General features: G+C 35.7%; 2 protein-coding genes and 1 pseudogene across 2 annotated transcripts; 2 read left to right on the top strand and 1 right to left on the bottom strand.

Annotated features, from left to right (window-relative positions):
* The first annotated feature begins 16,337 nt into the window (after window positions 1-16,337).
* Window positions 16,338-16,442, top strand: LOC122124978 (annotated as a pseudogene).
* Window positions 16,443-18,996: 2,554 nt separating this feature from the next.
* On the bottom strand, window positions 18,997-73,488 carry Ifih1 (interferon induced with helicase C domain 1). The gene is made up of 16 exons (XM_042699487.1): window positions 72,795-73,488; window positions 64,667-64,835; window positions 62,853-62,996; window positions 48,644-48,748; window positions 41,391-41,611; window positions 37,147-37,357; window positions 33,995-34,212; window positions 32,799-32,915; window positions 31,017-31,140; window positions 30,250-30,513; window positions 28,878-29,137; window positions 25,081-25,230; window positions 23,096-23,257; window positions 20,844-21,034; window positions 19,406-19,496; window positions 18,997-19,305 (listed from the first exon to the last, which is right to left on the bottom strand). The coding sequence occupies exons 1-16, from the start codon at window positions 73,245-73,247 to the stop codon at window positions 19,129-19,131; spliced, it is 3,057 nt and encodes a 1,018-aa protein (XP_042555421.1). The 5' UTR covers window positions 73,248-73,488; the 3' UTR covers window positions 18,997-19,128.
* Window positions 73,489-89,228: 15,740 nt separating this feature from the next.
* Window positions 89,229-109,337, top strand: Gca (grancalcin). The gene is made up of 8 exons (XM_042699513.1): window positions 89,229-89,366; window positions 94,578-94,721; window positions 103,393-103,462; window positions 104,989-105,032; window positions 105,565-105,712; window positions 107,053-107,166; window positions 107,723-107,781; window positions 109,124-109,337. The coding sequence occupies exons 1-8, from the start codon at window positions 89,340-89,342 to the stop codon at window positions 109,148-109,150; spliced, it is 633 nt and encodes a 210-aa protein (XP_042555447.1). The 5' UTR covers window positions 89,229-89,339; the 3' UTR covers window positions 109,151-109,337.
* Window positions 109,338-110,385: the final 1,048 nt, after the last annotated feature.

Here is a 110,385-nt window from a genome sequence, read left to right as displayed (position 1 = left end):
TGTGGTGGCAGAATGATAGAGCATGCATGATCCCCGTATCTCCAGTGTTCATTATTACTCCTGTATCAAAGGAACATAGTCTCAATCTATAAGGGAAGTCTATCCGGAAAGAATTCTGAGGTCTTAAAGGTTATGACATAGATATAGATCTGGAAAAAGTGGCATGAGCTGTTGATGAGAAATGATAGCACTTAAACTAGTTTTAGTATCTGTTCTAATTTCTAAAACCACAATTGTTACGTTAGGAAACATGAGTAGCAACATGTCTCCCAGTCCATAATTGATACTCAGTACATTCACCAATGTCATAATTATATGTCTGTGGTTTATTATCCTATAATAATTAGAACAAGTTCCCCTTCAGGCAAAGAGAGTTAAGGACCAAAACTAGATCAAAGAATCAGAAGATATTTCAGTATCTCAATGGATTTTAAAAGTGCAACTATTACGTCTCCTTTATCCTTAAAGTCACCATCCTGGTTCTAAAGTGTTTCCATTCTTACTAAATAATCTATTCCAATGATATTTATATTGTTGGCTCCAATGATAGGATTTAATGAATATGGTTATTTTTAAAAGAAAAAACATGAATAAATTTGATCAAAGCTAAATAAATGGATAAAAAATATAATTCAAGGGAAGCAGAAAAATGACTATGGAATAATCCTGATATTGAAGTAGCATTTTTAAAAAGTTTGATTTTTTTTAAAGCCTGTTGATCATTCCTAGTAAGATTCATCTGTCAGTTAGATAACAGGTTATGGAAATAGTAATATCCAAAGAAACCCTTTGTGATATACAATTTATGTGTCAACTTGACTGACTTGAAGAAGGTCCAGAGAGCTGGATAATTATTCTAAGTGTATCAATAAAGGTGTTTAGGGGAAAAACTAGCCTCTGGATCAGACTGAGCAAAGCCAGTCCTTACTAACGTGAGAAGAGATTCTAGAGAGTCTGACTAGAACAAAAAGACAAAAGGAGGGAAAATTATATTTTTTTTCTTGAGCTGAGGCATGTATATTTTGCCCTATCTCAATCCTTGAACCTCCAGGACTTAATATCAAGACTAATCTTTGCTTGTAGCCTTCTTAATTGCTTCTACCAATTCTCATAACTTTTTTCCTTTTCCCCTTCCCTACCCTCCCTCTTCCCCTTTTCCCTTGAACTCCCTCTCTTTCCATCCCCTTTTCTCTTCTTGCATGTTTTCTCTCACCTGTGGACATTTTCAAATAAGCAAAAAGGCACGACCCTAGATAGAGGACTATTTGGAGGGAAGACTAATAGAAGGCTGGAAGGTTGATAAGGGAAGATGTATGGGTTAAGAGAATCAAATTACATTGTATACCTGTATGGAAATGTCATGAGACCTATCATTTTGAACAATAAAAAAGCCAGGAGATGAAGGGTAAACCAAAGGAGGAGGCTGCAATGCTTGGTAAGAAATGTACACATTATCCTGCCCATGTAATTGTAACCCCTCTGTACAGTATGTTCACAAATAAAAAAAAAGCCAGGAGAAAACTGAGAGGAAATAGTCATATAGAAAGAATTATTGAAAACTTGAATAGAAAATAAATCTTCTGGGTCCAAAAATGATTCAACAAAATATGAGGGTCAAACAAAATATGAGAAAAAAACACCTATAAGTGTACTTGTAAAATTCCAGAATCAATTAATAAGAAAGAAAAAATCTTGAGAGAAAAACAAGTTCTCCACAAAGGAAGCAAGAATTAGACTTAGAAGAACCCACCCATTCCTGATTACATGCTATAAAACAGAAAAATGTTTCTAAAGTTCTGAAAGAAAATGCTAATCAAACTTGAATGTCCTCAGCCAAGATACTGTCAAATATGGGGACAGAATAAAAGTATTTTTAGATCTGTGATAATTCAGAAAAATCTATTCCTCAAGCATCCTATTTTACCAAGAAACTACAAAAATTGTGTTTCAACAAATGAGGGAAAGAGATGTGCGGGTCATCACTCTAGAAGACAAATGATGTTAGCTGCATGGTGAGAGGACCTTCCTCCAGCCTCTGAAGTCAGATGAATCCTTTGAATAATGTTTTTCTAGATGTGGGTTGTATTTCCTGCCATTAGTCCTCAAACATTCTCCATAGAGTTATAGTATGAAAATTGGAATCAAAGAGAAAAAAATGTGATCTGAACAAATTACTTACCTTAAAAGTACTTAAATGGTCAATAAGTTTAAACATTTTTATTCACAAAGGAAAATTAGAAAGCGCTGTGTGTAGTTAGGAATGTAATCTGTTAATAAATATGAATACAATGTTCATCTAATGAAGCTGGAATGTGACAGGAAATGAGAGGTCAGGAAAGGTCAGATCCCCATCTGTCAAAACAATAAGTCAAGTGTATCACCTGTAATGAACTAATAAGAATCACAGGAACCCCCAAAACAGCCTCTGTCATGTGATCTTTAGATGACATTGAGGACACATTGTAAAGGGTGGAATATTTACATAAAGCCACATAAATTTTATATAATTTCAGAAGTTAATAAGTCTACAGACTCATGTGATAAATGCTAGTTCTGCTCTTCATCTACCCTTTTCATCTTAGACTACTTGTGTTTGGCTTCTTATCTCTCTTTTTTATTTTTATTGTGAAAATACCATACAGAGGGGTTACAGTTACATGAGCAAGATAATGAGTGCATTTCTTATCAAGCATTGTTGCCTCCTCCCTTGTTTCCCCTTCCCATCCCTTCCCATCCCTCCTCTGTCCGCGCCAAAGATGTATAGTTCATTTTCGACATAACATCTTGTACATCTCATTGGTGCAATGGGTCCACCTGTATCCCTATTTAAACAATTTGTTTTTCTCCTTCCCCTCCACAAATTATACCAACATCAAATACAGTGAAAACAAGGGTTATATCATGGGGGAGGGACATAACAGTTACTCTACAGCAAATAGCAAGGTAGGCATAAGATTAGCAGTTCACACAGGCAAATTGACACATTCATATAAATTAAAATGCAAAAGTAAAATTACTAACCTTTACCATAAATCGAAGAAATGTGAAAAAATATACCAACATGGGACATGATTCACTTGTTGGATTAGCTGAGATGAAAGATGAGGAAGATCTCCAGGGGACAAGAGAGAGGTGACTGCACTTTTCTGAACAAGAGAGGTAGAAGAGACTGAGAACTTCTGAGGCACAGTTTAGGAGTAGGTATCAAACCACTGTATCCTTTGACATAGTAGCTCTACCTCTAGGGATATGCTCTGAGGATAACATTAAATAAATATAAAGGGACATAGAAAGAAGACAATTGTTGAAATCTTGTTTATAGTGCTTAGAAATTAAAATTACTTAAAAGTTCATTTAGAGTTCATCTACTGTTGGCTTACATCTACAGTCCTAGTTGCTTAAGAATCTGAGATCTGCATGTCTGTGGTTCAAAACCAGCCTAGGCAGAATAGATACAAGACTTCATCTTCAATTAAGAGCAAAATGTCATTCAGGAGATATAGCTCAAGTAGTAAAGTGACAATTGAGCAAGAGTACAAGGCTCTGAGTTTAAGCCAGCAGTAACTAACTAACTAAATAAAAAGCAAAATTACTAAAAAGTATTTATGACCTAAGACTTATGCAATCTTAATAGGATGTTAGTAATCTTTCTAGGTGTTTTACAAATAACTTCAGGATAGACTGAGAACATGGCTGAAATGGTAGTGCTTGCCTAGCAAACTCAAGATCCTGAGTTCAAACTCCAGGAATATATATATATATATATATATATATATATATATATATGTACACATATATGACCATAATAGTTCTCCATCTTGACTCAAATATCACTTCTTTAATGAATTCCAAGTAACCATTAAAACTGGTCTCTTTTGGGGTTGGGAATATAGCTCGTTTTTACCCTGAATTCAATCCATAACACTGTAAGAAATACAAAATAAAAATAAAATTGATTCTTCTTAGCTTCCAGTTTTTCTTACTCTTTTTTTCCCCACAGTCTTTCCCAATGCTCTATAACATTTCTTATGCGGTGAGTTATGGCCTCTTGCCCTTTTGTGACTCAGGAAAGGCACTTCAATGCTTCAACAAGCCAAGCAAGGAGGAGGATGTATAGGGCAACCTTCTGCTTTTGTTTTGGGTCCAGCCAAGATAACACTAATGGGAATATGTCCAGGCATAGCCAGTAAAGGGTCAAGTTTATTTGTGAGAAGCAACCAGATATCAGCCATTGTCATCTAACAATGGTCATTTAATCCCTGTGATACTGCATCAGGGAGCCTTTCAAAATGGATTGCAAAGTTTTTTTGTGTTTTTTGTTTTTTTTTAAAGAATGTGGAGGATTAGTAATACGAGGCTTTACTGCAGCTATTCAGTTATTTTTCCCTGAGAACTGAGGAAAGATTACCAGCTATTTTTTGAGAAGTATCTCTTTTATGGATTAGTAAGATGAGAATTATTTGAACTCCATATTTCCTTCCTATGGCATTTTAATTAGGGAAATTTCAATCAATACATACTGTAAGTACTATATTCCATTGTCATTCTATCAACTTGTTCTTTTTTAAAAAATAGAATAGAGACAGATTATTATTTAATTATGAAATAATCATTTGACCAAATTCTAGAGATCATAGGAATGTAGAAGTATATTTGTTGCAATCAGAAATATTAAAAATTACATGCCAAAATTATGAGACTTTTCTTGCTTGCACAGTGATGGTTTGGTACATTGTCATTGGTTGTGGCAAGCTAAGGTCCAGTAGACAAGGTGCTTGAATCAATAGGCTTCTGGGCTTTCTCTATGGTTAGCATACGTTCTGATACCACAAATTCTGCCTGTTAGGCTGCCTCCTCCAGTCTGATACCGAGGAAAGTGGGGCATCACAGGAGAGAGAGTTATGAAGAGGTTGGAGAGGCAAGAAGCAGGAGAAAGGAAAAGCAAAGGGTGATGCACTCTGTGGACCACTACTCAAGACCACTACTCAAGCATTAATTTGATGTCCTGTTGTATGGCTGCCTCTACTACTCTGGCAGGTCTTTGCATAGCAAACTCAAATGTTGAGACCAAGGGGTTCTTGAGCTCTGAATTCCTCATCCCCTTGGCTGACAGTCCAACACAGCAGTAGTGAATGCCTCAGGAGAGGCATGTCCCAAAGGAATATACCATTGTACACAATATAGCCAGGGCAATATCCATATTGAAGCAGCTGTAAGCTGTTAGCAGCCATATTCACAAGCTCGGGGAATTAATATACCGTCCCAGAAGAGAGATTTGGGCAAAGAACCTTACTGAATCTGTGCTGCTGTAAGAAAGCAGTTGAAGGTGGGTACTTTTTGAACAATAAGAATTAATTTCTCAAATCTAGGGTTTGGAAGTCCAAGAAGACCCTAGCACATTGTGTGTGTGAAAGTTGTCTTACTGCATCCTCTTATGGCAGAAAGCAGAGGGCCAAAGGTGCTGCATTCACTTGCTTGGGTGTTTATCCATACATGAGCATAGAGCCAAAATGATGGGACCTTTCTTGATGAGTGACTTGAAAGGCTGTTAGTGGAGGATTTGATATAACATCAGTGTTTGTGGTAAGCTAAGTTCCTGTAGACAAGATGCTCTCAAGTGATCCAATCACTTGCTAAGGGATCCATCTCTTAAGATTATCACAGTGGGCATTAGATTCCAGACCACACAGCTTAGGGAGACATAGACATTGAAGCCATATCAGCACCACAGTATCTATTACCTCCCTGCATGAATTGTTTTCCTAGCTATAGGAATGTACATGCCCAGAATGAGAAGTCTTCAAGGAAGAATTACAAGTTAGAGTTAAGTCACAATCCTAAAGAACAAAATTAGAATTACATATTTAAATAAATTAATTCATATACACACATACATGATGTGGAGATTTCTAGAACTCTACCACCTAATATTGTGGCCTCTAGCCTCATTATATACTGAGCAATTGAAATGTGGCACATGCAGAACTTAATGTGGTGGCATATGCCTGTACCCCAGTTAACCAGGGGGCAGAGATGGAGCAAACTCCAGTTGGAGGTCTATATGTACAAAAAGTTAGCAAGATCCCATCTCAACAAACAAGCTAGATGTGGTAGTATACTGTTTTAACCCTAGATACACAAGAAGTATAAATAGAAGAATTGCAGTTTGAGACCATAGAACAAAAACTATTAGGCCCTATAACAGAATAACTAAAAACATTGGAAATAGCATTCATGTGGTAAAGAGCATTATACCTGTGATGCCACTTAGCAAGCCTGGCTCTCTGAATTCAAACCCCAGCACATGTCCCAAATTGACATGTGCTATGAGTACTCACCAATTTCCCAAGTTTTAGGGAAAAAAGAAGCTTTTAAATAATTGTTACATTGATAACATATCTTTTCGAAATGTTTTACTACTCTGAGTTAAATTATTAAGTCAATTTTCTCTATGTATTTAATACAATTTAAAATGTTCAATTGATTATTTCTAGCAGAATCTCTTTAAAAAACCTTCAATGATATAGCTCAACTTAGAGTTTCATGAATACTAGGAAATAATCTAGAACAGAGCTATGTTGTCAACCATAGGATAATGAAAAACTATAAATGTATCATTATCTTAGGCCTCAGTATCAAGCAGAATAGAAGGAGCCACAAAAAGAAGAGTGTAGAATTCATCTCTTTTGTATTCTAAGAAGCTTATTTTTAGCCTTTCTGGAATGGTAACCAAAAAATCATTTCCCATAATTCTTGTGAGATAGTTATTACAAAACTCACAAAATGCTGTAGACTAGATAGCCTAAACACTAGGAATATATTTTCTTCTCACCATTCCTAAGGCTGGAAAGCAAACATGGAGACTGGAAATCCAATATGGTTGGGTTCTGGTGAGAGTTCTCTTCCTAGCATTTAGATGACTCCTTTCTGGCTGTGTTTCCATACGGTAGAGGGCTGGAATAACCTCTCCTATTAGAAGAACCCTAATTGCATTATAAGACCCCAACCTTAGCTTCATTTGAACCTAATTTCTTACCCAAGACTTCACTTCCAAATACAATAACAGTAGCAGTTAGGACTTCTATATCTCTATCTGTAATATCTACTTATCTATCCATCTATATCTATATATCTAGAGAGAGAGAATATACATACACAGAGAGAGAGAGAGACAGACAGAGACAGAGACAGAGACAGAAAGAAAGTTAGTCCATTGCAGAGACCAAGTTAGTACCTGGGTCGTACAGCTAATTTACTCATTGGTAGAGTGGAAATGAATACCAGAAACACTCAACAGTCACTGTACCATTCTTCGAGTGTTTCTTTGAAGCAAAAGGGTTGGCTATATTCAAATTAAAAACTATTTTGACTCATTTTAAATCTTTTCTTCAGGACTCGAGAACTATATTCATCACAACTCAACGATCAGTTTGGGTAGACTCTGAAACAGCTGGAGCCCAATGAGTAAGTTCTTGGGTTTCATGAAACTGCAATTCCATATGCCCAGGAATTTGGCTACATGTGTCACTGGATGATGATCAAGCAGAACTATGAGTCATATTTAGCGTAAAAATAAGGTAATGCAAATAAATTACTTCTATTTGTTTCTATCACCAACTGTGCTGTACTTTTGTATTTATTTTATATATTGCCATCAATTTCTTGCCAGCCATGTTTTTTCCAAGCTCATGATTTTATTTCAGCTTCATCCAGAACCTCTCATCCCTTCCATTCTGACTGCCAGTGACCACGTCCAGATTCTCATTACCTCAGCCAGAATGAATGCATCCAGCTCCTTCCTTAATCTTTTGCCTTCCAATTTTTTTTCATCTTCAATCTATGATTTAGCCTGTTAACTCCTTGTAGGTCATCGTTTCCAAAACATGTCATTTCCCCTCTCACAAAACTAGAATAACAAGAAACATGTCATTTTCTTTTCCTAAAACATGTCATTTCTTTGCTCAAAGAAACTAGAATGACATCATATTGTCCAGACAGTATGGCAAGCCCAGACACAGTATGGCATGCCATCAAATCCAGACACAGTATGGCATTCCAATAGACGTGTAAAATATGTTAGTCTTTCTTCTTCTGTCTTCCTTATTTAAAACATACTCCCTACTCCCTACCCTTTTCCACTCTTTAAATTATTTAAAGTAAATATGTCTCAAGTACCTAACATATATATTTAAACTATATATATATAATTTAAATTATTTATTCATTCCAATTCAGAAGTTTTTCTGCAAGAATCCAGAACTATTCTTCATTCATCCCTAGCTTTTTTGAATTCTGCAACACCTATAGTCTGTAAAACATGTTATTGTATGCTTCAATGTTTTTTTCTTAATATGTCCAGGCTTATAGTTACTGAACTCAAAATCAATTTTAACACCCCAAGGTTATAGATTATATCTTGTACCTCAAATCAGGAAAGGAAATTAATATTTATTGACTATTTCCTTGGTGCCAGTCTCTGTAAAATGTGTTCACCATTTGTTATCCAGGATTCTCTGTAGCACTTTTTCTGTGTGTGCTTTCTCTTCCTCATTTCCATACTGCCCTGCCAGACAGCCCTGACTACTAATGCCAAATAACACCAACTCAAGAAAGTAAGTAGCAGACTTGCTGGTGTTTTGAGACAATGATGGTGGGATTTCCACTAGTCATCCTTTTTACTTGGGCAGCAGCCTCCTGTCTTGCTTCTGGGACTCCCTTTTTCATCAACATTTTAATCTCTACTCTCTAGCTTTTCCTACTGTTTCTGTTTTATGCAAAATAGTTTAGCTCTGTCTTTGATTCATTCCCAGTGGAGCAAGTGGAGTTTCTTTTTTTCCCCCATATATATTTTTTTATTGTAAAAATATTGTACAGAAGGGTTACAGCTACATGAGTAGGGTAATGAGTACATTTCCTATCAAACCTTGTTATCTACCTCCTCCTTTGTTTTTCCCCTACTATCTCTTCCCTCTCCACCTCCCCAACTCCTCCCTCCCCAAATTGTAAAGTTCATTTTCAACATAGTGTCTTGTACATCTCATTGTTACAATGGGTCATCCTGCATCCTTTTTTTTTTTTTTTTTGTCGGTCATGGGGCTTGAACTCTGAAGGCGAGTACTCTACCGCTTGAGCTACAATGTCACTTCCTGTTTTCTAGTGGGTTATAGGAGATAAGAGTCTCACAGCCTTTCCTGCCCCAGCTGGCTTTGAACCAAGATCCTCAGATCTCAGCCTCCTGAGAAGCTAGGATTACAGGCGTGAGTCCCTGGCCCTGGGCTATAACTTGTATCCTTATTTAAGCATTTTGTTATATCCCTTCCCCTCACCAAATTATAAAAATGTATATACAAGACGCAGGACACCAGAATCATATACAGTGAAAACAGGGGTTATACCATGGGGGAGGAACAGACAAAAGAAACCAAAGGATCATAATGCATTATAAGTATGTTATGATGAAAACTTTAAAAACCTGAAAAAGGAAATTAAAGCAGAACTAAGGAAGTGGAAAAACCTCCCACACTCCTGGATTGGGAGGATTAACATTGTGAAAATGGCAATACTGCCAAAGGCTATCTAAAATTCAATGTGATACCTATCAATATCCCAACCTCATTCTTCAATGAAATACAAGAAGCAAGAAAGTGGAGCTTCTAAAAGAAAAAGACAATTTCTTTCTCTTTGAGAAAATTTCTGCAAAGTTCTCTATTTTTTTTCTGACAAATGTACATCTCCTTATTTAATCCTACCAATAATTCATTTCACATCAGGTAGCAATAAACACCGAGGATCTGCATTTCACCCAGTACTGCTCTAAGTGGAATATCTATATCATTTCACTAAACCCTGCACTGTAAACATAGAAAGAGTTCTCGTCTTTTTCTTCCTCTTCCTCTTCCTCCTCCTCTTCCTCTTTCTCCTCCTCCTCCTCCTCCTCCTCTTCCTTTCTTCTTCACATTTTACAGATTCAGAGTGATGAGCCAGAATTATAAACCTGAGTAAGAACAACGACGAATCTCTTGCTTACATTTTTTGGAGTTCATGTTTAACAAATTATTTTATATGATCATATGCACACAGCTATTGAGCCTTTGTAATCCACTTTGGTCTCTGTGTGAATGTCTAAAGAATTTATCATGTCCCAGTATACATATGCATATAATATCATATATAATGTAATATATATAATATATATACTATATTATTATATATAATATTACCATTCAGTGTGCTTCTTGCAGATTTCTAGGCATATTCTAGTTATCACAAATAAGGGAAACCACACAACCTATGTTTCTTTGCATCAAGCTTGCTTCACTTAATATACTGTTTTTCCATTAGTTTGTCTTTGGTAGGGTAAGGGAGGATACAGAAAAGGTGGGACAAACAGTGAACAAAAAGATAATTAAAATAAATTTTAAAAAGAAAGAAATAAAAGTATTATATAATATATAACATAATATACCATATATTATATACAAATATATGCACATATATTTATATAATATGTTATGTATAATATAATAATAAGAGATGATTAAAAGAAAAATATAATTAAAAATAAATTTTAAAAAACGTGGGCAGCGTGACGTCAGATTTCAGCCCCTTGACCCTGTTGTTCTGCCTCCGAGAAATAAACTGACATGAGGGGTGAGGTGATGCAGAAAAGCCCATGAGACTCACCTCCCATTACCCACCATAAAAAAGCCCAAAGTGGAGCTATAGCCCATGTCGTAGAGCACCAGCTCAGGGACAGCTCCTAGACTCGGAGTGCCAACCCTAATGCTGGCATCAAAAGAAAAACAAAAGTAAAGAGACTTTCTGGTCAAGAACGAGAGGAAAATTCAGTCCTTAAGGAATTAAGAAAAGGCCAGTGTGGCTGAAGTAGAAAATGACTTCCAGTAAGAATGGAATGGAGTATGGGAATAATAGAATTTACCATTCTCCCCCCGCCCATTCTAGGATATTTACTCTTAATGTAATTTTCTAAATGTAGATGAAATGCTGTTAATCTGTCATTCATGTGTAGGATCCAAGTTAGTATCTCTAATAATGTCCACATTTACACAAAGCTTTTCCATCTGTCTGTTGGTCTATATATCTGTATGTATATATAATGTATGATTATCCATGTACGTATGTGTGCATATGTATGTACTCATAAACTGCCTATCCTCTTATCTATTTATCTTTTGAGCTATCATCTATCTCTTTTTATCTATCCATCATAGCATGTCCTGAGGATATTACAACTGAAGAGACTTCATGATGTTTTGAGGAAGTGAAGTATAGCTGGAGTTAGAATATGGCCGCTTCAAGCATGAAAACAAGCTAATGCTCAAGCATGAAAACAAGCTAATGTACAAACATGGCTTTAAAAATTATTCTTATTTTTTAGTTACATTTTTCCATAGGTTATATTGCTTCCACCACATGTAAAGAGGCAGATTTTGTAAGAGAAAAAAATGTCTTTAAAAATAGGATTGGCTCTGTTATCTCAGCACTTTCTAGAGGATCTCTGTGCTCAAAACCAGAATATTATTCTTATGGTTCTTTCAGATATTAAAGGGAAAATTAATGTGTCTTTTGCAGAAATAAGACATTTTTCAATGAATGACTTGTACACAATCCAAAGGATAGTATCTAACATTTAAAGACTATTTATACAGTAAATGTCAATATTTTTGCTATTGCCCATATTTTTGGGGTTCCATATCCTCTAGAGTTTAATTTTCCCTTTATTGATGCTAGTCTGACTGTTTTGAACACCCAGGGGCTGTGGAAGTGATAGACTTTGTTCACAAGTTGAGTAACATAGACTTTCATACAGAGCATTATTTTTGTTCACTTATTGGGACTAAAAACTGTTTGGATGTAGGAAAAAAACCTATCAGTTTATAAAATATATTCTGTCCTTTCTCCAAATTATTTAGAGAATTAGTCAGATGTGCTTGAGTCATTTCCTATGTGAAACAGAATAACTGTACATAGAGTAATTGGACATTTGGAAATTATAACATCTTTCAAACTAATTCTCCTAGTTCTTAGTTACTAGAGCAGTGTGAATCCAATCTTGTGGGAGAAATTACATAGTAATTTGAACAGGTAAAGTTTAATAAAAATAATTACTAATCATAATGGTTTAGAATAATAGATAATTAATCATAAGTAAAAGAAGCTCCTAAAACTATAGAAATATCAGATGAAACCTATAAGTATAAACTATAGAAATGTCGGATGAAACCACAACCACTCTTTTGTGTGTGTGTGCTGGTTCTGGGGCTGGAGCTCAGGGCCTGGATGCTGCTATGTGGTAGAGGAAGGAGTTTCCTAGCTTGCACAAGGCTCTGGATTCAATTATCTGAACTGAAAACAACAACCACAAAAGGCAGGGAAAATCTGTATGGCTTTAGTATGCAAATTATTTGCCCTCTTATGTTCATTACCTGAAACTTCATAAATACTTGACCACAAGTGTTTTTGTTCTACCATACAAGTGAGGATTGGGAGTGGAGAAGAATTTCTTTGAACATTCACATTAATATTGTTAGTGTATTAGAAAACAATAATACCAACTTTAATCTAGCCTTGAGTCTTTGCTTCATCTTCTTCTAACTCCCACTTCTTTCTTTTTTTCTTTCTTTCTTTCCTTTCTTCCCTCCATCCATCCTTCCTTCCTCCTCCCTCCCTCTCTTCCTTCCTTCCTTCCTTTTTTTTTTTTTTTTAAAGCAGTTATGCATTCTATTTAATTCTCTGCCTCAAATCTTCCCTTGTTTCTTGACTCTTATTTTTAGGTCTGTAAGTAATCTTGAAATTCAAATTGTCTATCAATATTCTATCTCCATCCTTTCCTTTCTCTTATGTACAGTGCACTTTGATGATCATTTATACTTATCAGTTCATTTCTTTAACTCCCAATTCACATTCTGTTGAAAAACATATACTATCCCAGCTTATTATAGGTCACTTTCCCCCAATCTAATCATATAGTTTAGCCAACTGCATATTCAATATAAAGCACAAGTAAAATGTTAGATTATCATTAGATATTAACCATTGCCTCTAGTGAACAAAGCTGGGCAGAATAACAACCATGCCTTTCTGGTTTGAGAGCAAACTGTGATTGTAAATTTTTTCACCCTAGACTGTCTATGTAATAATGACCTAACCTAGGCCAGATAATTCTATTGGTCTTTGGCTGAGAATTTTGTCTAGGAGAATTTTGCGTGTACCTAATATGTGAATTTTACTTGAATGTAAAAATTATGAACTAATATATATGTATATATGTATATGGAGATTTACTCATCCATTAGAAAGAATGATATTGTACCATTTGTAAAGAAATGGAAAGACATGGAAAAAATATGTTAAGTGAGGTAAGTCAGGCCCAAGGAAACAAAGAATTCCAGTTGGAAGTTACTACTAAGTAAATACGCTGGGTGGTATGCAAGTGTATACAAATTTATTAACTGAAATATAGTAGATCCAAGGGACATCTCAAATTCCTTAGAAACCAAAATCAAAGTTCAGCAAAATAAAACACCAGAAAATGGGTACTGGAAGAATGGGTTGGAATCAAAGGAAAAGGAGTAGATGAATGAAGAGGAAAAGGATAATTCAGACAAGAATCCAATACAAAATTAAAAAGAGTGAGGGAAGGGTAGGAAGGGAGAGATGAGAGAGAATATTGAAAGGGATGACATTGGTCAAAATATATTTTATTCATAAGGAAATGGAAAGACTTGGAAAAAGAATATTAAGTGAAGTAAGCCAGACCCAAAGAAAGTTAGGCTCCATAGTTTCCCTCATTTGTAATCATTAGTATATGTCTAGGATAGTTCTAGCAGAGGATCACAATAGCTCAATAGCTATGTACATATGACCATATAAAATGATGTTAATCAAAATGAACTCCAAGATATGGAAACAAGAGGGTTTTTGGTTGTTATTGTTGTTGTTGTTGTTGACCTTGTTGTCACCAATGTACTGTATTTTTATTTTTCCCTTTGGTTTATCCTCTGTAGTCACTGTTTTTGATTCTGGTATCATGCGTCTTATACATATGTTTATCAGATTTGGGGAAGGGATGGAGAATAACAAAAAGCTGAAACAAGGACAAAGGGTGAACCAATGCAGCAGTGATACTCACCACACACTAGGTTGAAAACGAACTACTTTGATGTGTGGAGGGAGTCAGGGGAGAGTGTAGTGGGAGAAAAACGAAGGAGTGGGTAGCTATGTTCTCAAAGAAATGTATTATTACCTTACTTATGTAACTATAACCGCTCTGTAAAGCACCTTTACAACAAAATAAATTAAAATTTAAAAAATATATTGTATTCATAAACTGCTTTGAATGACAACACTGTTGTACAATTACTTAATAAAAATAATTTTAAAACTATAAAAAATAATGAAATAAACGAGTGAACTCTTATTCACCTTTCATCTTCAATGAAATTCTCATGAAATGATTAATTTCATGTAAAAAGTTTGTGAAAAAATTCTTCAAAAATTTAATAGTATCTGCAATGCATACCAAATATATTTCATATTTTATGTTCTAGGACCTGAGAAAAAAATGTTTATGGATTTATAACCAAATCAAAGATAGCCATGGTTTGTGTTACACAAAATATATTATTGCTAGCTGTGCACTGGTGGCTCACCCCTTTAATCCTAGCTACTCAGGAGGCTGAGATCTGAGGATTGTGGTTCAAAGCTAGTCTGGGCAGGAAAGTCCGTGACTCCTTATCTTCAATAAACCACTCAGAAATCTGGAAGTGATGCTGTGGCTCAAGTGATAGAGCGCTAGCCTTGAGCTGAAGAGCTGAGGGACAGTGCCCAGGCCCAGAGTTCAAGCCCCACAACCGACAAAAAAAAAAAAAAAATTGCAAACTCAATTTCTCACTGTCAGTAAAATAGTATTGTTATGCCTCCTAGAAAATGAATGAAGAATTAAAATTAAAATTCTATTTACATAATAGACTAGTTACATCTTCTAAACATTTAATTTATGTGTTGATATTTGTATTTACACAAATATATATCTTTCAATTAATCTCATAGAAGATGTGGGCTTTAATACTTCCCTGAGCTACACTGAATAGCAAATTCAAAAAGATCACATTTTATTACAGTTATTACTAACTTCATAGATTGAGGATTGTAAGATGTTTTAGGGTATGATAATCTTGAATAGGTCCATCTTAAACATTCAAAATGGATCTAAAATTACCATGATAACTACGGTATTGCTATGTATGGTCCTTATATACTTGCTGCTGTTTTTACAAGAACTTCTACCACTATATTTTATAGGTACTTCTTGTTAAGTGTCAATTGCTAGATACATTCCCTACAGGACCCAAATTATCATTACAGTTCTTCAAGACAGGCATTGATTCCCTTGGAATTAATTAACCTCAAAGGTACAAGAAAATGAAGTCAAATCCAAGTTTATCTTATTTTACTCTCTAAGCATACAAACAAAAATATAAAGTCCCATGTCTAGAAATACTAATTATGGAGAAACCCATAAACTGAAGGAGACAAGACATAATTATTTCAAATTAACTTTATGACTTTGAGAAGAACATGAAACACTTTTCTTATTTAGTCTTTATTGTCATGAGTCATATAACTGTTTAAAAGATCGTGGATGTATTTTGTTATGGTTTGGTGAGCGAACAGTATGTTCCTTATGTGTTCTCCCAATTTTGGTTCCTGAAATGTAAACTGAGCTAGATTCTGGGAAGTAACATCTGGGTTCTGTTTTTGAAGATCGGAAAGGTTGATGAGGAGACAAAGACTGACTTGTAACCACGTGCAAAAGCACATGCTTGAGCAAGGGTCTAAGTGACCAGAAAAGATTACAACAAGGACACAAGACTATAATCCTAGCTATTCAGGAGGCTGAAATGTGAGGATCTTGGTTTGAAGCCAGCCCTGGTCAGGAAAGTCCAAGAGACTCTTATTTCCAATTAACCACAAGCAAACTGAAAGTGACGCTGTGACTCAAAGTGGTAGAGCACTAGTATTGGGTGAAAAAGCTCAGGGACAGGACCAGGCCTTGAGTTCAAGTCCCATGACCCACAAGACAGAACAAAAACAGAAAACAAAAACCACAAAAAGATTACAACAATAACATTTGGAAGAAAATATCTGCTGATCAATTGGACTTGATAAGCAATTAACTGTGAGGCTGGGACATGCCTACATTTTCCTATTCTTTAATGTTCTTCCCCAACGTCACCTAAGTATAAGTGTGTCTTTTACATCTTAAATGTAACAATGACAAAGGAACTAAATTTTCTTTGGATCCACAACCAACTGAATTGAAAAATAACACTTGATCCCATGCCAGAGCAAACTGTGGTCCTGAACCATTGCCTGGCCTCGATCTGTGGGCTACTGGCACTGAAGGGGGTTGCACAGAGAAAAAAAAAAAAAAGAAAAATAACACTTGAAATTTCCCTTGCAAAGCCTAACATTCTGCTGTAGGAACTATTAAATTGCAGAGAAGAAAATACTTGCCCACTTTCCTAATACATTTCACTTTCAATAATTACTTGTGACATATACTGCATTTCCTTTAGTAAATTATTTCCTATTCATATTTATGTGGCCTCAATGCAGTATATTCATAACACTTGTACAACCTCTAAATTACTGTTTAAGATTTTGTTTTTTTTCTGAAAAGATCTGACTTCCTTGGGTTTATGCTTCACATGTCTTATCTACAACGTCTGCAACTGGTCTTGTTTGGAAATGCTTCTAAAATTTTCAGATGCTTTAAGGCCTTTTAACCTAGGTAGGCCTTTGGCATATGACTCCAAGCAGTTCATCTACTCTGTGGGATCCCTGGAAATTTCCTTCGGTGCCATCAGCTAATCTTAGAAAAGTAGACAGAAAGCCAGAACTATAAAAAATGGGAAGGTTGTGAGTGAACCTAGATACCCTTTCTTCCAGTTTTTCATATCTCAAAGAAAGAGCATATTATCTGTGAGATAAACTTCTCAAAGACACCTAGTTAATTGAAATACTTATATCTAATATTGGCATTATTATTCTCAGGCTAATGCCTATGTGACATGAGTATATCTGGTTAAGTGACACTAATATATTATGAGAAACTGTTTGGCCACAACCAACCAAAATGTAATCATAATTATCATTGCTTTTAAATGAAATACCTGCACCATAGTTCAAGTTTTAAGCTATCATCACAAATTAAGCTCAATATAATCTAGCATATATATTTTAAAAAGTTTTAAATAAAAAATAGCAATTTTAGTGGAAAAAGTTAATAGAAAAGATAGGTGGGAAAAAACCCTGATATTTGTTGATACCTCGAGAATTCTACATATGTTGCAGTAGTACATTTAGCTATTTTATGCATTTGGTTCTTTGCAAAGTTTCCAAAACATTCTAAAATACAGCAATACTTTAAGTGGAGTCAGATGGAGTTTTAAAAAGTATTTTAAGAAAACCAAATCTTCTTTTGTCCTCTTAAATTCCACAGAGCTTCAATTTGTTAATATTCATCTTTGCTTAGGTCTTAACCAGAATAATAACAAATTCAAAACTCTTATAATGCCAAATTTAACTCATCTATCAAACCAACAGAGAATTTTGTTTTCATATCTTCCAATATTTTTTTCTTTCTTCTTTCCAGATGAGTTAACTGTTTCAATGGAGCAAGTAATCTTCGACACTTAGTATCAGTTACAATAGTCAGTTGTGGATGTTGTTTCCTTCCGGTGGTTCTTCCATGACCAATGCCACTGTGTCTATTAGGAGAAGATCCTATAACAGACTTTCTATTAAGAATAGAAATATTTTATTCAGAAACATGAGAATTGTCTCTGCTCAGGGAGGTTACCCTTATGAATGAGCAGTGGAGGCTAGGGGCAGCCATTTTCTCTTTATTTCGTAGTCACATCCAGTACCTGGCTCTCTGCTAAATCCTGTGTACGCCCTGGATGGAAAGAAAGTTGTTCTCTCCAGAAACATAGAGTAAAGTTACAGGCATGAGAATTAATCCAAATTTAAGCACTAACATTATCTTTCAGTAGTTTCATGATGTATTACATGCCTGTTTATGTTTGAAGGCTAAGCTACTTGGTACTTCGTGTGTCCATCATAGTGCTCCATGTTTTTCAGAGTGCTTCCATATGAATATGTATGTAATAAGTGACAAAAATTGGGCAAGTGGTAAAGGGGGCACAAGTCGAAACTGGCTCAGATTCCTATCCTGATCAGTTGTGATGCTTTGAAGAATCCCTTTGCTGTGAATGTGAGTATGGCCTGTCGATATGACACAACCGTTATTCCTGCTATTACAATTGTTATATTAAAAGGCTCTTCTTAGCTGTCTCAGGAGATTTTCCTGCTAGCCCTAAAGATGCAAGTATCTTGCTGGGATGGGCATACTGAGCAGGCAACCAGGGTAAGAGTATTCTTAGGCGCTGAGAACAATTTCCAGTGGCCATTCATCAAGAAATAGAAATCCCAGTCAGACATCTTCATGGAAACAAGTTCTGGCAACAATCTGAATGAGCTTCAAAGTGAATTCTTCTCTCAGTGTCTTCAAATGATGACACAGGCCTCTCAACACTTCAATTTCAGTTTTTTCAGGCACGAGCAGAGAACTTTACCTCAACTTCTGGCTTAAAAAATGTACTCTAGTAATAAATGGATTTTTTTAAGGAACTAACTTTGTGGTCATTTTGTGTAGCAATGCAAAACACATAGAAGCATAAACAGACATCATGATGAAAATTTGCACGATAGGGAGGCTGGAGAAAGGTAAACTGGATTCCCTAGGTTTATCCTGAAAGTCAGTGACAACTGAAATTGACACCTTATATCCTCTTGTATACTTCAGTAGTTGTCCTACAATGCTATAATTCTCCATGTTGATATTATTGGTAGATTTCCTTTTCTCTGGCCAATAAATAAGATAAATGAATAATAGAAAATATAATATAATAAAATGCAAAGAAGTTTTATTAATTAAATAGTAGTTATATTAATTTTCACAGTTCAATAGTATGAAAACACTGATCAGAATCATATTAAATGTTAAAATGTTGATATTTTAATATTAAATTAAATCAAATACTAATCCTCAACACTGAACAAATACTCTGAATAATCAAGATCAGGAAATGCGATAGGTAATTCTACCCACTTCTTGTATTGTTTCTTTGATGAATTATTTTTGAAAAAAACTACAAAATTCCTTATTTTAAGACATGGCAAATCCAAGCCTCTGTGTACCATCATTGTTCCCCAAGCCTGGAAAACAAAAGAGACATTGAGAAGAAAATATAAATATGCATCCAATTTAACATTCCTTTTGGCTAAAGTAAAGCTGAGACCACAACCATGTACTAACTTGGCCACATTTGCAGATAATCTCTCCGTTTGTTTGGTAGTCAGCAAATTTCATTTGCAGTGCTTTGTTTTCTCTTACAATGTAGAGTTCCCTAAAATTATCAGAGGAAGAATCACCAGTGAGAATTGGCAAAATCCACTATACAGCGCATGGGTCCATATTGTACTTGATGCTCATGCCCAGACATCTCAATTCTTTCCTTCCTACTGCCTTCAATTTGTAGACCAGAGTGAGATGTCGGTGGATGTCCCCTTCTTACACACCTTCCTTGTGTCGTGATTTTATATATATATATACATATATATATATACACCTTGGATCAAAATGGCTTTGGGTCTCACACTTCTCCTTCTCAATTCCAATGAAATTTATAATTTTTTAAATATTTTTAAGTAGTTTTACGAAAGAGGTGCCAATTAACAAAGCAGTTTATGAATACAATACACTTGGATCAATATCACTTTTTTCAACATTCTCACCCATCCTTCCCGTATTCACCTGTTCTTTAACACTTCTTAATTTTCTAGGATATACATTGTATTTCTGATTGCATTCTCCTCCTCTTCTCCTCTTCACTTTACACACTTTTCCCCTTGGCCCTGTTCTACCCATTTCCAGTACCCACTTCCCTGCTGAACTTTGACTTTGCCTTTCTAAGGAATTACACTGTTTGAGTTCTCCCTTGAATCTATCCTATTTCAGTTAATACATTTGTATACACTTGCATGCCATCCAACTTATTTACTTACAAGTTTATAAGCAAAATCTAGCTTTGACATATAAGGGAAAGCATTCATCCCTGATTCATTTAACATAATTTTTTCCAAGTCTTTCCATTTCTTTACAAATATTGCTACATCATTCTTTCAAATGGATGAGTAAAATTGCATTTCATATATAATATATATCACATCTGTTTTACCTATTTGTCCATTGAGAGATATCTGATTCTATACTTTGGCTATGGTGAATAATGAGGCAATACACATGGTTATGATGATGACTTTACTCTATCATGGTTTGTAATATTTTGGATAAATTTCCAGGAGTGGAATTGCTGGAAAACTATTATAGGAAAGAACAGGGGAAAGATGAGAGCTCTTGAGCACAGGTAGAAACTTTCTGAGTAAAGATGCAGAAGCACAGCAAATCAAAGAAAGACTTGATAAATGGGACTCCATCAAACAAAAAAAGTTTCTTCATGGCAAAGACATAGAAAACAAGCTAAAAAGAGAGACTATATAATGGGAGAAGTCTTTTGCCAGCTACACATCAGACAAGTTATTTTTAAAATAGACATTTGAAATAGGAATATAATTAGAAGGCTTAAATCTGGGAAGTTTTGAAAAAATCCCACTTTTAAAATATTATTGTACATTTAATACAATGTATTTCACTAGTTGAAAACTATTTTTAAAATGTTTCTTCCTGAACTCACTTGAATTCTGGTGTCATATTGACATGATGCATTTTCTCAATTACGTGGATATTTTCCCCCGAGCAAGCTAGCACACTACAGTTTTTGCAGAGAAAAGTAATTAATGATGGATTGTCTTTGTACTGTTTGGCAATACTTCTCTTAATTTTCATTTTCTTTTCCATTATGCTTTGCACCTGTAATTCCAAAATCTGCACAAAGAAAAGGTCAACGTTTAAATTTTTTAATACTCTTATTAAAGTAAGTCACATAAAATCTGGAGATATTACACAATGGTAAGAGTGTGAACTTAGTTTGTGGTCTTGGAAATAAAAATGGAGCACAAAAAGAATTTAGTATATAATCAGCCTAAATCTAAATAAAAAGAAATCGCAGAGAAAAAGTCATTCTGATGAATGCCAAGAGAAATGTATAAGATTCTTATCCTGTTCCTAGAGGTTGGCATGATTTTAGGAGACTTTCAGTTAGGCAGAGCCTATATAGGATATGAAAACTAGATTTCACTTTATGTGTCAACTCTCAACTTTTATTAATGTTGCCTGAGCACTAGTTAAGAAGTATCCTTAAACTGGAAGAATGGAGATATTCTCCCAGAGTTTTTTTTTTAGGTAGGGCCTTTAAATAGTGAATGTACCCTATTACACTTTCATCTCTGCTTTTCCATTTACTTGAGGGTACTCTAAGGAAGGCAAGAGTCTTTACCAAAGATCTAGAAAGGAAAACAAGTCTGGGATTTCCAAGAATTGTCAGGTGCCCAGCCCCCAAGTCCATGTGGAAATGGAATCCCCAGAGTCTTATGTTGGTAGTATTAAGAGAGTGGGAACTTAAACTGGTCATGGTTCCTGCAGTGCAGCCAGCCTTTGAGAAGTGATTGCGTTAGAGTTTTTAGAGTGGAGCCTGCTTGCTTGAATCATTGTGACTTTATAAGGAAAGAGACCACACATGCAATCAACTGCATGCATTCTGGCATCATTGGCTATAGCTCAGGAGAGCCCTCACCAAAGCCTTTTCTAGGCTGTTTGGATCTTGGGCCTCCAAACCATGAGTCCAAACAAAATTCTTTCTTTCGAAAGTTGCTGGTGTCAGTTATTTTATTATATTACTGAAAGGCTGACTCCTACAACATTTTATTATAGAGACTGAGGAAATTTGACCCTTGAGCTGCAGAGATGGAAGAACTAGTCTTCAGTCTTCAGACTTTAAAAATACTTAACTCATTCTCTTAAGATACTAACTGTGAGATAGTAACTTTTGAGTGTCATTATTTGGTGGGATAAGTTGGTACCTGGAAAATGTTTGGTTCGCTTTGTCTTTAAGGGGCTTTTTAAATACAAGTTTGTATGGAAACCTGGCCAGGAAGCCTTGGAGTTGGTTAGAGCTTTGCACACCAGTTTGAAAGCATCCATTTCCTGAAACTCTATTTAGGGTACAGCCAATTCCAATGTTAAGAAACTAACATTCACACACATATGCAAGGGTGTGAATTTTCTTCTAAATGGATTGTTTGCTATTATAGTAGTTACAGTCTTTAATTCAGTGGTATGAAGGATTTCCTGAAATATTGCAGAAATATATACTTTTTCACTGTATTCCTTCACACAATTCAAATAAGTCTGTGTTAGTAAATTGAGGTGCAGCTAGATGACATATTACATATTTTTAATCATTGAGGCTAATCACTGAATATCACTCTAAGTAGTCTTCAAATACTTGTTATAAGGGATTTGTCCCTATATCATCCAATTTCAATTCTCTAGTGCTTATCTCTATATTATATGTATGGTGCTTTTTAATTGTGGTTTATTTTGTCTTCTACAAACCCTTCCAGGCATGATAGAAAGTTTCTTGTGGAGGAACTTTTGTCTGTATTACTTGTTCTCTGGTCCTAAAACATTGCCTGATACGCTGTGAACAATTTGGAAATACATTGGGAATAAAAATAACACCTATAATAATGGATTAGGTCCAACTAAAATTACCAGATCATGTCGAATGAGTGAATTGTACTAGTCTTTCTAAATCAAGGGCAGCTTATATTTATTATAGTTTGTTTCATGGGAAGGAGCATAAGACTCCAGGATAATTCTCTGTCTACCACAATCTTGATATTTTGTGTATGAATCTGGCCTATGTACAACTCCTTAAACAGAACTTTATAATTCAGCATTTGAAGTAGCCACAGAGATATTAATGACAAGCACATGGAGAAATTTTTAGATGAGACAAAATTCAGAGCTGGGACAAAGCAATACCTTATGTGCATACTCTTCTGGTTTCATGTTTTGAACACAGTCAATAGCTTTATACATCATCTTCTCTCTGAAATCATTAACTGTCTCACGTTCAACCACTCCAGAACCACTGTGAGCAACCAATATGTAGGTGCTCTCCTCAGCTCTGGCTCGACCACGGGCCTGAGAAGATGAGAAAAATCAAGTTAACAAAAGGCTGTGCTTTGTAACAAATTCTCTTGGGTTTGGTCTGGAAAGGTATTCATTGGTCTGCATTACAAATTCCAACTGATAGTTCCACTTTAAGGAAAGTTTGCTGTTGTCTATTCCCTGTGAGTCAGCTCAATAAGACTTAAACATACTTTAATATACAACCCAAGTCCAGAGTTCTGATGGTCCAGTTACCATGACAACTTTGAAAGTAAGGATACAGGTTGACCCATTTAACAAGGAGATGTACAAAACACTATGCTGAAAATGAACTTTACAACTTCAGTGGGTTGGGGTAGTTGTGGAGGTGGAAGGGAAGGAATGGTAGGGGGAAAACAAAGGATGAGGTAACAATGCTCAATAGGAAATGTACTCATTACCTTGCTCATGTAACTGTAACCCCTCTGTACAGTATTTTTACAATAACAAACATACAAAAAACTTTGAAAAGTCTCAACAACATATAACCATTCAGTCCAGCCTCAAAGCTACTCTGCAAATCCTAAGAACCAAAAGTGGTTATTTAGATCAGGGAACTTAAAGAGTTGATCTGTTCCAGAATTCCTAGTTTAAACTCAGAGCACATCTTCTGCTGAATACATGGTTGGTACAGAGACAATTTCCTATACACCTATTAATAGTATTATTGTCACATGCATGTTAAGTAGTAGTAGCTGTAGTGGCCTGGCTCAAGAACATGTCAATTGCAATACCATCAAGGAAAACACAGGAGAACCCAAGTTGTGTGATTCCTTAGAAAAACAAAGTCAAAGTTCAACAAAATGAACACCAGGCAAAAGGGGAGAGGTAGCATCATGGAGAGAGGAGCAGACAAATACAGAAAAGTGAGGGAGAAGAATGCAGTCAAGACTTCAACGTATAACCTACAAAATTAAGAAAAGTGAGAGAGAAGGCAGGCTGGGAAGTGAGAATGTTGAAAGGGGTGATATGATCCAGATGTACTGTATTCATAAACTGCTTTGTTAAGTGGGAAGTCGTTTGTATAACTACTTAAAGATAATAACAAAAAAAGAAAAAATTCACTGAGAGTAACAAACCTCTGGTTATTCTACTGAAAAATTGCTTCCTAATTAGATGTCTGTCTAGGTAGATTAGTGTTCCCTGACTTGCCTTCCATCGGAGGGTGCAATTGAAGCTCTGAGCAAAAACCTTCTGTGAGTATTGTAGAAAGAATAAGTATTATATCTATTATCATAATTCCTGGACATACTCAACAAATACTAACCACAATTTTGTTAACATGGATGTATAAGAGATAAAGAAAGATTGCAATGGAAACTTCGACTAAATGAATTTATTCATGCCTTGCATTTCCAAGACTGCTCACGCCTGACATTTGGAAAATTTTGAATGCATAGAAAATTCAGACAAATAGGGGAGAGTGTGTTCCTTTGTCAGACATGTGATTGTGTGGTTCAGATTCCTGATTCCATGAAGACTTTGTGCATGTCCAAGAGGTCTTACGGAATGAACAGGCCTGTTTTGATTCTTGCAAATGGAGCCAATGTCATGATCCTAGAAAGTGTCCAGACACAAAAGCCACAATCATAGAGGAATTGTTGATTAAAACTACAACAGGTATTTGTTTATCATATATATTAAAAATGGTAATATGAATGGCAATACTGTACAATTTTTTAAAAATTGCTCTTTTAGCAGAAAAAGTGATACTTAAGAGCAAAGAGGTGTTTTCTGTCATTTTACTAAAAGAAAGCAACAAAACTAGGAAGGCAGGAAGGCAACTTAATAGGCCAAATAAAAGTATTTGAATATACCTGGACCATGGCTATTTCATTCGTGACGAGACCATAACGGATAATGACATTACATTCTTTGATGTCCAGACCTTCTTCTGCTACTGTGGTAGCGATAAGCAGATTTATTTTTCCAGTGCGAAATTTCCTAATGACTTCTTTTTGTTCATTCTGTGGAAAACATTTTAATAAATTAAATTTTGTGATGCTAAACACATTCAAATCTTCTAATTAGGAGAAGAAATAATAAATTGCAACTGGTCAGTGTAAATCAAAGGATTAGATCATACACGGATTTGCTGCCATCTGTTTTTGGCATCGAACAAAGACATGATGGTGACACAACATTTGATTTCCAATCTGGGATTACCACACAATAACAAAAATATTTCCATCCTCCAGTCTGGAGGTGGAAAGACCGGCACTGATGCCAAGGAAAAGAAATTGACGGTTGATTTGGGAGGCAGAAAGGAGTTGGCTGAGGAGAGGTTACAGACATGAGAAGCTGAAATGGGCTTTTCTTTTCATTACATCGACGACAGAGTCTTTCATATTCAGAGAGTAAGTTTCAGCGATACTTTCTTTAGCCTGATGAGTTCTGAATCACAGAGAAAATGCTCGCTGTATCGGTCACTTTAAGACTCACTCAGGCAAGGAGCATATGGGATATTCTTGAAAGAACACATGAGACACTGAAAACATTGGCTGCTTCCAGGAAGAGAAGCTGGAAGACTGGAGAGCAGTGTTCAACTTAACCTCTTATTAATTTTCTGAGGAAAAATGTATGGCTTACTAAAAGGGGCACTATAAGTAAAAATGAATGAATAGCCTACTAGAGATATAATTACAAGTAATTCTTGGTGAAAAACCTAAATCTTGAAAGAATAAAAAAATACATTAAAAATTATGTCCACTGGCCCTTGCATAAGAGAATAACTAAGCATAAATCTAGTCTGATATGGTCAGTGATGTTTTATTTTCATTTGTACCCTCACCAAAGTTGTCAGTCAAGTTAGCCTTTAATGCCCTTTCATGATCTCTTTTGTTTCTATGTATTATACAAAACAAACCTATCTGACCAGCAATGGGTTCACACATCCTTTTCCCTGTCTTTCTTAGAGGCAGCACAGGGGCTATTTGATGCCTGACTGTTATAGAACTCAGTAGAAAGGCCCTGCTAATACTCTCTCCCCTGGGTCCTCATGTCTACTGAGGCAAGCTTACCAGCCCTTGAATGTTAGCAGATGTCTGTACCTGAATTTTGTGAAGTTATTTTAATATCAAAATTTAGGCACAATGTCAAATCTTTAAATCACATCAGATAGACTCCTACTTCCTCTCCTAATGGGTGAGTCTACTCCAGTGTACAAGGCAAGGCCTGAAAGAATGAGAGAATATGCCCTGTATTTTGATGTGTTGCCTCCATGTCTGAAGGAGATAAACTGAGACTTTTAATTTGCATGTCACCTCTTTACAATAGTCGCTGAGGTCACCTACAATAAAAGTAATAACATTAAAGCTGGTAAATGTAATAAAAACTGAAAAATAAGACCCAGAGTGAAGCTATACAGAAGTATTACTTGTAAGGATTAGCAGAGGCTGTCAGAACTAACTCCTGATTTGCCTTCAAGCTTTCTGGAAGCAAAACTGGGAAACACATTAAATAAAATAGCTCTTCTATAAGAAGAAAACCAAATCTGGTTTATTACCCAAGGAAATGTGGTTTCTCTGGCATTAAATTTTAGAAACAACAATAAAGTAATTGCATGTTCAGGGTATAATGAGAATGTGTATATAATACCAAGAACTTTTTTCCTAAAACAAAAATAAAAGCACTAAAATAGGTTTAATTCGTTACATTTAATAGAATGATGGTGACTCTAAAGACACTGAAGTATCCTCTTTGCTGGTAAGACTCCATGTGACTTCAGTTTTCAGAATATTTAACTCATTCTTTTACTCATAGTGTTCATGTCTGCAAGAGCTGTTTCCTCTTCAAGTGATACATTATACTACTGACTGTGTGTACTGTATAGTTTCTTATTGTATATACACTATAAACAATATACAAGTATATATGTACACTGTTTAGAAACTATATATACTCATACTGTATATAATATATACTGCATATATACAGGTATATATGCTATATATGTATATATACTATGAACAGTATATACACTGTATACAGTATCACAGTATAGAAATTATATGCACACAAATATGTATATATACACTGTGTACACATATATAATTATTTATATGTACTAATTGTGATTACAGCATATATATTGTAAATAAGGCAGGTGCTGGTGGCTCATGCCTGTAATCCTAGCTACCTAGGAAGCTGAGATCTGATGATCAAAGCCAGCTTCGCTAGAAAAGTCTGGGAGATTATAATCTCCATTAATCACCAAAAAGCCAGATGTGGCAGTTGGCTGAAGTGGTAGAGCTCCAGTCTTGAGCAAAAAAACAAAACAACAACAACAACAAAACCCAACAAAGAAAAACACAAGGCCATGAGTTCAACCCCAAGTTTTATGGGGACAAAAACAAACAAAAGCTAGGTGCCAGTGGCTCATGCCTGTAATCCTAGCTACTCAGGAGGCTGAGATCTGAGGATCATGGTTCAAAGCCAGTCTGGGCAGGAAACTCCCTGAGACTCTAATCTCCAATAAACTACTAGAAAACCAGAAGTGGTGCTGTGGCTTAAGTGGTAGAGGGCTTGTCTTGAGCTGAAGGGCACAAGGACAGTGCCCAAGGCCAGAGTTCAAGCCCCACAACCAACAAAAACAAACAAACATGTCGATATTTGCTAGAAAATCATCCATTTCTTCCAGATTCTCAAGCTTATTAGCATAAAGGTTTGAGAAGTAGTCCCTTATAATGTTCTGAATCTTGGTTGTTTCTGTGGTGATGATTCCATTCTCATCTCTGAGTTTGTTTATTTTGGTGTGTTCTCTTCTTTTTTGTTAAGGGTCTGTCAATTTTGTTAATTTTTTCAAAGAACCAACTCTTGGTTTTGTTTATTCTTTCTAGTTTATTGGATTCTAATTCATTTAATTCTGATTTAATTTTAATTATTTGTTTCTATCCACTGATTTAATTTTGGTGCCCTGCATCTTGTATATACATTTTTATAATTTTGGGAGGGGAAGGGATATAACAAAATGCTTATATAAGGATACAATTTGGGGAGGGCAGGAGGGAGGAGTTGCAGAGGTGGAGAGGGAAGGGATGGTAGGGGAAAAACAAAGTAGGAGGTAACAAGGCTCTATAGGAAATGTACTCATTTCCTTACTCATGTAACTGTAACCCCTCTGTACAGCATTTTTACAATAAAAGAAACCCAAAAATACAAAAAAAGGCAATAAAATCTCTAAAAGAGCATAAAACCTTTTAAACCTCTATATCTAACATTGCAAATACTTTAACTTTTCCAAGTTTTCTTATGAAATTCACCTATGTAACCATCTTTTTTGCATAGTTCTAATGTAATATACACATTTCAGTAAAGGTCTGAATTTAACACTTAACTTTATACAGTAGCCCTCAGTCTCCAGTGTTATTAAAAGTCACATACTTTCACATACTTAGGAAGTTCCTCCAACTAGGTGAAAAAAATGATTCCAGTGACAGTGCTTAGCTTATCAAATATGACAGACTAAGCTCATAGTATATTCAAGCTTTCCTCATAGAACAAGTGCTTTACCCTATCACTATGTTTGCTAGGTGGTGAGCAAATTGATGAAAATCATGACAGTTTAAGAAAAAGAACAACACAACAATTAAATAAGTAATAAGGATATTTATACCTGTGTCATAGGCTTGAACTCACTGCTATGTCCAGCTCCAGTCAGATGGTGGGCTTTAACTCCCACTTCTGCAAATTTTTCATTTTCAGCAATCCACTGGGAAAGAGCATATGTACTTTGTCTTGTTTTTGTGAAAATTATTCCCCGAATGGATTCAGCAGTCCTAGTATATTGTTCCAATATAGTGTTTCTTAACTTGGTGAGTTTTTCATTTTCATATTTTGGGTCTTCAGCCAATGTTTTCAACATGTTCTTGTTTTCTTTGAGTAGTAAGTATAATTATTAATGTCAATTATATTAAGAGAGTTATTTAGCATCATATATATGCCAAAACATCATTTTGACATCACAAATAATAAAATTTTTATTGGTTGGTTAAGGAATTAATTTTAGAAAGTAGTTTTTAAAGGTTATTGAGCCATCTCAAGTAAGCCTCCTGCTTCCTTGAAGAATAACTTCCACTTCAACCAGCTCTTATGTGCAAGCTAGATTTAGCTTATAAACTTATAATGGTGTAGATGAATGGAGAGGTGAAGTAGGAGAGAATGTAGTCAAGAATTCAATGTGTATTCTACAAAATTAAGAAGAGCAAGGGAAGGGGTGGGGAAGGGAGGATTGGGTAAAAATTTTGAAAGAGGTGACATTGATCAAGATGCATTATATTCATAAACTGCTTTGTTAAATGATAACTCCTTTGTTCAACTACTTAAAGGTAATTTCAAAATTAAAATTATAAGCACTTTTGCAATTTTTCTACAAAAACAATTTTAAAAGAAAAATTTTAATGTACACAAATAATTACACAGAAAATGTTTGTGTAACGAAGCAGTAAGAGTTGAATTCTCTATAGTTAATCCTGTGCTATGCCTCATAGCCAATAGATTCTAGTTAGCAAATTAATTTTCACTTTTACAATAAAACTGGATGATCAATTGACTGATTATGAGGATATAACCAATTACTAATCTGTCTACACCAATTAGAAATAGCCCTATAGTCTCCGTAGGATTTGTTCTTTCAAAAATATACTGTTATTTTATTTTTTTAAGTAGTTCTACAAAGGAGTTTCAGTTCCATGAGTCAAAATATGAGCTATGAGTATGATTCATCTTGACCAATGTTGCCCCTTCAATATTTCTTCCCCATTTCCCCACTCCCAACCTTGCCTAAGAGTTAACTAGTTTTACATAATGTAATATAGTAAATATATAGTGAATACAGGTTTTCTCCCCTTTCTCCCTCCATTCATGATCACTTCTCTCCTTGCCTGCCCTCCCTCTCCAAATGAATCTTTGGAGAGCATTTTTCAGAACCCACAGGAAATAGAGAAGTGAATGTGTAAAACTCTTCAATAGGTAGCACTGAATCTTACCAAAGAATAAATTGATGAGAAATATGTCTGTGGCATCGAGTTTCAAAGGTTTCTTTAAATTGCCCTCCTGTTTGTCATCATTCTCACTTTCATCATTGTCTTCTTCTGCAGCTGCAATCTTCTTTTCTTTCTCATCAGTGTAGAAAGACTCAAGGTGTTTATAGGCATCAATCATTCGGATTGTGTCATTAATTTGGAGGGCTTCATTGTACTTCCTCAAGTGTTCTGCACAGACCCGATCTTTGCGATTGCCTTCTTTAGCAGCTGTGAAGGAATTCATTATGTGTCTGAAAAAATGAGCATGTAAACCCAAAAACCTGTGCTATGAACTCAGATATATTAGGATTCCAAAACCAGCTTCACCTCGGTTTTGAAATGAGCAAATGAAGGCTCCAAGTGTTCCTTGGGTTCTAAAAAGGGGCAAGTTTTCCAGTTCCTATGCTTGTTATGTGAGCTCTACACTAAGAATCTGGATCTGAGCCACAGGAAAGAGTATGGGAAATTTATTTGTAGAGTCTGCCTCTGGACACAGAGCTTTTAATAGTTCTCTTAATACTTCAAGTATACAATAAATGATACAGAAACTTGGATGAATTGATAGTCCTTTAGATAAGGAATTGAAGTGTGCTTATGTTTGTCTCCCACAGAAATTCGATTTCAGATTGCACATACTTTCAGTTTGCTTGTGAATATGTGGCACACTCATTGGAAATCTTGGTGTAAATATTGGACAATCTGTTAGAGAGAATCACAAAAATCTAAATTACCTTTTTTCTCCATTTGAATGGCCCATTGCTCATAAGTCTGAGTTCCAAACTCTGACATTGGATTTAATTGGCAGTAGGTTTGAATCCTTGTCATTATTTCTAGAAGTTTCTCTTTAAATGGATACTAAAAAAAATCAAACATTTATCATTATCTGTTACTTAACAAACTTGTTAAAATAATGCACATTATAATAAATTTGATTCAGAATTGCTCTGTGAATAAAATCACAGGATAATCTCAAGACGATTTCTTTGTACATTACATTTATTCTTGTCAGCTGGCTTTTGACTCCTACCATTAAGGCACACCAATGTTGCCTTTGAATTCCCAACTTAAAGTTTTGAAGAAAATAAAGGTAGCGGACATTAAATAAGGGTAATTTAAAACCATACTGAAATATTGTCAAATTATTTAGAAAGCCTACTATCTAATGTAAGAAACATTTATCTGGCTTCAATATTATTTCTATTGAAATAGAGGGTCAAGGGTGTTTGAAAATACCCAGAATGACACTCCTTGTATAAAGTTCAGTCAATCAAAATGTTTTGGGCCCTCTAGGAATCTGGTGACTAGAAAAGAAAATGAGAGGATGTGGGAAACTGGCAGTGTATTGTCCCTTGTCTGAGTGAGGTCATGAAAATTGGTGCCTTTGCTAATTTGTACTTTTTCTTGTTATATTTCAAAGAAAAGTATATAAAAAGTTAAATAAGGCAAAAAGATGGTAACTGTTTTAAACTAATCTGAGAAATATTGATTTGGGGTTTTTTTGGTGACTATATATAGAAGCATGTATTTAAGCTTATCGAGCAAAACTGAGCAAATATCACATAAGTGAAAACGCATAAAGTATATATCCAAATGTGTTAATGCAACTAAAGTAGATAGTACTCTTTTTCAGAATTAAAAAAAAATGTATGGGCCAGAGATACAGTTTAGTGGCAGAGCCTTTGCCTAAATGATCAAGGTACTATTTTCAGTTACTAGCACTGGAAAATAAAAATAAATAATAGTAAAATAAAATAAAGAAATTTGTGGAGTTTGTTTACTAACACTGGTATAGTGCCTACTATATTTCAAGTTCAACATTGTATATTGCACACATATCTTATCACTAATCCAAATATCCTTATAAGGTAGAATTTCAATGTGAGATAAATTTATTATTGTGTTTATAAAGTTAATCATGTTTTTAAATTTTACAAGAGGAACTAATTATTCATCATAATGTACAAATTTATTCTAGTTGGCTTTTTACAATAAGTGAAAATATAATCAGAAAATTACCATTAAATGCATTATTTTACTTCTTTGCTATGGCAATATCTTCCTAAGAAAATAAATAAGTAAAAATATGCCTGTCAGGATTTCCATTATTATTGCCAATTGTAATCTGATAACAAGAAAATAGTTGCATGTAATGTGAGAATACCAATCCTAGAAATTACTTGACAGTAAAAAAAGAAAAAAAAGAGGGTAAATTACCATAATCCATAATCCCTCCAGTTTGCTACATAACTCTCCCCAACTCCATACTACTATGAATCCAAGGCTCACAATGAGCTATTTTTTTCCTTTAAACAAGAAATTTGAAAAGAGGATGGCAGAGATAATCAATAACAATGCTTTGATGGGCAATAATCAGCTTTAAAAAGCATAAAATGGTAAGCTGTTTGCTTAACTTTCAAAATAATGATTACTCAGATGTTCACTACAACAGTCTTTACCATCTCTGATTGAATGTGGTGTTACCACTCAAACAGAAATAAAATTTAAACACATACTTCCCTTGTGTCATCTGCAATTGAAAACTTCTTGCATGGCTCTTTTACTTGACATTTGAGTTGGTCAAGATTATCTTTTACTGTTTGAATGGTAAATGCATCAAGATTGGCACATATCTGGAAAGAAGACATTTTTAATAATCAAATCATTACTGTTTCCTTACAATTGATTCAGTCTAGCTTTTGCAATTTGTATGTTATCTATAACATGAATATGTAACATAAAGCCTAAGTAATGTATAGCATTATTTGTTTTACTGTGGATCTGATTAATCAATGTGTATTAATATTGTCCCAATATAGCAACAAGAAGCTTCTAAATCACACTGTTGGATAATTTAGGAAAAGTGTATTGTTTTCATCTTGTAAACTTTACTTTGTAATTGGAATACTAGACATGAGAAAATACGGTAAGTTACTGAGAGTGACAAAGAACTGCTATATTTTCAATCACATCTATACATAAAAAAGACAATGCAAATGAAGAAATAGCTTTAACTCTTGTATCTGAAGTTAGTCCTTAATAGGACTAAATAGGAGTTAAGTCCTTAAGTCCAGAAATAAATTACATCTTGAAGTCAAGATAAATTTATGCCTCTGAATACTGACCTCACTAATGCTTTTCATTTACTGAATTTAAGTTAAAAGAAAGAAGTTATGATTTAAATGTAATTGTAAGTGCCAGTATGTTTCTTGGACTACTCTGTTTCATATCACACATAATACACCATAATAGTGTTTTATATAGTATTACCATTTGAGGCAGCTATTAAGTTTATCTTTAAAGAAAGAGCCTCATAACTTTATTTCCAACTTAATCTGAGTAACCCAAATTCTTAGAATGACAAATATCAGAAGTCACAGAAAACCAAGCAGTTTAGAAACCCATATACTAAGATGTCATATTTTATGAATATACATCTTGAAGTTTAACTAGAGAAGTGAAAAGGTTGAAAAGAAGGCATTCTGTTTGTCTTAGTTTCCCATTAATTATATGAACTCTTCACAATTATTATATTATTTTATGTCATTGCTGTTTATTAAAACCTATCACTGTTTTGTTGGTGACTGTATATTTACTATAAAGAAAACAGCTTTTATTTAAGTGCTGATCATGTCCCTTGAACTTTCAACTGCCCAAGAAGCATGTGCAGTTTTTCCAGCTATTTTGGTTATATGAAAAGCTGACAACTTACTTTCAAAATGTGTTTTTCAGCTTCTGTTTGATTTTTGGCCCCTCCAACGCCAGGAGAAGCTGTGAGTCCTAGGATCTGAGGCAGGGGAACTATTGGTTTGTTTTCCTTCTTGAGGCTATTGTTTTTTACCTTCTGTTTCAAATAACGCCTCATGATGTTGTTGTAGACAGCTTCTTTCTTGGTGTGATGACATTCATCAATGATAATGAGGGAAAAGTCTTAAGAGAAAAATAGTCAAAGTGTTTGTTTTCCCATAGAGAAAGTTGAGACTGGTGGGCTGAGCTATTCTGGAGATTTCTTTCTTTTTTCTTTTTAATTGTGAAAATACCGTACAGAGGGGTTACAGTTACATGAGTAAGGTAATGTACATTTCTTATCAAGCATTGTTGCCTCCTCCTTTGTTTCCCCTTTGTTCCCCCTTGCCATCCCTTCTCTTCCCCACCCCTACCCCCCTGCCAAAGTTGTAAAGTTTGTTTTTATGAGACTGACTAAAGTTTGGTTTTAGACATAATGTCGTGTACATCTCATTGTTGAAATGGCTCCACCTGTATCCCTATTTAAACAATTTGTTTTTTCCCTTCCCCTCTCCAAATTATACCAACATCAAATACAGTGAAAACAGGGGTTATACCATGGGGGAGGGACATACAAAGCAACAAAGAAATCATCTTATAAAAATGTTAGAAACAATAGCAAGAAAGAAAAACCATTTGAGTCCTTATCTTGGGGTATATTTTGCTTAACATCAACTTATCTGACCATTTCTACTTGTCTCAGACATATACTAGTTATTGCAAATAAGGGAAACCATGGGACCTATGTTTCTTTGGGCCTGGCTTAGTCCACTTAATATAATTTTTTCCAAGTCTTTCCATTTCCTAACAAATGGGGCAATGTCATTCTTTCTGATGGAGGCATAGAATTCTATTGTGTATATATACCACATTTTCTTGATCCATTCATCTACTAAGAAACATCTGGGTTGGTTCCATATCTTAGCAATGGTAAATAAAGCTGCAATAAACATAGTTGTGCTGGTAGCTTTAGTGTGGTTTTGTTTGTGATCATTCGGGTAAATGCCCAAAAGTGGGATTGCTGGGTCATAGGGGAGCTCTATGTGGAGTCTTTTGAGAAGCTCCATACTAATTTCTAAAGTGGTTGAACAAGTTTACACTCCCACCACCAATGCAGTAGGGTTCTCTTCTGTCCACAAGCCCTCCAGCATCTGTTGTTATGAGAGTTCTTGATTATAGCCATTCTAACTGGGGTGAGGTGGAATCTCAATGTTGTTTTGATTTGCATTTCTTTTATGGCCAGGGAGGTTGAGCATTTCTTCATATGTCTACTGCCATCCTTCTTTCCTCTTCAGAGAAGTTTCTCTTTAAGTCTTTAGCCCACTTATTTATTGGGCACTTATTTCTTTGAGGATTTGTTGTTGGGGATTTAATTTTCTGAGTTCCAGGTATATTTTAGATATGAGATCCTTGTCCATTATATGGCTAGTGAAGATCTTCTCCCAATCCATGGGATTTCTATTGATCTTGCTAGCTATGTCCTTTGCCATGCAGAAGCTCTGCAATTTCATACAATCCCATTTGTCCAACCTTTCTTTGATTTGTTATGTTTCTGGATCTCTATTAAGAAAATTTCATCCTGTGCCAATAGGATTTCTCCTATTCCATCCTGTAATTTTTTCAGGGTGTCTGCTTTGATGAAGATTTATTTTTATGGGCTCTGTAATAGCATAAGCTCATTCTTCTCAGTAAAGGAGAGCTAACGGTATGAAATACTTACACATACCAAAGTTCACGCATAAAAATCACAAAACTACTCTGTTAGAATTAAACCCTGCTTCCTACATGGGATTCACAAAGCTCATAGTGCTAAAATATGTTAGAAAGAAAAATTCATATCCTTCTTTGTTCAAAAACAACCTCTTAAGACAATACTTTGTTCTTTAATAAAGTATTCAATTTTAGACTCATAATTTTTATTTTTACTATATCAAATGAAAACTTCATCAATAATAAGGAGGGATAATTTTGACTTGTTATGAATTGTATCTATATCTATCTACCTATCCATCTATCTGCTTATCTGTTTATTTGTCCATCTACTTACCTATGTGTTGTATTAGGGTTTTTTAAATATATTTTTTTATTATAAAAATATTATACAGAGGGGTTACAGTTAAATGAGCAAGCTAATGAATCCATTTCCTGTGGAGCATTGTCACCCCCTCTTTGTTTTTCCCCTACCATCTCTTTTCTCCCCACCTCCCCAATTGCTCTCCCTGCAAAGTTGTAAAATTCATTTTCAACATAGTGTCTTGTACATCTTGTTGTTAAATTGATCATCCCATATCCTTATTTTAGCATTTTGTTAATAGGGTTTGAACTAAGGCCTTCTGCTTGCTAGAAAGCCACTTTACTACTTGAGCCACACACTCAGCCCGTTTTTGTTTTAGTTATTTTTTTGCTTAATGTCTCACATTTTTACCCTGGCTAGCCTCAGACCAAAATCCTCATACTAATGGTTTCCCACATAGCTGAGATTACAAGTTTAGGCCACCATACCCAGCTATTTATTGGTAAGGGTCTTACAACTTTTTACCTATGGTAGCTTGGAGTTGTAAGCCTCCTGATCTCTACTTCCCAAGTTTCCCAAAGTATCTTAGAGTATAGGCATGCACTACCACGCCCAGTCTTACATTTAATTATTGTAATTGTTTTTACTCTTCTCCTGCCTTTCTTCTATCTTTTTAATCCATTCTGTACAAAACAGAAAATAAAATGTTTTTTGAAATATGAGTAGAAAGGTAGTTCTCATAGTATTAATTAGAAAATTATGACAGAGACAAATTAAGAGTGCAGTGAAAATTTGATGTGATAATGATATTCGGTGGAAAACTAAAGTGACATAGTTAAATTTTGATCTTTATTATTTTTTCTCTCAGAAAGTAGAAAATTTCCATTAAATATAATAAAATGGAAGGTATTCTAAATCCGGGTTATTTTTATCAACATTTAAAGATTGTCTAACTAATACAGACTCTGTGAATACTACAACTACTACTATTATTGTAATTATATAGTATTATATAGAATTATATGGTAATTCTTCTTTTTCTAAAATAGAACATTTCAACCCACCTGACAACTGGACACCAGCATCTTCTCCGTTTTCCAAGTTTACGAGGGAGTTTTCAAGGATTTGAGCTGTACTAATAATAACATCATAGGTTTTGACAACTTCTGGAAATGATATTTTCAGTTGAGTATCACCACTTAATTTCATAATATTATACCATTTCTTCAAAAATGGTTTGAACTCTTTGTCAAAGAGCTGTTCTACTAGTATTACCTTTAAAAAATATGAAGATTTAAAAATGAGAGAAAGAGAGGAAGAGGGAGAGGGAGAGAGAGGAAGAGAGAGAGGAAGACGGAGAGAGAGAGAGAGAGAGAAAGAGAGAGGAAATACCACGTCAAATACAGAATGCTGGTTAAAGGCTTAATGTGTTACAAAAATAATTTACATTAATAGTTAAATTTGCACTCTAACGTAAGCATTATCCCTTGCATCAGCTGTCAACGAACATTCATTACATACTTGCTACACAGACATTATATTTGGAAAACAAAAAATGTTTAAGAAATAGGTGATACCAGGTATTGGTGGTTCATCCTAGCTACTCAGAAGGCTGGTAGGGACCTGGAAGATCACAATTCAAAGATAACCCTGGGTAGAAAAGTCCTTGAGACTCTTCCTCCAATAAACCATCCAAAAGCTGGAGTGGAGGCATAAACTGAAGCAGCAGAATGCCAGTTGTGATTAAGAAGACTAAGACAAAACAAACCAGGAGAACATAACACAATATAAACTTATCCCAGAGGAGGAAAAAACAGCTGACCCTCCCCCCACCCCGCCCCGATAACACACAATGTTCAGAGGGAATTTGGCTGCAGTGAGCCATGCCGGTGAAGAGATAATGAGGCCATATAAAGAGAGTTTATTTTTTTAATTTTTAGAGCTGGTCCAGCTGTGAACACCTAGGAGTATTTTGAATTTGTTATAACAGTTTACAGAATCTTCACAACTTGCATTGTTATATAATAATAGTTGCATTATTCATCCCTATGTTGTTGTCGCTGTTGTGTGTGATGGCATTAGGCCAGAGACAACATGTCAAAAGAAGGGACTAGAAAGAGCAGGGAAGAGCGAAGACATCTGCAAGAATGGAAAGGCTCTGCGAGAATGAATGACTGGAATCATTTTGGTGACTGAGCAAAGATAAAACAGAAAATAGGCTTGGCAAGGGAAGGGGAAACATTTCATCCTTTTCAGCTAACTCTTGCTGCTGATGGTGGCTGATGGGCACCTGCATGCTACACATCAGAAGGCACATGGAATACCTCCTGGAATGGGAGAGAGGTAAGCCAGGCCCCATGAAGGGCCCATCCCATGAGGATTTATACAATGAAAACCCAGGAGTTTATACTATGGAAAATACAGAATTGGTTGGGAGAGAGTTTGAAGAGTAAGTTTCAACAAATACACCTTCTATTCCTCATAAAGAGACTGATAATGGAATCGATGGTCACCTTGCCACTGAGTTCTATAAGTCACCATTTTTACCTGAGACAAACCCCTGTTTGGGGTTAAATAAGGGCTATGTGGCTGAGAAAGACAGCACAGGAAAAGCGCTGTTCTGCCTTAGTATTCAGTTAGGAAGGATGAGCGGAAGAGCTCCTAAGGAATTCATGAATGGAATCACAATGGACTTAAAATCAGTAATCAAGGCTGTTGAATGAAAGATCAACCATTACTATGGAGGGGTAATGAGAGAAACTGCATTTAGTGTTTTAATTAAAGTACCTAAATAACTTAACAGATTTGTCAAATAAAGATTCCTGAGCTCCAGGACCCATCTCTAAGGACAGAGCCTTGAAGCCTTTATGTTCCCATGTGACATTTAAGCTTTAAATTTTGAGTCCCACAGCTCTTATCTCTCTCTTCCACAAAGCCATTTCTGAGAATAGCCTTTCCTTTGTATAGACTTAGGGAGTAATCCAAGAAGGAAGTCAGAAGGAAAGATTCTGAGGCAGAGAATCAATAATAAATTCAGTTTAGAGAGCTAGCATGATCCAGAAGGAAGAGCGTCAGCCCTGAAGAGACTCACTTTAGGAACTGTGTGTGTGACAGTGACTATGTCGGAGTCATCTCTATTCTTTTTCAATAAAATAAGAATGATGTTAATTTATTATAGGGATGTGAAAGTCGAATGAAGAACCTAACTTACTGCAGGCAGAAAACCTGTCCTTTCTTTGAGTAGTACAATATGTTGGAAAGAGAAAATCATTTAGCTTAGGAGAACAGAGTTCAAGTCTCATCTCTGCTGCTTATAGGCTTAGTAACTCCAACAAACTATTAAAAGTCTCAGAAACTCAGCTTTCAGACAGGGAGAAAAAGCATAATTACTACCTTATAGAGTCACTTTGTAGAGTTCATAAGATAATATACATGAGAATGCTTTAGAAATTTGAAGGAAATATTGTATTGTCAACATATACCTCCCATCTTTTCCTAAATTACAGATTCCTTGAGAACAAATTCTGCTTTTGAGTGCTTTCATGCTGGATAACACAATTAAACATTTACTTTAGCATGGAGTGACAGAGCAATGAGAGGTTCTGCCCATTACAGGTGAGTCAAAACCTTCCAGAGAAACAGCATCCTTTGAGCTGCCTTGGGAGATCTCAAGTTGTCACAGGAAATAACAGGAGCTGGATAATCCTGATCATCACTCTAGGTGGATTTGACTTCCTACTGAAGGCCACAGAGAAAGCCAGATGCAAGTCTGACATGGCTAATTGGAAGGTTTGTGGTCTTCTTGGAGTCTTTTCCTGAGATGTGACAGAGTGTCTGCCAAGACTAATCAAACCCAACTGCTAGCTACTTCTGCTGAATCATATGGGACTGCTTTGTAGCATCTGAAGGAACCTGGGATTTATCTCTCATGATGTGGAAGTCCTAGATAGGAAATGGAAAGTCTGGGTGGGCAGGTGGTGTTTTCATTTCTCCCTGCATTTGAAGGCTATAACTTTAGAAAGAATGGAGGAAGGGAGATGAGAATGAATAGTGCTTGGGAGCAAGATTTCTCTTTTGTGGAGCAAGGGTTATAATACCATGTTTTAGGATGAAACACAGAAGGCATATTACATTGACTTATTAGGATGGATATTTCCTGATTCAGACATCATTAAAGCTGAAGTTACTTTAAAATTCAGATAAATAAGATAGATGGCAAACAATTACAATATAGCCAAGAGAACAGTGGAAAGATTTCTAGTAATTCTTAGAACAAAACAGTAAAGAAGCAGATAAAGGAGTAGCTATGTTCTTCAATATTCCCACAACAATTCAGTGGCTATAAATGATGAGGATAGATTAACACTTAGTATATGTAAATGTTCTTGTGTAAGAATCATGTAGATTTGATAGGATCAAAGATTTCTGACTAGAATAGAGCATTGAGAGAAAGAAATCTTATAGAAGGTATATTCAATACTTTAAAAGGGATATAAATGATTATATGAGAAAATGATATGAAGAGACAAACATAAGTATCTGAATTTAAGTTCAAACATTAACTTCATGAAAATAAGTTAAGAGAGCTCTACCTTAACAGATTTTCAAATGAGGATAAGTCTGTGATGTCAAAGTAAACATAGTATTGTCTGAGTGTCACACCTTATCTCTCCTGCACTCTGCTTCTGTGGAATTGGATCTCTAGCTCTGAATACTGCAGTCTTAGATAAATACTTGGAAAACTAAGATACCATGGAATAATGCAGGGTCTACAAACCATATTAAGGAACTATTGTTATTTATTCCAGGGGATAAAAGAAATTACCATAAGACTCAGGATGCTGTCTCCCTCTCTGCCTTGCTGTTGCAAGGCAGAATTTATATTCAGTTTATTACATGTATAGCAAATGTATTATAATATACCATGGATGACATCTTCAATGAAGTATCTATGATTAAAGAAACTCTAAAAAATATTGTGAGCTGAGATTCTCAAGATATTTTGTGTTCATTCATACATAGATATATATAATGATAACTTAAATCAGGAGTAGTTAACTTTTACTATAGCTGCGTAAATGCAATCTTTGTATATAAGTTACAGATATTTGATTTAATATTCTAATTTTACAGAAAATTTAACTGTAAGGTTAAAAATTTAGATAGAAAATAGAAACAAATATCAAACATAAAATAAATTATACTCAAACTAAATTTGTGATTCATTGCTACACATATTTTTCTTTAAAGGTTCAGAATATTAAAATGAAAAGGAGCTAATGATGTTTCACTTGTTTCATTTGAATACCTTATTGACCAGTACTATAACTTTCCCAAGTTCCGATGCTTGCTTCTTTTTGTCCAAGTGGTCCTTGGCAATGTAAACAGCCACTCTAGTTTTCCCACTTCCTGTAGGCAGGCAGATAATTATATTCTTTCCTTCCAAGGCTGGTTTGGCAACTTCCATTTGGTAAGGCCTAAGCTGTAGTTCTGGCTCAGGTGAGGCTCTTTCTGCCACCTTCTCTTCATCTGAAGGGAGTTAAGTCAAGAAACAAAGAGAATAGACAATAAAACAAGTAAGTCCAAGAAGGTTGAAACAGAATATGTAAGCCCCTTGGTTTGTAGAGTCCTTTTCCTCTGTGCTTCAAACTGCTCTATTTCCTATTTGCTATACCACAGAGTGTTAGCCCCCTGTCCATACTTGTAGGATATGATCCAGGCAGTCTATCATATGGAAGCGGTCTAGGGTGAGGGTGAAGATGGAGTGAATTAAAAGCACACAGACTTCAGTAGGGGGCAAGATGTGTTTCAGAGTGGGCAAGGCCAAGAGAATTGTTACAAAGGGCAGGCAGAAGTGTAGACTTGGCAGTTCATGTTGCTAATGTATTATATTTCTTGTTTTACCAGTACACTCTGCTCATTTCTTTTAACCCTTTCATCCATATAACAACAATAACTAGTGAAGTAGGACTTGTTATTTATCCTTGATCTGGATTCTTTTTTTTAAATAGTTTTTTATTGTGAAAATACTGTACAGAGGGCTTACAGTTACATGAGCAAGGTAATGAGTACATTTCTTATCAAGCATTGTTGCCTCCTCCTTTGTTTTTCCCCTACCATCCCTTCCCTCCCACCTCCACAACTACACTCACCCCAGTCTAAATTGTAAAGTTCATTTTTCAACATAGCGTCTTGTACATCTCATTGTTGCAATGGGTCCACCTATATCTCTATGTAAACATTTTGTTTTTTCTCTTCCCCTCCCCAAATTTTACCCACATCAAGTACAGTGAAAACAGGGGTTATAGTGTGGGTGAGGAACATCCAGCAACAACAACAACAAAAAAAAAATCACATGGTACCTTATAAATACACTAGAAACAATAGCAAGAAAGAAAAAAACCACTTGTGTCCCTATCTTGGGATTCATTTCCCTTAACTTAATCTTATCTGGTCATATGTACATAGCATTTGACCTTTTCTATTTGTCCCAGACATATACTTGTTATTGCAAATAAGGGAAACCATGGGACCTATGTTTCTTCGGGCCTGGCTTACTTCACTTAATATAATTTCTAAGTCTAGTCTTTCTATTTCCTAACAAATGGGGTGATGTCATTCTTTCTGATGGAGGCATAGAATTCCATTCCACATTTTCTTGATCCATTCATCGATTGAGGGGCATCTGGGCTGGTTCCATATCTTAGCTATGGTAAATAATGTTACAATAAACACAGTTTTGTTTTGGTTTTAACTTTTTGATGGCACAAGGGTTTGAACTCGTGATCTTCTGCTTACTAGCCAGGCACTCCACCACTGACTCATACCATCAGACTTTTATACTGTCTCTTTAATTAAAAAAATTTTTTTTGTGTGCAAGTCTGGGGCATGAGGTCAGGGCCTGTCCACAGTCCCCGAGCTTTTTTTTGTTCAAGGTTAACACCACTTGAACCACAGCTCTGCTTCCGGCTTTTTGGTAGTTTATTGGAGGTAAGTCTCACAGATTTTCCTGGCCATGCTGGCTTTGAACTGCATTCCTCAAATAGTAGCCTCCTGAGTAGTTAATACAGCAACCATGAGCCACTAGCACCCAGCTTTATTTATACTGTCTGTTTTTTAGATAGGGTTTCATTTCCTTCCTAAGGTACACTCATATACTTCAATCCACCTGTTTCAGATTTCTCATTTTGACTAGATCATGTAGGTGCCAGATCTCCTAACCCTCAGTTGAGAAGGGATCTTATGAACTTTTCTGTCTGGGTTGCCATCAAACTATAATCCTCCTAATTTCAGCCTTCTAAGTACCTAGGATTACAAGTATCCTAATTAGCTTTTGCAGCATCCTCCTTAGCTTTAGATAAAAGCTGAAATTACTATACTTCACTTTTTCATCACTTGATCTTTGGGTCTTTGAGTTCAAATAGCTCCCTCAAATACCTAAGTCCACAGGTTCTCACATCTCATATAAAATATATATATTTGCATATGAATTTATAATACCCCTTCTACTATAAATCATCTTTAGACTACTTAAAGCACCTGTTGCAATATAGATTTGTGTAAATAGTTGTGATACTGTATTGTTTAGGAAATAGAGACAAGAGTATTAAGTTTTCAAAATAATTTCGATCTTCTTTGTTTAAATCTGCACGTGTGTTGACTATTCACCTGGGTGCATACTTGTGTATGCATATGTAAAGTCTTCCTTCCTTCCTCAGTTAAACTGATAAGCAGCATTTCCCTCCTAGCCTTTAATTTGGTAGGCTTTCTTTGAAAGATGAAACAATTTTGTAACATCAAACTACATTGTGACTAAATTTCCCATTTAGGTTTGAATTGTGACCTTATTACTTCCTGATATGTCTATCTCCATGTATTCATGCTGTTTCCAGAAACTGTAGAGGACAATATAATACAATCATTTCCAAGTTAACAAATATTTTTAAGAATTGAAAACATAACTTAATGTGATGGAGGTTAAAAGAATATAACAACATATCTTGGTTTAGATATATTTTATTTTTTAATCTAGATTAGCCAAGAGGAAAAGACGTAAAAAAATGTATAAGCTTACAATGTGGAATTTAGTCAAACAAACATTATGTCAGTTTCTACACCCAGGTTAAAATTTACATTATCATGAGAAAAAATAAAATGACAGCACCAACCAGAATTTCATCCCACATGAAATAAGTGTTGTTCTTACCAAATCCAAATAAAACTAAGCTAACATAATCCCATTAACTCCTAAGAACTTGCTGATGAGTCCATTTTAATCACTGGCTGATTCTATTTAAATAGGTTTTAGTTTGTTGTGATAGTGCTATCTGAACAGGTAGGAAAATTCACACCAAACATCACTTAGTAAAACTCATCTACTGACCCAGCAGGAAATTTGCTATCTGTATGGATGAGTAAAGACAGATGAGCTATACTATTAAGCTATTATTGCTGATTCACTTCATTTGATCTTCATTTAAAACTCACAAGGCCAACAGCAGTTAAAATACACATGCATGAGATTTCTTTCAATGTTGGTTTTGAGCTATTTTGTATTGATCACCTTACATTCATGTAAGGTTCAAAATTATTTAAGAATAACACTATTTTTTACTTTAGGGAGCTTATAGAATCCTAATATTTTACCTTCATTAGAAGAATTTATTACATAACTCTTCCCAAAAGAGCCAAAATATTTATAAAGTTGTTAATTAATGGAGAAAGTCTGCTAAAAGATAGCAATATGTTTTCTTCCTTGAATTTCACTCTAGGTAAATTTTAACATAGATTTTTAAGAATAATAAGGGATTTCCTTTCTCACACATGTTTATGTTTGAAGAATCATTTCCTTCTCTTATATTTACTACAAAAGAACTTGAAAGGAGAAAATATATTTTTTATTTTATTTTTATTTTATTTTTTATTTATTTTATTTTTATTTATCTTTCCAAGGAATTTAAAACCAAGTTAAGTGAGTAAAATGTCAGCCTGACTGCACTACACGTGTAAGATATTTACAGTACTAATTAGTTTTAAAAGGGTTAGAATGGTAAACGGCTATCATTTTTAAAATTTAACTCTAGAACTTAAGTCAAAAGACTTAATGCTACTTAACTGGTCACATACCACTAATTCATTCTGTAGTAAATATTGACTGTGTGACTATTAGTTGTCATGTACTGCCAAAAAAATATATATATATATATTTTTTTCCCCACAAAGAACTCAGTATATGGAACGCTAGTGCTACTGTTTACGATATCTGGGTTTGGCATAATGGTCATACTAGCTACTCAGAAGACAGAGGTGAAAGGATCCCAGTTCAAGGCCAGGCCAGTCAAAATGCTAGTGGATACCCCATCTCAAGGTAATAGTGACTCACACTTGAATATGGGGCTAGGTGGGAGGCATAAGTAGGAAGATCAAAATCTGAGCCTGCCCTGGAAATAGAAAAGTAAGGGAAAAAAGGGCATAGGCATGGCTAAGTTGGTAGAACTCCTTTCTCGCAAATATGAGGCCCTAACTTTAAACCTTAGCATTGCCAAACTAAAATAATAGATGTAATAATTCATCTAATTAAAGTTCAGATTTAGTAACAAATGCCTACTTCTGTACTGTGTGGCTTTTATAGGTACTCAAAATCCTAATATCCTAATATTTCACCTCCATAAAATTATATATATATACATATAAGCCTATATGTGTATATGCATATATATGCCTAGATAAATTAGTTGCTTGATAAATTATTAGTTCAATAATAGTCTTTAGTTTTGAGTTAAGACTAGGAGATTGGATGGGCAGCCTCACGTTTAAAATGCATAAAAACAGAGCAGATATGGTAGAAGTTAGAGTTGGATTCAATGTGAGAATAGCATCCAAAGGAAAAGAGCTGGGTGAGTGCTAAATATGCCGCTTGATTCTTGTCTTATCACATCCTCTGACACAGGGATGAAGAAATTATTCCTATAAACATAAAAAAAGAATTTTCTCTTCTCTGTCACCAGAAGGAGAAACTGGGCTGGAATCACTGAGTCTGGAGCCAATTCCCCTTATAAAAGATATGTTTGGGTTCTTATTTGTTTGTTTATTTTTGGCTTTCTCTGAAAAGCATAATCAATTGCATACAATAAAGAAAATAGTATTTCAGGATGCATAGGCTTTGAATTACATTGTGCAATTCAAAACAAAACACAAAAAACTGTTGCAGACCTCAAAATTATATCATACAAACGGTCAAAAAAGAAATCAAATAGGGTTTAAATAATAATATTCTATTGGAACTACACCATGTGGCAAATTTCATTCTCACATTGATTTTGACAGCTGAGCTATTCTTGGAGAGAAAAGGTCTGTCACTGCATGTGTTTGAAATCGACAAAGTATTCTTTTACCTATAGTGTGCAACTACGGAAAAATACATGATTTCAGTTGGACAAATATTAATAGATATTACCTCAAAATAGGAGTACACACCAGGCCAATGTACATTACCACATTTTTAAGACGGGAGTATATATCTCTAAAAATGGGAAATGAAATTTTTTCACAATGTAATTAGAATAGTTAAACTCTAAAAGGACCAATGATCAGATTTTGCTGTGGTCTAATATTTGCACAGAGAACATGCCCTGTGTAAGCTCACATTCAGCGTACCATGTCTGCAAGTTGGATAACGTCTTTTTCAATGTCAATGGCAAAGGTTAAAATACAATTGCAAACCCCGTAATACTTTCCAGTTACTCAATATATCTTTACCAATTTACCAAAATTTCTGATTGAAGATTTTGGCTTGAGCTTAACCTGGGGCGGGGCGGGGGGGGGGGGGGGAGAAATGTCATAATTTCCACAAGCTGAAAATTTTACTGCATACTCTGCAAAGTAATTCTTTGTCCCTAAACACTGATCTATCTAGGATTTCAAGTGTGTCCTTTGAAAATGTGCTCTAAAATATGTATTTGCCTTTGTAAATGTATTTGCTTTTTCAAAGTAGATTGCACTCAGTTTTATCACGTCTTTCACGCCACATTGAAGACTAAAAAATCAGCAAATACATTTGCTAACAGCTCTCAATAGGCAAAATGCCCCGCAAATAAAGGATACGTTTTAGATAATTTATCAAATGAATGAATATTGTTAAAAAGCCCTTACTTAGACAAATAAGAATGAAGACCACATCCAGAAGCTTAAAATCAGCCATATAGATGTTAACTATTGGCTGGGGTATATTTTTAGTTGTACCATCAATAACTTGCAACAGAAATGTTAATTATTAAATTTTAACAGTGTTATGACAAGGACAGAAAAACAAATACAATCTACAGAAATAAGCTTACATCAAGAACTTAATAAGCTCTAACTGAACTGGACAGAAAATGAATTAACTCTTTTAAATTACAATTAAAGTTATGACTGACTCCTGGTTACTTGATTTTCTCCAAATGAACTTGTTCTTAAGAATACATAAGTAGAAGCAGAGGTACAATATAGGAAGAACTTAGGGAAATGACAACCTTGATACTAACTGTCTTTCCTGTAAGACTTACTGAAATCTATATTTCTATAATTCTGACAAGGCAGGATGATAATCTAAATTATACAATACTTTGTAAGTGGAAACAACTCAACTATAAATAAAGAATAAAATAATGTTTTGGAACGTGTCGGTTTTCTATTGTTTCTTAGCTGTTCACATTGCAAAGAATATTTTGGTCATTTGTTACTTTTACTTACGAAATATTTCAAATATATAGATAAAATTATGTAATAGATATCTAATAACTCATGGCCCATAGCCAAAAGATGTTAACCTCCTAACTCAGTAGTAGTAATCACAGAATATACTATCAAAGAATATAAAAGAATAGTTTGAGTCCACTGAAATGACAGATTAGGAAAACTAATAGGAAAACATATTTAACTGATGAAGGAATAGGGGGTGGGAACTAGCACAGCCTTCTACTGCTACTGTGTTTACATCCAATATGAAGAACACTATGGGGAATAGCTAGTCAAGTTTTCAACTCTTGACCAAAGTATCTCATCTTATACTCCTATTGTAGAGCTGTGTATACAAAATGAGACTCTTTTAACTGTATGTGTAATTTCTAACCTTTCTGTTTCCTGGGTGTTGTTGGTTATCTGTAATTATCTAATCACCTTCCTCTTAATGAGAGTGTTATATTTTCACTTAAATATAATTTAATAAAAAGTTGCACCTGGAGGAAGATAATTGTACCAAACTGCATGGGGAACTGAAGCGCAGTCCCAATGAATGAGAACAGACCTCATATTAAAATAGATGATGTGACTCTGTGAACTGTGGCATATACAGATCAAAAAGACAGAGACTGGGTGAAAATTAGGATTTGGTTTTCAGGCTTTTGTAAGTTGTACTTTTAGAGGAAGTAAATGGCACGGTTCCAGGATGACTCCTGCAGAAAAGAATTGCCTTAATTACATAAGTAGTACATTAGGGAGGGTGTGAGCAGCCCTCATGCATTCCACTATATGGTGTCTTATTTCACACTTTTTAAGGTTTACACAACAGTTAGGCAGTACCTGAATCACTTCCCATGGTGCCTGAATCACTGCCCATGTTGCTGTTATGTCCAAGACTTTCATCTAAGCAGCTGACACTTCCTTCTGCCAAACTTGTGTCTGATTCTGCAAAGGAAAACATTTTAAAATATTTTTAAAATATTTCCGAGTATAAACGTATTTTAACTGCACACCTCTACAGCACACAGAACATACAGTTCAATGCAAAGTGAGGAAGGTACACCCAGACAATTATGAGTAAAAGGTAAGAATTTCTGGCAGGCTACACTAAAAACAAAAACTCCTCTAAGGATAGATAGCTACTGGGTAGTGATTCAAATATGTATTACCTATTTCACGTACTGTACATGCAACATGAGAACAAATGCACCATCCCAAGCATGTGTGATTCTAATCAGTATTCTTCATGAAGATAATGGCCCCAACAAAGACTACTGAAGGTTGAAAATGGTTTTTAAGCAGAAATCATCGAGCTATTTTCATGTAAAATGGTAGAGAACTAATGAAGTATGAAAATTATTAAAAAGTACCTGAACCCACTGGGTAGTTATGAAAATGATATTTCAGTGATAAGTATATATTTAAAACTTGAAACAATTTTCTCAAGAAGAATATCACTGAAGCTTAGCATCATGGCTTATTAGAAGCTTATGGGAGGTAGGAAATACTGTTTTTCTTTTCTATAATTAAACTAAGCTTCCAATAGTTAGTATGAATGGACATTGCATATTTTTTGCTTAATCCTGATTTTCTGTTTTTCCGTCATCAGCAACAAAGCTTTCTGTATACCTTTCTTTCAAAGAAAGAATTTTTCCCACAATGTTTGTTTCTGCGGATGTATTCAGTCTCAGCTTTAAGGAGCAGCAACTAGGGTTACACTGTGATTCCTAAGGTTGGCTCTGGAATCAGACTTGTGAAATTTGCAATTGACATTGCTCTGTTCTTAGATTGCTCTCATGTAAAGTGGGTCTGACATCACTTATTTCACAGGTTATTAACTGATATTAGGTACAGTAAGCTCTTTGCACAGTAGCTCAATTGCCAGTGACCAGAAAAATAAATTGGGGAGAATGATGAAAGGGGTGACACTGATCAAGATCCATTGTATTCATAAACTGATTTGCTGCATGGTAACCCCTTTGTACATGGTAACTCCTTTGTACACCTACTTAAAGATAACAAAAATATAATTAAAAATGAATGTACATTATGCAGTTGGTATGTTACTAGTGCAGCCATACCAGTTGCTAATATTCTTAGAATAAACCATATTTCATAATCTTTGTATTTGGGAGATATTAACATTATTTCCTAAAGCTTTTCAATGCAATAATCAATTCTACTCAGGTAGCTCCTTTTGTTTTACTTCAAACTACTCTTGAGTGCCACGTGTGTATTCAGGGCTGGAAGTAGAAATAGAAAGCAGATGCCTAAAATGATACCAACAAAACTTCTAGAGAAAGAGATACAAATTATAGGTACTTATAACCAGTTAATTTTTTTTCAAATCATAGGAAGTAAGCAGCTTTATATTGCAAAAAAATCATTCCTTTCAAGTGTGTTTTAATGACTTTAATCCTTGTATACGGTTTTGTGGTGCTGTTACAATTAAGATGATTCCATCACAACCCAAAGTCCTCTCAAGCCCCCTTGTGGATAATGCTCCCCTAGTATCCTGCAGCAACCACAGATGTGGTTCCTGATCCTGTAATGTTATTCTCCCCAGGGTGTCATAAAAATGGATCCGTGTGACATGCAATCTTCATGTCTGTCCACTTTAACTTAGCACAAAGTATTTGAGATTCATCCAGTGTTATTGCTATCAATAATGTCTTCCTTTTTATTGCAGCCTAGTATTCTATTGAGTATCCTGTGACATCTTAGACATTTCCCCTCCAATTTGAATAAGTCCATTTAGCTTGAGAGAGATAGGGGAATTTCTTGAAAGTTGGAAGTTAGCTGGTAAGAAAGTTGTAGAAAAATTCTCAATGGACGCACATACTGTTTAAGTATATTAGCACAACATAAATAAACTAATGTGAAATACTGTGCTTATCAGTTGTCGTAGATTAGCTCTAAAACTCGATTTGAGGAATCCCTTATGATCACACGGGGAAACCTGCGCATCTCACTGAGAGATTTTAAACATAGCACTTTGCAATTCCCAAAGGTATGTCTTGTTAGAAACTCAGAGGCGAGTGTTGGATAGAGCTGTCAAGCCGAAGAGCATTTTGGGCAGATGTACTGATGAAAAGAGAATATGATTTGTAAGGAAAAGGCAAGGTGTAAAATGAGATGGGAAAAATGTCATTTCAGGGATAATTCTGGTTCTAGAAATGCAGGCTGAGAATTGTGAAGCCAAAAAAAAAAAAAAGTAAGTTGATTTGTTCTTTTACAAGTAGAATGAAGAACTGAAGAGAATAACAAAATCACTGAAACATACATAAAAATATAATGTAGAAAATATAAAATTACTCTCAGTAAATGAAATAGAAATGATCGCTTGTGATGATGGTCAATTCCCATAATTTCCATCCATGTGTATGTGAAGCCAGGCTTTCCTTAAGCTTTATTCTAGAGGGAATACATTTTGTGGGAGTTACTTATACAATATGTAAAAGAAATATTGATATAGTGTTGCTACTAGTAGGTGAGTATTATCAATTAAGTTCATTGTCTAGATTATTTATTTTAATCTCACAATCAAATCTGCAATTTATCTGGAGGACACCGAGTTCAGAGCTTGCATGAAAACTGTAATGAAAATTAGGTCTCCAGCTCTCAACACATGAAAGATATGCATTGTCAGCTTAATTTTGTAGGTGAGAATCCAAGACTCACAGAGATCCTGCAGTGTATCTATACCACACAACTCTCGGGGGACAGCCCTACCTTTGTAAAAGTCCAGAAAGTTAGTACTTTTGCTACAATATCAACTTGGCTGCTGATCTGTGGGAAGCTTTGTAAACAAGCAAAGCATCCTGTATCCATCGTGTTCAGTGAAATAAAAATTGCTTAAAAAAAAAAAAAAACAGCAGCAGACATTTCATAGTAATGTCAAGTTCTCCTCTAAAATTAAAACAGAGCTTATCTTTCCAAGGGGGTGGAGTGAGGGAAGAAAAGTTGAAGAGGTGATTGTAGTTTGCTAACATTTTCTTATTCCCTTATAGAAGCCCATTAACTTTCCATTCAAGAGTCCATACTCAGTTTTGCATGAAAATTAGAAAGGAATGCTATTGTCATCACTGAAGAAAACTAATGGCAATAATTCTGCTGATGCTATTATAAAAAAATCAAAGCGTGTAGACAAAGGTCCATTTCTTTGTCATTTTAAGAGTATATAAATCTGTAGCTTCTCTACCCTAAAATAATCTAGTTTCCTAGGCAGCAAATTGTTCTGCATTTTTATTGTTCTTTTCTTTCTTAGAAAGTACAAAAGGAAATAACTTTAGAAATAAAATAAAATATACTGTATCTCCCATTGAAAATGCCATTCCTAGAAGTTTTCCTGCTGTGTTTACTTAAAAAAATTATCTCACACACACACATGTATACACCGCTCCAAAAAAAAATGACACCAAGATCTATAAACTTAACTCACATTACCAAAGATGAACCAACCAACCTATTGAGTATGTACCAAAAATTACTCTATTGCTGGGTGCTAGTGGTATATGCCCATAATCCTAGCTAGTCAAGCTGAAACCTGAGGATCATGGTTCAAAGCCAGCCTGAGGAAGAAAAGTCTGTGAGGCTCTTATCTCCAATTAAGTACCAAAAACAACGGAAGTAGAAGTGAGCCTCAAGTGGTAGAACACTAGCTTTGAGCTAAAAAGCAGGAAGAGTGGACAGACCCGGAGTTTAAGCCCCAGGAGCAGCACAAACACCACAATACAAAATTCTTATACTTGATATATTTAATATTACTTTCTTTTTTTTTTATTTGTGCTTATCAAAATGAAGTCTGACATTGGTTCTAATAAATAAACCCATGTGACATATTTGATTTTAAGGTAAAACATATATAGAGCCAATTGGTGATAAGCTTTTTCCATAAGAACATGTATTTAGAAAACAGCAACTTAGGTCTCCAGATCTGAAATCAGCAAGCAATTAGTACTTCCTTATTTATTATTTTAAGAATGACTCTGATAAATCAGGGAGGAGAATCTTGAGAAACTGCTGGTTAAAGGTGTATTGAAGATTGCCTACTCAGGTTAATTGACTTTTACACACACGGCATTTTCTCTAGGGAAATTATCAAAACTATCTATGAGAGAAAGTGCAAAACGACAATAATTTCTGTAAAAAGTAGTCATTCATATCAATTTCTCTTGCAAGAAAGAAAATTATACTTGCTGTGTTCAAAGACAGGATTTTCTGTAACAGTCTGGTAACTAGGAGAAAAAGAACAGCTTTGGTTAGAAATCTGAGGTCAGCCAAAGTCATGGAGGAACTGCTTCGTTTTGGAAAGACATCTTGACTATTTGGCTAACAGGGAAGAAATACTAATTGGAATCTAAGAAATTTCATATTTCACTATCACAGGCCTTAAATACTTTAAAATATATATTTAAAATCATTTAGAAATGAAAAATATTGAAGTTAAGAAAATTCAAAGGGTTTTGGAAAAGCATCTTTGAAGTGCTTTTACATCTATTCGAACGTAAAGTCTGCCCTCTGCTGGAAAATCTTATTATAACCAGCAGCAGAGAATAATACAGTTTTTATTCAGAGCTTAAGCTTCTTTAGGTAAAACTCATACTTGGCTCTCACTTCCATTCCTTCCAGGCACTGTCTTTCCTATTTTCAGCCTCGCTACCTTTCTCACAATGTAGCCTCTTTATCCCTGCCTCCTTACAGGTTCCCTTTCCTGAAAGGTAGTTTTGCATTTCTTTAGGAAACAATACCAGAAGAAAGGGCCTCTGTGTATATGGAGAAAGAACACCAACTGCTCTGTTCTCCTGAGAGCTAGTACTCACAGGGTCTTCAAGATGTCTAATTCCATTTTACATGGTAATTTTATGTTTATTCTGGTTCTGCACTCGGCGATGCATTTGAGTGTGTCACATCTAGCTTCCCTTCAGCTTCACAAGTCTCTCATTAAAAACTACCCCCGAAAGCTTGACACACACACATGTGCGTACATGCACGCAGGCATACACATACATACGAAGCCTGCATGGGTTCACCAAATGGGCTTTAATTTCATATTATTAATAATACATGTCTCCTTTCCTTTGGAAACGATCTTTTGTGAGAGGAAATAGATCACTTTTATTTTCAGCTCTATGTATATGGATCTACACACTCACACACACGCTCACATTTTGGTCTGTCATATTTTGTTCTCTGTGCCAGGGAACATGTGTTCTCACAGAATGGAGAGGAGCCACCGCCACCCACCTTGCATATTCTCTCCTGGATCCAAGCTTCTAGGAAATGAGTTCCCCAAAGAGAAAAATCTCTCCGAGAGCACAGGCCCACATGGCTATCTGCGGAGCTCCTCTGCTCCTGTTTATAGAATTTGGTTTTGTTTTTTTCCCCCCTCTCTTTCACTGCTGAAATGTTTCAACTAGCATTGAATTTGAATTGTGTGTGTAGCGGTTAGCTTAAATTGTATCATCTATGCCTGTTGGTCTTTGCACCTAGGTCTGCACACAGAAAGATGGTTATTCGGATTTAGAATAACCACACCCATTGGAATGACCACTTTGCTTACTACTCAATAGCAACAAGCATCAAGATGACCACCTTGGAAGCAAGGCTCCGCAATAATGAGGTTTCAGGATTGCAAAGTAGACAAAGGTGAATTGGAATCTTAAACTTGACCAGGGAAAGTACAAGGGGACATATGTTTAAAGGGGAGTAAGTAATGTTAAACTGTCACTCACCATTTAAAAGAGTTTTGCTAATTTTCATGGCATAAATATTCTCATCACAACCAATTTCAAAATATTACAATGAAATGGTAGTGTTCTGGTAGCTCATGCCTATAATCCTAGCTACCCAGAAGGTGAGATTTAGAGGACTGAGGTTCAAAGCCAGCATAGGTAGCAAAACCTACAAGACTCCATTTCCAATTAACCAGCAAAATGTTGGACTAGAGGCATGGCTGAAGTGATAGAGTATTAGCTGTGAGCAAAAAAGCCAAGTAAGAGGGGATATCAGGGTGATGTCACTTCACGAAATGACCACTAGGTACATTCTCCTCATTAAAGATGGCCCTACAGTGATCATCTGAAATGAAACACATTCATTGGGCTGGTATTTCATAATTATCCAAACACCGAGTCATTCATTTTTAAAATTTTCTCTTGATTTGGGAAACGCAATTGTTAAAATTACAGTCAATTTCAGGCCCAGAGTTCAAGTCCCATGACCGACAAAGAACAAAGAAATATATATATATATATATATATATATATATATATATAATTTAAATAAAATTACAGTCAACTAGGAGCCAGAGGCTCACATCTACATATCCTAGCTACTCAGCAGGCTGAGATCTGAGGCTTGTGGTTTGAGGCTAGCCTCACCAGAGACTTTTATCTCCAGTTAACTACCAAAAAGCCTGAAGTGGCTTGTATGATAGACCCTCAAGCAAAAAAGCTAAGAGATGGTGCCTAGACTCTGAGGAGCCCCAGTACCACCACCTGCCCCTCTTCACAAATATTCACTCCCCTTTTATGAAACTGTTTCCTTGAGCATGTTTGAGCATATTTGTTTTTACTTAAGTTAATGATGCTCTACCAACCTGAATTGCTGCCTGCTACCTCTGTTTCCATCCAGCCAAGGACTTCAAGGATCAAGTGAAATGTCTGCTGTTCCTCCCCAAAATGATCAAATTCATGGATCAGTCTTCTGTCTTTTCCAAATCATCTCTCCCCTTTGACATATAGATCTTGTGCATCTTTTCTATGAAATAAATAATCTTTCTCTCTGGAGGCATGCGATTTGTTTTGTTCACCTAAATTGCAACCATTTTGAGTATGAATACAATGGCCCAATACTTTGGTCATTCGATACTATCACCTGACCAAGTCACTTCTGTCTTTATAAATGCTTGGTTTGTTTTATTCATTCATTCACTCATTTATTTATTTGTATATTACTTTTGTGTCAGTCCTAGGGCTCAAACTCAGAGCCTCATTACTGACACTAAACTTCTTTTGTTCAAGGCTAATGCTCTACTACTTTAGCCATAGCTGTACATCTGTTGTTTTTTTTTTATTTTTTTTGTACTACATTGGAGACAAGAGTCTTATGGACTGTGCTGCCTGGCTTGGCTTTGAACTTCAGTCCTCAGATCACAGCCTCCTGAGTAGATAGGATTACAGTCATGAGTCACTGGCACCCAGCAAATACTAGGTTTCTAATCCTTGTCTGTACCCCCAATAAGATAAGGCAAGATCTACTGCTCACATGAAAAAGAAAATCACCACATTTGTTAAAATTCTGCTAAAATTCCTTAAAGTTTGTGGTCACAAACAGATGTCATGTAAATAAATCAGGCCTACATTACTATATGCCAGTGGGATTTCTTTATGATACAATACCTTTATCCTTATTTCCTTTTTGTACTCTTATACATTTGTGAGGCATAGATAACCCATGGCAGTTTCTGATAAAATATGAGCCTATAAAATTCTTTAATAAGCTCCAATACCAGCAGTGTCAGCAGCAATGCTGTCTTCTCTCCCTTTCCTCTCTCCACCCCCATCTGCTTGAATTGAATCAGAAATACTGCTAGTCTTCAGTAATTAATAACTAAATTCAGAAAAAATGTAAACATAAAGGAAAGATTCTTAATTCAAATAAATCCTGAAACAGTAAGGGTTATTCTGAGACAATTACTAAACAATTATCTTTTCCCTTTAGGTCTCAAATTCTGTGATTTTTTTTTCTTTCTAGAGATCCTAAAAATCTCTAGATCATTACAGGTTAGTGATATAGAATATTATTTTGGTCCTAAAGTCCCAGGATAAATTTTGTGGCATTTTAAAAGAAATTAGAATAGACTAAATCTAAGATTGGACTTTGGTCTATAAAAAGGCAAAACAACAACAACAACAATGAAAAAGTGCTGTAACAGATTGAGTTAGGGAGAAGGAGGCTGTTTTATAAAGGTCAATTTTTAAACCCCTCCTACAGAACATGATCTATGCAAAATATATCCACAATATATTCCAAAGCATAATGTCACCGGATAAACCTAAGGAGTTGAACATATGGGGAATATGAAAAAGAAGGTATTAAAGTCTGAAAACAAGCAGGTTGGTAAGCTCATTAGCTGGGGTGGAATTTTAAAATCTTCACGTGAACGAATATATAAATCAAAATATACACATGCGTTCACAGTCATGCGCACTGTGTATTCACACATGACACGCGCCTCCGTTAGATTATCATCCACATCAGAACTGAGAAATTCTTCGCTCTTTAGAAATGTAAAAGCGCCCTCTGCCGGTTGTATTTGGGTATTGCAATTCTAGGTTTACAATACAGAAATCTAACAAAGTAGTGGTTAAGTTTCAGGAATTTTTCTCTGACTAAATAATTTCACTTGATTTGAAATCTCATTCACTTGGCTTTTACTTTTATTACAGAGCTTTAATTCACAAAGCAATGTATGAAAAAGCTCCATGTAAACTAACCTCTCACTTGTTTGACAAAGCATCAATAGCAGATGATTAAAAATGATTTTGCAATTTTGCTAGAAACCTATAGAATTCAAGAAATTCACTTACCTATTTATTTCCTATAATTGAAACCTTCTTATAGAAAGGAACAAATGCGTATTTTGTGTACTAGTGTTTGTATATGGAAATGGTCTACAGAAATACCAGAAGTTTGTAATATATTCTCGTTATGACTAATGGTTCCCAGTAGCAGAACCAATATATCCAGAATTAAATTGAAATTAATAATCTAATAAATATTTACGTGTCATTTATAAATTATTGTTTTGATTTTGGAGAGAGTAAAATTATTTTTTGTTATATTTTAACTACTAAACACCATCTTAGTGGGAAATGGTTGATTGTCATACTGAGAACGAAAGAGGAAGAAATCACAGCCCAGGTGTGTGACAGTATGCACACACTCACCAGAGCTATCCATTACAAAATTCTGAGATATTACACTTAGGATGCAGGAGAGAGGTGATTAATTGGTTTAAGGAATAGTCACTATTGCCAATAGTAATGGTTATGCGTGTTAGGGAGTAGAGAGTTCTAAAAGAAGAATCTTTGCATTGTAACTGCAAATAACAATACATGGATGCATGGAAGATATGCAAATTAGTTTAGAAATTATAATTAGAAATTCTTAATTTAGAATTACAAATGCTTTGCCTCATTTACTTATCTTTTTACATATTAAAATCATCTTTAATGTTTGCTGTAACAAGTTTCTTTCAGTACTACTTTGGTTATAGTCTAAAATATTAACCCACTATATTTGAATTTGAAATAAAGGATGTATGTTATCATTATCTTAAAATGCATACAAAATTATTCAAATCCATGTTAGAAACTACTTTCTTCCTTTTACATTTATTTTTCACAGTTAGATTCTAAGAACACCTTTAATTCTAAGAACACTTTATAGACAAAATTATTTCATATTGAATTTACAACAAAAATTTCAATCAAAAAATTTATTAGCTAGGTACAGTAGCATATTCTATAATCACAGCATTTAGGGCAGTGAGATCATGAGTTTTTGAAATGAACTCAGACTACATAGTGAGTTCCAAGTTAGTCTAAGCTACCTTTTCTAGGCAAAGAGTACAAGTTATATCAGTAATTCTAGGGTAAGGTCCAGAAAATGAACAGATCCTTGTATTTAAAATCACCAGCATTATCAAAAAACCAAACCTGGATCTTGAGAAGCCTGCTTGTCATCGCGTTCCTACAATCTAGAAGATCCCAGTGAGTTGGGTCCTCAGATTCTTGTCTAGATTACTGTATAGCATTGCACACCATCACATGAATACATATTTTTAACACTCTATACTTCTCTTTCCTAACTCTTGTTAGGAGTGCAGCTCTAAGATGGCTGCTATGTGGTCCACACACCATGATGGAAAATTTCCTACTGTATCCAGGCACTGAATAAGGTGCCTGGCCAATGACAGGAGTGTGCTAAATGTTTCTTAAGGAAAAGAGGTGAAAGGAAGTGAGACAGGGTGTTTAGAGAAAGGGAGGAAATAGGGAATGACTTCAAGGGAGGGGAGGCAAACTTTTCTGTCAACTAAAATAATGTCCATGTATATGTGTGTGTGTGTGTGTGTGTGTGTGTGTGTGTGTATTTCTTTTTTAAAGCCTGTAAGTGTAAAAAGAAGAACAAATTTAAAACATTTGCCTCTAACTTTCTCTACGTGTGTGTGTGTGTGAGCATGCACACGCACACACCAGTACTGGGGTCTGAACTCAGGACCAAAGTGCTGTCCTAGAGCTTTAGTCCTTAAGACTGCAACTGTATCACTCACAGCTCCACTTCTGGCTTTTTGGTGGTCTCCTGGAGAGTATCCTGGACCTTCCTGCCTGGCCTGGCTTTGAGCTATGATCCTCAGAACTCAGCGTTCTGAGTACCTATGACTACAGGAAAGACATTGGTGCTTGGCAACTTTGTCTACTACCTACTCAGATTAGGTAAATTGCAACGTGCCAGGATGTTCCTGGTAACTTTCGTCTGGAAGCTGTCATTGTGATTCAGAATCCTCTCCCGAACTCAGTTTGGTCGTCAATTCTTTCTAGTTTTGGACTTAGAAAACCACCAGCAATCCATAGAATTTTCAAGTATCCCATTAAGAAACTGCTAAACAAGAAAGACCCACATTGTGAGAGAAGATGTGGGCAGTGCTATAGACTAGAGATGTCTGAAGGAAAGTGCAGATGTTAGAACACTTAGCTAATCTCCACCGATGGAGTGTGGCCTGTGACCATTATCTGCGGTAGCATCTGAGAGAATGGAATCACCGGATGCTCTCTACATTTGTTGACTCAGAATCTGTAATTCAACAAGATGCCTCCCCAAGGCGGTTCATCTGGTGTGAAAGCCCCAGAATTACTGCATTTAAAAATACTGTGAAGAGCCAGAGAGACACGTGCTGCTTACTCTGCCTCCTTTGTGAGCACTGGAAAACAAATAGCAAATTGACCTGAGTGAAAGTAAAAGAATGATTTCTAGGGAGCAGGGAAGGTGTGCCAGGGGGAGGTGGGAAGGAAGAGACAGGGCGAGGGCAGAAGCAAGTCGGACGGACAGTCAATGCGCAGTGTGCCCACGTATAGAAATTTCACAGTGGATCCCATTAATTTGTACATCTCAGTAATCCTAACTACACAAGACAGTGAGATCTGGAAGATCATAGTTTAAAGCCAGCCTGGGCAGAAAAGTCTCTGTTTACAAAGTAGCAGACAAAAAGTAAACAGGTTGGAGAAGTAGATCAAGTGCTTAAAGCACCAGCAAACTAGCTGATAAACACCAATCTCAGTACCAGCAAAAAAAAAAAAAAAAAAAGTGATAATTATTATTTTTTATGTAAAAGATAATGTATACTAAAGACATTAAAATCATTTATGTCAAGCCGTGTGCTGGTGGCTCAGGCCTGTAATACTAGCTACTCAGGAGGCTGAGACCTGAGGATTATGGTTCAAACCCAGCTCGGGAAGGAAAATTCAGGAGACTATTATCTCCAATAAACCACTCAGAAAACCAGAAGTGATGCTTTGACTCAAGTGGTAGAACACTAGCCTTGAGCTGAAGAGCTGAAGGATAGCGCCCAAGCCCAGTGTTCAAGCCCAACTTCCGACAAAAAAAAAATCATTTATGTCTTGAAACCCTATAACATTTTTCTAAACCCTATAACATATGTTCTAAACATATCCAACCATTTTGATATATATGTATAATGTTTAAGTATTCTCTATTTTGACATATTCCAATTGTTTTGTACTCTCCTTACCAAACACAATTTAAAACACCTAATCTTTTTTACAAAATACTTTAAAAATTTACATGAATCTATATTCTCTTGTCTAAATACTAAGTAAATACATTTATTTTATAATATATAATAAAATGCAGTGATAATATATTCATTTTTATTATTAATATTCAAAATATATTTCATTGGAAGTATAATGAATACTCTTGAATACTCTAAAAACGTTACCATCATTATTACTTCTGAATTTTGAAAACTTTCTTCAAGTTATATAGGGACATGATTTGTATGGCTAAGGAATAGAAACATATTTTAGGAATCCATCAATGAATATGCAAATTTATGTCAGTGTCTTTTCTCATTCTTTCCCTTAATCATTAACTACATACTCAATATTTTAGAAAATGTCTAAAATAGCATGTAGACTGACATGGAAAATAGAAGAGTTAAATTCCTGCATGTGAATGCTATAGCAAATGAAAGAAAGAATTGAATTATAAATAATGTAATTTAAAGATTTCAGTATATTTTATAAATTTCTAAAATAAGAAGTTGAAAAACATTTACAAAATTATCTGGGAAAAATATACCTCCTTAATTTAAGTGGACAGCAGTCAGAAATAGGAAATCATAAGATTCAATGAAAGAGCTATATATAGCTTAATTTTGTCAGATACAGCTGGATAAGCTCCAGCAAACAAGATGACCAAACACCAGGCCTCGAGTTCCAATCCCACCAAAAATAAAATGTGTTAATTATAATTCTCAAAAACTCAAAAGGTGCCTGGTGTTGGCAGCTCATGCCTGTAATTCTAGCTACTCAGGAAGCTAAGATCTGAGGATCGAAGTTCAAAGCCAACCTGGGCAGGAAAATCCGTGAGACACTTATCTGCAATAAACCACCAGAAAACCACTAGTGGTGCTTTGGCTCAAGTGGAAGAGTGCTTGTGTTGAGCTGAAGAGCTGAGGCCCAGAGTTCAAGCCCCACAAACAACAACAACAACAACAAAATTTTGTTGTTAGAAAATGTTGATTGTTCATTTATATATTTCCACAGGTCACTGAAAACTGCAAGAAGAATACAAATGTCCTACCAGAAAATAGGTAGTCAAAGGCAAAAAGAGTATCCACTTGCTAAATATATTTTAGTAGAAATCAGAGCATTCAAAGAATTTTTTTTGTCAGTTGTGGGGCTTGAACTCAGAGCCTGGGCGCTGTCCCTAAGCTCTTTAGCTCAAGGCTAGCACTCAACGACTTGAGCCAGAGAGCCACTTCCAGTTTTCTGGTGGTTTATTGGAGATAATAGTCTCTTGGATTTTCCTGCCTGAGCTGGCTTTGAACCGTGATCCTCAGATCTCAGCCTCCTGAGAAGCTAGGATTACAGGTGTGAGCCACTGGTGCCTGGCTGAAAGTATAATTTTTAACAGCAAGTAAACTGGTAAAGACTCTAGAAAAGACTTCAGGGAAACAGGCACTCCCTTAGACTGAGAAAGACCATGTGGAGTGTTCCCACAGCGAAACAGAACTATATATGACCAAAAATTATATATGACAAAATTATATTAAACCATTTGACCTAGAAATTCTACTTCTATACTAGGTATGTATGGATGTGTACATGCATGAATATAGTTTTATGGGATTTGAACATGTTAGGGAAGGAATTTCTTAATTAGCCACACCCACCACATGACATGGTTTTATTAGGTCAACTGTGATTTAAATACAAAGGACTAAAGTATTATTCACCATGTGCCAATTTGGAAACATAGTAACAGTTCAACAATTTGGATATTTAATTATACTGGATATTTCATTATTCAATTATTAAAAACTATGCTGTAGAAGGATATCTAATGAACAGAGGAGAAGTAATGTTACACATCCATCTCCAGGAAAGTCTGGGGACCAATTCTTCAGTGTCAATTCTACGCTGGGAATATGGACATATTTTTGGGAGGTATTTTGGACACCATGAACTATAGCACACGCTTGTGTTAGTTATCACATTACAATGACCACAGATTGCTTAGAAAGTAAAATTAGAAGCAAGTATGTGCATCTTTAGAACACAGCAACATTGTATTTGTTGGAGAATTTTTCTTCTTCAAAAATATTGTTTTAATAAAAATGCTCACATACTCCAGTGCCCAGTTTTCCTGTGTTTGATAGATCTAAGTGTATAAGTCCACCAGTGTGCTTTTTGGGAAGTGATAATTAGCTGTCTTTAACGTAGCAATGTGTTTCTAGTACCTGAAACCTCAGAAGAGACTGCCAACGATGACTCCAATGCACTATTCTCCAGGCTGCACTCCCCTTCTGCATTTGGCTTATCTGAAGCTGAAGGAAGGGGCTCATTTATTTCAGGACCTTCATCATGTGACAACTGCCCACTCTCTGTGAATAAAAAGGCTGCAATGTAAGTAACTCTACAAGGCATGTTTTATACAGCATACACAACTGTTACTGTTATAGTAAAAACAGAATGGAGTTTCCAAATATAACTTAAATACTTTAGATTTTTTAAAAAAAGAACAGGTAACTCTGAAAAGTAATACAAGCTTCTAGATAATACAAATAAATATTGTTGTTTTGAAAACAGGAATGCTCTTAGAGATTTATTTAATATATATGTTAAAATTTTTGACAGTGTGATAGATTTAGAACAAGTTATGGGACCATACACAAGACTTTTAACATGAACAGTGAGAGATTTTTTGATGGTTATCAAAAAATAACTTATCAAAAAATAACCATCAAAAAATATTTCATGTAAGTACTAGGCCCTGAACTCAGGGCCTGAGTGCTATTAATACTGACACTCTACTGACAACCACACCTCCACTTTCATTTTGTATCTGGTTACTTGGAGATCAGAGTCTCAGATACTTTCTGCTTGGGCTGGCTTCAAACTGTCATGCTCAGATCTTATTCTTCTGAGTAGCTAGGAGTACAAGTATGAGCCACTGGCACTTGGTTTCAATTTTTTTTCTAAAAAGATGAATATATAAGTACTATGCTAGAAACCTGAAAAGTGGGATGACTTCCTGCCTCTCCATTATCTTCTGGTTCACGGTCTAAGAGATTCAAACAGGCATTGAAGGCTGAATAAATTAAGATGTCAGTCTGGTGACTTTCTTGCAGCTGTGATCTTTCCATTTGGTTCCCTTGATGCATGTTCTGCACAAGATGCACATCTGCTTTAAGGTTGCACTAAATTCATGTTTCTCACATCCTCAGGAGTTGTTTTTAATTCAATGAAATGTTCTGTATTTCTCTTTTTGTCCCTTCCTCTCTCTCTCTCTCTCTCTGCTTTTTAGCCTTCAATTAAGGCATATTCAGGGTTTTATTGAGGACTTAATGGGACTTAAAAAAAATAAAAGGACTTTCTGTTCTACTTGAAAGTGGGATCTTTAAGAGAGAGCTAACAGTAGACAGAAAATTTCTTCAAGTGTCATTTCAGATTTTCTCATCTTAAAGAGAAGGGGAAAATGCATCTAACTTTGCATGGAGAATTTCTTACTGAAAACAGTGTGGCTTTAGACAAGGGACCAACTGGATGATGCTTCCACACAGACATTAAGAGTGCTGGGGATTTATAATTATAATAGCCAACTTACTTTGTGCTTAGCATGATTTCAATATTAAATCATTTAATATATAAATCAAACAAACCTGATATCAAAAAAGTGATATCAGCCGGGCACTGGTGGCTTACACCTGTAATCCTAGCTACTCAGGAGAAAAAGGATTTTCTCTTACTTTATTTTGTATTTTAATACTAAACTATCTTGCCAAAGATCTTATTTACAAAATAAGATTGATGACTCAGTACTAAAGGCCTAGGAGTGTTCCAGGTTTCTGAATGTTGAGGTTTCTGATAAGTTTATCTTTACCCAAGTCTTACTTTCCTTAAGTGTAAAAGTAATAAAATAAATGATTTATCAGATCTCTTCCTGTTTTAAAATTTGCATCCCCCAAATACTGATGCTTTATGTACAGGCTTAAGAAAACTCTCAGGTACTAGGCAGAATGTGTGAAATCTCCAATAGTAAAATTAGAAATACCTGCATCTTTTTCTGAGCAAACAACACCTGTTAACTCTCGGACAAGCTCATTGTTTCCAGTTTGGTGAAGGATGTTCAGAAAAGTAGAAAACCAGTTTTCTTTCTGTACAATCCTCCTTAGTAGCTCTCTTACACCAGATTCATTTCCATTATTTTCTGCAGCAGAAATCTGTTTTAAGGAAGAAAATAAAAAGTCATTGATACATCTTCTGAATTGATTTAAGCTGGAAACATGCTTTAGAAAAACAGCAATTAAGCATCAATACAAAGGCATTTGTTCAAACACTAAAGAAAATAGCAATGCTTGTTTTCCAAATTCTGAAATCTATCAAGTAAAAAAGATCTGAGTCATGGCATGGCCTCTGCTAAATATGCTTCATTTTTTAAGCCACTGAAATATTCAACACTAACATAGGAAATAAATAATTTTATCTGGACTACTCTGAATGAGTATCTCTTCCTCTCCCTCCCTTCCTCTCTTAGCCAATTCTTTCCAGTATATCCATAGCTTATGATTTCTTTTCAGCCCATAAAGTTTATACTGTAAGAAATTAAACATTTCATATCCATTTTCTTTGTTATAAATATTATGGAAGTAATCATTGCTACCACAGGTATATGTTCTCTTGGAATATCTGCATCATATTATTGTTAGAATAAAACTTTCCCAATCTTTATTGAATGTTGAAGAAATTGGCTTCTGTGTCTTAATGTGAGATCTCTATATCCATTCATTAACATCTTTACCTTCATTCACTTTACATTTTCTATTAATCTAATAAATCATTTAAAATGTGTCATATGTATAAATCATTTTTATAATGTATTTTCCTCTAATCGAGTAAAATACATTTGCACAGAGTATTAACACAGCTAGGTTAGATCAGAAATAAATTAGGAAGTGGGTTTATAAACCGATGGTTTATACCTGTAATCAATCTTAGCTATTCAGGAGGCTGAGATCTGAGGATCACAGTTTGAAGCCAGCCCAGGTAGGAAAGTGTGTGAGATTCTTATCTCCAATTAACCCTCTAAAAGAGAAGGACCAACCCAGAGCCCTGTAGTTGTGCAGTCTTAGGAAGTTCACAATCAAAGGTAAGTTCTTTCTACTCTATCTCTCTTTTTAGGGATTGAAAGTATTCCCAATTCCACACCAGAACACAGTTTTAAGACAAGCATCAATCCAGAACCTCGTAGTTGCACAGACTATGGAGGTTCATCATCACATATATGTAGGATAATCCTAGCAGCTGAGCAGAATAGCCCAATAGCTATGAACATATGACCATATAAGATGATGCTAAGTGAAATGAACTCCAAGACGTGGACACAAGAGGTTTTTCTTTGTTGTTGTTCTCAATGTACTATGTGATTTCTTTTTTCTTTTTGTGTTTCCCCCCTATGATATATCCTCTGTTGTCACTGTATTTGATTTTGGAACCCAGGGTATAGTACATATGTTAATCTGAACTAGGGAAGGAAAGGAAACAACAAAATGGTCAGACAAAGGACAGAGTGGGAACCTATGCAACAGTGATACTCACAAGAAAATATGTGTACACTTGCGGGAGGGGGGGATTGAGGGGGAGGGAAAGAGGGAGAAAAAATGAGGGAAGGGGTAACAAGTTACACGAGAAATGTAACCACTACCTCACTTATGTAACTATAACCCCTCTGTACATCAAAGAAAGAAAGAAAGAAAGAAGGAAAACCAGAGGTGCTGCTGTGGCTCAAAGTGGTAGATCACTAGCCTTGAGCAAAAAGAGCTCAAGGACAGCACCTAGGCCCTGTCCATGACCAACAACAACAACAAAGAAATTAGGAAATCAGTGGCATCCTGTAGCATCCAGACTCACGCATCTCCCCTACTTCTACATGGGGTGTGAAGAAGAACCTGATAATAAATTTAATAGATTCTCCACCCTATTGCATGTTAAAACTACCTGTGAACATTTGAGAAATCCCAATATCAAGAAGCTACTCAGAAATTCTGATATCGTTTAGACAAACTATATTTGGGAATCCATATTTTTCCAGCATCTCATGAGACTCTAATCAGCATCCTGGATAAAAATATTTTTTTAGATATTTTTCTAAGTCTTTCCTATATGTCAACGATTCAAATGCTCAGTTTTTCACTGTAAGATTTAAGTATTTTCTGTACTGTAATTGTATTCTAAAACTTTCTAGCCCAGGGATTTATTAATATTTTTGGAACAATATCTGGCACAGACTTTGTACCAACTATTATTAGGACTGTCTAGAAAAGCATTTACTTTTACAGACATTTCACTTACAGACATTATTTAGCACAGCAAAATCTCTACTTAAGTGGTATTTTAATACTGTTAGTTACTAGTTAAGACCTCTTTAAACTTTTTTTCCAGATCAGCAATGCAAGGCACAGAAATGTTGATCTTCCTCTCAAAGGTTACAAATCTGCCAAGTGGTTGAGTGGAATTTGCTCTCATGCATTTGAGTTTAAAAGCTGGATGGTGTTCTCCTTAGCTAATAATTGTCTCCAATTTTATGGTCATTTGCTCACAAAATTGGCTAATGTGACTATTTGGACTTAAACTTTAAACAAGCATAGTGCATCTCTAGTGTAGCATTTTCTAACTACTTTCTAGCTCCTTTCCTATTTTTTTCTAGCTTCGTTGCTCCCACATGGAATTTTTAGTTTTCTCGGTATTTATAATGTTTTTCATTTCCTGATTTGAGAAGTAAATACTATAGATATAACTTACTTATATCCATTCTTATTATTATATTGTTTAATCATCTTGAAATATATCTGATAGAATAAGAAAGAATTTCTCTTAAAAGGTGAATGGGCACTATATTGAATACATCTTTAAAATTCTAGGCATAATCTATAGATTCAATTTCCTTTGAGTATTTATGTGTAAGCTTCTTTTCTACTTTGCCTTTATTGAGCCAAGGCATTTGAGTGCTGTGATGCCATTATTTTCTACAACTATTTTCATTCTGTGATTCTGTGAAATGTTAGGATTCTAAATTTGTATAATTTCCTTTTAGAATTATCATCTGTGTGTGCTTTGCTTACTCCATTTTACTATGATAGTATAATAGTATGATAGGTATTAGTTCCTAATACATAAGCATGAGTAGATAATATAGAGGTATTAGTTCTTAATACATAAGCATGATTACTGAAATTGCTGAGGTGAATATTTGGACATGAGACTATAACAGGAGGTAGAATAACTTCCTTCATATTATTAACAAATGTATGGAATATAAAATATAAGCAAACTTGTACATAACACAATTTTGGAGATCCATTAATACTGTTTTCTTCAAGCATAAAAGACAAGGATATTTTCATAAAGTTCTAACTCACTAACACAATTGTACAATGTATAAATTTTCTTTCATTTTGAATAACCTTATTAGATACCTATTTAAAATAATGAGATTTTTAATCCTATACAATTCAACTCTCACCAGCTATAAATCAGGAAGCAAAATTCACATGTGAAAAGCATTTGGTTCATGTCTTACTCTAATGAATATTTATTTTCAAATTCACATAGCTAATATTTTATTCATACCTTTTTTCTGACAAGACTCTTACCCTCTCTAATTTGCCTCGCAAAATTAGTGGGTGGAGACTTAGTTGGACACTCAACTTCGTGTTTGGATAACTGGCTGGACTGGTCATGCATCCATGGTTCTCTGGGTAAATAAATGGTTTGCAAGGTCACCAAAACTAGATGTGTCAATGCTTTCTACTAGGGCTGAAACATGCCTTTAGCAGGGGAGGTTGAAATCAAGATATAGAGAGAGGTACATATGATCACTTCTGTCTTAGAGTTTATACTGTCCATGTCTATGGATGTGCAAAACTGTCACTAGGCATCCTAACAGAAGTGGGGCAGCAAAGAAACACTTCCTTATGATGAGTGCTCATTCTGGTACATTGGTTTACAAAATGACTCATGTATGTTGCTAAGTCTTCAGCATTTAAAATAGTACCTAACATATAGTAGAGAGTAAGAAGAATGAACTCTGATTAACAATACAGCATAAGCTCTAAAGAAACACAGGCCGAGTCTATGTTTTTCTCATATCTTCTCACCACTAACATGGTGTCTGGCACAAAGATGCCACTCAAAAAATTCAAGCTGAATGGATGAATAAATCAATAAATTAAATATTTACTTTGGGTACTCATAGGACACAAAACGAAGTCTCCGATTGTTTTAAGAAGTCCTGCTATAATTGGGGGCAGGAGCTAGCAGATGGGAGTGGGAATCCTAAACCAAAATAACTGACCATGTAAAAAATCTCTGCTGGGACACAGGAAAAAGAATAAAAATAAGAGATCATTTTGAGAAGTCCTTATTACTTAGTTAAGCAAAGATTAACTCATTCCTTAATGTCTGGAAAAGCAGTTCAACAGAGCATATGTTCTTAACTCTTATTCTAGGCATCACTTTGCGAATAAATTCAAATGTCCAATCAAAAAATAAGTACTTATTGACTACCAACCTTATACCCAGTTGAGTCTAGGTTCTAAGGGTGAGAATGTTGAAAGGGGTGACATTGAACAAGATGCATTGAATTCATAAACTGCTTTGTTGAATGCAACTCCTTTGTATAACTAAAGATAATAATAGAAAAATACTGCCTTCCCCTTTAAATCAGTTTAATCCATGAATCTGAAAAAAATAGATCTCAATTTCAACCTAAGTGTTTGAAATTGTAACATTACCAGGAACTGTACAAATGAGTGATAATAAAAGCCGGTATAATCTTCATATCTCTTCAAGAGAGTTATTTATTATTTGTAAACTTTTTCATCAATAATATTTTCCATTTGATGGTTACTAAAATACTGCATAGAAAAAATTATTTTTTTTCATGAGTTGTCACAGAATGAGGGAACTTAATTCCCCAATATAAAAAGATATTTTATCCAGTTTTCCTATCATTTTTATTTTTGTTAGCGAAACATTACCAATAATTACATTATCAAGAGATTTTCCCAAATCTGATATGTCTTTTCCATTGTTCTCCATGCTTATTTTTTGAACTGATAATGCAAAAAAAAAGCATTAAAATCATTAGACTCTCACAGTTACATGCTTGTTCATTAGAGAGCCTCCAATACATAGGTGTTCAGTTCTTCAGAGCATCCTTTGAAATAGGAATCTGAGAGGAACTTTGGGTTGCTCTGGCCTTTACTGCTGTCGGTACATGAAAGTCCCTTTACTCTATGTTCTTTGTGTCAAATCCTTTGCATTACTGCTAGCTGCCTCTAAGCTTGGCAGAATCAAGAACTTGGATAAAATATAGCTGGCGGAAATTCAATCCAGGCAAGACAAAAGTGATGCTGATAGGCAGAAGTATTTAGAGTAAATAAGGAGAAGTGCTGTTTCACTGGCAATCGGGACATCGTACCACCAAACATAAACAGCTTTGTGGTGTTACTGGACTCTGTTGCTTCTGGACTTCCTCACAGCTACTGTGGCTGGAAATGCCATCTTCCATCTCCAGCTGGCTTGAAGGCTGCATACTTTGTTCCAAATTAGAATTCTGCCACAGTGATGTACACATTTGTCATATCCAGCTGGGCTACTATAATGCGTTGTAGTTGGTTTTCAATACACAAAATGACATAAACACTACAGACAACAATGTAAAGTAATTTACTTGTTAGAAAAACTGGCCAGCAAAATTAGATGCATTTTGGGGTCCTTGGATAAGCCCAGAGGCTGCTAGGTTTACAAAGGAAAATTTGCTTTTGTCACGAGAGACCAAGTAACATCACAGGCCATAGCCAATCACAGCCTAACTTTTTTTTTTCTCTTTAGCTAAGGTGTTCAAATTTCTTTCTTTTTTTTATTATTGTGAAAATACTGTACAGAGGGGTTACAATTACATGGGCAAGATAATGAGTACATTTCTTATCAAGCATTGTAGCCTCCTCCTTTGTTTCCCCTTCGTTTTCGACATAATGACTCGTACCCCTCATTGTTGCAATGGGTCCACCTGTATCCCTATTTAAATGATTTGTTTTTTCCCTTCCCCTCCACAAATTATACCAACATCAAATACAGTGAAAGCAGGGGTTATACCGTGGGGGAGGGACATACAAAGCAACAAAGAAATCATCTTATAAATATGTTAGAAACAATAGCAAGAAAGAAAAAAAACATTTGAATACATATCTTAGGGTTCATTTCCCTAACATTAACTTAACTGACCTTTTCTGCTTGATGCAGACATATACTAGTTATTGCAAATAAGGGAAACCATGAGACCTATGTTTCTTTGGGCCTGGCTTACTTCACTTAATATAATTTTTTTCCAAGTCTTTCCATTTCCTAACAAATGGGGCAATGTCATTCTTTCTGATGGAGGCATAGAATTCCATTGTGTATATATACCACATTTTCTTGATCCATTCATCTACTGAGGGGCATCTGGGTTGGTTCCATATCTTAGCTATGGTAAATAATGCTGCAATAAGCATTGTTGTGCTGGTAGCTTTAATGTGGTCTTGTTTGTAAACATTTGGGTAAATGCCCAAAAGTGGGATTGCTGGGTCATAGGGGAGCTTTATTTGGAGTCTTTTGAGGAATCTCCATACTACTTTCCAAAGTGGTTGAACAAGTTTACACTCCCATCAACAATGCAGTAAGGTTCCCTTCTGTCCAAGGAAATATATAGCTGGGATCTAGAAGCTCACAGCTGTAATTCTTTTTTTTTTTTTCCTGCTTATGTGGTGCTGAGGAATCGAACCCAGGGCCTCATGCATGAAAGGCAAGCACTTTACCACTGAGCCACCTTCCCAGCCCCACAGCCTAACTTTTGTAATAAAAATACAACTGATAAATAAAAAACTAAAATGTCAAAGTCATAACAATGAATTAACAAGGCCTTCGACTTGCAGTATTATTAGCCTACAGGCCTTTTAAGATAAGACTATTGACTTACAATTCTGTCAGATTCAAGTAAATCAGTATTTGTATAGTTCATTGTCCATTTTCCTGCATCAAAAAACTAATAAGCAGTAGATTATCTGTAAAATTTACCCTGTCAAAATGCAACCTACTAACCCCCCCCCCTTTCCTTTACTAATGAGAAAACTGAAATGAGTATCACATTTTTTCAATGAATTATGTTTAAACTGATTCCAGAAAATATGGAAACTTTGGGTAAAGAAAAAAATGTAATTATGTGTGTGGGGAAGGGATGGTTTCAAGAGAGAGAGGGAAGAGTGAGAGGAGAGATAAAAGAAAGACAGACTGACAGGCAAGGGAAATTTCCCCATTTAAACTAAGACTAAACGGGATCTGTAAAATGCAGAGTAGAAATTGGGTGAAAATTTCCTTGAAAAATGTAAGCAGTAAATACTTAGACTTTCTAGGCCATATTGTTGCTGTTCAATTGTGAAGTAACATCCAAAAATATGCAAACAAATAAATATAACTGTGCTCCAATAAAACTGTGAGCACTGAGAATTTACAATTCAGTAATCTAATAGGCTCAGTTTACCTTGTGTGCCATAGTTTGATGATCCTGTGCTATGGAACTATAATTAAATAAGTTAACGAACACATCTGAAGTACCCAATGGGTCCTAGCTCGTCCTCTGCTCTTCCTGGCAGCCCTTAAGGAAGTGTTCCACTTAGCTCAGTTTCCTCATCTGTACAGTTAATATCATTAGCACCTTCCAAGCAGTTTTGAACATCCACTGCAATAACTCATTTCAAAAAATGATACTAATTATACATAGAAAGTGTTTATAAACATTACTAGTACACATTACTCTACTCATGCTATTTATTTTGTAGAAGGATTCGAAAGTTATCTTTTAAATTTAAACTCAAAATTATGTCTTGAAGTAACTAGATACTGTCTTTTGAATGATGGAAGGGACCAAGTTTTCACCAAGAAAGCTCGAGTCCCTCAGGAAGAGGACAAATAGGCCAGCAACTTCCATTTCCCAAAGTCTCCCAGAAGGCCCAGCTTGCAAATGCATGCTCTTTCTCTCCCTCTCCCCCGCTCTGTCTCTCCACATACACACACACACACACACACACACACACACACACACACACACACACACACACACACACACACACATACATACACACCCGATTTCTGTCTTCAGTTGTCAACAGCTCCTGTTCCACACACTGATCCAAGACATCTCTGACCAGGAGCCGGTCCACCAAGGTGGGCTGAAGGAGGTTCAGCAACTGCAGACATTCATCATGAGCAGTCTCCAAGGATGGGGAGGGTAAGTCGGTGAGCTCAGGGTTCATATAGCAGGCAGCTAGGCGGTTGCCCGCTCTCCTGAGGGCTTCCACAAACTCCTGAGTCCAGCCCAGGGGCCAGGCCTCCTTCTCCAACGTGTTGAGAAGCAGTTCGGCCGCGGGGGTGTTTCCATGGGTGGCAGCTGTCCTCAGAATTCGCTCTTTGACTTCTCCACTCAGAAAGGTTAGGTAGTCCAGCACAGGCTCCACCTGGATGTACATTTTCACTCTGGCCCTGAAGCACGAGATGAGATAGCGAAAACTCTTGTCGGAGGAGTGCCCATTTGACATCTTTCCTTGTCAGGGAAAAGGCAGAGGGTTCTCTCAACCACGGCGTCAACAGGTGTGCCAGCTCTTTGGCCTGGGAGTTTCAGAATCTCCAGCACTGAGCCTAACAGTCGGATGCCTGCAGGGCCGCCAGGTGGGCGCTGGAGCGTGGTAGCTCGTTCAGGCTGAGATGCAGCCAGGCAGGTTTGAGGGACCTGCGCCTTTTCTTGGGCTCTGCCTGAGCTTTGCGTCTGCACCCTCTGTGAAGAGCTCTCGCTTCCTGCGTCCTCAGGGTTTTTATGCTTTTGCCAGCCTGGTTTCTGTTTCGATTCTCTTCTTCAAGACTTTCCAAACGTAATCTTCTTCTGGGCGGGAAGTGAGTTTCGCTGGGGAGGAGCCAACCTTTGGCTGGAAAGGAGCGATCTTTGGTCCTGGACACCATGGGGAATAGAAAAGGAAAGCAACTGATTTTCCTGGGCAATTCTCCTTTGGTTGCTATTTGGCTGGTGCTTGAGAAGTTCTGACCTTTGGGTCAGCTAAAGTGTAACAGGCTCAAACACGTGTGATTTGGGACTTTCCACCAGAAAAGTGAGGAGATACAGTCGCCAGATCTTGAAAGGAGCCGGGAGTTGCCCTCCGCAGAGGGGCGGACTTCAGGCAGGAGGGGAAGAGGTAAAGTGGAAAGCTCTTTTGCCAGAATTGTGGAACCCCAGGAGGAAGTCACCTCTGTACCCTTTCTAAAATAAACCTGTGGATGCCTGGGAACTAATTTGTTCCTCTGGGAATTAGAGTGTGAGTAGGCAAAGGCGAGTATTAAATACTATCTCTTGCTTAGATTATTAGTATTTTTACAGCTTTGATCTTTGATCTGGACCCGGTGAGGGACAAGCAGAGGAATTTTACGGACGAACTCAATTCATGAGGAAGCAACCCCTGAAGAGTTCCTACTTCCCAGCCTATCCTTCAGATTCTCCATTTTCATTTACTTTTGTCGATATCCCAGTTTCCTTCTTCTTTTTCCCCCCTCTCTGCACTCTCTCACTCTCCCTCTTGCTTTCCCTCCCCCTCTTCCTCCTCCTCCTCCTTCTTCCTCTTTCTTCTTCTTCTTCTTTTTCCTCCTCCTCCTCCTCCTCCTCTTCCTCCTTCTTTTTCTTCTCCGTCTCCTCCTTCCTCTTCTTCTTCCTCTTCCTCTTCTCCCTCTTCTTCTCCTTCTTCCTCTTCCTCTTCTTCTGCTTCTTCCTCTTCTGCTTCTGGTTCTTCTCCCCCCCTCTCTCTACTCTCTCTCTTTTCTTTCTTTTAATTGAGATTTGAACCCAGGACTTTGAGCTTGCTGGACAGACTCTCTTACCAATGAGCCATGCCTCTAGTCCTCCCATATTTTTTAATAGACAACTTCCTTTTAATAAAACAAAACAAAACAAAAAAATCCCCAAGCAACTTATTTTTGATATAGCTGCCATTCTTTTCTTGGATTCAATACAGCAAGTTTTGGCTGAAGCTTCTAGGAACTTAATTAGCAACTAATGTACCAACTTGTAGTAAACATCAACATTTGTCTATGTCACAAGAGGAAAAAAAAAGACATTCACACTGAAAAATGGCAACTTCATTTCAGTACAGAAGCCACAGGAATGGAAGTACCTAAGGTTGTTTTTCACAAAGGAGGCAATCAGCAGCTTAGAGGTGATTGGGGTGGTGATAGCAGTATATAACATCATAATTAGAACCTCATGGTCCAGAGTTATATGGAAGATGGAGGGGTCATTCAGGCTACCAAGACATATGTAGAAAAAATAATCTGTTAGCAAAGCATACTCAGTGAAGTCTGGATAATATAGGGAAGGAAGTTCAATGGCACTGTGGAAAAAGTAAGCAACTTGCAGTTTTCAGACTAGTTACTGGAGGTGTATAAAATCACCTAATAAGTATTTATAACATGTGGTCTTGTTGTGTTCTCTAAGTATATTATGTAGCTAAAACTTTTTCTCCCTGCAAGGCTAGTAAGCTGTTTGAAGAAAGGACATAGAAATACTAGGTCCTTGATGATTTCTTCTCCAAATATGAGTTTTTAGTTGTTTCTAGCAACTGGCCTGATGTCCAACTCACAGATAAAATTAGTGAAATGAATGAGTGCATGGATACTTAGCCTTGAGAAACTGTATTTTCCATTTCTTCATAAAACCTGTTGCTTCTTTTACTTTGATTTTGGGAGTTGACTTTGTACCAAGCAGGAAAAGAATCAAATATGTTGTTCCTACACAAGCATTCAAATAATTAATTTTAGTTAGTGGGTTTAAAGAGGTATATATTTTAAGGCTTCTTAAAAATACACTTTCAGCTCCCTACCTGCCTGTATGTTTCATTCAATATGTTAAAACAAACACACAAACTGAGCAACCAACCCCAATTCATTCTGTTTCCTTCTGTCTTTTGGTTTCTGAGGAATGAGGAAGGGTTGCAGGATATGGATAGGAAATATACTGTCCTGAAAGTGAGTAGGTCAAAAGTAGATATTTAAGTATTTGGTATTAAAATTATACCATTCATTCATTCAATTGCTTAAAATCCTGCAGATGCCAATGGTTCATATTTATAATCTTAGCTACTCAAGGGCTGATGGCTGAGAATTGTGGCTGAAAGTCAGCCTAGGCAGAAAATCTTATCTACAGTGAACTAGCAAAAAGGCAAAACTGGAGGTGTGGCTCAAGTGGTAGAGGCCAGTCCTGAGGGAAAAAGTCATGCAAGAGCTACATGCCCCAAGTACACACCACACACCACACACACACACTCACACACACACACACACACACACACACACACACACTACTATGAGGAGGCCAGTTCTATTGCAATTAATAAAATAAATATGCTTCCTATTTTTATGGAGCTCATAATCTGTAAGTAACAACTACAAAATATCCAACTTTCCAGATAAATATAAATGCTATAAAGACTATGGTAAGATCCAGATAAAAATATATGCTAGTAACTTAGTCTAGTTTTCCATGTAGCTGACTTTCTTGAACTTTGATTACCAGCATTACATAATGACCTTCAGGATCAATTCTTAATCGTTTTCAAGTCTGTGTCACTCTGCCTCACAATTAAGAAATGAGGACTGACAATATGTTGAAAAACGAACTTTAGAATTTGGAGGAGGAGGGGAGTATAGTTGTGGAGGTGGGAGGGAAGGGATGGTAGGGCAAAAACAAAGGAGGAAGTAACAATGCTTGATAGGAAATGTACTCATTACCATGCTCATGTAACTGTAACCCCTCTGTACAGTATTTTTATAATAAAAATGTATGAAAAAAAGAAATGAGGACTGAGCATGGTGAGAGATCCCTTGAGAAAACAGAATGGAACTTCTCTTTAAGAAACTACTACCCTTTGTAGAATGACTTAAAGATAATAAAAATAAATAATTTAAAAAGAATCCACCACCATTTCAATAATATAAACAGGACTTCTGTTAGTGGATGGTATAATCCCTGTTGTTACTGTATTTGATTCCGGTGTCCTGCATCTTGTATATACTCTTTTCTAATTTGGGGATGGGAGGTGAAATAACAAAATGATGAAATAAGGTTACAGGATGACCCATTGTAACAACAAAATGTACAAGATACTATGTTGAAAACGAACTTTACAGCTTTGTGGGGGGGGGGCAGGGAGGAGTTGGAAAGATGGGGAAGGAAGGGATGGTAGGGGCAAAACAAAGGAGGGGGTAACAATACTTGATAGGAAATGGACTCATTACCTTGCTCATGTAACTGTAACCCATCTGTAAAGTATCTTTACAATAAATAAACATATATATGTTAAAAAGGCAAGCCACAATTAGTTATTTCTCTTTCTTTTTCTTAGACCTGTTGTTGAATCTTTTTTATTTCCAGTATACATTTCAGGTTCCATCAGTTTTTAGACATCTTTTGGCATTTTGTTGGGTAAGTGGTGATTCAGGAAAATACTGTATGCTGGGACATTGGGACCTTGAACTTGCTAGGCGTGGCTGATATTCTAGTGTTTGAGCTTTCCCCTATCTAGTCCTTTTAAGCTTTAGTTATTTTCCAGGTAGGATCTTTAATTTTGCTAGAGTCAGCCTCAGACCATGATCCTCTTGCCCGTAATCTCCTAACCTAGCTGAGGTCACAGGCCTATGCACCACTATTACTGGTTTGTTGACAGAGATAGGATCTTGCCAACATTTTTCTGTGAGTGACACTAACCTTGCCAGAATTTTGATCTTGTATTTCTCATCTTCAGAACCACGGGGCAATAAATTTTGGGTCTCTATAAATTTTCTTGTCTCAGGTATTTTGTTTTAGCATCAATAATATCCTGAGACATGTATGGATATATGTATGTGTGTATGTATGTATCATGTATTTTCGCTTTTCCTTGCCTGTTAAGGATTATTTGGAAAATGGGATTCTGTTTGTTAGGCATAGTCCTGAGTTATTTATAATTTCATTTTGGTCAATGCTATGATCAATATGGACATATAGTCTCAGTAATTCATTAACAGACATGATGTAGTTTGGACCATTCATCTGACATTTGAGACAAGACATTTGGGTTAGAACACAAAGCATATTCTATATTATAGAAAATATGCTACTTCTTGACTGTAGTACCCTGGACATTTGAGAGCATAAATTCTTAACTAGTATTTGTAAAACTGGATCCCATATTAATCCAACTGAAATACATACATACACACATATACCCACACACAAAGTCTATAAACTGGGGAGAAAGTAACAAACATGCGGACTCTGATTTGGAGTTACATTGGTAGAATGCTTGCTTAACTCTTGCCTGTCACTTACAGACATGCTAATTCTCCAAGCAAAGAGAAGGACAGAAAGCAACTCTTGTATCATTCAAAAACATATGAGTGGATTTTCTTACACTTTTAAAAGTCATGATGAGAAAACTTAGGGATTCATATCAGGAAATTTAACTTCTATACAATCATAACACACAACCATTTTGTTACATATTATTCATCCCCCAGTTGGCTAATGTTATAAGTGAGGAGATTCCATATGCTTTTAGTGATACCTTATGAAGTGATGGACAGAGTATATATTCTGGATGAGGCTTTGGGTCATACTGCATTTCAAAAAGCAGATCTACTTTTAGTGCTTTTATACTTTTGGGTTACATATTTTGGGAAGTGTATTTGCAGATCTCTGAACAGAGAGACTAAACATGGTATATAAGAAATTCTTGAAAAATGGAATTACTGTATCAAAGCCTCCTTAGATTATCTCAATTTACATATCTGAACTCAGTAAGTAATGATACAGGCTAAGCCGATGCCTTTATCCTATGAAGTTATCAATGCTGGAAAGTTGGGCACGCACTGAAAAGTGTAGAGCCTTTTGTTGATGATGAGATTAGCTTCTACTGTTATAAATGAAAAAAGGATGAGAGAAGGTAGTAAATTAAGGAAAATATGATATATCTATTCACTGAGAATTCTAGTTTATACCACTTTATATTGTAAAATTATACTGCATATAAAAATATTTCCTGGTTTTAATTTCCAGATCAATTAATATTTTACTCACCTGACTTCTTGGTTAATGTATATGCACTGTATTTGTTTGGGTATTTGTTTTGAGAATATATAGGTTTAGCCACTCTCTGTTTGAATAGTCATATCAGACCTTTAGAAGTTTTCATATTTTTAGAAGGCATTGATGATAGATGGTTTCATTCAATTTACTTATTTCTCCTCCAAATCACAAAAGTAACTTCAAAAAACATATTTATATTAGATGAGAGATTTTTCTTTTGTGTAATCTAGTGGACAAGATTATTTTATCTCTCTAAACGATCTGCTCAATAATATTTTAAGTTGAATGATTTATGGTTTTAATAGGTAGACAAGAATAAATAAAGCTGCAGGCATGGACTGTGAGTGATTAGATGACTTATATGCCCATAAATGTGCTGTATGCTGTTTCTTGGAATTAAGAATATTATTCACACTTAATGTTGTCAAACACCCACAAACTACAGAGGAAAAAAAAAAGAAACAAACTTCAAATTCACTTCATGAAAGGCATCCTAACCTGACCTTAGTTATCAGATGGAACCAGATCCTGCCTACAGCTCAATATGTGTCTGAGGTCAGACTCAAGAACAGTGTCACATCCAGTGTTTTCTTAGCCTTCTCAGTCCTGTTTCCTGTAAATAAGTTTCCTCTGTCGCCACCTTGTGGGGTTTTCATGTTCAAATCTTAACTTCACTGGAAGAAATTAAGCTGAAAACAATCATGATTCTACATACTAGTCCAGAGATGTTACTCGATAGAAAAACAGGTAATCAATAGTTCACACTGGAAAGCTAAAACCATGGTTATAATTTAGTTTGAAGTACACATATTAAAGCAAAGAGAGTAACCTTCTACCTCATTACCCATACTGAATAGCTATGCCCAATCTTGAGAAAGTAAAATCACTTAAAATCAAGCTGCTCTCAAGTGTAAAACATAATCTAAAAATTAAGAAAAGAGAGAGAAAGAGTAATATGGGAGGAATAATTGAGAATGTAAAAAGAAGTGACACCGACCAAGAAGCACTGTACTCACAAAATGCTCTGTTTAACTGCAACTCATATGTACATCCTTAAAGAAAATAAAACTATGCAGAAAAAAGTGTGAAAAACAAAATTCTAAGATAACAAAACTACATTACCCAGGGCTCATTCCATGATCAGAGGATAAGAGGTTAGTGTCTATATGTTAGGAACTTATGTTATACATTAGCCATCACCAAGCCTCTATACAGGGCTAATTATCAAGACTCTCTGCCCCTCCTCCCACCTTCTTTCTGTTACCCCACAGCATCTAGGGCTTCCTTCCACACTGTACTTGCTTCACTGTGATGCAATTACATTTCAATGTATATGCCATTCCTAATAAGTCTAAGCTCCACAAGACTAGGCAACACATCTTCACCTTTCTCAATTCTCTTACCTCTCCAACAGCAGTGGAGAGTTTAACACATAGGAGGAATGACTGTTTAATGAATACTGTGTGCTGGGGTTGAAGGAATATAAGATCAATGTGTAATGATATCTAGCTGTTTGTATGTTACCACTTTAATTTTTAAGGTCTACGAAATTAACTTTTTTGATGTCTAAAAACTGGTCTGGCACTTTCTCCCCCTCAATTTGTCTTTCTTTTCTTTACTTTCTTTTCTTTTTTTCCTTTCTTCCCTTCCTTCTTTCTTTATTTATGTCTTATAAAAATTACCCCAGATTGTAGGAAAAAAAACCACCCATCGCCAAACATTGTTTTGTGGTATTAGCTCCTTTCCCACAAAAGAGAAAGTTACAGTTAAAGCTGATCAATTTAAGCTATCAATATATCCCACCTTCTAGTCACAGTAATTAGGTGATGGGCAGATAACCCACTTAGGACCTAAGAAGAAAATGAAAATTCTCTATAGTTACTTGGAACAATGGGCTAATGATCCATTAAGAGTAGGTCCAATACTTCCTCATGTCCCACAGACAAAGGCAGAGAGCACAGCTGGAAATATGAAGTCCAGATAAAGCCTAATCTGAAGCCAAGCCTGGGCTTTGGGTCACCAGAGATAAAAAGACAATAAATTTTCTTGTTTACAGACATTGAACTGAGTTTTCTGCCATGATATTAAGAGGATTGATAAGGAATATCAATGTTTTGCAAAAGAAAGCAAGTTCCAAAGAAACTACTTGCATTGTAAGAGCCAATGTCACACAGACAGTAGATGAAATGAGTCAGTTAATTCTTACTGTACACTTCCCCTAAGAATTTAACATAGGAAATTATGAGGAGAACCAGTAACATATTCTTTGATATCAGGGTATAAGAATTAGTGAAACAGAAAAATTTGAAAGATCAGTGCTAGTTCATGGACAAGTCAAATTCTTGTATTGTTATTAATTTATTATCTGTCTGCTGGCATGAAAAGATAGTATATCGTCACAAGCTTTTCCAATAGATATTAGCCTTGTTTGCCTCTAAATGTTCCTTAACTTGGGTGTATATTCATTTAAAAGAATATATAGAATGGCATTTTACATAGGAAATTTATTAAAAATAATCATGATCATGTCTACTGACATACCTGAATGTTTTTGTCCCACATTCTTAACCAGCCTTTTTTATGTAGCTTCTTTTCATTTAGTAATAGTTTTCTGATACAATTAGTTACAATATTATTAGAGAATTTATGGGTAAACTCTTACAAAAAGAAGCTGTTGCTAGGTTACATCTTCTCTTCCCCCTTTGCTTTCTTCTCTCCTTTTCTCCTGGTCTGGTTGCTATAGTTTCCCTTGTAGTGTTATGGCCCTTAGGATAATCTTGGTGGCTGAATATGAAAACCTAGGCTTTTCTCCTTCTCTTTCTGTCATTTTCCCCTCACCCAACCAATGTGTAGCCTAGTTGTTCAGTTATATATTTTTATTTGATTAAAAACAGATGTAGCATTACCATAAATGTTCTATAAATATTTGCTTTATGTAACTGATCTGAACTTTTTTCCTTCTTACATAATAATTGCATAGATTGTGATGCTAACTGAAGAGCTATTAGGTTTGGGTAGGTATTAGTAAGTATAGGTTTAGAACTTCTTTTAGAAGTACTTAATAAATTCCAGTTGCCCTGAAGATGCCCTCTCCACCCTTCTTGAAATAACATTGTTTCCTGGGAGACTGACCTTGATTGACAGCATCAGTGATTTTCCTTTCCCTCTGGCTTCTGATTGGACTCAGTGAATAGAATCATTGGCAGGAGATCTGAGTCAGGAAGAGTAGAGTTTAGTATTTAGTCTCTTATTTCATTCAGTTTCATCATTTATCTGTCTACTAAAGGTCAAGTTTCAGGGAACCCTCTTCATGGGGAAACTGCATCCAGGTATCAGCGGCTGAATCATTGTCTTACAGATACTATAGTGGCCTTACTGTTTGTAGTGGGATGCTATATTATCCCTTATTGCTGTCTCATACCTATATCAATACCTTTGTAAATAGTGACTTAAAAATCCATAAGTGTGTTTAAACAAAGCCATTCTTGGAAATGGATGTAGCAGTAACTGAGCTTTACCGTTAAAGAACAAGAAGCCAGGTCAGTATTTGAGGTAAGTTTGAAGAATCTTAACTAATTCCAAGACTGGGGTTCTTGCACCTACTCTGCATTCTCCTGAAGCCAACATTAATCCCAGAATCTTCATCTACATTGGCACATATCATGACTTTGCAGGAAGTAAAGGAGCTTTTTCTTTTTATTTAATTTCAGTTTCTAAGTTTGGATAACGTGAAGAATTAAGGATATTATAATTTCATCCTTATATTTTGGTCATATCAAAAAATCTAAGAATGTGACTTCATTTACCTGCATTTGTTGACAAACCACAATAAGCACTGTGGGTTGTCATTTTGCTAGCATAAAAAATAATCAGGTTTTTTTTTTTAAAAAAAACAAGTATTTTGAGACTATTTACATCTGTTTTTGCTTTAACAATGCAACCTAGTACTATATGATTTTCCTTATATAATGTAACTGCTGCTACTTACCTCCACGGTAGTTGTAAAGGTGAAATGTGACAACATGCACTATAGCTGTTCAAACATCATTAGACTGGAAGAATCACTAGGCTCTAATTTCTTCATTCTTATTACTAGCTCTCATTCCCACTAATAGCTTGACAAAAAGGGAGACTTTTATTTCACACATACATTAAGTATCTGAGGATTAGTAGAGAAGGATGATGTCAGCCTTTACAGTAAACTATGTTATCTGTACACAAACTAAATGCTATTTGTGAGTGTGTGACTTGACTTTAAAATTTTAATCATTTTTGTCAAACATTGCTTGAATAATCGGTTACTGAGGTTAATAATTGTTGCTGCTCTTACTGAGCATTAGTTGTATATACATATTATGATTAAAAAGTACTCAGCATTTGCATTGAACCCAATTTGCTTTGTAGGACTAAATCACCAATGTGAGGATGTGTGAGGAAACCTGTGAAGAGCCCTGTTGACACTTTTCGAATGTGTGCAGTTTGTTAAATTGCTTTAAAGTTTGTGATTCTGCCAAAAGGAAAAGAAACTTAATTTACTAGAATTAGAAGCAGAAACTGTTGTTGAAAGCTTAGCTAGGGAAAGGTCATGGTGTCAACTGGTTAATTGAGGTAATAAATGGCAAATAGTATTTTAAAATAAATACGCTTTTTATTGTAAAACTACTGTACAGAAGGGTTACAGTTACATGAGCAAGGAAATGAGTACCAAGTCGTATTTTTTTAATCTTTTATTTTAGACGTTTACTCTTTTCTTTCTGTCCTCACAGGTGGGCAGTAGCCTTTAGGCAGTCTTTCATGAAAGAAACTGGCTCTTACAATGAAATATGGTTGAAACTCAATGGCTTCATTTGCTGCTGCCTTTTCTTGACATTTGTATTCTTTATTCTTTACATGTATGCTATTTGCATACATATAACCCTTCACTATTCCACACCAGAAACAATTAGGATGATTTCTGAAATATGATTCTATGTAACACACATATATGTAAAAGAAATCCACATGAATAAGCATGGTATAAATAAATTCTTTTTGTTGTTGTTGTTGTTGGTCTTGGGACTTGAATTCTGGGCTTGGGTGCTATCCCTCCATTCTTCAGCACAAGGCAAGTGCTCTCCCGCTTTAGCCAAAACACCACTTCTGGTTTTCTAGTGGTTTTTATTAGAGATAAGAGTCTCACAGACTTTCCTGCCTGGTCTGGCTTTTGAACTGTGATCCTCAGATCTTAGTCTCTTGAGTAGCTAGGATTACAGGAGTGAGCCACCGGCGCCTGGCTAAATAAATTCTTGTGTGATAACATGACAATAGACCTTCTTCCTTACCTTTCAGATTCTGTGTGGGACAGATTAAATTGAATCTCTCCACAAATTCATGTGCTTGAACTATAACTCCTGATAATAGTATTTAGAGATGAGGCTTTTAAGTGGTCATTGGGTTAGATAAGGTCATAAAGTGGTTTCTCTACTAAGATTAGTGCACCTACCAAGCAGATATGGTATTAGGACTTAGGGAGACAGCAGCTGTTCGCAAGGATTGACCCATGTTCATGCACTAACCCAAGAAATCTTGATCTTAGAATTCCAGTTTATAGAATAATGAGAAACAAATCGTTTAAGTTGTTTGCATTATGGTATTCTGTCATTAGACCATGAGCCGAATAAGACACTGTGTGAGCTTTCTCAAGTGCTACACAGATATAGAAGTTACCATAATTATTTTGCATATGTAATAAGCTATATATTTAATCCACTGAGTCATAAAGTTAATTCTAACATTCATTGATTTTTTTTTTGAGCAATGATGCCAAGAAGGCATTAATTTCTCAGGCCCCTTCCACTTTCGTAGCCAGCAGTATCAATTAGTTCTCAGTTAAAATTGTTCTGGATCAGTTTTCCAGCCTAGGAGTGTGGTGGAGAGTTGTTTGTCATTTCTCAATGGTTGATTCATATGAAGGGAAGAATAAAACACAGTCCCTGAAGAGTATTGAGTGGTTTGCAGCAGGACTCACTTGTTCAATTATTCATTTCCAGACTAACAATTCGTCTGAGCCAGTCAGTTAATCTCACAGACAATTCAAACTTAACATGTTCAATACTGATTCTTGATTTGGTTCCATCTCAAATAGCTGCTTCTGCAGGTTTCCCCAGGATATTAAAGGGAAAATTTAGAAGCTTAAGGAAATACTTCTGGTTTTACCTTACTACTAGACTAACAATCTCCATTTCTCCCCATACTTTGTAGGCTACAAACAGATTGTTCACAGATCTTGCTTCAGTTTACAATCACCACAGCAGAATGAACAATCTTTTCTAAATTAAGTCATACTATGTTCCATAGTGGTTTGCTGTGTCACCTAGAGTAGGAATAGAAGATGTGAGAGAAAAGATCTGCTTCAATGGCCCTGCTCTATAATTATTTCTACTACTCTCTAGTTAGCTTAATCTACTCCAAAGCCACAGGACTCCTAGCCATTATCAAACAGTTCACTCAAACTCCTGCTTTGGGAATTTAGCTTTAATATTTCCTGGCACTTTTTTTCTGACAGATATCTATGAACACAACCTGCTCATGTCCTTCAGGTTATTGTTCTAAATTTACCTTTATAATGAGGCTATGTTTAGTATTCTATTTAATCCTGTGACTTATTCTGTCATTTTCCAACCCGTAATTTTCATTTTTTCCCAGTAGCACTTATCATCTTTTTACATACTGTGTAATTTCCATATTCATTGTCTTACTATTACTGTCTTTTCTCCTTGTTTGAATGTAAGCTCTTCACTGGCATGAACAATCACTCCTCCTCCTCTTTAATGCTGTATTTTTTTTTCCTATCTAAAGTAGTGTTATATTACATGTGTTCAATAACTCACTGCTGAATAAATAAATTGGGCAATGTAATTAGTTAACACATTATGCAAGGTAAATTAGATTTTTTTGTGACAGAAAACAGCCTGTGTTATTTTTCATTCTCATTAGTTGATAAGTTTTATTTAAATATTTAGTATAAATGATTTATATGAGTATTAAGACTTGAATAGGAAATGACTTATATGTGCCAAAGAACTCATGTGTTGAAGATTTGGTCCTAAACTAGTGGCACTATTCAGAAGTGATTGGATCATAAGGATGCTGGTTTCGTCCATGGTCTAGTTCATTCAGCTAAATGAGATCTTGGAAGGTAAGCCTAGGTGTGGAAATGGGCCATTGAATGTGTGTCTTTGAAGAGTACATGGAATTCCAAGTCCTTCCTTTTCTCTCTCTCTCCCTCTCTCTCTTTTCCCCCTCCCCCCTGCTTTCTGGCCACCATGAGGGGAGCTTACTTCTTCCACCAGGCCCTTCCATCATGATTTTTCTGTCCTGCCACATATCTGTAAGCCATGAAGCCAGCTAACCATGGACTAAAGCATGTGAAACTATGAACCTTTCCCCTGAAAGTTGTTAAACACACAGCAGCAAAAAGTTGACTATCACAATGAGGGAAAGGCTCTGCTTCTGCAATGAAACTTTGATAAGCAGTAGTAAGATTTGTGTTCTTACCTCTCATATGTGTGTCCTGACACTCCATTCATATAGAGGGAAAGAGGCAATTAGGTGGCAGCCAGTAGGTAGGATAAGCATAATCAATTTAACTTTTTTGATTTTTTTGGGAGGGTAAGATAATTAACTAAATATCTAAGTCCATAGGCCATCAAAGTTCAGAGGGAATTCCATAGGTAGGCATTCATGTGAGCATGTGTAGTATATAATGTAAGTGATTAGATTGACTCCTCTTGGTAAAAACAAATGTATTTCCTTATCTATTACTCTAGATATTTTTCATACTGAGATTTTTCCTATCCTTTACCTTCCCTTTTTATGTTTTGGGAGTGACTTTTTATTATACTTTGAAATGCTATAATTGGAGGTAGGGAAGAAGTAGAAATACAGTATGAGACCACATTCTCTGGCCAAAATGCTTGGTTTTAATCTCAGCTTTATTACTGATTATGCAACTGTAAGAGAAATATAATTCTCCACTTTACTTTTCACATTCATAAATTGGAGATAATAGTATTATACATCCAGTATATTTCTATTTAAAAAAATAACACCTCAAAACACACAGTGACTGTTGTGTGTAGTTTTCATTGTACAAAAATATAACTATATCTCACTATTTTGTTGTTTCCCTTCTCTTCCCTAATTCAGATAAGCATATATACAATACCAGGGTACCTAAATCAAGCACAGATACAAAGGACAATATGCACAAGACAATATGTTGGAAATGATCTGTACAACTTTGGTGGGTGGGGGGAGGGAAAAAAGGAGAAAAATGAGGGAGGGTAACAAGTTCAACAAGAAATGTACTTATTGCCTTACTTATGTAACTGTAACCCCTCTGTCAAGGTGTTGACAATAAAATAATAAAATAATAAAAAATAAAATAAAATAATAAAGAACACACACACACTAGACCAGCATGCATTGTTCTGGAAAGACAACTACATGACTTAAAATTGGCTTTAGTACATTATATTTTAATAAAGTGTTATTGTTCATAGAACACTAAGTGAATCATGAAAGCAAATTTTACTAATATTTTAAAATCAACCTGGATCTTTTTATTATTTTTAATACCAGAAAATTTATAAGTGAAACCTTCCATTTTTGGAGATTTTTGTTGCACTTGAAATCCTCTCTGTATCTACTCTGTGGTGGTTACTCTGTGGTAGTTGCTTTCCTGGGTAGCCTTTTCTCTAAAAAAAAAAAAAAAACAGATACATTGCCAGGAGCTCTAAAGGATTTGATATTTCACTCTATTTGCAAACTAACAAGTTAGCCTTTCTGTCTCATAGAATTTGGCATAAGGCATGGAATTTTTGGGTCAGAGAGAAAGGACTTTGTTAGTCAAAGCACAAGAGTCCCACAGGACAAAGCAGAGCTGACCAGAATCTGTTATCACACTGAAGGAAGTCCATATAAGGAAAGCTGTGTCTTAAAAGGGATGGTAGCAATCATATCCACATTTTTGTCTTGGAGAGAAAACTGTCTTTGAAGTTAGATATGCAGAAATGCATGAGACCTCACAGAAATCTGACTCCTAATGTATACAACTGCAATACATCATTAATGGTACATTTACCAAAAGAAGATGCACAACCATTCTGACTTTTGATTTAGAAAAACAGTGTAAATACAATCACTCAATCCTTCCTAAGCATTTCTTTGAATATGTGATCAGTTGGAACAAAATTTGGCAATTTGTTCTGCTTTTTAATACCACTTGTGGTACTTTAATAATGTGTTCCACATTCTTTTATCACATAAGTTTTGCTATCCTTCTCTTCCAATTTATTTATCCAAATAATTTAACCTTATTAGCTAAAGTATTTCCTACTGTGTTACAGGAACTGAAACTTTCTCAAAAGTAGCTTGGACATTAGCAATCTTCCTTTCTCTCTGCCTCTTACTGATAACAATTGTTTCACAAGGTCCAACACTTTCTTCCTCTGCAGGGTAGTTGAGCAAGTTAAGTTACTCAGCTTTGCAAGGTTAATTTCTTCTGCTAATTAACACTTTTTTAAAAGACAGCCTTCCATTTTCAAAAAAATGTTAACTTATTTCTTCAGAGAAAATGCAAAATAATACTTTTGTCTTTGTTTCTAAGCTAAAAATCCAAGTTTATTAAAGCTAAAGCTACAAAATTTAGAGTTGTCAATCCTTCTTACATAATGAAGAAAAACAATTGAACCTTTAACTTTTTATCAGGCGATTCTTTTGGTATGTATAATTAGGAAACACATTATCAGCATGTAAACAGCCTTTAAAATCTGAAAGTATGGGACGTAGATCATACCTAGGACATATTTACACTGCATTTTCAACTTTATTTTAAAGTCAAAGTTGAATAAACGTCCTTTTGCTTCATCTGACAACTGTGAGTATAATTTATCTACGAGAGTACAAATACTAGCCCATTTGTACATTTCTACTACAACTTATCTTAAGTAAGGTGTCAAGGGTGTATGCCTCTGGGGCCTAGCTGTAGTCTTGACTTTAAACTTCTGGTGTGACATCAACACTATAGAAGTGTGTTTTGAAACTCACGGATGTGTTACTTGAAGTTCAGCTACAGTCTAGGAATAGGTTAAAACAACTCATTAACTGGACACGGTTTTGAGTTTCTACAGAGAAAAGAAACTCAAGGAGTTAATGGCCTAGAGAACTCTTCCACAGAGGGTGGGGAAATTACCGCTGAAAAAGCTTCTTGGGTGAGAACTTAAGTTGAGCCAATGAGAGCAAAGCAGGCACAAACTGGGCGCCAGGAGACAGGATGTAACCAATCAGAGACGAGGAAGAGTAAGGTTCGACTCCGGGAAGGGGTGGGCTGGGTTCAGCCAATCAGAACCTGGCAGGGCGGAGCTGGACCCCAGCGGGGCGGGTTGGAAGGGGGGCAGCTCTGGGCAGAGGCACCTGCACCGGACCTTGTGCCTTTCTCCCGCGGGACAGACAGACTGAGGGTGAAAGAGACCTCCGTCGGAGCCTCATGGCCTACCCAGGTTTCGGAGGATGGGTGAGTCCTGGCCGCTTCGCAGCGGCCTCTGTGCTCTCGGGGTGTAGTGACCCTGGGGAGGTGCCACCCTGCGGGGTCCACCCTCCTCAGTCAGCATCCTCCCCGGGCAGCGGGCGGTCCTAAGTGGTGTCAGGCCACCACGGGGAGTGGGCCGGGCCGGGCGGGGCCGGTGCAGGCCGGGGCCAGGCCTGGGCCTGGTGGCGGGGCGCTCGGGCTGGGGCGGGGGCGGGGAGGGAGGGAGGCAATGCAGGAGTGGCAGGTGTTCTAGTCCTTGAGGACCAGCACCACCTGTCTTCGGGGGAGTTCAGACTGTGGCGTGGCTTTAAAATTTCTTTTCTGAAGAGAGAAACAAAACACACCTTCCTTGTTCCAGTAACAGATCCTCTTTCTGATTTTTTTTTTGGGGGGGGGGGGCATTTCTTGTTTTGTTTTGTTCTTCCTTTTTAAGTTGCTCATGAATAAATTAAGAGGTGCTCTAAACAGCTCCTAAACTTTTGTGTTATACCAAGGACCATCTGTTGTGTGTTTCTTTTCTTTTTCCGAGACTTTGTTTTTTTGGGGGGGAGAAGATTATTCTTTCTTATTTACTAACTGTCCTACATCACATTGAGATTTATGAGTTGTAATTGTGGGTCATTCCTTTCTGCGAAGGAACCCAAATCTTCAGTATTTGTTACAGCAGTGATCTTCAAAGCCTGGTCACACATTCTGGTTACAAAGTGGGAGTGCCCAATGAGCCATTGAAAGTAGGCAGAGTATAACATGCTTTGTTTTTATTAGTTTGCTTTTACCTCAACAGAGAAATTATGCTTTGTTGGTTAAATAAGGAAGTTGAGTTTGGCTTAGAGTAGCTGTCTTCAAACCACCTACTCATCCCTGGAAGTTAAGTGGCAATTATGTTTGAAGGTAATGAATCTCTACATCCTCTATTTGGAGTTAAATACTCTACTGAAGCTGATTTGCTTGAAAAACTTTCCTGAATTGTATTTGGCATTTCTCACTTTGTCTATCCTTCATTTGTCCTTAAATTTACCAAGGTACTTTAAAGTGCCTAAGGAAGATAAAGTCTCCTTCAAAGACCAGTACAGACAACATAAACACCTGGGACTTTAAATTTTTCACCACCTTCTATATATATTCTTCAGATGGAAGCATTGGATTAGAAATATAGTGGCTGGAGTGACAGATTTTTATTGGTAGAAGTTGCTACTTATCCACTCCACTTTTGTCAAAGGAAACATAGGAATGTATTTGAACATTTAAATGTTCTTCTCTATTAAAACATAGCAGCTCTTTTCACCTCCTCTCATGGTTATCATTTGTAACTGGAAAGAGAAGTACCTTCAAGCTGCTGATTCCTTTAAATGTAATATATATATATATACATATATATGTATATATATATATATATGTATGCTGGATTAAATATATGATAGAATTTGCATTGCTAAGCCTGTTGCTGGTAGCTAACATCTATAATCCTAGCCACTCAGGAGGCTGAGATCTGAGGATCTCAGTTCTGGTTCAAAGCCAGCCTGGGCAGGAAAGTCTGTGAGACTCTTATCTCCAATTAACCACCAGAAAATTGGAACTGGAGCTGTGGCTCAAGGTGGTGGAGTACTAGCTTTTAGCAAAAACTCAGGGTCAGTACCCAGGACCTAACCTGAATTCCCAGGGCTGGCATGCACACTCAAAAATGATTTGTATTGCTTAACTTGGAGCATATTAATGAGGTATTTAAGCTCATTTAACAATCCTGTTAATTACAATCAATATACTCTTCATTGATGTTTCTTCATTTAACAAAATTATAAACTTTTAAGTGTTCATTGCAATATCTGTTTATTAACATAGTTTTATCTAATGAACTACATGTTTAATCTACTTAGTAGATACACTTAAATACATTTTTACTTGTTTAATAATTGTTTCTCAAATTTGGTTGTTTTTCTTTTGACTAACTGTATATTAATAAGAATTATAATTAATGGAATTTTGTTTGATTTTGGTCTCAGGAAATAAAACACACTTAAGTTTTCAGTTGTAGATTGTCTAGACACTGTAGGCTCACACTTGTAATCCCAGCTACTCAGGAGGTAGAGATCTGAGAACTGCAGTTCAAAGTCAGCCTGGGAAGAAATGTCCATAAAATTCTTATCTCTAATTTACCAAGAAAAAAAAAAAGAAAAGCTGTGTGTTAGTGTTTCACACTTATAATCCTAGATACTTACTAGATACTTAGAATCATGGTTCAAAGCCAGCCTGGGCAGGAAAGTCCATGAAACTCCTATTTCTAGTTAACCACCCAAAAAGCTGGAAGTAGACAACTAGCCTTGAGCAAAAATCCCTCAGTGACAGTTCCCTGAGTTTAAGCAGGGGAACACACACACACACACACACACACACACACACAACTAGCCTTGAGCAAAAATCCCTCAGTGACAGTTCCCTGAGTTTAAGCCCAGGAACACACACACACACACACACACACACACAACTAGCCTTGAGTAAAAATCCCTCAGTGACAGTTCCCTGAGTTTAAGCCCAGGAACACACACACACACACACACACACACACACACACACACACACACACACACACACACACACACACACACACACACACACACACACACACACACACACACACACACACACAGCTTGAAATGGAGATGTGGCTTAAGAGCACTAGCCTTGAGTGAAAAGCAAAGAGTGTAAGGCTCTGAGTTAAAGCCCAATAATGCCACAGAAAGAAATAAAAGAAATTTAGTTCTATGCATACTTGTGATATATGCTAAGTATGCTAGGGTGATGGATATTTTCAAATGTAAGTTTTACATATGAAAAACTTGGAGGGCTGGGAAGGTGGCTGAGTGGTAGAGAGCTTGCCTTGCATGCATGAGGCCCTGGGTTCAATTCCCCAGCACCACATAAGCAAAAAGAAAAAAGCTGGAGGTGGTACTGTGGCTCAAGAGGTAGAGCGCTAGCCTTGAGCTGAAGAGCTGAGGGACAGCGCCCAGGCCCAGAGTTCAGGCCCCACAACCAGACCCCCCCAAAAATAAAGAAAAAAAGAAAAACTTGGAGATATTGAAGTAAGAAAAAAAGAATAAAAGGAAAAAATGTCAGCTCTGTAAATATTAAAAAAAGAAACATTTCATGTTTGTTTTTTATATGATAGGAGCTGGTATGTAATCTTTATCTATCTATCTACCTATCTGACTGTCTGTCTATCTATCTATCTATCTATCTATCTATCTATCTATCTATCTATCTATCTATCTATCTATCTATCTATCTATCTATCTATCTATCTATCTATCTATCTTCAAGAACTTTGAGGTTTGTTCTGGTAATAAACTGAGGGTGAGGTTAAATATTGATTACTTGCCTCTTACTTATTCAGTTTCTGACTACTGGGAATTGCTGCAATTTATATATGCTTGGTTTAGTCTTAACTAACCATAAAAAAGACCAAGTAATTTTAAAATTTTGGGAAAGAAAGCTAAGGACCAAAGATATTACTAAAAATTCAGAAACATAAAAAAAAATAGTTTTTTTTCAATCATATTATTAGAAAATAACTGCCTGTCTCATGGTCAGTTTTCATTTACTTGAAGCTATCAAGAAGAAAGCTGAAAGATGAATTTATTCAGGCATCTTGGATTAGCCTTCCTTGCTAGGGATCCAGTCCTCTGGAAGTTGGTCTCCTCTTCCTCATGGCTCTTCTGTTCTTCAGAACAGAATGTGCTCATCACGTTCTGCAAGACCAAATCCTGGAGCTGACACGGTGCTTCCTACCCTGTTCTCCCCTATGAAGGTGAAATGTCCATTACAGATTCAGGGGACAGTGGCTTTGGATGGAGGAGTGATAGTTTTTAACCATCTTTTCTTTGATTGCTATATCAAATCATTGCATTTAAGGAAGTTGGTTTGGGAAATTCAGAAGGGAAGGTAGGTAGGATTTTCCCAAAAATAGATTCCTCCCATAATATTTCCTCCCTGACTTCAGTGAAAGAAAGAAAGAAAGAAAGAAAGAAAGAAAGAAAGAAAGAAAGAAAGAAAGAAAGAAAGAAAGAAAGAAAGAAAGAAAGAAAGAAAGAAAGAAAGAGAAAGAAAGAAAGAAAGACAAACATGGTGAGTGGTAGAGAACTCGTCCTACTGTTGCTACGGGACAGCACTCAGTCTTTGAGGTCAAGGCCCAATATTGACCAAGAGAGGAGTTGGGAGAGAATATAGAAGACACTTCTTTTCTCTCTCTCTGTCTCTGACAACTTCTCATCATTCTTCAAGGATAATTTTTGTTCTGAATGGAATGATGAATACCCTTAATACTTCTTCCTCCTCTGTACTCATAAAAATGCTGAGTAAAATGATTTGCAAAGGTATTAGAAAACATAGTCCAAGTCCAAAGTGAAAAAAAAAACAAAAAAAGCAACCATAGCCATAGTAAGAAATAAGTAAGTTATAGCCCCTAAGGTCACACCACCCCAATATGGGGACACAGGTTACTTCTTGCGTGACATACTTGATGTTTACCAGTTCAGGAAACCTAACTACAAGAAAGGAGATAATACTTCCATTTTTCATTGAGTTGTGAAAAATCAATATAATAGATGGAAAGTTCTTAGGATAGTACTTGGAGTACAATAGCCTTATATATTAGGTACTTATTAATATTGTTGCTAGTAATCTTGGTACTTTATTAGCTTTAGAAAAGATTGTTATTGATAGAGTCACTTAATTGAATTTTTACTTGTCACTTTTTGGAAAAAAATCTTTTCTGTCAGACAGGGTGTTTCAGTTTTATGCAACTTCCTCTAGTTAGACCACGATTTTATTTTGTTTACTATGTTTTCTTCCAAGTATGTGTCTTGGGGCATACATCTTAGTTTAACTGTAGGTGGAACCGTACGTGTTTTTATGTGTGTGTGTTTCTGCAGCGGATGGTAAACACGTTTAAAAACTGCTCTTCATGTTCTTGTGTTTAGAAGTTTCGTTTTTTATTATCTTATTATAGGTAGCATACATTCATGAAACATTACATGAGGTATCCAGTGTTCTTTAGTGAAGGCATTGGTGACTATTTAGTTGGAAGCTTTTGATAACCACATGTGTACTTTTCAGTAGATCTGTAGTGAATATTTTCTTTTAAATCAACTTTGATCAATGACATTTTTGAATTCTAAACTTTCTTTCCTTCCACTCTTGTAGTTTGGAAATTTTAATGGTCAGATCCCAGGACAGCCAGTCCCAGGAACATGTCCACCCCTGCTTGCTGGTGGCCCTCCTGGATACACAGCATACTCACACAGCAGTGACCCCATGTGGACCTACTTCACTGCGGTGGCCGGACAGGTAAGATGTTACCATTAGTGCCAAATACCAGATTGTAAAACTGTTGGCTATGGAACAGAAATATCAATTATTTTACTTAGTGTACCATTTTAAATATATATGAAATTCTTAGCTAGACAACTATTGTTCTTGAAATTTAAAAGAGCACCCCGAATCACTTCATTTTTACAAAGGGCTGTTTGTAAGATGTCTAATATGTTGTTTTGATGAGAAGAGGAAACATTTTCAAAGTGAGGAAATGGTCATTTTCTTTACCCATATGCTTCCTGCATTTGGGTTGGTGTGTCTTGTTCCCACTAAAACTCACCTTGACATTTACTTGCCAAGGACATTTAATAGCCTAATATTTAAGAGGTAATTTGATTGAGAGGTTTACCCTCATTGAAAAAACTGATCAGTATTCCTGTAGTTACCATAAGAGTGGATTTTTAAATGATTTATCTACTCCTATTCTTTCTTGGAAATATACTTTTTTCCTCACATGACTACTTGACTTTTCAGCTTTTCTGCCAGTGACAGTGTACTCTCATTAAAAGCAGAGAGATGCCCAGGCCTTCATTTCTCCCAGAAAAAAGCCTGAGCCAATGGAATCTATTTTCCTTTTATATTACCAACATCAGATATTTTGTTATTGCAAGAGAATGTGGGGAAGCCACTACTCTAGCTGCAGTTATTCAAGAACTGGCTTCTTTTACCAGTAGTTAAGTATTTAGCCCAAACTTAAGTACTTAAATACTTTAAATTATTCTTTATATTTGACATTCATTGAGAAACATTCTATTCTCTGTGAATGATTGAGTCAACATGAAGCTAAGTAAATATAGCCTGAACATCCATTTATAGCAGGGAAAAATGAATATTGGAGATCTGAATAACTGTTAGAGACTTTTAGAACAATTAGTACATATCCAAGGAACAATATTTTAACTTGGTCGTAAGTTCATTGAAGTGTCTGTATATATTTATAAATGTGTATATATACATACACATATATGTATACATCAATTAAAACCTAAATATATCACATAATATAGTAGTAAATCACTTGAAAACATTATAACTTTGTTCCAACAGAGAAGTTGCATTTTTCCCAAGTGAAGTTAAATAAGCATTTTTTTGTAATTTCGACTTATATGCAAGCAAGATATAATAAAAAAGAAAACACTGAGATATACTTTCTACTTTTAATGAAAAATCAAGATGAATACTGTCTTAGTGGGATATTATCAGTTTGCAGTACCTTTCGACAAGCTGTTTATAAGCCTGATTTATGTTACGATTAAAAGGGCGGTGTGAGTCTGGCAATTCAAGTTGTGTGAGTTCTGTGTGTGAGTTGTACTTGAACATGTGCAATTATTGTGGTCAGATGAAGTTTTTATTCTTATTTCTACTGTTTGATATAACACTACATTCATCTTAAAATGATTTTATATACATTATGACATTGTCATTTTTTCAACCATCAGCATAAAGTGTTGAGTAAATATTCGAGATGAGAAAGAATACACTTTATATGTGTTTTTATAGCCTCCTCATTATGTACATAGATATACTTATATATAAACACACTTTTGTTTTGTCTGAACATATGTGTGTTTGTATTCTATTTTTATCCACAGCCCATGGCTCAGAACCTCTCCCCCAGTCAAGGCATAGAAACTGGAATTTTTCTTCCTCGATCCAGATCATAGAAAAATCTAATCTTCTGCACTTAGATGTCTATAAAGAAATTCTGGTTTGATAGTATGTCTTAACACTCTCCTTCAGAGAGCTAACATCTACCTTGTAGGAAGAGATGTTGCATAGAATGCCAAAGGATGACCCATTCCTGGTTTTTCCTGCTTAACCTGGTAATAATCACGTCTATGCCTTGAAATCTTCATAAAACACAAAGAGCACAGAGTTTAAAGAGTTGGATGAGGTAAGATGTGAAGGCTTACACACAAAAGCAAACAATAAGCTATTCATGGGCAGGGATAATTGCATACCTAACTGCATGAACGGAGTCTACTGCTCTCAGTACCCTTCATATCTTGCCCTGTGTGTCTCTTCAGTGCAGTGATCCCCTGAGTTCTGGGAAGCATTCTAGAAAATTCACTGCACAGGAGGAAGCAGCATGGGAACTATAATTTATAACTGATAATCCAGAAGTGCTGGAGGCCTGGCCTTGGACTATTGTAGGGACTGAATTCTCAGCCTGTGAGATCAGGTGCTGTCTCCCGGTAGATAGTATCAGAGCTCAATTGACACTGCTGCAGAATTGGCTGCTTACTTTCTAGTAGCACCAATAGTCGTGTATCAGAAATCTGTGTTCACTGCAGTATAGGCAAAACACTGAGGCAGAACACTATTATAAAGTATCAATTTCTTCCAACTGTTATTTGAATCAAATTCTTATCTTTTTTTCTTTACAACATTTTTACTTGACAAAGTTATTGATAAAGATGTATTGTGTTCATAAAACTTTTTGTTCATAAAACTTCTTTGTACAACTAAAGATAATAAAAAGACTAAAAAATCATAAACTATAATAAAACATTATAAAAAATCATTTAAAGAATCACTGTTATGCCTTGCTTAATGATAAGAATATGTTCTGAGTCATTAGGCAATTTCATTTTTGTATAAAAATTACAGAATTTACATACAGAAATACTATACCATACATAACATACATACATAGGTCAATCGTTTTACAGTAAATGAAATGTATGATGTTTTGCTGCCACTGCAATATGGCACACTTTTCAGAAAAGCATTAAAATTATTTGAGTTGAAGAAGTGCACTTTAAAATGCTAATAGAGTATATAATATATAAGGATACAACTTACTGATATGGTTGCTTATTACCCGTTTTCAAATATTATTCATGTACATGACTGTATGTGCCATATCTTTATGTGACTGGTAGTGCTATAGATTTGCTTACATAGTTATCACCATAAACTTGTGAATAATGCACAGCATAGTTTAATATTTAGTATGTGTAAACACCCACACATATATGTATAGAGAGTCATCTTTTTATTACTATGAAATTCCTGAAACAACTAACTTAGAAAAAAAGATGACTTGAGCTCATGGTTCTGTAGGTGTCATTTGTTGGGTGGGTTCATTGCTTTGGGCCTCTGGCCAAGGCAGTGCACCATGGTGGGATTGCATAATGGATAAACAAGAAGTCAGATAGAAGATGATACCCAAACCCCATAGTCATCTTCAAGGACATACTCCTATGACTTGGTGACCTCCCACCAGGTCCCATTTCTGAAAGTCCTGCACCTTTCTACTGCATTACCTTCAGGAACACTCTCTAAACAGATGGACCTTTGGGGGGGCATTCATTCAAACCATTGCACTAAATGATAGAAAATTTTCAGCTTCATTATTATACTATGGGTCCATCTGCCACCTACTATGTGGCCTATTATTGATTGAGAAGGTACTATGTGGAAAATGACTGTATAATTCTTGTGATAGTGTGATACGGATGTAAAAGGAAACACATACTACAAAAAGGTAAAAGGGCCATACTACATTCAGGTTGCAGTAAAAGTAGCATTTTATGTCAATGGAGAAAGAGTAGATTCTTAAATTAACTATTTGAAGCAATTGATTAACAGTTCATTTAACAATAAATTTAGCTCTTTATGCTATATCATATGTGACCATTTCAGACACATTAAAGAATTACTTCTAAGTCCCAAGGTATAATTAGGTAGGAGTGAGATGTTCTAGGGTACTCTTTTACAGAAGGGTGATTGTACATTACAATAATACATTGTGCATTGGAAAAAGTGAGAAGAAAGTATTTTGAAATTTTATCATGAAGAAATAATAAATGAGCCAAGTGCCTGTGGCTCACACTATAATCCTTGCTACTTGGGAGGTTGAGGTTATTAGGATAGAGACCAGCTGGGGCAGGTAAAAGGTTCACAAAACATCTTCACAATGAATAGCTAGACATGGTGCCATGTGTCTGTTAGCTTAGTTACCAGGGGTCCTGAACATATGAACAGCTTACACCCAGGTACTCATCTGGGCCCAAAGAGACCCTATCTTAAAAATAACCAGCAAAGGAAGTGGAGCTGTGGCTCAAGTGGTAGAGTGCTCGCCTTGAGCTGAAGAGCTAACGGACAGAGCCCAGCCCCAGAGTTCAAGCTCCATGACTGACCCCCCCCCCCCAAAAAAAAAACCCAGCAAAAATTACCTGGAGGTGTGACCCAGTGGCACAGAATGCCAGTCTAGCAAGTGCTAGGACTAGAGTTCAAACTCCAGTACCACTAAAAGGTAGGGGGCTAGGAAGGAAGGGGCTCAGTGGTAGAATGCTTGCCTTGCATGCATGCATGAGGCCCTGGGTTCGATTCCTTAGCACCACATAAGCAGAAAAAGCTGGAAGTGGCACTGTGGCTCCAGTGGTAGAGCGCTAGCCTTGAGCTGAAGAGCTGAGGGACAGCGCCTAGGTCCAGAGTTCAGGCCCCACTACCAAAAAAAAAAAAAAAAAGTAAATGTAAATTTAAGCATAGTTTATATATGTGATATCGAATATAAATTGTACATCAATTAAGATAAACAAATTAAAGAGAACTTATATTAGTGTTTGTTATTGAGATAAATGAACTTGTCTTTTACTGTTTCTTAGTATATGTTGTAACACCTGTTCTATTTGTTTCTTGGTACATAAACATTTCTTAGAAGAGTGATAAACTGAGTTGTGGTTGTTAATAAAATATTTGAGAACACTGTATTTACACATATTTATATGTGTAATAATTATCAAGGGAAATGAGAGCATTTTTGTGGGCAGGCGCTGGTGGCTCATGCCTGTAATCTTAGCTACTCAGGAGGCTGGGATCTGAGGATCGCGGTTCAAAGCCAGCCAGAGCAGGAAAGTCCGTGAAACTCTTATCTCCAATATACCACCAGAAAACCAGAAGTGGCTCTGTGGCTCAAGTGGTAGAGAACTAGCCTTGAGCTGAAGAGCTGAGGGACAATGCCCAGGCCCAGAGTTCAAGCCCCACGACCGACCAAAAAAACAAATGAACAAACAAAAGAGAATATGATGATAGGTTCATGGAAACTGGGCTGGGGAGATTTTGGAGAAAGATCTACATGTAAACCACATGAGGAAGTTGGGACTGAACATCAGACAGGCAGCATGTAGATTGGAGATGTTTTGGGGAGAAGCTTAATAATGAAAAAGTTCAGGAGACAGTGAAAAAGGCAAATAAAAAGTCAAGGGCCAGAACGATGGGAAGATAGGAATTCATGGTTGATTCTTCTAGTTCCTATCTCTTTTTAAAGTTATTATTTATTTATTTTGTGTCAGTCCAGTCCTAGGGGCTTTAAACTCAGGGCTTAGGCCCTGTCCCTGAACTTTTGTGTTCTACCACTTCAGATATAGCTCCATGTCTGGCTTTTTTGCTGTTTAGTTGGAGATAAGAATCTCATGAATTTTCCTATTCAGACTGGCTTTGAGCCATGATCCTTACATATCCATACTTATGAGTAGCTAGGATTACAAGTGTTTTTTAGTAATGGTCAACGAGGATTGCTGAAGTAGGTAAATTTCACAGAATTCGATGACATTGAAGTTTGACACTGCTTCACCTGAGTGTTCAATAAGTCCCTTTACTTTCCTAGGAAGAAGTTATGCAAAGAATTTGTATTTGTGGTCCACATTCTGTTTTTTTTTTTTTTTTTTTTTTGTCGGTCGTGGGGCTTGAACTCTGGGCTTGGGTACTATCCCTCAGCTCTTCAGCTTAAGGCGAGTGCTCTACCGTTTGAGCCACAGTGCTACTTCTGGTTTTCTAGTGGTTTATTGGGGATAAGAGTCTCACGGACTTTCCTGCCCGGGCTGGCTTTGAACCGTGATCCTCAGATCTCAGCCTCCTGAGTAGCTAGGATCAGAGGCATGAGACGAGGCACCAACTCCACCTTCTGTTTTGATTATCCCAATCCCACTGACAACTTCCTTTTTGTCATTTCTTCTATGGTGGAAACTGAAATTTTCTAACACTCTGACACTTGTGTGGTTACAAATGGTTTCCATTTGCTATTGACCTGGCTCTTGAGATATAGGTAGTATTTCTTTGGGATGCCCTCTGTTCCCAAGTAACAGGCATTTCTTGAAGATTTTTCTGGGTTTCTTTTGATCTCCTTCTTCCTACCTTGAAAAAGGACTCAAGATAGGGAGGTCCAGTGGCCATATTGTTACCTTGTTGTAGTGACTTTGTGACAAATATTGACAGAGCAGGTGGAAAACTGCAGAAATTGAGGACATAATTAAGTTGCTATATGTTCTGTTCCACTCAACCCCATACTTCCCTTATAAAACAATAAGCATTTAGTGGTTCACACCACTGTAATAACATATTCTGCTGTTTTCAACTTTATGCAAATCTATCTGCTAAATTTATTATGCCTGTCTTGTTTGTAAGGAACTCTTAAATAGTATTATACTGATAATCAGTCTAGCATCTCTACTTGGCAATATAATGAATCCATTTAATGAAAATAAATACATGTTAACTGACCCTTTATATTTGAGTCATAAACTTCTTAACTATCTCAACATTATAAGTAGCAATACTAAGTTGATAGTTGATTATTTAATTGTTGATTATTTGATAGTTCCATTAAGTTTTGCTTTATTGGAAAAATTGCCTTGCACTACTGACCTATCACTGTCAGATAGATATTAGAAATTACCAATATTGATAATTCAGAATGATTTCAAGTGGGTGCTAATATATTAATATTTATTAATTTATAATATATGATGGTGTTTTCTGAGCAGTAATGATTTAATAATCAGATTATAGTTGGAAATTCTGGTCCCTTTCTCTCTCCCTCAATTCTGCTTCCCTCCTACTCTTCCTCCCTTTCTATTTCCCTCTGTCCCTCACTCCTTTCTTCCTCCCTCCCTCTCTCCCTGGCCAACAAATATATACCACACATATTGCTATGCCAACAATTTCAACTTCACTGTGTACCTTACTTCTACTTCTTTACGTAGCTACACTACTGTAAGGTAGGAATGAAGCAGGTACTCTTGTTTTATTTATATATGAGTAAGCAAACAGTTTAATTTAGTAATTTACAGTAAATTTACTGTACTTGATCATAATCATTACTAACTGGTAAATCAAAATTATGATTTAGGCTTTTTTGCTGCACATTTAGGGAAGCAGTGCTTATTTCTTAATTCAGATATTATTATAAAATATATGAAGTTGTATGCTTCGAGAATGTTTACACTTCTGGGTAAACAACTTTCAGTAAGGGTGTTCAGAGGTTTCTATAACTCTCAAATTCTATGAAAGCACAAGTAAATGAATTTTCATTTACTGGATTTCATTTCAAATTTCTAAGTATAATTTATATTTGAATGAGAATTTCTAATATTTTAAGCAATGAATAGTCCTTAAAGAATATTGAATGTTGACACATAAGATTTTTACTTTTTCTTTTGTCTATTTAAAAATTAACTTTTTTGATTTAAAAATTATAGTATACTGATGAAATATTTTTGTCTAACTTAAGTGGAAAAATGCCATTCTTCGTGAGGACTAATAAAAAGTAATTTCCTACTCTTTGTTTCTATTTTAACAGCTTGAAAAAAAAAAGGTCTTGAAATTTACTGTTTCAATTCGACAGCAGCCTGGCATTGTGTTTGTCATTTCCCTGAGATGGTATTGACTGTGGCAGCTGTCAGACTTAATTAATAGGTTTTTAAGAAGTTTTTATTTCTGCTCAGAACACATTAGAAGTATGTTCATAAATCTATCTATCTATATATATATAGATATAGATATATATCAGTACTGGAGTTTAAACCCAGGGCCTCAGAAATACTAGGCAATGAGCAATGTTCCCATCCCAAAATATAGTTTTCTAATTATTGAATTTAAATTGAGTAGCGATTACCGAAGATTCTCTACACAGAGAATATTGTAAGAATTGTCTGTTGAGATGAATATGTCTCAGTAGTTTTAAATTTGAGTTAGAATCATTGGAGTTCTTTCTGGCAGTTCATTAACAAAGATTCATAGGTGTTTATAAGGATTGTTAGCCAAACTTCTTTGTGGTTTTGAAGCATGTTTTAAATTGGTCAGCTTGATCCTTTCTCACAGTTGTTTTTGCATTTGTGGCAAACTATGTGATACTTGCAGTGAATGATTTTACTATGTATTGGTGAAAAAAATAGAGATCATATAGTGAGACCAGTTAATAGGTTTCTTTCTTTATGACATCTTGCTTGCTTAGAAAACAAACAAACAAAAAAAACCAAACAACTCCTTTTCATTAATTCAAACAAGAATATTTGAACAGTAATCAGGAGACTGGCAAGATGCATGTTGACTGAGAAATATTCCTGGAGGAATATATATTCACTGTATATAGTTTTCTTTTGGAAATAATATTCCAAATAAATGGGACACATTTAGAGACTTTCCTGAAAACCTTTAGTCCTTTTTCTAATCTTTTAAAAGGAAGTACAGGGACTTTCACAAGACACAGTTTTGCAATATAATATGACATTGTGCTTTTTAGAAGCAGAGAAAATAATTCATTGTGTGATAATCTGTAATATGTCTTCTTGGTTGATACTAATCTCTAGAATGTTGCAGTTGATGGTAATGTTTTGAACAATACATATTTTTTTAACAGGATGGTGAAGTGGATGCTGAAGAACTTCAGATGTGTTTGACCCAGTCTGGAATTAGTGGAACTTATTCTCGTGAGAACATATTTTCTTTCTTTTTGTAATTGGAGTAGGAATCTCATTTCTAATTCGTCTATCCCTGTACTTAAAGCAATTAAAAATTGTAACACTTATAGGTGCACATAGTTTGATGCATTTAATGCGTTAAATAATTGTAAAATGACTGTCATCTTCCCAACATTTGCCACTCAGTAATGTGAAATAGCTCTGGAAAATTTTTTTAGTTAATTCTTTTAAAATTTGCTTCTGGACCTGAAAATATTATACTTGTATTATTATATGTTTTCAGTTGAATACTTATCAGTTGATGTTATACAATGAGTATGAAAATGACAATTTGATATTTTTTGATAGGTTGTTGGGCTTGAACTCTGGGCCTGGGCGCTGTCCCTGAGCTCTTTAGCTCAAGGTGAGATCACTCTACCAATTGAGCCATAGTACCACTTCAGATTTTTTGGTGCTTAATTGGAGATAAGAGTCTCACAGACTTTCCTGCCTGGGCTGGCTTTGAACAGTGATCTTAAGATCTCAGCCTCCTGAGTAACTAGGATTACAGGGGTGAGCCACCGGCGCCTAGCAATTATGAGATTTTTGTAAGTCCCATTTATTTATTTTTGAGAAAGAATCTCCTATCTAGCCCAGGCCGGCCTCTACCCATTGTTCTCCTGCATCAGTCTCCGTGCTGGGATGGTGAACTTACAGGCATGTATGATCATGTCTACTTTAGAACTTTTAATTCTTTTCATCTTAACGTCATCCATCCCTCAAGTCTACTCAAGCAGGTTCTATTCTCCCATCCTTGCATTGTGGTTATAGAATAATTTGAGTTGGATCAGTAAAAAGTATTTATATCATTTTTGTGATGTATGTACTGTTCCCAACTATGTGATGATTATGATGATGTGCTGTTACTTTACCTTTTTATAATACTTTTTTTGTTCCTTAAATTGATAGTGTTAGATGTTGTTTTTCATCACCCTGATGTGCTCTGTGTTCTCTCATTCTTTCACTGCCTTTCATTTCACATTCTTGTTTAGTTTGCCTACTCATGACTGACACTCTACCATTTATGCCACACCTCCAACCTAAAATTTTGCTAGTTAATTAAAGATCGTATTGTGCAGACCAAAGATCACAAATCATGAAGGAATTAGATCACACAAAGGAGTAGCACTTGAAGACATCAGAGAGGTAGACAAGGGCCAGATCATAAAACCCTTCAATGTCACCATAAAGAGTTTAGGCCAATGAAAGCCAAACTTAAATCTTACTTTGCCATTTGCGGTAGGGAGAATGAAACCTTTTTTCTTTAATACTTTTATCATAGTAATTTTCACTTATTTTATTATTGTTCTTACTAGATATGAGTAATTTAACAATACCTTTTTGTCATATTTTACTATAATTGCTCAATGTTTGATCATAGTGATTGTGTGTTGTTATGAATCTCAAAATATTTTGTTTTGAAGATGAACATTGTCACAATTTTCTATAGGTGAATTTGAGTAGATTCCAATTCAAATATCGAATTTATTTTATAGCTTTCAGTTTGGAAACCTGCAGAATCATGATTGCCATGTTGGATGTATCCTTGAATGCAGTAGACAGAACTAACATATAGCACTGTTGTTTTTTTATTTATTGTTGTTGCACCATGGCTTCAATTCTGGGCCTCATGAATGGTCACCCTAGGCTTGCTGTTCTGACATTCGATCCATTACTACAATGACTACAGCCAGTCCAGATTTTTGTTGGTTATTTAGCAATGGATTCTGGTCTTTAGTGCACAGGCTGGCCTCCACCTGGGATCCCATGTCTTAGCCTATTGTTTAGGTAGGAATGATACAGACATGAGTGATTGATACCAGGCTGGAGATACTGCTTTCTAAATATTAAGGCATTTGTTAGCTATACATGCCCATAAACTAGTAAGCTAGAGACTTTAAAACATTTTAAGGTGTGTTTGAAGTCTGGAAGGATCCATATTTAAACACAAATCTATTCATACGCTTAATTAGACTAACTTTGCAGAAGAAGACTTAGTTTTCAGTCAGTGATGTGGAGTTTGGAGTCACATTTCTTGAGTACCTATACTTATTTTTATTAATAAAACTCAGAGAGATTATACAGGAAAAATGGGATTTAGTGAATTCAAGGAGCTTTGGGCAGCTCTTAATGCCTGGAAGCAGAACTTCATGGCCATAGATGAAGACCGAAGTGGGACAGTAGAGCATCATGAACTAAGTCAAGCCATTGCTGTTATGGGTAAGAATAATTAAAATACTTTAGGATCTGTGTAAGCTATCTTTGTTCTTTCAGCAAATAAATCTTAATTACTTCAATTTGCTAATTAATAAAAGAACATATTTTTCATCAACAGTTCAAGGTTTAGATATATTCTAACTGAATACCTTAACAATAGGATTACTACTATTATTATAATCACTTTGGTATTAAGGATTGAGTTATGTTAGGCAGATGCTTCCCCACTGACCTAAAGATAATTTTAACTATCCATAGCTACAAGATAATATTTTAACTATGAGAGTTTTTTTTTAAAGTGATCTTCTATACATCTATTTGTTCTGATTTTTTTTTTTTTTTAGTATAGTTAATGTATTTCTTCAGTTAGTACTTACCATTTGAAACCTTTTGTAACTTGGTAGAATTTCAATTTGGGGATCAAAGTCCATCTCAGTCTCTGAGATTTTTTTTTGTTATTTTTTATTTGTTTGTTTGTTTTTGTGCTGGTCCTGGCACTTGACATGAGGGGCTGCATGCTATCTCTGGGCTTAAGGCTAGAACTCAACCACTTGAGCCACAGGCTCTACTTCCAGCTTTGTTTTTTTTGAGGCTAATTGGAGATGAGTCTCTTGGTTTTTCTTGCTGGGGCTGGCTCAGATCTTCTGAGTAGCTAGGATTACAAGTGTGAGCCTGTAAAAAGTTAGGAACAATATTTTTCTCTCCATCTCATTGTTTTATTAAACTAATTTTATTAGTGTACATCTGTAGTACAAGAGGGTCCATTGTCTTCCACACTCAAATAAGCAAATTGATCCTCAAATTCTTTTCTTTTTTTTTTTCTCCCAGGGCTGAGGACCGAACCCAGGGCCTTGCATGCGCTGGGTGGGCACCCTACCCCTGGGCTAAACCCCCAGCCCCCAATCCTCAAATTCTTTTGAGCTATACAAAGACACTTCCAACAAGAAATACAAGATTTGAGAGAGTAAAGATTACTAACAATCCTTGTTGTTATACTCTGTAAATAATATAACGATTTAAGTATTACAATGTTAAAAACCTGTGAAATACCTCTTGACCTCTTCATTTCACAGTTAAACTGTATTTTAAACACAAAAAGATTAATTTTTTTCTCAGATTTGAATTTATTACAAGCTAGAATTTTATTACTGTAAGTACCTCAAAGCAATGTTAATCATGAAGTTTTTGACATATTATTTTAAATATGAATATGTTTTTATAATATATTTTTATAGATGAATGTTGAAAATTAATATACTTACAAGTTTAATGAAAAACAATGTTGCAGTGTTCTTGTGGTATTTAGTTTTAGAAGTTTTAACTTGTCAATCTTTTTTTTTTAGGATACAGGTTGAGTCCTCAGACATTACATGCTATTGTTAAACGTTACAGCAAGAATGGCAGAATTTTCTTTGATGATTATGTTGCTTGCTGTGTAAAGCTTCGAGCATTGACAGGTACTGGTCATTTAAAAGTCAGTTTACTATTGTGTAGCTGTTTTTCTTTAGTAATTTCTCTGCAAGTTTACAATAATGTTGTTACCTTTGTTTACTGTTAAATCTAGAGTTCTAAGGCTTTAAAATTAATGAGTATAGATTGTGAAAATTGTGATAGCTGTGTTTTAGAAATTTTTCTCTGTATCTTAGTTGCCTAAAGCAGTAAGTCACTTGAGACTTATTTGAATGTGAAATTATTTAGTCTTTATACATTATATATTTGAAATTAAGAATTTTAAACCAGGCACCAGTGGCTCATGCCTATAATCCTAGCTACTCAGGAGGTTGAGATCTGAGATTGTGATTCAAAGCCAGCCCAGGCACGAAGGTCCCTGAGACTTTTACTTCCAATAAACCACCAGAAAACCAGGAGTGTTGCTGTGGCTCAAGAGGTAGAGTGCTAGCCTTGAGCTGAAGAGCTGAGAGACAGCACCCACGCCCAGAGTTCAAGCCCTACAACTGGAAAAAAAATTTTAAAAATTAGATAATATTTTTAAAAGTATTTCTTTGTTTACAGATTTCTTTAGAAGAAGAGACCATTTGCACCAAGGCTTTGTTAATTTCATATATGAGGACGTGAGTATCCTGCTTAGCACTTTGACATTAATACTCTGTTCTAAATGTGTCCTTAGTTATCAAAATACGTAAGAGGTTTGACTCTGGTGGCTCATATCTATAATCCTAGACTGATCTGAGAATCCAGGTTTGCAACAAACCTGGGCAAACAAATTGGAGAGACTCTTATCTCTTACCAGATAAGAGGAGGTATAGCACCTGAGGTAGAAGAGGTAGAGTGCCTGTGAGTATTGTCTAGAAACTTAACTGCTCGCTGGAGACCCTGGGTTCAAGCCTCTGCACCGGCACACCAAAGGAAAAAACATGAATGAAAGATATTTAAGTGATTTGAGGTATATTACTGTAAATAATATATTTTCTAGCCCATATTATCTTCTATACTTTTCAACCAAGTACAAATATAAGATTCGGATTGTTATAAATACTAATACCAAATTTGCTTCATATAAAATTTAAATATATCTTTAAATTTTATGATAGGATTTTTTATTATTGTTGGTTGTGGGGCTTGAACTTGGGGCCTGGGTGCTGTCCTTGAGCCTCTTTGTGCTCAAGGATAATGACCTACAACTTGAACACAGTGACACTTCCATTTTTTGAGTGGTTAATTGGAGATAAGAGTCTCCTGGGGACTTTTCTGCTTGGGCTGTCTTCAAACAGCGATTGCTAGATATCTAGCTCATGAGTCGTTAGGATTTTAGGCATGAGCTACCCATGCCCGGCTTTAGAATGGTTTTTGACAGTCATGATTGCAAACATTTTTAAGGGGAAAATATTATTTATTTTAAGAATTATTTACTTGTAATGAAATCTTTTCCAAAACAGAGAAGATATTTTAAACTCTGAGAAATATAGTTAGTTTTTTTTTTTTTTTTGGGTCAGTCGTGGGGCTTGAACTCTGGGCCTGGGCGCTGTCCCTCAGCTCTTCAGCTCAAGGCTAGCGCTCTACCACTTGAGCCACAGCGCCACTTCCAGCTTTTTTCTTTTTGCTTCTGTGGTGCTGAAGAATTGAACCCAGGGCCTCAGGCATGTAAGGCAAGCGCTCTACCACTGAGCCACCTTCCCAGCTCTAGTTGTTTGTTTTGTATTTCAAAGTGATTACTTTGAACCTGAGCCTGGTGTTTTAACTGGAGCTGTAGGAAAAAGTATTTCACTACATACTGTGATGGTTCAGGGCTTTTGTTATATTTACTGATGGAAGTTGTAGGATCAACTACCTGACTGGTATATATTGGCTTACAAACCTGTAAAGTTTTAAAGTTTCTATTTTATGGTAGAGTTTTTATGGAATGTAATTAAACAATTTTGTGCTTTCCATATGATAATTGTATTCACGAATTAGTTTTTGCAGGGCACTATGATGATCTGAATGCCTAGAATTTGAAAGCTCTAGAAACACTATGAATCCTTTTGCATGGAAGAAATGAACTGGACTTCCTTAAATAAAAGGTTTGGGGCTTTTTATGTTTCTACTTGTTAATAAATCTCTTCTCTTTCTGTATGTTTTTACTATAAAACACAGTTAAAAGCAATAAAAGATGTTTTAATTGATGTTATTTCTTTTGCAAAAGTTATCACTGTATAAATAATACTAATTGCTATCAATATTGCTTAACCTTAATTTTTTAACAAAAATAGAGGATTGTACTCATACAAAAGATTGTATAAGAAGGCAAATGATAAAAGCTAGATTATATGATTTATTTGAAAATTACAAATTATATATTTGAATTTTTTATTTGTAGTTGTGGGTATTTAAGAGTCATAAGTATGGACTTGGTGCCATCTTTGTAATAATATTTGTTTTTTTGATCACATAGTCAGAGAAAAGGACACTGTAAGTCTGTCTATAAGAAAGAAAATTATATAGCTCCCCCAAATCTATTTTGAGTCTAGTGCATTTTTTGGTGCATAGTTTCCTTCAATGTACTTTGTCTTCTGTGGAAACAAAAACAAAAGTGCTTATTGCTTAATTTTGTTTGTTTTGTTATTTTGAGACAAGGTCTGCCCACATATCCCATATCAGTCTCCAATTCTCCATCTTCCTGCCTCAGCCTGGTGAGTGCAAAGATTCTTCATGTACTTCACCATGCCCAACCAAAACGTTCTCAAATAAACAATGTTTTTCTCCATATGCTATTTCATTAGTGAAAACAGAGATAATCTAAAATATTACTTTATTTTAAATCTTGAGTTTTGTGTTTTGGAGATGATGCACATTTGCTGTGAAATGTCAGCATTTAAATTTGTTCTGATAAATTCTAACACTGTTAGCTGTTTATAAAAATGTAAGAATCACTTCACTTAAATTTTCATGAATTTTAAGTTTGTTTTATTGAAAAACATCAGTTAGTGTTTCTGATTTGGTAAAGTTCTTGATTGTATCTGTGCCATTTAGGGTATTAAACACAAGAAGGTCTATAGCATTATTTCTGCTTTATTTTTTTTACAGAAATTGCAAAGCAGAATCACCAAGTTCTTAGTATTTGAGATCCTTGGTATAAATTGCGACACTTAATTTAGTTTATATCTTGGCAGTCACCCTAAGTCTTTCTCAATGTAAAGTTAATAAACTACATTTTTTTAGATACTGCATATTTTTCA

Source organism: Dipodomys spectabilis, unplaced genomic scaffold (genome assembly GCF_019054845.1).
Source record: "Dipodomys spectabilis isolate Male_0828 unplaced genomic scaffold, ASM1905484v1 ptg000256l, whole genome shotgun sequence".
In the NCBI taxonomy this organism is placed as follows: Eukaryota; Metazoa; Chordata; class Mammalia; order Rodentia; family Heteromyidae; genus Dipodomys; species Dipodomys spectabilis.
Note: the sequence above shows the minus strand (reverse complement) of the source record. Positions and strands in the feature narration are given on the sequence as shown.

Excerpts from the sequence above, each read along its gene's own strand:
- Ifih1 (XM_042699487.1), bottom strand. The coding sequence starts at position 73,247 with ATGTCAAATGGGCACTCCTCCGACAAGAGTTTTCGCTATCTCATCTCG. Across the intron at positions 41,612-48,643 it reads CACCATGGGAAGTGATTCAG|ATGAAGAGAAGGTGGCAGAA; the intron begins GTACTGCCTAAC and ends AACTCCCTTCAG. Across the intron at positions 31,141-32,798 it reads TTGCAGATGACACAAGGGAA|TATCCATTTAAAGAGAAACT; the intron begins GTATGTGTTTAA and ends GATTTTTTTTAG.
- Gca (XM_042699513.1), top strand. The coding sequence starts at position 89,340 with ATGGCCTACCCAGGTTTCGGAGGATGG. Across the intron at positions 94,722-103,392 it reads TCACTGCGGTGGCCGGACAG|GATGGTGAAGTGGATGCTGA; the intron begins GTAAGATGTTAC and ends TTTTTTTAACAG. Across the intron at positions 105,713-107,052 it reads TCAAGCCATTGCTGTTATGG|GATACAGGTTGAGTCCTCAG; the intron begins GTAAGAATAATT and ends TTTTTTTTTTAG.